The 142,707-nt window shown below is 43.9% G+C and overlaps 2 protein-coding genes across 7 annotated transcripts; both read left to right on the forward strand.

Moving 5' to 3' along the window:
* The first annotated feature begins 14,879 nt into the window (after positions 1–14,879).
* PTPRE (protein tyrosine phosphatase receptor type E) lies at positions 14,880–60,589 on the forward strand. Of its 5 annotated transcripts, none has more exons than XM_039731430.1 (20): positions 14,880–14,900; positions 29,720–29,829; positions 37,449–37,551; positions 37,757–37,830; positions 39,127–39,263; positions 43,290–43,380; positions 43,602–43,678; positions 43,791–43,827; positions 44,745–44,842; positions 46,002–46,121; positions 47,234–47,394; positions 50,858–50,993; positions 51,770–51,919; positions 52,978–53,071; positions 53,488–53,564; positions 54,679–54,813; positions 56,333–56,458; positions 57,185–57,345; positions 58,009–58,144; positions 59,698–60,589. In XM_039731430.1, exons 2-20 carry the CDS (start codon positions 29,727–29,729, stop codon positions 59,770–59,772), a joined length of 2,091 nt encoding a protein of 696 aa, XP_039587364.1. In that variant the 5' UTR covers positions 14,880–14,900; positions 29,720–29,726; the 3' UTR covers positions 59,773–60,589. The 5 variants fall into 5 exon arrangements, with proteins under 5 accessions (XP_039587364.1, XP_039587365.1, XP_039587367.1 ...); XM_039731431.1 differs by lacking the exon at positions 14,880–14,900 and adding an exon at positions 18,804–18,820; XM_039731429.1 differs by lacking the exon at positions 14,880–14,900 and adding an exon at positions 20,402–20,597.
* Positions 60,590–68,807: 8,218 nt separating this feature from the next.
* MKI67 (marker of proliferation Ki-67) lies at positions 68,808–86,092 on the forward strand. 2 transcript variants are annotated; one of them, XM_039731453.1, is made up of 16 exons: positions 68,808–68,915; positions 69,992–70,105; positions 70,893–70,974; positions 71,055–71,170; positions 71,502–71,571; positions 72,148–72,226; positions 72,927–74,372; positions 74,679–74,917; positions 75,445–75,838; positions 77,588–77,703; positions 78,125–78,296; positions 78,382–78,516; positions 78,888–80,395; positions 81,202–81,274; positions 81,601–84,585; positions 85,235–86,092. In XM_039731453.1, exons 2-16 carry the CDS (start codon positions 70,014–70,016, stop codon positions 85,366–85,368), a joined length of 7,641 nt encoding a protein of 2,546 aa, XP_039587387.1. In that variant the 5' UTR covers positions 68,808–68,915; positions 69,992–70,013; the 3' UTR covers positions 85,369–86,092. The 2 variants fall into 2 exon arrangements, with proteins under 2 accessions (XP_039587387.1, XP_039587388.1); XM_039731454.1 differs by having other exon boundaries at positions 70,901–70,974.
* Positions 86,093–142,707: the final 56,615 nt, after the last annotated feature.

The raw sequence follows: 142,707 nt of genomic DNA on the forward strand, positions 1-142,707 counted from the left end.
GGGGACACGGGGCAGGGGTGAGGTTGGGTTTGATGATCTCAGAGGGCTTTTCCAGCCCTCATGGTTCCATGAACTAAAGCCCCTCTGGTTTTGCACCAGCAGTCCCTGTGGCTCTGCCCAGCATTCCCACTGCAGTGCAGGGTAATTCCCTTCCCCAGGGCATGGAGAAGATGCCTGGCCACACTTGCAGGGGGAGTCCCTGGGTGCTGTGTGTGACCTGAGCTTGTGGCACACTGGAATGAGCAGCTCCCCAGGGACACCTCAGTGTCCCTGGAATCCCTTGGCAGGGGACAGAGCCATTCCCAGAGTCCCCGTGGTGCCTTGGCTGCTGCTCCTGCTGTGGTGTGAAATGTCCTTTCCACCTGGCACCCCTGCTTCCCCTGCTGTTGTTGTGCCCTCCGTGTGTGATGGGAAATGAGCGTCCCAAATGCCACATCAGGGTCTGAGTGGCCACCAGCCCTGTCTGGAGCACAGCCCCGGGTGTTTGTGCCTCCTCTGTGGCACTGGGGCCACCAGCAGGTCCCAGGGAGCACAGCCAGATGGCCCGGGCAGAGACAGAGCCCTGCCAGCTCTCTGGGATCAGAGTAAACACTGGGCCGATAAAAGGCTCGTTTCTAATTGAAACCAAAAAGCAAAAATGCACTCTGAGAACACAGCTGATTTTATATATAAAATATAACTGGGTTTACACCAGGAGCTTTCCAAGGGCAGGATTTCAGTGGATGCTGCTGGTGCTTGGCCCAGGCTGTGGGCTCTGCCCTGGCTCAGCTGCTGGTTTATTTAGGAAAATAAAACCTGCACATTTGGGACTCCGTGTCCTACACAAGTGCTCCATTTCTCTTTTATTTTTAATCCACTTCTTATTTCCAAAATAGAAATATAATTCTCTTTGATCTTAGGTCCAGGATGCAGCTCAGTCCAAAGAATTATTCCCATGGTAACAAGCCACACTTTACCAAGGGGTATTTTCCACCCACAAATATTTTTGGATGGAATTTCAGTATCTCTGACTGTGATGGTCAAATTCCCAGTTTTGTTATGAGTTTCACTCCAAGGAGGTTCCAAGTGGGACTGTCCTCTATTTTTCATGGTTCCTTTGAGGCAGCTGTCAAGGGAAAACACTCTGCTTTTATTTATCCCCATCCTCAAAAAAACTCCAACCCTTTATGCAAAAATCTAACTTGCAAAGTAAGGAGGAAAAAGAAATAATTATAGAAATCCCTTACAAGTCCAAAATTGGGTTTTTGTGAGCTGTAAATATTCTGAGCAGCACTCAAAACTCACTTGTGCTAAATATTTCCCAAGAGGATGTTTCTGTGTTACTGCTGTGATTATTGTGCTGGTATTCACAGAGTTTCTTCTGTCCCTTTGTAAATATGTTCAAAAGGAACAATTCTTCTTAATGCCATGTCTTGAAAGAGTTTTTAAGGATTTGAATGGGAGCTGGCTGTGGATGCTCAGTGCTTTGCCAGGGCTTGAAGATCCATGTACATTCCATACCACGATGCCATCAGGAATCCCAGTGATGATTTTGAAACACATTAAATAGCAAAATATCAGTTTATTCTGCAGGAAGCATGACAGCAAACGCACACTGATGCTGACACCAGCTGTCATTGGAAAGCAAATATTCTGGGGGTTGTTTATTCACAGGCAGCAGCAGCAGCGATGACAGCAGCCGATAGGAAAATCAATAGCTGGATTTTCCATCAGCCACTGCCTCTTGCCAAACCCAGTGATACTGCCTCAAATTAGCATCTGTTTGCACACTTCTCTGCTAATTAGTGCTGTCAGCTCTGAACAAAAGGGAAAGTTGATTGTGAGGGTGGGCAGGCCCTGGCACAGGTGCCCAGAGCAGCTGGGGCTGCCCCTGGATCCCGGGCAGTGCCCAAGGCCAGGCTGGACACTGGGGCTGGGAGCACCTGGGACAGGGGAAGGTGTCCCTGCCATGGCAGGGGTGGCACTGGCTGGGCTTTGAGGTCCTTTCCAACCCAAACATTCCATGATTCTGTGACTGTGTGTTAGGAGCAGGTGGGATAAAGAGCAAATCCAGCAGTGAGCTCTGGTGGTGGCAGGGTTGGGGCCCATCCCTGTGTCCTCCCCAGCCTGCTGCTCCCATGGGTACCCAGGTGATCCTCAGCATCATCCTCACTGGTGGTCTGGGCTTGAAATCTCATCTCTTGATTTGTTTCTCATCTTATTTTCCCAGGTACCATCAATCCAGTTCCTCTTCCTCCCCTCTGAATGATGCCTTTCTTTCATTGCTTTAAATGTGATGCTTAAAATGATCTGATCCAACACTACATTGCCATTTTTAAAGTCCAGTCTCCACCAAGGGGACTTCTTGTCTCCCTCAAGGAGACAAGCAGAGAGGGACCTACAAGGACTTTGTTCAGCACAAGCAGTGGCAAACTGCAGCCTCCTGACCCCACCCGCTAATCCTGCTGTGGGCAGTTCTTGCACAGGCTGGAATTTCTCTTCCAACTTGAGTTGAAAACTGATTTTTAACCTCTGATATAACGTGGTGGTCAGACCTGGAAAGGTCCTAGTGAATACCAGAGGTGCCTGGGCATTTCCTTCAATGAATCTTCCTGGTTTTCCTTTAATACACACAATTAGGGCTGTATCCCAAAACCTGCTGGCATCCATCTGCTCCCATCCAGTGCAAGATTTCCTTCTCCCTTCCTCCCTGTGTTAGAAGTGCATTTTTCTCTTTTCTTTCAGCCATTTAATCCCTCCAAACCCTATTTGAAGCAAACCAGGCAGTGATTTACTGCCCGGGGGGTCAGGCAGAAAGAGGGACTGTGCAAAGGCAAGGAGGAATTGCCATTATTTGTGCAAAAGAAGCGTCTCTTGAAGTTAATTGAGGTGTAGATGAACTCGGCTGCACTCATTAGTGTCAGTGAAACTGAATATGCAATTTGCTAATTGCAGTGAGGGCACACAACTCTCAGATCCAGACTACTTGCGGTATTTTTAGCTGTTCCTTTAGTCATCAGCTTCCACTTTTGTCTGTTCCAGGCACCGGTGGGAAAACACAGCAGCCCTTTTCTCCAGCAGGGTCACGCTGTTCTGAGGAGGTTTTTCTTCACTTCTTGATTTTTTTTCCACATAAATGGAGAACACAGTGTTTTTGAGCTCTTGCGGCTATTCTGGTGAATATTTCCTCCCATCCCAAAACTGAGATGTTTCTCTCTCTAAGTGGCAGCTTTTGAAGGATTACTGCCGAGGTGGCAAGGTCTGAGTTGAAACGAGAAACCATCACTCATGATAAGCAGCTGAATATTTTCCCTGATGAATTCTCTTGTGTCTGAACTGCAAAATGGGCAGACTGGTTGGTCTTTAACATCCCTTTCTGCCCAAACCGTCCTGGCTGGGCTGAAGCTTTTCCTTGTTGTACTATGGTTCATCCACAAATTATTCCTGGTTTAAGGAATTTTGCTGGTTTTGTCCAGGTAAAACTTTTCAGAACGGCTTGAGGTTGGGAAGCCCAGACTGATACAACAGAAATGAGGGCAGCAAATATCAGCCCCAGCTGAGCCCGGGCTGGAATGGAGCAGGAAAAGAAAGGAAAGCCATTCCTGTTGGTTTGCCAGGAGCTGCAGCAATAATTGAGTGTATTCAGCCGTAGACCTGCAAGGTTTGCAGCTGATGGGTGAATTTGGGATGGAAAGGGGAATGTCATGCTCAGGAATGGCCCAGGTGTGGTGGAATGGTACAAACAAGGGCTGCAGGAAGAGAACCTTTCATTTTTATTTGCTCTCGCTCTGTGGGGTCAGGAAAAAACCTTGGCATTGTAAATCAGGGAATATTGACCTTTCAGGTGGTTTATTGATGATGATAACCTTGTACAGCATATGTCTCCTTCCGAAAAGCAGCTGTGATATCCATGTGATGCTCATGGATGTAGGCACTCAAACCCAGTCTGTGCCCAATTGAAACACAAAAATCAGAATATTTCTTCATTATTTATTATTATTTAATAATATGATGTTATGAAATGTTAGTATAATAATTCTGGTGATATAATTTAAAAATATTTATTTAACATATGTAGTTATTTAATATTTATTGCTACAAAGTAACCAGGCTTCACTGGTTGCTGCAGCAGCACTTGAGCATATGTTTGCTGTCAGCTTGGCTTGCAGAGGAAAACCTTCATGTTCCAAACCAACCAACTCCTGTGGGCTCTGTGTATCCAGGAGGGGCTGCAGCAGCCCCGAGAGCTTTGTCTGCAGGCAGAATTCCTGTTTCCCTGCTTCTCCTTCAGGATTTTTTCAATACCATTTGTTACACCCCGTGATTATCAGCTTATATAGTAAATTTCTAATTTATGACTGGATTATTTGGATTACTGCTGTGCTACCTGGCTGATGTTTAATGATGTCTCTGAGGTGCAGGAGTCAGGAGCAAAGGGGGGGTAATGCCAGAGCCCAGCCAGGCGTCTGCTCATCGTGCTGACAGTGCTGATGTGCAGGATAACCTAAAAACACACTTTTAACCAGCTTCAGCTGAATTGACGTGACCTCTTTTCTTCTCTCTGTGATCAGTACAAGGCGAGGAGGCAGCTTGCTTTGGTGATTCCTGTTTTCAGGCTGCCGGGCCCCCTCAGGGTTGTGTTTGCAGGGCACCATGGTGAGGAGGCCTCTGTCATGCTGGGGCAGGGGGATGCTGCAAACCACTTCATTAGGGATTTATAATTGGCTTTCAACAATCATTAAGTGGGAAAAGACCTCCAAAACCACCAAATCCAGCTTTCAGCTGAATCCCACCATGCCAACTCAACCATCCAAGTGCCACCTCCAGTGGTTCCTTGGACACCTCCAGGGATGGGGACTCCAAACCTGCCTGGGCAGCTCCTTCCAGGGTTCATCATTTTCTGTGGAGAAATCCAGGGTTCAACAACTCTTTCCATGGGGAAATTCCTGCTGGTGCCCACCCTGGCCCCACCCTGGCCCAGCCTGAGGCTGTTCCCTCTGCTCCTGTCCCTGTTCCCTGGGAGCAGAGCCACAAGGGCCCCCTGAGCCTCCTTTGCTCCAGGCTGAGCCCCTTCCCAGCTCCTAAGGAATTCTCCAGGCCCCTCCTGATGCCTTCTGAAAGCTGACCTAGAACAGAGACTTCCCTGGATGTGCTCCAGCCCCTCAAGGTCCTTTTTTTTTTGTGACCCAAAGCTGCCCCCAGGACTGGAGATGTCTTTTCAGTGCCCAGCACTGCCCTGACCGTCAGGACTTCCCTGGGGTCCTGATTTCTCATTTTTATGAAAGAAAGAGAACAAAACCAAACCCATGGCTTGTTGTCCTCATGGTACCAGTTCTCTCTATTTCTTTATTAGAGATCTCTGAAATTGGTTTTGGTCTTCCTTTAATTCAGGACGTTTTTAAACTATCTAAGGGAATTCAAACCCATGTAAATAAAAATGAGGAGTTTGATAATTGCAAAAGCAGCGTGCTGGTGACTCACAGCTTATTTTGCATAGAATTACCATTTCTTTTCCTCCAGAGCTGAGAAACTGAACTGTGTAAGGAAATACCATCTGATGCTGCATATGGCATTTTAATAACACCTATTTCACATGGCTTCTGCTTAGCCAAGCCCAGCAGTGTGAAATGGAGAGCTGGGGAGATGTACTAGAATTTCTAGTGGAAAGTCAAGTTTGCTTGGTAAGCTAGATCATGATTTTGATTTACTTAATTTGTTTTATTGTTGTTCTATTTATTTTAAGAGGGGTGAATTATTGTGGTTATTCAAACCCACATCCAAACCTTTTTAGGTATTAAAGACCCTTAAAGCTCCAATGAAACTTTCCAAAGTATCAAAGCACCAGAATGCAAATCTAAGAGAATTGTCCATGGCCAGGTTGGACACTGGGGCTTGGAGCACCCTGGGATGGTGGAATCATCCCTGCCCATGGCATCAAGAGCTCTAAGATCCCTCCCAACCCAACCCATTCCATGATTTTTACCCTTCCACAACTGCGTTTATACTTTATTTTAGGACTTGATGTGGTGTTTCCCACCTGTGCTGTCTAGAAGTAACTATGAACTAGCTCTGAATGGTAGATATTGTGAATTTATCTGTGGGAAAAGTACTTTTCTCACAGACACTTTGGACTTTGAGGGAACTTCCTGAAATATTTTTAGCCCTCGACATGATTTGGGAAGTTCTGCTTTCGCTGTGCAGTCTAAAAAGAGTTTCCAAGATTTTCTGTGAGTTCAGGAAGGTAAGGAACAATCATGACTCAGGAAAACACATGAACATTTTTCTTGAGTGTAACCTTAGCATTGGGCTTTTTTCAAGAACTGTATTTAAATTACATACATTTAGTTTAACCTGTCTTTCATAAGGTGAAGAAGTTGGACTTGGCAACAAAGCCCTGACCTCTACCCCTTTCCTCCCATGATTAACTTTTGAAACCGGTGGTGGTTTTCCTCTGTTTATTTATCCATGGCAAAAACCTGACAGAGGGATCAATCAGCTCCCTAGGCCTTTCCTTCCTGACAAAGTGGAGAATTTGGTTGGGTTTTTTTTGTATGAATCTGTAGATAAAAGGAGTATTGAATTTCATCATTTTGATCATTCAAAGCTCTTCTTTTAAAAGAAGTTGCTAGATGGCAGTGGTGGAGTTTCCGTCCCAGGAGGGATTGGATTCAAAAGATGTGTGGAGGTGGCACTTGAGGACATGGGGCACTGGTGGCCTTGGCTGTGCTGGGGTTGAACTTGGTGATCTTGGAGGGCTTTTCCAACCTCAGAAAACCTCCTTTTCCTGCTCAGAACAGGAATTTTGGGATGTTCCTCAGTGACCTGGAGGCTCAGGGGGGACCTTGTGGCTCTGCACAGCTCCTGCCAGGAGGGGACAGCCGGGGGGTCGGGCTGTGCTCCAGGGAACAGGGACAGGAGCAGAGGGAACGGCCTTGAACTAAAGCCCCTCTAGTTTTGCACCAGCAGTCCCTGTGGCTCTGCCCAGCATTCCCACTGCAGTGCAGGGTAATTCCCTTCCCCAGGGCATGGAGAAGATGCCTGGCCACACTTGCAGGGGGAGTCCCTGGGTGCTGTGTGTGACCTGAGCTTGTGGCACACTGGAATGAGCAGCTCCCCAGGGACACTTTCCAGTATGAACAGGCTTTGAATTGACATTTTTCCCCAAGTTAACATCAAACCAGACCATTCCCAGCTGATCCTCAGCATTTCTGGGAATTCTCTGTGAGTTTGCAGGGGAGTCCCCAGAATCTGGGATTATCACATTAGTGATGCCCCTATAAAACACATGTCTCAATCAGCCCTAAAGAAGACTTAAAGATCATTTTAATGCTTTTTGGCTTCAATTTCTGAGGGCTTTGCTGGGTTTGCATGGAGAATTCCAATAAATATGTATTGGCTGTATTAGCTGCATTAAACACAGGCATGGGAAGGGATTGTAATCCTTGGGTTTACAAGAAGAGAAAAGTATTACAGGCTTAGCTCTTCCATTGCCAGGGGCTCCAGTCTTTTCTTAAAGTTGATGTAAATGTGGAATGTAGGAAATCACTATTATTTTTTTGCTATTTTTTCAGGCATTTCAGCAGATCCATTCAAAAATTCTGCCCTGCTGCAGAATTTTATATTTTATATTTTTATTTTATCTTCTGTTTTACAGATTGCCGTGAAGTTCAATTAAAATAATATAATGAAGCAATTTCAATGTGGTTGCATTGAAATAATTTGAGTGGAGGATATTTACCCTGTGTGGGCTGCAGAGCTGCTCTGTAATGCAAATGGATAGGAAATATTGGTTTTTCCTGTTCCAAATGACCACATGGGTTCACTTTCCTTTGAAAGCAACAGATTCCCTGAATCAAAGTTTTTGTCCTTGTTTCAAATGTAATCTCTTCCTCTTCCCCATCTTTCATTGGTGCCTTGCTACTCTTGTCTGTATTCTGCTTTATTACCAAATAAAAATGGGCTTTCTTTCAGCTAAACAATATACTTCATGTTGATTAAAAGGAATTAAAGATTACAGCAGTAGAAAGACAGCTAAAAACCCTGGGAATGTCTCAGAAACGAGTGTGGAGGCATCACGACAGTGTGCTTTGACAGTTATTTACATGGAAAATTTGCTGTTTTCTAAGTAGTTTTCCTTTTGGGGAAGAATTGAGCACAAAGTTCTACTTTCAGATCCATTCGTGTGTTTTAGGAGCGACACTGGAATGTTCTCCGTTTCCAGGGGTTGTTTTGATGTCTTTTCACGGTTTTGTTTTGATGTTGGGTCAAAACATTGGTGCTCTGGATGGAATCTTGGAATCCCAGCCTGGTTTGGGTTGGAAGGGACCTTAAACCCCCTCCCATTCCACCCCTGCCATGGCAGGGACACCTCCCACTGTCCCAGGGCACTGCCAGGGATCCAGGGGCAGCCTCAGCTGCTCTGGGCACCCTGTGCCAGGGCCTGCCCACCCTCACAGGGAAGAATTTTTTGGGATTAATTTTGTTGCTTTGAACCACTAATCCCTGCCTTCTGAGGCGATGCGTTGGAATTACTGAAGTGATAATTTTTTGCTTGGAATAATCTATTTAGCTGCTCAAATGCCAAAAGAGCTAAATTCAGCTGAAAATTAGTCATTTATCTCCCCAAAACTGTTGGAACCAAGTGCCATGGATCCACTTTTAGGAGAGGGATCGAAGCTTCACTCGAGCAGGTCAGTGTGTGCATCTCATTGTTATTCAGCTGTGGGAGCCAACGGGATATAAATATCCAGGAAGGAAAACAGAAGGTCAAGTGTAAACCTCTCACATCAAAGGAGGCCATTCAGCATCTTCCAACCTTCACTCTGCTGCTCTCCGAAGAGAAAAACATTCCTTTTTTCCTTTCGTAATGCAAATAAACCAACCTAAACCCAAAATCTGTCAGTTTAGTGGGGCTAGGAATAGTAAAGGGTGGGAGTTGGGAAATGTGTGGATGGAGTGTCAGGGATGCAGGGCTGGTGCAGCCCAGGGGCAGGAGCAGTGACTGACACTGAATCCTTGTGCCACGTTTTCCTGGGAAGTGTTTTTGAGCTGTCCTCTGCTGCAGCTGGAAATGTGAGCCAGAATGTGCTGTGTTTAAATGTGTTTTTTTTCCCCTGCAGATAATATTTCCAAGGAAACTCAAAATGTTGTGACACTCGGCGAATTAGAACTGCAGCGGAAAGAGTTTATTTTCTAAATATAGTGCTGGCATTTCATTTATCATTCTCTCCTCTTCTTTGGGGCAAGAAAAGCTCCCTCTCATCGAATTTCTGAGCTGCTGAATCTGGCTACGGAGTGTGTGGGCAGCAGTGGAAGTCATTTGGAGGTTTGGAGGTTGTACATAAGTTTTCCAAGCTGTTCTCCTACCCTGCTCAAATCCTGTGGGATCCTGAGCCTGGCCAGAGGAGCAGGGCCCCAGCAGCAAACTGGGAGGATGCTGGTAAATCTGGTAGACCTGCAGGAATCTGGAGGATCCCCATGGGAATGTGCTAAATCCTGCTTTTGGGAGGAATCCTGCCTGCAGGGATGTCCCTTCACATTGAAATCTGCTCTAGGACCTGGCTTGGGAAAGCACAAGAGCAGCTGGTGGAGATTTGGCTTTAGCCCTGTGTCCTACTTTAAACCTCAAACCTCTTTTTTTTTTTTTTTTTTTGGATCTCTAGGACCTGGCTTGGGAAAGCACAACTTGACTTTATGGAGATTTGGCTTTAGCCCTGTGTCCTACTTTAAACCTCAAACCTCTTTTTTTTTTTTTTTTTTAGCAGGAGCTCTTGCAGAAATTATTTGGCATTTCAAATTTGGCTGTGTGTATGCAGATATTTCTGGTGGCTCTTCCTGGCTTTCTTGTCCATAGATTGATGCATTTCAGACAATTTGCATCCTTTGGCATAATTTTATGCTGTAGGGAGATGTAACCTCATAGGATAAACATAGAATGGTTAAAAGTAAGAAGTGAAAAATGAACATTTTGGAAAGAGGCCTAAAATAGATGAAACTTCTCTGATTATGCAGAGAATATGAACCTGCAAAAGGTTGTGCAGTTATCTCGTGGTTCTATGGGAGTATTTCCACAGCTGTGAGGTCCCTGGTGCCACATCAGGTCTCTCAAACACAACATTTATGGCACCAAGGTGGTTTTGAGCAGCAGTGAGTAATGTGGATTGTGGTGGTCAGCCTGGAGAGGAGAAGGTTCTGTGGAGCCCTCCCAGCACCTGCCAGGAGCTGAAGGGAGCACCAGGAATCAGGGAGAGACTTTGCATCAGGGACTGTAGTGATGGGACAAGGAGTAATGGGCTCAAGGTGGAAGAGGGGAAATTTAGGTGAGATTATGGGCAGGCCCTGGCACAGGGTGCCCAGAGCAGCTGGGGCTGCCCCTGGATCCCTGGCAGTGCCCAAGGCCAGGCTGGGCACTGGGGCTGGAGCACCTGGGACAGGGGAAGGTGTCCCTGCCATGGCTGGGGTGGAACCAGGAATCCTTAACACCCTCCAGCCCAAGCCATCTTATGATTCTATTTCCCTTCATGTTTTCAAATCTCAAAGCTGCTGACCAGAAAACCTGTTTCAATATTGAAGGTTGCTGTTTATATTTCTGTGTGAGTGAAGAAAGAAAAACCCTGCTGCAGTTCTTCAGCAGAGCCACCAGAACCAAATCAATCCTGCCCTTGGCTGCCTGATCTGATGATCCACATTCTCCAAAGATGCAGCAGCTCCACCCCAGAGAGATTCCTGGCTTTGGAGTCAGTGGCACAGATTTTGGGGAAGGAGTGGAAGTCATTGACCTAAATACGTGTTTATCTGAGAACTACTCCTTTAAAGGAGGGGTTTAATCTTAATCTTCGTCCTCTCAATCAGCAGCAGGTTTGGAGATCTCCAAGGTTGCAGGACCCAATTAATTAGCAGGGATTTTTTGTGCTTTATTCTGTGTTTATGGCACAGTTTCAGCTTCTCACTGGTTTGATTGTTTATATATTTTAATGGGAATTAGTGTGAAGGTATGGAGCAGATCTGATGTTGGACTGATACCATATCAGTCCAACGTATCATATAATTTTCATTAGTTTTGCATTAATATTTTGGTGGGTTTTTGGCTGTAACAATTGAGATTTCCTTAACACTCAAGAGCACCACATACAGAAACATTTTTCATTACTCATGCCACTCTGTCAATAATTTCTCCACGCTGTGAACAGAGACTTCTTGTTTTCTGCTGTTCTCACGTTGGTAAGTGGCATCTCTAATGCACAAAAGTGGCTGCAAAGGTCCTCTCTGGGGTGTATTTTAGTTTTTTTCCACTTGAACTCCCTTGCAGCTGCCTGCCAGCCTCTCTCTGCACTGCTCCTGTTACCTGCCCATCCCCAGAGACCCCTGAGGCTGCTGCTTGTGCTTTGGACAAGAAATGATGATTGGTGTGTGTGCAAATCCTTGCTTCTTCTGCACAGTCACAGCAGCCGAAAACTGGGATATCAGCCGGGGACTCCATCCTTGCTGCTCCTTCCCTGAGCTCTTTGTCACACAGGGTGTTGTTAGTAAAGAATTTATGAGGATAAAAATCAAATTCAAGGACAGTTTTGTCAAATTTTACTCTCTGTGAACAAAGGATAAAAAGTAAATTAAAGAACAATTTCATCAAATTTTACTCTCTGTGAAGAATTTTCCAGATATCAAGGATGGTCACAGGTTTATTCTGGAGGCACAAGAACTCTTTTTTCAGAGAGAGAACTGAGTGGAAAGGAGCAGAGGACTGGGCAAGGCAGAAAGTCTGCCTGTCACAAGGCATCCTGTCATCCTGCAGAGGTGTGGAGGACAGGGGTATTTTTGAGGACAGAAGTTTTTTGCTGTCAAGTCAAGGAGAAAAGGAAAAAAAAAAAATCACATTTTTAAGGGAAGTTTTCTGTGAACTTGCTGAAGAAACCATGAGCTTGCTGTGCTCACACAGGAGGCCCAACCCCAATTTTTGCTTCTCTAATAACTCTAGCTGCCAATACAGCTTGTGTTGTACTACTCAGCTTTGTTCTAATTAATTACTAATTGTTCAGTTCCTGCAGATCAGAGCCTGAGGCTGTTGTCATTGACAGCTGGGATGCTCAGGTGCTGATTACTGGGTTTTCAGATCGGAAAAAACCCAAAGTTTCATCGTGTCCCAGTAATGAAATTTATGTTTACATTATATAGGAATTAGGGAAGAATTCCATGTGTGTTTCTTGGTGCTTCAACCTTTATCTGCCTGAAGTGTGCAGCATTGGGGCAATTTAATTATTGGAGGCAAATGATCTCTCTGAGTTTGTCTCACAGCTGAGAATGGAAATATTTTTCTAAATAAAAGAGTTTAATATTAAGTGTAAGATGGGCAGGGGCATCATTACACACTTGGAATTTCTACAATAAATAATGGAATAGTTTGGGTGGGAAGGAACCTTAAAGTCTTCTATTCCCACCCCCTGCCATGGGAAGGGACATCTTCCTCTATCCCAGGCTGCTCCAAGCCCCATCCAGCCTGGCCTGGGACACTTTTTCCTCAAAATACATTTTAAAAAACCCATTAAAATCCTGTAATTTGGTATTTATTGATCAGATGGGTCTTGCTTGAGAACAATAGCACAAAATCATTGATCTTCCAACTTTTTTAATTCCTAAGAAAATAAGTTTGGGTTATTATTTCCAAAATAACATTAAAACAGATGGCACCTTAGCTCTGCTCAGGGTCTCTGTGTGACGTGTGGCTCTGGTTGTGTTCCATCACTTTGATCCTGCTTTCTGTGACAACAGGGTGATGGAAATGCCACCCCCTTGGAAATTCCCTTTTTCCCCAGCCTAGTCTTTGAGAAGGATGGCTGTGTCTCTGGTGAGAGTGGATGTGCAACACCAGATTCCTCAGCAGGGGCTCGAGGTGGAAATGAAAGGATTTTTTCAGCTGCTGTTGTTGGAGAGCCCCACAAGCTGTTGCTCCAGAACCTCTTGGAATCAGAAAAATAATGGGATATCTGTCATATCTCTGTATCAAATATAATCATGTAATGCCCTTTTAATAGGGAAAAATGGCAGTTTTGCAGTATTTTAGAAGGTTTAAAGGCTTTTAGAAACTTCTGGTGGATATTACAACAGTTCCATTACCCAGCCAGCCGAATGCTGTGCTTGGTGGTGAATGAAACAAAAAATATCGAACTGGAAGCCTTCAGTTTTGTTCTGAGCCATTTCCTGTACTAGAATAATGAAAAAGCATGAAACTGGAAGGATTATTTGTGAGAAAATTGCTGCCTTGCAAGGCCAGAGGCTTAGAGAGCACAGCCCTGGAGTGACGGAGATGAGGTTTGCACGGGGGAGCCTGGGAGGGGAAAGGGCAGACCTGGAGAGGAGTTGGGAATTAACACCAAGAAACTCACTGGGGCAAGAGGAACCACTGGACAGTAATTTTTTTCCAGGTTTTGTTTGTTTTTAAAATCTCATTTTGATGGGTTTTGCCACATTTCTCAAACTTTCATTCTGTGTTTTGGACATGCTGCTGCTGTAATTTATTGGATTTCTATCTGGATTAGTTATGTGGTCCCAAACAAAGAAGAAGGGAGGTGGTTAATGACTTGTTGGGGGTGTGTGTGTTCTTTTATTGGGGAGTTTCACCTGTTTGCTTTTAGGTTTTTTTATCTCCCACATGAATTCTTCCTCTTTGATCAGGGCATCTTCAGGCTGAGGCATAATCCAGGGATGTGCACACAGAGTGGGGCGGGGGACAGAGCATGAGAGATGCTCAGATTTTGGATTTCACCTCAGAGAATAATCCTAGGATTATTTGGGTTGGAAAGAGCTTTAGATGCCATCCAGTGCCACCCCTGCTATGGCAGGGACACCTTCCACTGTCCCAGGCTGCTCCAGCCTGGCCTTGGACACTGCCAGGGATGGAGCTGCCACAGCTGCTCTGGGAATTCTGTGCCAGGGCATGCTCACCCTCACAATTCCTTCCCAAAATCCCATCCATCCCCGCCCTCTGGCAGTGGGAAACCATTCCCCCAAGTGCAAACCTGATTTGGCTTTGGTGGGAACTGTGGGAAGAGCCCCCACTTCCAGCTGGGACCTGAAGGGGTGACAAATCAATTTTTTCAGACTCACCGGGAGCCTTTGCTCTGTGAATGTCATTGCTTCAAGGAACGGACGTGAATCTGTCACTTCCCAGGGCTGTAAAAGTGAGATGTTGCTGATGATGGATGGGAGGTGAGGTGGGCACAGGGGAAGGACATCTCTGGTGGTGGAGCTGTCAGTGCTTTGTGCAGCTCCGTGTCTGTTATCAGGGCAGCCATCAGGGATCGTTATCTTTTTGGGGAGATTTTAGCCCAGCTCTGTCTTTGGTGTCAGAATCATTTATCTGAAATGGTCTTCAGCTGTCGTGTGATTTGCAGGTGATACCGAGCAACATTTTTAAATTTTCAGCTCCTTTTTTAAGCTTAATTTTACCAGAAGTGGCACCAACTTGAGAAATGCTTTATTGATTTTTCTGAGTTGAATATAAAACTATATTTAAAGCTTATTGTTTATATCATGCAGCTGATGCTAAAGAGTGAATGGAGTGCAGGTGTTTTAAATGGAGATCCCAACATTTAAGTTGGAGAATATGGCCACCATAATGAATTTTGAATGGAATACAGGTGATCTTAATGGGGATTCCCAACATTTAAGTTGGAGAATATGGCCACCATAATTAATTTTGAATGGAATACAGATTATATTAATAGGCATTCCCACCATTTAAGTTGGAGCATGTGGCCACCATACATAATTTTGAATGAAATACAGGTGTTCTAAATGGAGATTCCAACATTTAAGTCGTGTCTTCCAGGCCTGCCCCTCACTTCTTCATTTTCCAGCTGATTTCTGGCTGCCTGGTTTCTGAACCCCCCACATCTCAGGGAGGATTCATCTCCGAAATGATGACAGTAATTTGGTTTTTCTCTTTCAATATATTTCCACTTCTCCAAATCCAGGGCAAGCCAGAAGTTTGAGAATTCTTCAGACTTTAAAAGATGCTCCAAAAACTCAGCTCAGGCTGACACTGTTTTATTGGGTTTTCTTGAATTTTCTCAGCCCAAGAGTGGTCTGAGCCAAAATGATGGAAAATTTAATGCAGTCCCCTAGAGGTGTGGTGAATGCCCTCAAAATCTAAATTACAGGAGAGGGTGGCAGTTCTTGCTGCATTTATTCTCCCCCAGCTGCTACAGAAACATCATTACTGAAGTAATTTTTCTCTCCAGTGACTTTTCCAGCATGTGTCAGCATTTTCCTCTTGGGCTTTTGTTGTTGATGCTGTTCCTCTTTTATGATAGGAATTCTTTTCCAGACTTGAGCAAAGCAAAATCTCCCCCACTGTTGGGAAACCCTAACCCCGTGTTATGCATGAAAATTTGCAGATGGTTTATTCAGGGGGGATTTGATTTTCTCACTGCAGACCGGGGGCTCCTGTTCATGCTTTCAGCACTGTTTGTGAAGCTGGGGTGGGGGAAATTCCAGGGATGCAGGCACTCAGCATTCCTGCAGTTTCTGTGCAGGAAATGCAGTGCCTGCATCCCTAGGATTTGATGCAGGCTCCCAGAGCTGCCTGCGCAACCACGCCGCAGCCTTGGCTTTTACTTTTCTAATAACTCCCAGGCTTACTGTTTTAATTTTAATAGTAAATGCAGTTTCTATTTATGTCCTGAGACTCCAGGCTGTAAAGAACTTGACTATCCCTAGAAATCCGCATGGGTAATGATCTTTTTTGGAGATAAATGCCTTATTAACATGCCTGGGACTTAATAATGGATGAGCAAATCAGATGCATTTCGTGTCCCAGAGCCAGATTTAGAATTAAAGCTGGTGCTGTTGATGCCATAAGTTTAGTTCTGGGGAGTAAATATATATCTGCTAACTTTGGGAATGTCAGAGGAAAAGAGGAACAGCAAGCACTGGTGGCAGGTGCTAAATCTGTACCACGGGCCAGGTTGTTCCTTCAGTTCCTGGTGCTGCAGGAGCAGGGAGCTGCTGTCTGTGCCCAGAGCAGCCATTCCAAATAAATAATTGGAATATCAACCTTTTGATGAATGCTCAGCCAGCGACTCATGGAAAAACAGATGTTCCCCTGAATCCCTGCTCACACTTGCAGACGCTGCTGTTGGGATCCAGCCCCAGGCAGGGAACAGGTGTTCCCTGGAATTATCTGGGGCATCAGTTCAACATCTGGCAGCATTTGCTTCATTAGCTCTGTAATTGTTTTGTACTCCTTTAATTTCCCTGCTGGTCAGTGGGAAGGGCTTGGAAAAGCCAGGTTTGCACCAGGAGCTCGTGGCCGTGGTGTCAGGAACCTTTTTGCTGTGACTGCTGCTGCTCTCAGGGGACTTGGGGAAGGATAAATGTTCTGGGGTAGCTTTTGTTAGCTGGAGTTTTAGTGTTGCTTTGTGAAAAATTGGAGAGAGAGTTGTACATGTATAGAAATACACAGGAATAAATAGACAATCCTGAGTGGAAGCTGCAGGGGAAAAGGCTACAAAGGCTATGGATTTTTCCCTGGTGTAAACTGCAGCGTGTGCTGGTTTGAAGCTGATGCTTCCTGAGACCTGAGTGAGCAGGGTCCTGTGCTCACCTCACGAGATCAGTGGTTGAGTCTGAACATCAAGAACTGTTGTTTGGCTTGAAAAATAACCCCCAAAGTGCCTTTTATCGTGTTTGGAAGGATTCTGGTTCGTGGTTTTGTCAGTGTGTGGATGCAGCTGGCTCAGCAGGAGGGAGCTGTGTCCAAACTCCTCCAGAGAGGGGGACTTTCCTGGGATGCTTTAGGGGAATGTTTGGTGACAGTCACTCCTGCCTGGCTGCCGGCTCGGGATGTGGATGGGCCACGTGGGCCATGTCATGACAAGAGCTGAGAAAAAGATTGAGCAGGGCTGTGGAAAATACTCTGAGCCTAAAGAAAGGGAGAAGCTGGGGTGGAGGCCTTAAGGAATAAGGTCTGTAAGGCATTACTTCAGCTGGAAGAGGAGATCCTGTCTGTCTGTCTGTGTGTCTGACATCAATAAGATGTCATCAGACCCACAAGGAGGCAGTGCAAGGACAGTCCCTGGAAGCAGAGGTGTGGCACTGCAGACCCCCGGGAGGGTCGTGCCCTGTTGTCACTGCTGCTGCTCTGCTGTCCCCTGCCCATCCCTGTTTTGGCACCCAGTTTTGCTGGCTCAGCCATGGGTTGGGCCGTGCCTGTGGGTTTGATCATTAAACTGGTTCAGATTTCAGGGAAAAGTGAATTTTCCTTGTCCTCGTTTGCAGGGTGCAGGGTGATGTGAGGGTGTGTTGGCGTAGGAGACAAAAGGAATGAGAATGTGCAAAGGCTGTGCCAGCGAACCCTTTGTGCTCCAGAGCTGCTGATCCCTGAGTGCTGGGAGCAGCAGGAGCCACAGAAACCTGTAACAGTTTGGCTTGGAAGGGACCTTTAAAGGCCACCTAATCCAGCCCCCTGATGAGCAGGGACATGGAATCACAGAATCATTTAAATCGGGAAGAGCTTTGAGATCATCAAAATGATAATCCTGCTCCAAACCTGTCCAAGCCTGCCTTGGGCAGTCACAGCCTCTCTGGGCAACCTGTGCCAGGGCCTCAGCACCTTATCATCAAAAGCTTTTTCCTTTCAGTCTTGGCAGCTCCATGGCCAGGGAACTGCTGGAGGGGAGTCTCAGCCACTGCAGAGGTGAGGAGAGGGATTAGAAACCTGGAAACAGTGGTGCCATCACCACTTCTCCAGTTACACAGCTAAAAATCTGCATTGCTGTGCTTGGGAAGGAGCTGAAGGCTTTAAAGCAAGAACTTTTGCAACTCAAGGCACACTTGAGACCTGTTAACTCCTTGAAGGACACCTGGAGGAGGAGAAGGGCATGGCTGGGTTCCCTGAAGCAGCAGATCTGAGCAGCTCTGTGCTGGGGCTGGAATTCCTGACCCATCCCACCAGCGAGCTGCCCAGCCAAGGAAAACCTTTGCTGTTAACTTCCATGTTGTCAGTCTCCATTTCCATCTTCAGCACTGGAAAGATCCTTCTGTCTTTAAATTTGGCCAATGGATTTGACTCTGAAAGATGTGCCAGATGCTGCTGAACTTGCTGTCCAGGTGTCAGCCCTGAGGGGTGTCCCTGGGGCTGGCTCCTGCCTGGAGGGGCTGTGGGGTTCAGCCCTGAGGGGTGTCCCTGGGGCTGGCTCCTGCCTGGAGGGGCTGTGGGGTTCAGCCTCTGCAGGGCCCTGGTGTGGAGGAGCTCAGGGAGCCAGGAGTGAGCTGGTGCCTCTGCATGGGTGCAGTGACTGCTGCTGGCACCAGCTCCCCGTGCACACTGAAATCCCTCATTCAACCCGAGCACTCCTTTCACTGCTTGGATTTAGATTTTGGCAGGGCAGAGCTCTGCCAGACTTTGGGTACACCTGTGAGGGTTCCAGCCTGCTGTGCTGAAAATCTTTACGCCACAGCACTGCTGCCTCCTTCCTTCCTTCCTGTGTTGCACCTCTCGATGTGTTGGAGTGATTTCTCACACATGCAGTTGTGTGTTCTCCTTTTCTGACTCTACAGAGTCAGGCAAGGCACACTTCTGCTTTTCCTTTTTCCCTTCCTCCCCCTCTCTCCTCCAAAATGAAACTGCAGCTGAAACACAAGCGTTCAGGCTGGCCATGATGCAGCATAAAACTCTTCTGTGAGTATTTCCCCTTGGCTGTGATTAGGTTTTGTGTTCAAGGAGCAATTTTAAACATTCATCCAGAGCCATTACAAGGGAGCATCTGTGTGAGGACATATTTTGTGCAGCTGAGGAGCAGAAGGGCCGCTGGGACGGAACCAAAGGCAACTTCTCAAGTTAATTGTAAGATTTTATTGGTGTTTCACTCCACTGCTCAAGGGTTTCTCATGTGAATCAATGGCAGACTGCCTAATTTATGTGTGAGCCCTGCTTGAAAAGCAGCCCAGATTGATTTGCTGACAGTGCATGGGAAAAGGTGACCCTAATTTGTGACTTCAGCAGGCCTGCTGGGACAGGGGGTGCTGGAAACTTTGGAAAATGAACTGCAAGTTTTTGCTTTGGCTTGAAAGGTACACCATCCCTGTTCAGTAAAATGCCATTAATTTGGGCTATAGTAGCTCTTCAGTATTATAAAATATATTAATGAGATGTTAAAACCAGTCAAAGTGTTTTTTATCTGAAATGTTTGTTGCTCTAAGATTTTTTAAGCAAATCCTGGAGCTTTGTTGCTGGCCAATGTTGAATTATTTCATTAGTGCCCTGATTAGTCTGATGAGTCTCTTTTCCTTCTCCGTGTTTGTGTTGATAGCCTCAGTCCTTTGCTGAGCTTGCAGGAGAAACAGTAAATAATTCAAAGCAGAGCCTTGCTGCAGAGACCTTTCTTAACTAAAATGAGACCATGAAGGATGGACTGTGAATGCACAGCAAGAGACACAATTGGATGTGGAACAGGAGTGTGAAATGGCTGTGGCACAGACCTGGCAGTGCTTAGAAAATAATCCAGTGGTTTTTTCCTTCATTTTCCACACAAAATCCCTGCATGCCTTCACCTTGGCTCAGTCTCTCACAGCTGGATCCTCCCTGAACTGGGGTGGGTGAGGCGCGTGGGGACGGTGACAGCCGTGGTTGGGTGTCACAGCCATTTCCTTTGGCTTGGGGACAGTGACAGTGGCCAGAGGCTGGGGTTTCCTGCTGACTCAGCGCTGACATCCTGCTGTGCCACCGCTGTCCCTGTCACCCCTTTCAAGCTGCAGCTCATTATCTCGATTTAATTTTGTCTGTGCTGAGCCTCTGTCTCGAACCTTTCAAGTGTCTTTTAGGCTTTTGCCTCTGATCTAGAATTCCCAGTGATTGGAGATTGCCAGAGCGAGCCGGGGTGAGCAGCGAGAGCCCAGGCAATTCCTAAACCTCCTGTGCCCAAAACCAGCCCAGGCCTTTTCTCCCACACTCCTTTTGAATGGGTTGGCTCCTCTTTGTGGGCTCCAAAGCTGGGCTTAGTCAGATGTTCCTCAAAGCTGCTGGGGAAGGGGGGCCAGGGCGGGCTGGCTCCTTGCTCATGAGAAGCTTTTCTATATATAAAACTGCGTGGCTGGCTGCTGGTAGTGCTAATGAAACCCTCTGTTAACTCCTTCACCCACCAGCAGCAGGTACAGCAGGTGCCACTGGCTCTCCCCAAGTCGTTTTGCTAATTGAGGGCAAGTTCTTAATTGCAGGCACTCAGCCCTGCATTGCAGAACCACTGCTGCCACAACCCCGACTGTCAGCGATGAGGAAATGGTGAAACAGCCTGAAAAAAAGGGAATAAGTCCAAGCCCAACTGCAGGGGAGAAGTAAAAAAAAACCCACAAACTGAAAAGAGTCAGTTCTTCCTGCAAAAATTTCATACAACAGAGATTCACCTCAGGGGATTGATTGCACGAACCTGCGGAAATATGGGGATTTAAATACTGCAGGCAGCTAATTCAGCTCTTCCTGCAGCTGAAGGAACGTTCTTTAGCTGCAGGAATACTTTTGGAGGAGGCTTTGCTTTGCATGGGAGCAGCTGGCTGAGAATGGCACCTGTGTGTGGAGTCACCTGCTGGCAGCTGGCGTGTGACACCGAGCGTGGATGGGGGCCAAGGTGAGGTGAGGGGGGTGGGCTGCTGGAAGGAGACCTGGTGGAGGGATGGTGGCATCCAGCTCTGGGATTTGCTGTCCTGCTTCCCAGTTTGTGGCTGCTCTGCTCTAGCTGAAGCTGTCGTGCAGTGGGATTTGGTGTGAGCTGCTCATCCCAATCTCCAGTTCTCCAGCAGGCACGGGCTGCCCTCTGCCCCCTCGCACATCATCTGCTGCCTCTCACAACCTCCCAAAGGCAGGGATGGCTCCAGCCTCCTCCCAGATCAGAACTTCAGCCCAGCTGCAAAACATCCAACTCCATCTGAAAGCCAGTTTGTCCTTCCCTTGTCACAGCCCAGGTCCCATCCCTGTAGCCACATCACCACACGGCTCTGGCAGCTTTGGCTGCCCATTCCCTGCTCCCTGCAGGAGCCTTTCCATCACCCTCTGCTGCTGAGGAGAGCAAATCCAGCAGTTTTCCATCAGAGCTGGCATTTCAGAGCAAGGCTGTCACTGCAGGGAGGAGCTGTCCCCTCAGAGCTGCTGGGCACAGCTGGGCACTGCAGTAAAGGCACAAGCAAACTCTCTCCAGCACTGAAAAGAGAAGAACCAGCTTCTCGTGAATTTTGTGGTTCCTGAAAAGACTTCTGGGTGTGTGGAGTTGGGGTTGTGCTGCTGTGCAGCTGCACCTTCACGAGGTGGCCAGGTGTGGTGGGGTCTGTGTCCCCGAGGGGAACGTTCCTGCTGCTGAGAACGCCGAAGGTGGGTGAGGGAACAGATGGAAAACTGCTGGATTTGCTCTGCTCAGCAGCAAAGGTGATGGAAAGGCTCCTGCGGGGAGCAGGGAATGGGCAACCACAGCTGCCAGAGCCGTGTGGTGACGTGGCTGCAGGGATGGGACCTGGGCTGTGACAAGGGAAGGACAAACTGGGTTTCAGATGGAGTTGGGTTTCCAGCTGTTTTCCAACTGGGCTGGCCTCTGAAGCTCTGTGCTTCTCATCCCTGCCTTTGGGAGGGTGTGAGGGGCAGGAGATGATGTGTGAGGGGGCAGAGGGCAGCCCGTGCCAGGGATGCTGGAGAGCTGGAGATTGGGATGAGCAGCTCACACCAGATCACCAGGAATGGGACAGGTCCAGCCTGTGGTGAGGGATTGGCCTTGGGGACTTGTCAAGGACCTTTTCCAAATGAGCATTTTACAGCTCTGTTGGTTTTATTTAGAATTAATCCTCTTGCACTTGTGTAAGCACCTAAATAAAACATGACTCATTTAATTAATTACACTGAAATCATGGGACTGTACAACTTCACTTCAGGTAGGAGTTATTTTATCTCCTCTAATGATTAAAGCATCAGTTCATGACACAAATTAAACTTTAAAAAATATATGGTAAGGGGACTCTAACCTACTATTTTGTGTTTGGGTTTGTTTTTTGGGTTTTTTTATAACTAAAAGGAGCTACTGGAAATTTGTTGAGATTTTTGGGAATATTTAAACCATTTTCTGTACATTAGGTAGGAAATAGTGAAACAGTGTCCTCACTGTGCTGACTTTGGAATCATGTGATGAATGTATGACCACTTCAGAAATGCACCTGCTGAGTTTTGCAGGATATTTCCTGCAAAAGCTGGTCAGGAAAGTGCAAAAAAATGGCAAAAGAATACTTCAAAAAGTGTTTGAGGGTAAATGTGCATCTGTGAGAGAATGCATTAGTCATCCTGACCTCTTTTATTGCAGCATAAAAACAGCTTTGAATTTGAAAACACTTCTCATCTCTCTCTCGCTCTCTTGAAGTAGTTCCTTCCATTTTTTTTGTGTGCACTTTTCCTAATGTGGTCACCCTGTGCTGGACACTGGGGAGGCCAGCCTGGAATTCTGGGGGCACTTTGGACCCCTTGTGACATTGAGCACGTCCAGGGGAAGGGAGCAGAGTCCCAGGAGGGGCTGAGGGAGCTGGGAAGGGGCTGAGCCTGGAGCCAAGGAGGCTCAGGGGCCCTTGTGGCTCTGCACAGCTCCTGCCAGGAGGGGACAGCCGGGGGGTCGGGCTGTGCTCCAGGGAACAGGGACAGGAGCAGAGGGAACGGCCTCAGGCTGGGCCAGGGTGGATTTTGGGAAAATTCCTCCATGGAAAGGTTTGTCCAGGCCTGGCACAGCTGCCCAGGGCAGTGGTGGAGTCCCCATCCCTGGAGGGATTTAAAATCCATGTGGATGTGGCACTTGGGGACACAGGACAGTGGTGACCTTGGCAGTGCTGGGGAACAGCTGGACTGTGTCTCAGAGAGCTTTTCCAACCTAAAAACTTCCTTGATTCTGTGATGGAGTTTTTTGATCTGACAGCTGCCTATTCCAAGCTGACCTGGGTAGTTTTAGATACGACAGCCCTTGCATTGCTTTATTCAAAGCTGCTCGGGCATGGAAAAGAAATCTCTCCTTTTTCCCCCCCTTCATTTCCAGATCTGTGGGGCTGCAGATAAGCCAGCCGTGCAACACATGAGCAGGCAATGTATATTTTTTCCCAAATTAAGGCTGCAGAGTTCATTATGCTCCTGGTTTTAATTCACTTTATGTCACAGAATATCAACACAACTGTTTTGAGTAATCCTGGTGAGCAAAGGAAATAAGAGAAAAGGGATTCCTGTCGCACTCAGTGCTGCTGCCTCCTGGTGACCGTGGAGTAATTGGGGTTGGAGGGGACCTTTGAAGCTCCAGCCCATCCACTCCTGGGTGCATTTGTAGAAATCCCATTGATTGAAAAATTCCCCCAGTGCTTTTCAAGTGGCAAAGTCACTCTGTAAGGGTGGCATGTCACCACCAGTGTCAGCTAATCCTGGCTGCAGCAGCCCCGTTAATGCAGTGCTTAATCTGCTGGTGACAACCTGTGATTTATATTCCCGGGAGATCCCAGCCTTGCTAATTGAAATGGATTGGAACTCGTGTTCTCCATGATGGGCTGGGTTTGGAGACTCAGGAAAGACACACTGAAATAGCTGAACTGGGTGGAATTTAAGAATTAGTGTTACAAAAGTGGTAATTTTTGTCTGCATTCAGGTATTTCTCTTTAAATACCGCTTTTTGGAACAAATAATGGATTTGCCACATCTGCTGACCTCCTCTTCTATGGAAATCAAAGCAAATATAATAATTTGTCCACCTGAATTAGACACAAAGTGACTAAATGAGCAAGACAGTCTATCAAGCTTGATTATTCCAAATGGAAATTGATTTTACTCAGTTAATTGGGTGCTTTGCCTCACTCGGTCTCTTACGTGTAAATGATTATTTTGATTTGTAATTTTTTAATCTAATTATTGCCATCTCTTTGAAATGATCTTTACTGAGGCTATTTGTATAGAATACATGAGGAATTTTTACAGTCAGATATAATTTTGTGGGCTGTTATATGAAATTACAGATCATTATAAAATTATATATTTGTCCCTTAAATTCCCCTGTTCTTTCTGAAGGGGTTGGAAACAAAGCTTGCCTGTTTTTTATTTGCAATGTTGCAAATACGTTTACAGCAATGTTGAGTGTGCTGTAAAGAGTTCCATTAAAAAATTATGGGATTTATGGTAAAAATTTAATGTTCATCATGAAAATAATTTTCTAATTTATCAGTGGCTGAACTTAGAGGAACATTTCCCAAGCAGAGAGATCCCTTCTTGAGTTTCTTGCATGGACCATGTGCACAAACATCTCCACAAACTCCATTCCTTTTTTTTCCTCTGGACTTCAGGATATCCTGAGTCTTGAGGAAGAATTACAAGGATTCAAAAATATGAAAATGAAAACTTGATTTGTTTGAATTTTTTAAAGCTCCTGAATGTTAGAGCGATATCAAAACATGGGACTTGATCAAACTTCTGGAAGTTGGATTTGGGGCTCAGTGTCTAACTCCAAGTAACAGATGGTCATGGAATGGTTACCCCGAGAGGAGGAATTCTGAAAAGCTGGTTCCAGCTGGTGGCCGTGGAGGGTGGGGTGTCCCTGTGAGCTGAGGGCAGGAATCTGAGTCCTGCTGCTCGCTGGCCAAGGTGGGGATGGGGATGGAGGGGCTGGCTGTGCTCACAGGGGTCTGTGGGACGGCACTTCCCAGAGCTGTTTGTTCATTTTCCTTGGAAACACCAGGAATGAAGGGTTTAACTCCAGCTGGACGGGGCTTGGAGCACTCTGGGCTGGTGGAAGGTGACCCTGCCCAAGGCAGGGGTGGGGTGGGCTTTAAGCTCCCTTCCATCCCAAACCATTCATGGTTCCATCTTGATGCGAGTTCCTGATTTCTCCCCTTACTTTGGAAAAGGGAGGAGCCCTTCTCTTCCCAGGTGTTTTGTAAACAATTAAGGGAACAGTTTTGGGAATGCTGCAGCATTGATTGCTTGCCCTGATGACATAATGGGGCAATAAAGCCCTCACCACAAATGAGGTCATGAGAGAGCAATTCCAGTTAAACTGTAACCTGGCACTGCCTGGGATGGGTCAGCAGACACAGTCCCTGACTATTTTGAAGCCAGGGCTTCAGGAAAAAGAAAACAGCTGCAATCATCCCAACTGGAAGTGGGAGCAGCTCCTGGTGCCTTGGATTCCAGCCAAGAAGGAGCTGCTGTGCCAGCTCACCTGCTCCAGGTAGGAGAACCCTCAGGCAGCTGGAAAAACAGGCACTGGCGCTTGAGATTCTTGTCATGGAATGCCAGAATGGTTTGGCTTGGAAAGGACCTTAAAGCCCAGCCCATTCCATCCCTGGGCAGGGACAACTTCCACCATCCCAGGGTGCTCCAGGTTCCATCTAGCCTGGCCTTGGACACTTCCAGGGATCCAGGGGCAGCCCCAGCTGCTCTGGGGAATCTTTACAGGGACCAGCAGGGTGTTGGGGTTTATGAGTGGAAAGCAGGAAGAGCAAAGAGAGAGTGACTGTTGTCTCCTCTTTCCCTTTTTGGTGTTTTTGTTGGTTTTTTAAAACTACCAGATTTTTGGGGTTGGCACTTGCTCTTAGTGTGGCCTGTGGCTTTGTCAGCCTGCAGTGACCAGGCTTTGTGTCTCTCATTTTTAATTCTGTTTTCTGAATTGATGGTGCTTATCCTTGCAAATGTGACTGTTGTAGCACTGGGAGGGCAGGACCTGAGTTGGGAGGAAAACACAAATCCCACCAGTTTCTCCACTCTCCTCTGTGTTACCTGGAGTGTTTCTTTGATTTTTTTTTTTTTTCCTGCTTTAGGAGGATGCAAGGGAATGGGTATCAATTTAACCTGCTCTGCAGCAGCTGGTGCATCCTTGGGAAAAGGAGCAGGACTCCAGATCTGTGCAGGGCCACGTGACACCACGGAGGTTTTGCTGGCCTATTTTCTCAAAGCCCAGGTTTTACTCTTGAGCTGTCAGGTCAGATGAGGATTCAGTTCTGCGGCCAAAATAGAAATTAGCCATGTGTGGTAATCCATTAATCCCTGGAAATAATGCCATTTATTCACGTTTTGGGGAGCTGGGCTGTCCTCACGACGCCTCCTTGGGCTGCAGGAGGAGCTGGCCAGAGGTGTCCCAGGCTGCCCTGAGCCATTGCTCCTACATTCCAGCTGCTCTGACTCCTTGGACAGGGAAGCTGTGGCTGCCCATCCCTGGGATGCCCAAGGCCAGGCTGGATGGGGCTTGGAGCAGCCTGGGATGGTGGAGGGTGTCCCAGAGGTCCCTGGGATGCCCAAGGCCAGGCTGAATGGGGCTTGGAGCAGCCTGGGATGGTGGAGGGTGTCCCAGAGCAATGGTAAAGTACAGAAAAAATAGATCCATGGGGTTAAACCTGAGGTGCCTGAGCCATTCAGAATAGAATCATGGAATCATTCCAGATGGAAAAGGTCTCCAGGATCATCCAGTCCCAGCTGTGCCCCATCCCCACCTTGTCCCCAGCCCAGAGCCCTGAGTGCCACCTCCAGGAATTCCCTGGACACCTCCAGGGATGGGCACTCCAACCCTCCCCAGGCAGTGCCAGGGCCTGAGCACCCTTTCTGTGACAGAATTCCTCCTGATGTGCACCCTGAGCCTCCCCTGGCACAGTCTGAGGCCAACCCTCATGTCCCTTTGCTATTTCCCTGGGAGCAGAGCTTTTTATTCCAGGGAATAAAGGCTGGATGCAGTAGGATATGAGTTGATAAATTCACTTTTTTATGTTTTAAAGGCAGTTCCTATTTCTTTTTTCAGCAGGGACAGCAGTTGCCCTACAGCAGAGCTGTGTAATAATACCAGTTTGTCTCTCCCTGGATCTTTTCCTTTCCCCTTTCATCAACAAGAGGCTTCTTCTGTAGCACGTGGCTGTCCTTCCTTGCTCAGCCGTGCTTTTCTCCCTGCCTGCTCTCTCAGGAGAGTTGTTACTATATTTTCCTTCTTGTTTTACCAGGCTGTATCATGACTTGGTGCCTTTGTGAGTAAGGAAAATGTGGGAAATGCTGCTGTGCCTGCAGCAGTGGGTTTTTGCTATTTTTTTGTTTTGTTTAGAAAACGGTATCGTTGCAGGCCTGTACGTGAACGCCATAAATACAAATACAGAATAAAATTCATGGTGTTTTTATGGGATTTTTTGTGGGATTGCAGCTTGGGTACCTCCCCATCCACCCCAGTGGGAAGAGAAGGGACAGCATGAGGGGAAACAGCCTCAAGCTGTGCCAGGGGAGGTTTAGATTGGAAATTAGGGAAATTTCCTTTATGGAAAGGTTTGTCCAGCCCTGGCACAGCTGCCCCAGGCAGGGCTGGAGTCTCCATCCCTGGAGGGATTTAAAATCCATGTAGATGTGGCACTTGGGACATGGGGCAGTGGTGGCCTTGGCAGTGCTGGGAATGGTTGGATTTTATGATCTTAAAGGTTTTTTCTAACCTTAATTCCATGATTTTCTGCTTGGTCCTGCTGAGCCCAGCCCTTTGCATCCATCTCAGCTGCAGCTCTTGCATTCCCTTGGAGGTTTCCCTCTCCTTTCTTCAGGACTGGAAATGCAAAGGGCTTTGGCCAAACCCAAAATCTCAGGATTTGCATAATCTTTGTGGATGTGTTTATTTCTGATAAATTGAGGGACACCACAGCGTGTTCCAGCCACGCTTTATCACATCCCAGAGAATTTTTATTTTTTTTTTATCACATCCCAGAGAACAGATTCCAGGGGTCTGGCAGGGAATTGGCATCTGGAAAATGCTCCTGACAGAGATTTGGAGAGAAGCACGGATGTTCCTTTCACTTTCTGCTCTCCTGGAAACCTTCCAGCAACTTCAATTATTCTGTGGGATTTTTTTTTATTTTTTTTTTAAGTAGCTGGATGAATTTTAAGGATGAGAAAGTGAACTCAGCTCTGCCTTGGAAAATCAGCCCCTGCCAGGATTGATTACCTAAAATTCCAGTGGATTTCAGTAGCCTTTGCTGAGGGTGGAAAGCATCCCAACACTCAGCACCTCTTCCCTGTTAATTCCACTTTTATTCTGGCTTTATTCCACATTTCCAAGTCCTCCTTCCTTTCCCTTCCCTTCTGTTCCATTAAGTGCTGCTGTGTGCCCCAAGGTTTCTAATTATAAATATAATATAATTATAAATAGTTAATTTGGGACATTTATATAATGCTCAAAATGATGCAGGCCCAGTTTGCAGGGGGGTGTTGAACACAATTAACTGTCTAATCCCAAGAATGGGATTGGGAAAGAATGGGATTGTAAAACCCCAAGAATGGGATTAGATTGTAAGACATTTAGGCTGCTTAAATTAGAAATAGTAGTAGAAGGAATTGAAGGAGTAAATTAGTAGCAAGCTGGACTGGGGGAAAAAAATTAAGAAAATTAAGTTTGATGCTAATAATATTTTTTATTACTATTATTTTTTTCACTCATTGTATTAGGGAAAAAAAAACAACCCAAAACATTGAGCTTCCCAATTGTGTATCCAAGGAATAGCAGCTGTGTGCTGAGCTTGAATTTACTCCTGGGTGTAGGACCAGGCTTTGGAGGGGCTGGGAATATTTCACTTCTGAGTAACAGCTGTGAGAGCAGTGCAAGGTAGTGTGAAAGTTGTTGTCACGGGAGATTTTTCTATATTTGAGCTTATCCAGGGATTATTTCTGGTGGATTATCCCACTTTACACAGAAAGGCAGGATTTTCTAATGGTTATTCTAATGACTGCCAAATTCCTGGGTTTTTTAGTGTGTTGTGAGGCAGGGCTGTGTAATGCCCTGTGGAAGTTGTACTGTTAAATTCAGTGTATTACCCTGAAACAGGGAGCTCTGGGGAGCAGCATTTCCAGGGACAGAATTTTAGCAGTGGCTGCAGAGCCACCATCTGGATAAATCCTGCCACAAAGCAGAGGTTGTGGGAAATTATTTCTAAATCAAGCAGGACTGTCTAATGGCTGAGATGGGAGCCTCTGCTAATTCATCTGTTCATTAGTGATTGGATAAATCACAACAAATTAATAACAACATTCATTTTCCACCTCTGTTTAGAGGGATTGGAGTATTTCTGGACCTGTTTATTTGTCTCTATCTATGAATTTCCCTGAATCAAGAGACAGCACATTCTCATCACGCTTTTCCTCCAATTTTCTTCACACTGGGAATTATATTCTGGTCTCACCAATGCTGAAATTCTGAGTTGAGAAAGGAGAATTGCTGTGGCAAGCATTCCCCCATGGAATTTATCCATGGAGCCCCCCATCTGTGGCTAAAGGAGTCAAGTGGGATCAGGAAACTCTAGAAGTGTGTGTTAAAGGGACTCGAAGCTTTCTGGTGTTATTTGGCTCCTTGTGGTAAAAAACTTTTCCTCTTTGTTATGAATTTTCCTCTTATCTCTGGGAATGACTCCCAGGATTGTTTCCTCAGTGTCCTCACATGGCTTTTTTTTTATGGAGGGAGCATTTTTGCCCTGATTTCTGGTGTTGTCTGTGAACCATGGCTGAGTGTTCATGTTCAGCCATTCTGTTGCTGGATTTAAAATCTCCTGAATGAATTTTTGGAGTGAACAAGTTGTATTTTCTTTTCCTTTTTGCATCAAAACTGAACATTCAATGCCGAGGTGATGGGAGAGAATAAAACAGGGTTTAAATAAATTTAAATTTCAAGCAGACATTGCTTTTACTTTGGCTTCCTTCTGCCATATCAGTTTGACCTGAAAATTTATCTTCTGCTTTGCTTCCTTGCAGGTCCAGGATGGAACATTCCTGCTCGCTCCTGCTGCTCTGTGTTAGTTTCATTTTTGCACGAGCTCTGCCACCCAATGGAACAGAACTGCCCAAAACAACCACAACAACCAGTAAGGAGTGCCCTGTGGGGCAGGATGGCATGGACCTCGGGGGGTGTCCCTGGTGGCACAGTCCAGGGTGGTTTTGCAGGACTTTGGCCCCCCTGACACAGTTCTGGTGGTGCCAGGTGTCCTCTGGGTTTGCTCTGCACGTGGGTGCTGTTGGGGTTTCACTTTCTCTTTGCCATGGGAAGGAGAACCACGGCAGAGCTGGAGGAGCTGCAGGGGCCAGGAGCTGCCAGGGGGATCTCAGGGGATGTGGGCACAGATAACAGGAAATAAATTTTCATTAGGCAGCAGGATGAATAGGTTGGACACTGTGAGGAGCCTGGACACAAGTTCTGGGTTTTCATGCAAACACTCAAGAAGGGTGCTTTCATTAGGCAGCAGGATGAATAGATGGAAAGACTGTGAGGAGCCTGGACACAAGTTCTGGGTTTTCATGCAAACACTCAAGAAGGGTGTGAGGTGTCCTGTGGAGGGTCCTGCCAGGTGAGAAACAGGAGAGCTGTTCCAGGAGCTGAGAGAGATCTCCTCTCGTGTTAACCTTGTGAAGGCTGACCCAGAGCAGAGGCTGGGCAGAGCTAAAGAATAAAGCAGGGATTTACTCAAAGGATCTCCTCCATGGATGCCCCTTGGGCAGCACCAGAGCCCAGCCAGGGCTGCCCCCAGGATGAACCCAAATGGCCCCAAAATGCACGAGCGCTGCCGGGGTCTCTCCCTGGGCTCAGCTCTGCTCCATGTGCACATTGCAGTTCAGTGTCCAATCCCACTGCAGCCCCTGCAGTCCCATCCTGCTTGTTTTTCTCTCTGCAGCCCACGGGGTTTGTGCTCCTGGGCTGGGATTGGGATCACTTGTCCTTGGTGCCCAGCTGGAGCAGGAATTGTTTTGTCTCCCTGCTCTGTGCACAGAGCTCAGCATCCCTGATGTGAACCCAGACCCACACACTAAAGCAGCACAGAATGTGGAAAATAGAAAAGCCAAACCTGAGGCATCACTCTTGGCCACCACAGCACCTCATATTCATCCTCATTTATGTTTGCAGAATTTCCTCCTCCTCAAACCCTCCCAGAACCATGTCCTGACACGTGGCAGTCCTGGGGAGGGGCATGTTCAGGGGAATTTGGGGGGTTTGAGGAAGTGCCCAAGGCCAGGTTGGACAGGGCTTGGAGCAGCCTGGGATGGTGCAAGGTGTCCCTGGCAGGGGTGGGATGGGATCCTCTCAGAGGCCCCTTCCAGCCCAAAGCAGGGTGATGGAGCTGCTGATGTCCCATATGAGCAATGTGACCACGTTTTGATGACTGTTCAGGTCGCTGTTGTTGACACCCAGTGTTTCATAGAAGGCTGATTTATTGCTTTATTTGCTTTTAATCTGTTTGTGAACTTTACACCCCTGGGGAAGGAGAGGAATCAAATGCCAGGCTGGGCTCATGGCCCCTGGGATTGTTTTGTTCTTGGTTGTAGTCATTTAAATGGAAATAGGGGAGATTTAGATGGGAAATTGGGAATAAAATGAGGGTGGGCAACCCTGGCACAGGGTGCCCCTGGATCCCTGGCAGTGCCCAAGGCCAGGCTGGACACTGGGGCTGGAGCACCTGGGACAGGGGAAGGTGTCCCTGCCATGGCAGGGGTGGAATTGGATAATTTTGAGGGTCTTCTCATCCCAGACCGGTCTGGGATTTGCTGCTAAGTGAGGTGTGAGCATTTTCCTCTGCAGAGTCTGACTGCAGGCTGGGTGCAGCCCTGGCTGGGCACTCCAGGGCTCTGCAGGGGGAGTGGAGCTTGGGGGACAAGGGGCTCCACCATCAGCAGTGACAATCTGAGCGTGGCTGTGCTTAGTGCTCCCAAAAAAACCCAAATTATTCACAGAAATGAAGCTTTAGCCGAGTGTGAATTTGCTAATTAATCAGTTTGAAGTATTGTCAAGTAGTTTTTGGTCCCTGCTTCTTGTCTGGCACCTGCAGCTGTAGAAAAACAAGTTACTAATATTGGGCTGAATATGTCAGGATATGGGAATTGAGAAGGGGAAGTCACTTGTTGTTTTTATCACTTCCCAGAATTTTAATAACATGAGTACAAAGGGAGTTTTGCTATCAGTGTTGTTCATCTTCAGAGCTTAATTCCAAATTGTGTTGGATTTAGGTCTGATGATATGGATCTGATCATTCCTATTTTAATTAAATCTTAATTTCAGTGATATGATTCAGAAATGATTGGTGTGACTAAAATTTTCTTTCCTAATTATCAAAGCCTTCCTGGCTTTGCAGTGAGGAAGAGTTTTTTCTGACAGAGAAGTAGGTGCACCCTGAAAATTACATTGGTGCAGAAAGAGAACCAAGATAATTGGATTATCTAATAAATTTAGCCATTGAATTAATACGGCATTTTAAAATACAAAAATAAAGACTTTTGATTGAAGCATAAAGAAAACTTCATTTAACAGACTATGGAAAGAACTAAAAGAGCCTAAAAAAAATCAGCTTTCCTTTTGCATGCTAATTTGATGTGTGATCCCAAAAGATACTTTTGATTCTGAAAGGAATAGATAGCAATGATTCCATGTCATCATTTGAGCTGCCTTGATTTTTTAAAGATTTGCTGAATTACAATGTCAGCTTTATTCTTATTTAAAACATGGTTACCTTGTCTGGATGGGTCGATTTTTAGCACTGCTGCCATTTTACCTCCTGCTAGAACACCCTGAAATTGCAGCCATGAAATTGCTACCTTGAAATTTCCCTTTTAGAAAATGAGAATATTCTGGGGTTTATTGCACTGCCATTTACTGGAAATTTGCCCTGATCTTTACTCCAGGTATTCAACTCCATTAAATAAATATAAACCATCAAACCACAGAATGGTTTGGGTTGGAAGGGAGCATCTAATTCTGGCTTCCAAGCTAATATTTATTAGGTTTGCATAAATAAATGTATATTTGCAGTGGGGATATCTTCATGCTCCCAGATCCTTGTTGCAGACTGTTTATTCATGATATTGCCCGTGACCATCCCGTAACTCCTGGTAATTCAAATATTTGTAAGTTCCCCAGGATTAATCATAGTCTGGATTGTTTTACTTCCTCTTGCATTTTTACTTGTGGAGTTGTTGAAATGTGCAAGCAGCCTGGGAGCTGCAATTATAAACCTTCAAAAACCTTTCCAAATGTTTACATTCCAGTGGTATTTACTCCATGAGGGTTCCTGGTGCCTTTGAATCCTCACAATTCCTTCCCATCCCTGCTGTCTGAACCTTCAGAGGCAATGAAGTTATCAGAGGAGCTGCAGGTTCAGAGGCAGGAAAATGGAGCAGATCTGGGGCTCCTCTTTGGTGCTGGTTTCAGCTTCCAACAAGTCAGTGGGAATGTGAAAATGAGATTTTGTGTCTCTCCACTCTGGAGACACCGTGTCCAACCCTGGGGTCCCTGCATGGGGAGGACCTGGAACTGTGGGAATGAACCAAAACGTTCAGTGGGATGGAGGAAAGGCTGGGAGGGCTGGGATTGTTCAGGCTGGGGAAGAGAAGCTTTGGGGTGACCTCAGTGTGGCTTTCCAGAGCCTGAAGGGGCTTCAGGAGAGCTGGAGAGGGGCTGGGGACAAGACATGGAGGGCCAGGACACAGGGAATGGCTCCCACTGCCAGAGGGCAGGGCTGGATGGGAGATTGGGAATTGGGAATTGTTCCCTGGCAGGGTGGGCAGGCCCTGGCACAGGGTGCCCAGAGCAGCTGGGGCTGCCCCTGGATCCCTGGCAGTGCCCAAGGCCAGGCTGGACACTGGGGCTGGAGCACCTGGGACAGGGGAAGGTGTCCCTGCCATGGCAGGGGTGGCACTGGGTGGGATTTTTGAGGTCCCTTCCAGCCCAAACCATTGTGTGACTCTGTAGTCCAGAGGCGGGACTTCCCTATGAGGCTTTTGGTGGTGGTTTCATGGAGAAAATGAGGCAGCGTCAGAAAACTGAGTTATGGAGGAGGAGTCTGGCTCATTTTATTTGGTATTTAAATGCCAGAGGGATTCTCTGCAGACACTCAATTCCAAGAATTAGTTTGCAAAGCAGAACTTCAGAAATAGGTGGTTTCAGATCGGGGGTAGGACTGGGTGACATTTAAAGGTCCCTCCAGGTCAGACTCAGATTGTGTGGCTGCAGTGCCAGGTGGGCTGGGCTGGCTTTGCCCAGTGGGGTTCAGCTCTGAGATGTTAAACTCACATTGACTGGTACTGATGCCTTGTGAAGGCTGACTTAGAACAGAGACTGCATGGAGCTCCAGAATAAAGCAGGGATTTACTCAAAGGATCTCCTCCATGGATGCCCCTTGGGCAGCACCAGAGCCCAGCCAGGGCTGCCCCCAGGATGAACCCAAATGGCCCCAAAATGCACGAGCGCTGCCGGGGTCTCTCCCTGGGCTCAGCTCTGCTCCATGTGCACATTGCAGTTCAGTGTCCAATCCCACTGCAGCCCCTGCAGTCCCACCCTGCTTGTTTTTCTCTCTGCAGCCCACGGGGTTTGTGCTCCTGGGCTGGGATTGGGATCATTTGTCCTTGGTGCCCAGCTGGAGCAGGAATTGTTTTGTCTCCCTGCTCTGTGCACAGAGCTCAGCATCCCCTGATGTGAACCCAGCCCCACACACTAAAGCAGCTCAGAATGTGGAAAATAGAAAAGCCAAAGCTGAGGCATCAGTACCTGCTGGCTGTGGGTACTGATTTCTCTCTTCTACCTGTTTGTTTTCCTTTGCCCTTCCTTTATTTCACATTTATTTCTGATTTGGGTTTTACTTCACACATCCCAAACAAATCTCCTGGTTATCAGCTGCCCATCAGCTGCTTCCCTTCTGCAGCCATGGCACGGTTGGGGTTTTCTCTTCCAAAAATAGCCTGAGAGGGTTTAGTGTGGGTTTTGTCATATTTCCTGTTGGACATTTGTTTGTGATATCTCTGGGTTTTGAAAAGAAGATCAGACCTGTGCAGAAATAGAGTTGGTTCTTGTGGGATTTCTCCTGTGCTCAGATAAAAGAAGATTTTGTTTCGTGTCACTCACCAGAATAATTTCAGGTTTAGGGCAAACTTTGCCCTGCCAGCTTGCTTTTCTAGAGGGGGAAAAAGTATTTTAATCACACACTTTTGATCATGTCCTCCTGGTGATTATCCCCCTCTCTGGGGAATACTAAAGCCACTTCTCCATTTTTATCTTTAAAAAAATACCCTTGGGAGGATCTTTGGCTGGCTGTGAACAGAAGTCCTGGTGGTTTTGGGCCCCAGCTCCTGGAGTGAGTGCAGAGGGAAAGTTTCCCTGCTTTGGAGGATTTGCCTCTCCTGCATCTGTTTGCTCCAGTCATAAATTTTTGTAGCAGCAGTGATTGAAAAGTGATTTCAGGCCTTTGTTCCCCTTGAAATCCCTCTTGGTCTGGAGACAGTTGTGTTGGCCAGAGGTGTTTCAGCCTCTGAGCCTGCACTGGCCTCAGTTTTAACTTTCTCATGCAATTTCTGGGCTACATTTATAAATTGACTGATATTAAAGAAAATAGAGGTAAAAAATGAAACCACAGTGTGCCTTACTCCCAGGCTCTGCAGGGATGAAGCCATTGGGGAGCAGCTACAAGGATCTGGGAACAGATGTGCCCAGCTATAAAGAAAAAGGGACTTCTAGTGACTTTTGACCCAATTTCCTTGTGAAATGGTAGGAGGAGAGGTGAGATCTTGGGACAGAGAATTAAATCAGTCGTGGTGGGGGTGCTCTGTCCTTGACTGAAGAAGTGAGGGCAGTTGTCTGGCAGAAGGTTCAGCTTCTCTTTTCCTGGCTGGGATTGAGTTTTCAGTGTTTGCCTGGGAATCAGTTCTCCACAGACACCCCAAAAATGGTGCAGCAGTTCTGTGAAAGGAAGAGAGGGGTGATTTTCTTTTATTGTGTAATTGTCTGGGGGAAGTTTTAATTCCCTCATGGTGCAAACTTGTTGTTTCCCCTCTCCTGTCATGGGTCTTGTCTCAGAGCTGAAGAGAACCAACACAACCCCCAAATCTGGCACCCTGAGGGTGACATTTCTAACTCCATGGGAATGGCTGCATCTTGTCTGTGAGGGACAAAAGCAGGGAATTTTTTTGGTGTTTGTTTCCTTGCCAGCCTTGGCTCCCAGACAGAGCTGCAAAGCACCCCTCAGAAAGCGTTGGGTGGTTGTTCATCCTCATCCAGCCACTCCTTCCAAGAGTGGTTTCCTGAACCCCTGCCAAGCCATGGCTCCTGACTGCAGTTTTGTCATGCCTGTCACTTTTATCTTTACACACCCCCTAAAACTCATCCCTCATGCCTTTTATTGCCTTCCCTGTCTGGGAATTACGGTGTTGATTTATGAGCCCTTTTTCCCTGTGTGTCCTGAGCTCACCTGTGCCTCTCCAGGAATTGTTTCCCATGCCCTCAGACCCTGTGGAGCACCCAGAGAGTTTCCAGCTGCTCCCAACACTCAGATGAGTTTTGTAGCCATCAATTTGGGTATTTGTCTGATCCACAGGAATCCTTCCTGGATTATTGCAGGTGTTACCTACTCCTAATTTTTTTTTTTTTTTTTAATCACAGGATTATTTGGGGTGGAAGGGAATTTAAAAATCATTCCACCCTCCCCGCCATGGCAGGGACACCTTCCCCTGTCCCAGGTGCTCCAAGTCCTGTCCAGCCTGGCCTTGGGCACTGCCAGGGATGCAGGGGCAGCCCCAGCTGCTCTGGGAATTCCATCCCAGCCCTCCCCACCCTCCCAGCCAGGAATTCCTCCCCAACATCCCATCCAACCCTTCTGTCTGTCAGCTCTCAAAGGCCACTGTAGGAATGGTAAAAAAAAACTCTTTAAAGTGTGTAAATGTAGTTTAAAAGAGAAAATCTGAAATACCAGCAGCAACAGAAATTGCCCTAATTTTGAAAGAGTGGTTGTAGGGTTGTGTTTTGCTTGCTGAAGGTTCAGACTGGGAGTTTGGCTTCCTTAAATAAAACAGCTTGGGTTTTTAATGATTTTAATCTGTTCCGTATTGAATTATTCAGCAGAACTAAAAGGTTACAGAAGCATAATGAAAGTGAAAGGTAAAGAGACACTTCCACAAAACACTGTGAACAGAAGGGTGAGACTCAAGGCTTGTACCAGATATAACAAAGATGTTCTTTAATCTCCGTTCTGAGAAAAATGTCATTATTTCTGCTTGTTCTTATATGTATATAGAATTTCAGTGAATAAAATCTCTTAGAATTTCAGTGACTAAAATCCCTGTGAAAGGTGGCATTTTCTGTATTTATATGAGAGGTGGTTGAGAAGCAGCTGATGTGTATAAGGGCACTGCAGCAAACCTTTTAATGGGCTTCAGATTCAGATTGGTACTTTCTAGCTGTTCAACTTTCTCTGATTACAGGGAAACTGAAAAATATCTTGGATTTTCTCAGCAGCAGTTGTTTGATTGTGCTTTTGACAAGGGAAAAAAAATTAAAAATTAAAAAAAAAATTAAAAATAATTAAAAATTTTAGCTTTGCCTGTGTCAAGTATGATGAAGCTTTTAGTAGCAGAGGCAGATAATAGGACAGAATTTTTGGTGCCTTCAGCACAGTTTTTGTGCCAGATGAGACAATCCACGTCTGATATTCCACATTTCTTCTTCCATCCCCAGACTCCACCGAGGAGAACACCTTGCACAAGGAGCTGCTGACCTCCCTGCTGATCCTGGTGCTGGTGGTGGTCATTTTCGTGGTGCTGGTGGGGTATTTTTTCAGGTGGGTGTGGGTGGGCTCAGCCCATCCTTTCCTTGTGCCCTCCCACGGAAGCAGACGCGAGGCAGAGCCGCGGCCGTGCCCGCCCTGCCAGCATGAACAGAAAGAGCTTCTCCAGGATTACGTGGTCTGTAAAAAAAGGGTCTGGGGGGGAAATGCTGCTTTCCTCTTGCCACGGTTGTGGATTGATGTGGTGCCTCTGTTCCAGGTTCAGGAGACACAGGAAAGCTGTGGTCAACTCCGGAGACAAGAAGATGCCAAATGGGATCTTGGAAGAACAAGGTATGGGGAGATTTGCTTTCAGACTCTCATTTTTATTTCTGTCTTTAACTCAAAATTACTCAGTGTTTGCTTTTATTTCTAATCTAAGTTGTTACTAAAGAGAAAATAGTCTGAAAAAATACAGTCACAAATGGTTTGAGTTGGAAAGGATCTTAAACTCATCCAGCTCCAACCCTGTGCCATGTGCAGGGACATCTTCCAGCCCCTGGCTGTCCCCTCCAAGCTGGCCTTGGACTGGAGATCCATATTTAGAAATCCATACTCCAGCAGTCTGCGGAAAATCTTAACTTTCAGTTGCCGGTTTGAAATAGGTTTCACTTTAAGTTGTGTTGCAGCAAATGTTTCTGTGTAAAAGTTTCCTGGGCTCTTTGGAGGTGTTTTACCAGAGATAGCAGCTGAGATCCATGTTTGTGACATTGTGATGCTTATATCTGGGGCAGGAACTGCAGTATTTCTTCTTAAAATGGGGTGGAAAGTCCTTAACACTTTGTGAATACAGTAGGTGGTTTCTGAACGTGGGGCAGTTTGAAGCCAGAGGCACTGAAATAAAACACTCTGGGGAGTTCAGAATGTTTCCCCCAGGTTTGAGTTGTGCTGGGTTTGTTTCTGCCCGTGGGGAGCCCCGGGCTGGCTCCTCAGGGGGCCCAGCTCAAACCTGGAAGGGATGAGCAAGTTGTTTTAATCACAACCCAGAGAAAAACGATCAAGTTAAAGATAAAATAATCTGTCTGTGGTTTGTGTCAGTCCCACTTGGCCATGTGTGAAGGGATGAGTGAGCCGAAGAGGGTGGCAGGCGGAGGGAAAGTCAAAACCCTAAAAATACCCATCAGCTTCCTGCTGGGGTGTTCTTGTGCACAGGGCAGCAGCTCCTCTTGGGGCACAGCTTCTGTTGGCTGCCAAATTAAAGATAAATTTATTATTATTATTAGCATTATTTCCCCTTGAAATGAAATAATCTGGCAGCATCTCCTTGGTGGTAAGTGCCAAAAGCTGTCCTTGCCTTGTCAGCAGAAAGAACCTTCTCCTTTTCTGAATACAACTTGATCACTTTTAAATCAAATGTAAATAAAGAAATCACTCATTTCACCAGCAGTGGCTCTTCTTGATGCCATTATGTTCCCAAAGCAGGCACTTGGCCTATGATTCCGTGTTTTAATTTCCTTTAAATCCCCTTTAGCACCTCAGAGTGTCATGGCAGCAGTTTGCTTTGGCATCTTTCAGCACCCAGATGAATTTGTAGTTGGGAGTCCCTGGCTCTGGCCATGCCTTTAACACATCCTGCCCTTGTGCTGACAGAACAGCAGCGGGTCATGCTGCTCAGCAGGTCTCCCTCGGGCCCCAAGAAGTATTTCCCCATCCCTGTGGAAAACCTGGAGGAGGAAATCCGGATACGCTCGGCCGATGAGGGGAAGCTCTTCAGGGAGGAGTTTAATGTAAGTTTTTACACATGGGTGGCTGAAAACGGGGGAAAACAAAAATATCTGTGAGTATTAATAATTCTTGTGTTGGGTGCAGGATTGGTGCTGTTCTTACAGGCTCTGTCATGTGTGGGGACCTTTTATCTGGATAAAACCTGGAATTTTTACTGATTTGTGATGCTGAATTGGTGCTATATGAGCTGTTTGCCTCTTGCTAACATTTAAAGAAGGTCTTTAGTGTTTGCCTGAAGCTGGAGGAGAGGAACATTGAATATGAACCTCTTCAGCACTGACTTTCATGATGGTGGTGGAGGGTTTTGGGGATCTGGGTGTTTCACCTCCATGGGAAGTACTTAGAGGAGAGGACACAGGGTGGCCTTAACACTGCCCTGGTGGGGTTTGGCTTCTTTTTTCCTGATAATTTGACTTTTTGCTGTTGGTTGCCATCCCAGCACTCCCCTCTTTGAGCACAGAGTTCCTGAGTTGTCTCAGCTCTCAGGGTTTTCCTGTTGAACATGGCCTTGGGCAGGATTTTGTGGTTGTAGGGATGAGCTGCACCTGGAGTCTGTGCTGAGCTCCTGCAGGATTCCTGGGGACAAACACAGCACCAGGAGCCTGAGTTTGGGGCTTTTTCCAGACTTTTTATGACTTCACTTCCCTCCACAGCAGAAGCAAAGCAGGAGCTTAAATGTCAGGCGTGGATTTGTGAGAGCCAAGGCACGTGTTGATCAGGCAGGCTGTTGAGCTACCTTCTTAATTGGGAGCATATTTAGAGCTGCAGTTTGGTTGATGATAAATTTAAACCACAGACTTTTGCCTTATCAGACAGAGAGCATTGTGGAAATCCTTCTCAAAGCTGAAAATGAAAGTGAGGACCAGCCTGACACGGTGTGCGCTGGTGAATTTTGACTCTCCTGATGAATTTGCTCTGAGGTTCAGAGTGAAACAAACCATCTGTTTTCATTTTTAAACCCCTCTTTGCTTTGGTAATTTTCTGCCCCATGCTGTGAGCATGTGGGATTCTGTCCACACCCAAAAACCTGGGGTCTGATCCCCAAAAATGAGCAGGGATGGGGTTGGACGGGGTTGATGCTCAGTGTGGTTTTTTTCCTGTGCCTGGATGAGCTGTCTGCTCCAGCCTGGGAGGGCTGGCAGTGCCCCAGGCCAGGTTGGACATTGGGGTTTGGAGCAGCCTGGGACAGGGGAGGTGTCCCTGCCATGGCAGGGTGGCACTGGGTGGGATTTAAAAGATCCTCCCAACCCAAACCATTCCATGATTCTCTGGGTCTGTGCCTCAGCCCTGCCCTGGGGATGCTCCAGGGATCTCTGCCCACTCCCCATCCCACATGTCAGGGGCCAGGCATCCCTGGAAATGCAGATGCAGGAGCGCCAGTGGGAATTAGGGACAAATTTGGGCTGAAAACAGTGAGTTCTGGGAGCCAGGCACATGCACCAACCTGAGGGGTTTGGTCCCAAGGGAGTTTTTGGATAAAAAGAAACCAGACATTAAAAGATGACACCCAGCAGGGAGAAAAGAGTTTTGAGGACAGTTCCTGACTTTGAGGACAGTTCTCTTGGATTTATGTGCCTAATGGTGTTCTCCAGCACCTTTGATTTTGTCCTGAAAGCCTGCATGACCCTCCAGAGGTCCATTGCACCCCGTGGACACTCACCAGAATAGCAGAGGCTCCTTCTTTTTTCATGTGATTCCTTTGTGAACATTGAGCACTGGAAGAGTGTGTTCTTTCTTCACAGGAAGAAAAAAAGAAAAAAAAATTGATTTCTTTCTGTAAAGCCCCACCTCTGCTGATCATCCCTGGAAGTTTGGGGTTATTGCCTTGATTTTCAGATTAATTACTGAAAAGCTTCCCCGAAGAGTTTTCTTTGGAAATTTGAATTCTGGCTTGATTAAGACATCGCTGTGCTTGTTGAGTGCTAAAAAAGGAGAAAATGATCCTGGGCGGGCTGAGCCTCTCAAAGCTCCAGTGGGATTTTGGGGGGGGACAGGTCAGGGTGGGGTGGCAGCAGATGGGGCAGGGCCAGCAGGACCCGTCAGCTCCTCGTGGTTTGGGGAGCTGGGAGGATGTGCTGGGGAGCAGGCGGGTGATTCACATCCTGGCGTGGGTGGGAGCAGGAGCTGGGCTCTGCTCTGCCCCAGCACCCGCCCTGTGGCACTGGAGCTGCCTGGGGAGGAGCAGGGCCCTGGGGCAGGGCATGCACAGGGGCTCTGGCCAGAGTCAATTCCTTTTCATGCGTTTTTCACGGGAAAATCCGGAATTTCTCTGGCTGTTAACTGGAAATTGGGTGCCTGACTTGATTGTGTTTGAAAAGATAATTATTTCATAAAGTCACAGAATGGTTTGGGTTGGAAGGAGCTTAAATTTCATCCAGTTCTGACCCCTTGCCATGGGCAGGGACACCTTCCTCTATTTCTTTTTACACAAAAATTTCATTTTTGTGTTTCATAAATGTACTTTAATCAGCAAAATGGGCTGATAAAGAGCCATAACCTTCATTCACTTCAGGAATTAAGCAGTCTGCTGACAGCAGCTTTCTTCCTCAGCCCTCTTTCATCCTTCTCTCCTTTCCATTCACAGCTTCACGTGCCCCAAAAGCCCCAAAACCAAACCCAGAGTGCAGGGTGCTGTGTCCTGTGTGTCAGGCTGCCCGTGCCCCTCTCCTCCCGTGTCACCCTGCAGCTCTGGGGGAATCCCAGACCCTGTTTTTCCTGGCCCTGTGACTCAGGCTGGGTTTTACCTCAGGGATCCACCCTGCTGGCACTGCGGGATTTGGGGCTCAGTTTAAGGAACTTGATGAAATCCACCTCAAGAACTTCTCCAAATCTGGTTCTGCTTTGGTCCCTCTGCAGGGGCAGCATCTCAGCTGTGGAGGGGCTCCACCCTGGGCACCTCCTTGCTTTCATCTTCACCCTCTTCTCTGCTTTTTCCTTTGGTTTGTTGCCCTCCATGGCTGTTTGGGTTATTTTTAAGCCAGACTAAATTTACCTGCACTCAGCTCTTGCTGATGACTCAGAACTCGACTCACGCTGCATAAAAACCCTTTATTTTTTATGAGTTAGAATTGTTTTAACCATAATTTTATGCTTAAAATAATTGTAACCCATAAAATTACTTTATTAATAATAAATAATACAATAATTTAATAACAATACAATAATATAATAATAAATAATGTTGTAATAATAATTATATAATAATATATTATATATGAACATGTATAATATATATATAACATGTATAGTCATGTAATAGATATATGTTATATATTATATATAATACATATATATTATATATAATATATTACATATAGTATATACTATATGGTTTTATATACATATATATATACTGAGGTCTTGTGGCAATAATACATATACATATATATTATATATAATTATATATAATAAATAATATTATAATTATATATTTTCAATTATATTATAAATAATGCAATAATAAAATAATTATATTATATTATTATATATTGTTATATTATATATTATATAGTTAAAATTATATTATTATATTATATAATAAACAATTGTATTGTTATATTATAAAAAGAAATATACTACATTTATATAAATTTATTATATAAATTATTTTCCCTTCCTCCTTTTCACCCAGGGCTGGGCCCTCACCTGCAGAGCTGAGCAGGATGTTGGATATGTGATGTCCTCAGCAGTGACTGAGAGGCTCAGCCCTGTTCCTGTGGCTGCCATCAGTGGCTCTGAGTCTCTGTGGCAGATGGCAGCTCCAGGCAGCAGCTCAGAGTTGAACAATTTGCTAAATAACTGTGATCTCGGAGGGAAAAGATTCCTCCTCTCTCCCCAGCTGCTGAACTCGTTGTCTGGAGTCAAATCTGCCAGGATGTAGTTGTCTGCTGGAGAGGAATTAAAGTTACTGGGGGGGAAAAAGTTGAAATGTATTTAGTTCTGGTGGATGAAAATTTTCCCTAAGCCATGTGCAGTCAAAATTATTTGTTTTCTAACACATTGACTCTATATCTTCTTTTTTTTTTCAGTCATTAACATCTGGATATGTGCAGGGAACGTTTGAAATGGCAAATAACGAGGAGAACAGGGAGAAGAACAGATATCCCAACATCCTGCCATGTAAGCATTCACTTTTCTTTTAAAGCAGACAATTCATTTTGGCACTGAGCAGGCTGCTGCTAGTGCTGAAAATACCCAAATAATAACAACTTCACTGGTCAGAAATGCTGTATTTGTGTTGTCTGTGGTTTGGGAACTCTGTGCTTTTCCAGCTCTCCTGCTTGCAGGGAAATACAATATTCCAGATTTAATAACTTGCCAATGCCCTTCTTTTCTTTCAGATGATCACTCCAGAGTGGTTTTGACCCAAATTGATGGAGTCCCACCTTCAGACTACATCAATGCATCATATATAGATGTGAGTTGAGAGTTGCCCACAGCTGGCCAAACTTTGGGCATTAAAGAAGCAATTCTCTGCTAGCACACCTTGGCCTTTCACCTTTTAACTGCTGTGGCATTTATTTCCACAGGGTTATAAAGAAAAGAATAAATTCATAGCAGCACAAGGTAACTCCTTCTCATTTCTCTCTTCTCTGTAGCTTAGGGCTGAGCACATTTAATTGGAGATGTGTTTGAAAGGTTATTTTTAGCTGCAGGTGGTGGTCAGGGGTGAGGCTGGGTTCAGAGGTTACAGCTGGAAGGAGCTGGAGGTGTGTGAGGTGAGCAGCTGCCTCTAGGCAGTTCTGTAGGTTTTGCTCTGGCACAGACTCATTTCCCTCTCCTGACCCTCTTTGCTGGAAATTGGTGTCTCCTGATGATCCATTCCAAGAGAACCTTGGACCTTGGCATGGGGAAGAGCTGCAAAGTGGGAATTCTAAATGTTGCTCCTGCCACAATTAAGATTAAATAATATTTAAGAGTTAATGTGTTACAGAATCTTCCAGTCCCTGAAGGGGCTCCAGGAGGGCTGGAGAGGGACTGGGGACAAGGCATGGAGGGACAGGACACAGGGAATGGCTTCAAACTGAAAGTGGGTGGATTTAGATGGGATTTTGGGAAGGAATTGTTCCCTGTGAGGGTGGGCAGCCCTGGCAGCCCCTGGATCCCTGGCAGTGCCCAAAGCCAGGCTGGACACTGGGGCTGGAGCACCTGGGACAGGGGAAGGTGTCCCTGCCATGGCAGGGAGGAGGAAGTAAATTATTTAAATGAGCTTTAAAGTCCTTTCCAACTCAGACCATTCTGTGATTCTATGAGTGATATTTCAAGAGAGGAGATTCCTTCTAAAAATGTAGATTTGGGTGCATGATTATGTAAAAGAAAACATGAGGGGGATGTTATTTAATAAATAAATACAGAAATTTGGTAGATTCCAAAGGTGTGCAGGTGTAGCAAGCACAGCTGTGGGTGGGTGCCCAGGCAGGGTGTGGGACTGCTCTGGGATCTGCCCCATCCCTCTCCTGAGCATTTCCCTGTTCTGTCTGCAGGACCCAAGCAGGAAACAGTCAATGACTTCTGGAGGATGATCTGGGAGCAGAAATCGGCCATTATTGTCATGTTAACCAACCTGAAAGAAAGAAAAGAGGTAAGGAGCTTTCAGCCTGCTCTGGGATGTCCCCTGTGCTCAGGGGCTGACCAGTGCATTTCTCACCACTTCCTGCCCTGGCCCCTGTCAGCACAGCTGAGTTCCTGCTCCAAAATACAGTTTTCATTTCTGAAATACCCATTTATATTAGGTGATCTCAAGGAGAAAATTCTGATGGCCAATTGTGTCCTGCATAGCCCAGGGCCAAAGGAAAACTCCCGTGGTTTTATCCCTGTGTAAGGCTGCACTTGTGGATGGGATTGATTAGGAAGGAAGATTAAAAACTTTGCCCATTTTTCTGAGTATTAGGTTTCAAAATGCACAGTTTGTCAGCTAAACAAAGAGAAATGAAGGCTGCTGTGTTGTGAGGGTGCTGCTGTTCCTTCCTGTCCCCCACTCCTCTCCTGAGGATGGGCATTCCTTGTTTTCCTCCTGGACTTGATTTTCCTGCACTTGCACTGCAGCTTGATGAAGCTCAAACAGCAAAGCCAGGCCATGAGGGCCAATTCCCAGTGGGAGCAGCCAGAACTGCTAAATCTGGATATTCCTGATGGCTCCAAAGCAGAACTGCTTTGAATTTCTCCCTGGCTGCAGCTAAAGCTCGAGATCAGAGTAAAAACCTCGCAGTCCCCACAGTTGGACACCATGTAACAAAGCTGCCAAACTGAAACAAAAGCTGTGGGGGCTGAGTTGGTTAAAAAACAATTCAAAGCTGTTCTCACCTTCTCTGCATCAATTTAAGAAGCAGTAGCAGGGTGCTGAAGTTGTGCCAGCTGAGGAGCTCTGCACACTCACAGCTTCCCTGATGCAACTAGGAGAGCGTGGCAGTGAAAGCAAAGTCAGGGTGATAAAATTCCCTGGGTTTGGTTGTGAAAATTCCCTGGGTTTGGTTGTGAAAGTTCCCTGGGTTTGGCTCTGAGATTCCATGGGTTTGGTTGTGAAATTCTCTGGGTTTCATTCTGAGATTCCATGGGTTTGGCTCTGAGATTCCATGGGTTTGGTTCTAAATTTCCATGGGTTTGGCTCTGAAATTCCCTAGGTTTTGTTCTAAGATTCCCTGTGCTGGGCTCTAAAATTCTGTGTACTTGTCTCTGAAGTTCCCTGAGTTTGGCTCTGAAATTCCCCATGTTTGGCCCTGAAATTCCCTGTTTTTGTGCAGGAGAAGTGTTTCCAGTACTGGCCTGACCAGGGCTGCTGGACGTACGGCAGTGTCCGTGTGTCCGTGGAGGATTCCATGGTGCTGGTGGATTACACCATCCGCAAGTTCTGCGTGCACTCGGTGAGGCCGGAGCTGCTCCCGGGGCTTCCCTCGCTCCTGGGGCAAAGCTGGGATAATCCCAAATGTTTGCTGTTTGAGAAATCAGAATTTGAGAAATGTGGCTGATTCTAGCCAACAACCACACAGTGTATTTTATTTTTGAGGTTCCCAGACGAAGAAGGGAAATGATGAATCTGACTCCATGTTCTTAGAAGGATAATTTGTTATTTTATGATCTATATTATATTAAAGAATGCTGTACTAAACTATACTAAAGAGTACAGAAGGGATACAGACAGAAGGCTAAAGATAATAGTGAAAAACTCATTATCTCTCCAGAGCCTTGACACAGCTGGGCTGCAATTGGCCAAATAAGTAAAAAACAATTCACATGAAACCAATAAAACAATCACCTGTTATTAAACAGTGTCCAAACACATTCCCAAGCAGCAAAGAACCAATAAGTAAAAACAATTCACATAAACCAATGAAACAATCACCTGTTGGTAAACAGTGTCCAAACACATTCCAAAGCAGCAAAGCACAGGAGAAGCAAATCAGATAATTATTGTTTTCATTTTTCTCTGAGGCTTCTCAGCTTCCCAGGAGAAGAATCCTGGCAAAGGGATTCTTCCAGAAAATATGACAGTGACGCATAGTGATTTAGGCTAAATAACTGTGTGGTTGTTGGCTTTTGCTATTGTAAATTAACTTTTACCAGTTGTTAATCGCAAGGATTTTGATATATTTATAATCACTCTTTACTACTTTTAATATAATTGTGATCTGGCCCCTGTGGAACTTAGATTCTCAAAACATCATATATTAATAATATTTTCATTTATGACCAGTGTAATAAATATATTATGGTTTTAACTTTTGCAAAATATTAGAATATGTGTTACACATTTAACGTCTACAAAAATAACTATAATATCATATAATAACTAACATTTTTGGTTTTGTAACTAACTAACAATAAAAACAACTGAAACATATCTGTAAAATAACTAATATAATCTATATACTTAGATAATATTAAAAAATAAAAAATCAATCATTATCAACTACTAAAACCACAAAACCAACATGAAAAATGAGATGTCACACTCAGAGTCTGGGTGTTCCTGCAGCTCCAGGAGGGATGCAAAGCTCCAAGGCTCGTCACCCAGCTCCACTTCACCAGCTGGCCGGATTTTGGGGTGCCTTTCACACCTATTGGCATGCTGAAATTCCTGAAAAAAGTCAAGACCTTGAATCCTGCCCATGCTGGACCAATCGTGGTTCACTGTAGGTATGTATGTGCTCCTCAGGCCATTCTTGTGGCTTGGCCTGGAGTTATTTGTAGATATTTAGATTTTAAAGACTTTATATATATATATATATATATATATATATATATATTTATATTATAGATATATTTACTCACATATTTCCATTCAAGGGTAATAATCTGATAAGTCATATTTAGATTTTTTAACATATTTTTATATATTTTAAAGACTTTATTTTTATATATATATATATTTATATTATAGATATATTTAATCACATATTTCCATTCAAGGGTAATAATCTGATAAGTTTTTCAGAACTGAGAGTGAAAACAATCTCCAAAGCTCTGTCTTTGCTGTCAGTTTAATACTCAAACAGAAGTTGTTGTTCTGCTCTTTGGGGTTTTTGTTATGAGGGATCTCCATTGTTTGGTATAAATCTGTTCTTTGTCAGAAAAACAGACTGGTGATAGAAATCTGTGGCCTTTGCCACTCAATGCTGCTCTGGGAATTCATCCCCCACTTCTCCCACAGTCAAATTGCAGTTTTTTAATGGAAATTAGCCATGAAATGCCTGAAAAGTTTGGAAGAAAGACTTGAATTCAAGAGACTTAAATGCTGCAATTTAAAAAATGTGCTTCATCCCAATCCAGAAGCAATTCCCACTCGTTGGTCACTCACACAGGCACATCCTGCTGCTAAACTGTTGAAATCTTTAATGAAACTTAAACCAAACTCCCAAACAGTTTGAAGTGAATAATTGCAACCTCTGTAGCAGCTGTAAGCTCACCCCTGAGCAGGAAGTGGCTTTTCAGGAGCAATTTTCATTGCAAGGTTAGAAAAAAGAGCACAAGAGCAGAATGAAAAGAAAAGAAGAGCAGCTTTGTCTGCTCTTCTTGTTTTTAAGGAAAAAAAGATGTAAATTCTTGTGTTTGTCTTTTTACTTGCTAGAAATACTCCCTGGAAATGTGTGATAGAGAAAAAGAAAGTGTTTGTCCTGCTGGGATTCACCTTCTCACCCAGGTGTCATGAATAAAAACACCATTTAGATGGGAAAAGTAGATTTGAGTTGTCTCAGTTGAGAATATTTTTATAGCCCTTTGCTGTATGTGGAACCTCTTTCTGGGCTTGAGCTTTATCTGGCAGCAGCAGGAAATGCTGTGCTTGGTTTACCCAGCAGAAGGAAAGCCAAAAGCAAGGAAAATACAAAATAATTTCATCAATACCTGCAGAGATTTCAATCTAAAGGGCCAGCAGAGCACGGCGAGGCCGTGGTGTGTCAGGGTGAGAAATGAGGAGGACAGAGGTGACACTGAGCTTCCGTCCCACTTCAGGATGTGACACCACTGAATTGTTGGGAAAAGGAAAGGGAAGCCCATCAGCAGTGAGTAACCATCCATTTTTAGGGAGCCTGTAGGGAAGTCTGCCCCAGCCACCCTGGCCAAAAGCTCTCCAGTCAGGTTTGGGAAGTGAATGAAACAATGACTTAGCATTTGGAAGTCAAGGAGTGCAAATGAGGAGTGGCAGGATTTTCTGCTGATTCCTGTGTTCTGTAAGGTTTTAGAAATAGGTTTTTTTAGAAGTAGAATTTTTTCAGTGGGTGGAGAGGGACTTTGAGGAATGGCTGAGTAAGGGATGCCACGAGGCAGGCTAAGGATGGAGACACTCGGGAGGTGGATGCCCAGGGTGGGGAAGTCACCAGCTTCAGCAGAAACGTGCAGGGATGGAATCCAGAGCTGATCTGGGAACTCTGGGAGGGAACAGGGATGTGCAAAAGGGATTGTGGCTGGAAAGGGAGTGAGGAAGCTGAGCTGGGCTGAAACCTCCAGGAAAGAGCAGTGAGGGACCAGTGGGAGCTGGGGAGGGGAGGTCAGTGCTCAGAGGTGGCTTCCAGGGCTGTCAGGAGGAGAACAATCTCTTTGGAGTGGGAATTAGGGCATTAGGGCATGAGGGGCATTCCTTGTGGTGCCAGAGGGCCACCATGGGTGCATGGAAGGGAGACTGAAGGGAATCTCCACCATCCCTCCAGACCTCTGGAACAGCGGAGCTCATGGGTTTTTGGCTGGTGAAGTGTGTGTGGAAATGAAATAATTGTACTACAAATACAATCATTTTATTTTTCTGGTCTTATTGTAAACCTGGTATTGCCTTGCTGAGAATTGCTTTGTATTTTTGAGCCTGTGAGGGGAGGGGAGACGTTTTTATCATGTTCCTGGAGGTGTTTGTGGCCATTGCAGCCAAGCAAACTGCCCAGAGCTTAAAGGAGAGCTGCTCATGACTAGTACAGGATGCCATGCCCTTTTCCTCTGGAAGGAAGAGCTGAAAGTCGCTGGAATTTTGTCATTTCTAACAGTCGTGCTCCCTCTTGTGGCTTTTAAGGATGTAAAAACCAGAAACTGTTTAGGGATGGCAAGGTTGGGAAATGTGGAGCTAAAAATTCCTAAAAGAATAATTGAAATTTTATCTTAACCTTTAGAGTTATTATTATAGTTATTTATTTTATCTCAGCCTTACAGAGCTATTATAGAATTATTAGAGATGGTCAAGCAGATTTTATTTTCAAATGTCTTTTGAAATTTAATTCTGATGCCATCAGCTGGGGAGAGCTGGGTTTTTATGCTAAAAACATCCCTCTTTTTTTGCTGGCCTTGTTAAAATGAAAAAAGGGGGAGGTTTAGATTGGATAATAGGAAAAAGTTTTTCATAGCAAGGGTGATAAAGCTCTGGAATGGCTGCCCAGGGAGGTGGTGCAGTCACCATCCCTGGGTGTGTTTAACAAAGCCTGGATGTGGCACTGGGGGCCAGGGTTTAGTTGAGGGGTTGGGGCTGGGCTGGACTTGGTGATCTTGAAGGTCTCTTCCAACCCGGTGATGATTCTGTGAATTTCTTCACTGAAAGGGTGCCCAGGCACTGGGACAGCCCACAGGGGTGGAACCCCATCCCTGGAGGGATTTTAAAGCCCTGTGGATGTGGCATTTGGGGAAAAGCTGGACTAAAGGATCTGAGATTTAATGTTTCCCAGCCAGTATTTCAGTCCAGTCTGAGCACGAGGCTCACTGCTGCAGCAGTTCCTGCAGATTTGGGTGATTCCAGGGAGATTTTTGTGTGTTTGTATCGTGGCAACAATCCCCTGAACGGGGAGTAATTAGCACTGACTCCCTGATTGCAGAAGGCTGATCAATTGCTTTATTAAGCTGTACTATATTATACTATTAAGAAACTCATAACCCTTACTGACTGTCCCATACAGCTTTGGCCTAATTGGTCAGTCCCTCCAAACACCATCCAGTGTCCAATTAACAAACCACCCTCTGGTGAACAATCTCCATAACGCATTCCGCGTGTCCCCAACGACAGGTGGGGACAAGAACTGTTCTAATTCTTTTCTCTGAGCTTCTCGGAGCTCCCCAGGGAAATCGTGCGAGAGAGCCCTGTCCCTCAGTGCCCAGGGCTCCGTGGTGACCGTGTTTGTTCCCTCCCAAGCGCGGGCGTGGGGCGCACGGGCACCTTCATCGTCATCGACGCCATCATCGACATGATGCACGCCGAGCACAAGGTGGACGTCTTCGACTTCGTCTGCAGGATCCGCAACCAGCGGCCCCAGATGGTCCAGACTGATGTGAGTGCACCTCAGCCACCCGGAATTCCAGCTTTCCCTGGGCACAGGAGGAAACGCTGCTGTATTCCCGCTCCGTTGTGCAGCTCAGGGTGTCTTGTGCTGTTGGACAATTGGGGCTTGGAGCAGCCTGGGATTAATGGGAGGTGTCCCTGCCCGTGGTAGGGGTGGGATGGATGAGTTTAAAGGTCACTTCCAACCCAAATGATTCTGGGATTCTCTAATTCAAAAATGCACAAAGCTCAGTGACGGATGTGAGGTGAGGGAGAAGATAAAGGTGGAGAAGACCACTGTGAAACACTTAATTTTACTTTTTAGGAGCCATTTCCAGGTTTTCCCATGCACACGAGAGTGGAATGTCAGAGAATATGAGTGGAAATGCGAGCAAACAGGAAAACTCTGGTTTAGCATAATAATTCATTATTATTATTGTTGTTATTATTACTATTATGTCAATAATTAGAAGATGGTCACCAAACAGTTACAAGGAGCAGTGGTTTTGAAGTTAGATGGGATAGTGGGAAGGAATTGTTCCCTGTGAGGGTGAGGAGGAGCTGGGATGAAATTCCCAGAGCAGCTGTGGCTGCCCCTGGATCCCTGGCAGTGCCCAAGGCCAGGCTGGACACTGGGGCTGGGAGCACCTGGCACAGTGGAACGGGTCCCTGCCATGGCACTGGATGGGCTTTAAGGTCCCTTCCAAGCCAAACCATTCTGTGTTTTTAAATAAGTCCCAGAATTCCTCATTTTCCTCCCTTCCTCCTCCTCTGTGTCCCTTCCAGATGCAATATTCCTTCATTTACCAAGCCTTACTCGAGTACTACCTCTACGGTGACACAGAGCTGGATGTGTCATCCCTGGAAAAACACCTCCAGACTTCCCACAATGCAGCCCCAAACCTGGTCAAAATAGGCCTGGAAGAGGAATTTAAAGTAAGTATGGAAATTTTCCCCATAGGATTTCCAAGATAAAAGTGGAACCTTAAAGGTGTATAAAAGGGAAGGAGTTGTTTTATTTGGTTTTTGTTGTGAATGGGGCCTTGCTGAACATCCTGTTCCCTAAATTCAGATTTTAATCTCATTCCCTCATTCAGAGCTGTGTCATTCTGTGGCCTTTCCCTAAATGCTTTTTGTTTGTTTATAAAAAAAAGTGGATTGATTCTCTGGGTCTGGTGCAGGGTGCCAGATCAGATAATGCTGGAAGAGGAAACTGGGTTAGGTGCTCCTAATCTGCATCCCAGTGGGATTGTTAACTCTGAGGTGACTGCCAGCAGGGAATGTACAGGGCTGGAGAAAAACCTCAAAAACATCCAAAAACCCCCCATTTCTTATCAGTGGAGAAACCCCAGATGAAGAAAACCACACTGGCTGTGTGTGATCATTGTTTAAATTACTTTAGTTCCCTGAGGTAATAGTTAGAATTTTTTTAGTCTTTTCCTTATGGTAAAATATTTATTTTCTATATAGGTTTAAAGTATTAATTGCCATCTGGGTGTTAGCTGGAGTTGTCCCTTTGCTTTAAAGGACTAATTTAACCAGAAATTGGGAACTGGGTAAACAAAATGATGTAAAAATAAGTTTGATGATAGAGCAGCAAGTTCTGAAACCAGCGGTATTGAGGGAAGGAAGATTAGATGGGATATTGGGAAGGAAATTTTGGCTGTGAGGGTTGGCAGGCCCTGGCACAGGATGCCCAGAGCAGCTGTGGCTGCCCCTGGATCCCTGGAGGTGTCCGAGAGCAGCCTGGGACAGTGGGAGGTGTCCCTGCCATGGCACTGGATGGGATTTAAAGTCCCTTCCAGCCCAAACCACTCTGGGATGCTGTGACTGTTATTCCTTTTAATTTCTATAGCCAGGACAGTGAAGTGGCTGCAGGCTCCCTGGGAGTGTGGCAGGGATTTTTTACCCCACAAAGGCCCTGGAGAGCCCAGGCAGTGCAGGATGTGCTGGCCCCTCTCCTGCCCCGTGCTCACCGCCTGTGCTCTCTGCAGAAGCTGACCAACGTGCGCATCATGAAGGAGAACATGAGGACTGGCAACCTCCCAGCCAACATGAAGAAAGCACGAGTCATCCAGATCATCCCCTGTAAGAGCCCAGCTCCTCACCTGCAGGACAGTGCCAGGAATCCCTGGCTGGGAGCACACGCTGGGTCTGCGTGCTGGCAGGGCACAGCTCCCCTTACAAATTGTCATCTCTAAAAGATTCCATGAATTGGGTTTTACTGAGTCACCCTAAAATCTGTTACAGTCAGGGATTCTGAATTAAATAACTCAGCAGTTTCCCTGTTAAACCACCCCTTTTCTGTGTGATTCCATGCACAGCCTGAGCAGCACTGTGATGTTGGCACCTGAAAATGAACATTTCAGAGAAAAGATTGGGTGGGGTTTGTTCTTCCATGGGCAGCTGGCAAAAGTAACACTGGACTCAAAATTAAGACTAGACTTCTTTTATTGGACTCAAAACTAAGCCCAGGCTCTTCTTTTTTTTTTTTTTTTCCCCAGATGATTTTAACAGAGTGATTCTGTCCATGAAAAGAGGGCAGGAGTACACAGATTACATCAATGCTTCCTTCATAGATGTAAGTATACAACGTTTTCATGCATTTCCTTTTCAAATCCAAGATTTTGCTGCTGCTGATAGGTCTTTTTAAAGAGGCACAGTCAGCTTGGCTTGCAGAGAACATGAGCTTTGTTTATGGGAGTTTCCAAATGTATTTCTTATCTGGTGTTTTTAATTTCAGTTTAAATGGTTGTGCAATTTAAACCTTGTTGTTAGATTTATAAACCAAACCTTTTATTAAATTCTGATCAAGCAAATCAGCTGCATAATTACAGCCAGTGATTCCACTATCTGGGTTAGGTTAACAGGTGTAAATGTTTGCTTTTCTGAGAAATAGAGAAGTCAGTGTTGAGCACAGGGAAAGCTGTGACAGTGTTTGGCAGCCAGGCTTCACTTGGGCAGAGCTGGATGAATTCCAGGCTTTCTTCCCAGCTTCCTGTTGGAAGCTGAACACAGGATTGTGTCTTGTTTTTGTTGAAATAGGAGAATTAATCATGTCCTTAAGCAGTGAAGCCACGTTAGTGACTGAGGGCTGTGGATTCCACACCGATCACACCTGCATGGGAATAAGGAGGGGCTGGATGTGGCCCTCAGAGCCTTGGGCTTGGGTCCAGGTGGGACTCGATGGTCTCAGAGGTCTTTTCCAACCTCATTGATTCTGTGAAATAAAGCTGGACCTCAAAACTCAAGGCAGAAATTCATTCTAGAGAAAAGCTGGGAGCTGCTGTTGTGATGATGTTGTGAAATGTGGTCCGGCAGAATCTCATCCCCTCAGCCATGATGACTGGAGAAATCCACCTGAGCATTGTGAATTTGGGGGAGATTTTAGAACCTTGGAAAAGCTCTCTCAGACTATCGAGTCCAACCATCCTCAGCACTGCCAAGGCCACCACTGCCCCGTGTCCCCAAGTGCCACCTCCACATGGCTTTAAATCCCTCCAGGGATGGGGACTCGCCACTGCCCTGGGCACTGGCACTTTCTGTGGGGAAATTTCCCCTAATATTCAACTTCCACCTTCCCTGGTGCAGCCTGAGGCCGTTCCCTCTCGTTCCCTGGGAGAGAAGCCCCCGTTTAAGCTGAGCTGTCCCCGTGAGGTGTCCCTGTCCCCGTGTGACCCCCTCTCTTCCCGCAGGGCTACCGGCAGAAGGATTATTTCATTGCCACCCAGGGCCCCCTGCCTCACACGGTGGAGGATTTCTGGAGGATGGTGTGGGAGTGGAAGTGCCACACCATCGTGATGCTCACCGAGGTCCAGGAGAGGGAGCAGGTACGTGGGGCATGGCTTTGGGGAGAGCTCTCAGAGCCTGGCACAAGGCTCACACAGTGTGCAAACCTGGAGATGAGAAATGCTGACATAGAAATGCCAGGGAATAGCACTGACATTGTTAAGGGAGAAATGGAAATAGAAATAAGTTTCAAAGAGTGGCCTTGCAATAAGACTGGATACTTTGGAGAAATAGAACCATGGAGGATGCGTTGTGGTAGGAGCCACTGTTGTAGCTGAGACAGAGACAATACAAAACAACACACTCCATTTTCAGAAGGCTTCAAACTGTTTATAGTGTGCCATGCGTGCTTTTTATGCATTCTTACAAAACTCATAAATTTACACTCTACTCATTAGTCAGGAAAGACAAACAAAATGGAATAGGGAGTTGCACGTTTCCCTTATTTGTCTTTCTTTCTTGGTTTCTGTGTCAACAACCTTGGTAGGAAATGCTTTCAGGGGTACACAAGGATCAAACTTCTCTCTGGCTCACAGAAGTCACTGTAAAACCTCTTCCACAAACCAAAAGGGGTTTTTGGATGATTGTCTTTAAGGCATCTACAGCATGGTGTGGCAAAAGCTGATAGGCCAAGAAACCCTTATAATGCATTGTAATTAGGAAATAGCTTCTGATTGTGATGGTGCGAATTATAACATGTGTATTGTCTCACCCTTCACAAGAGACTGAAAATGGAAAAAAAATTTTTAAAAGGCATCCCAGCTGCCCCGTGTCTGGGTCAGAAAAGGGCTGATCTGACACGTGCCCACCCTGCAGCCCCACACTGCCCCTTCCCACCTGCAAACCACGAGTATCGATACTGCAGAAACAATTTTTTTTGCCTAAAAATCACAGCAATCTGAATTTTTTTTTGGCTTTTCCTAAAATGAGCACTTTCTTCACTCATTGGTGTGAGGCAGCATTGCTGCTTTTCTGGAATTGTCAGGAAACAAAAAAAAACTGTGGAATATTGTGATTTTTGAAAGCTTCCAGTTGGCATCAAGGGATGCCTGACAGGGGACAGAGTTTTGGAATTTGGGAACAAACTTTTGTGTAAACTTTTATCCCGTTTGTCCCAGTAAAAGCTCCAATTGCTCATTCTGAGCCTGTCCTGATTTGATTAAAATACAAGAATTAATTCATTATTTGATTTAAATATGAGAATTAATGTCATTAATTAATTAAAGAGTCCTGTGCTGCAGCTTGAAAATTCTGGGTTCAACAAGGGTGTTGGGAAAAGCTTTTTCTTGATGGTTTTGGGAGGTTTTTAACAACATTACCTTGCTCTCAGGAATTCCATTTATTATTCTGCTCTGTTTTAAAGCAATATTTGCTATCTGGGCCTCCTGAGCCTTTTTCATCATGATGGTTTCCATTCAAGAAATATTTTATCACTGTATTCTTAGTGTTTAGAGCACGCTTATTATGCTGGATGTCACTTCTTATGCCAGAGATTCATGACAATGTAGATAACTGGGAAAAATAAATCAAGGAATATTTGCAATTCTCTGGATTCTGCAGGAAAAATGCTGCCAGTACTGGCCATCAGAGGGCTCTGTGACTCACGGAGAGATCACGGTGGAAATCAAGAGTGACAGCCTGATGGATGCCATCAGTGTGAGGGACTTCCTGGTTACATATAATCCGGTAATTCTTTCAATTCCAGCAGTTTTTTGTCGTTTTTGGGTTTTTTTTCCATCAGAAGGCATTTACAAATCTGGTTATGTATCTTAAATTCTGGGATTTCTGTCTAAACTTAAATGTGGTTAATCAAAAGCTGGCATTAAGAGGAAGCTTATATGAAATAATTTTGCTTAAAGTCCCTGAAAATACTGAAAATTCTGATCAGTGAAACAGGTAGTTGCAAAATGGGGGAAGGGTTTTGGGGTTTTTAGCCTGTTTTGTTGTTGCTGTTATTCCTAGATCTTTCTGCCATCTCCCACATAGGTATCAAAGAAAATTTGATTTAAGATTCATCACAAAATTTGGGTTCGGGTTGGGAGGGGCCTTAAAACTCATCTCCACTCCCTGCCCTGCGCAGGGACACCTCCCACTGTCCCAGGGTGCTCCAAGCCCTGTCCAGCCTGGCTTTGGGCACTTCCAGTGTATCCTAAGTCCTTCCCAGAGGAAACAGCTGTGCAAACCAAAGGAAAATTGTAGGGGAAAATTAGCAGTGGGTGGGGGATTTAGAAACAGAGCTGCCAGCATAGAATCGTGGAATATCACTGGAAATAAAATCACCAAGGTCCTTAATATGGTACAAACCAGGCTGCAAATTTTGCAGTGCAGAATTGCTGCTGCAGATGTTCCAGGCAGGAATTGTGTTTGCACCTGGGAGTGACGAGTGGCTGAAGGGTGTTTTCCTGCTGGCAGAGCAACCAGGAGAAGCAGAGCAGGCTGGTCAGGCAGTTCCACTTCCACGGGTGGCCGGAGATCGGGATTCCTGCCGAAGGGAAGGGCATGATCGACCTCATTGCGGCTGTGCAGAAGCAGCAGCAGCAGACAGGGAACCACCCCATCACTGTGCACTGCAGGTGAGCCCCCTCTGCACCTCAGCCTGGCTCTTCTGTGCCCCTGGCATTCCTCTTCCGGGGGGATTTTGGAAGGAATTGTGAATGAGTTACAGACAGGACCTCTGAATTGTTTTAGATTATGTGGTTTATTTTTCTTATCTTCTACATAGGTAGGAAGGGTGAGTTTGGCTCACATCTTCACTGCATGGCTCAGAAGGTCACAAGACCTTTAGTTACAAGACCTTTTAAGAATTTATTGACCAATAAAACACTACCAACAAGGATATTTATGTTTCTGACCTAATCCTTAAATATTTCATCTTATGGATCCATGCTACAGTGTGAGCTTTGTTAGTGAATCATGTTATGAGACACAAACCCAGAGTACTGCATTCCAAACTCCTTGTTCACCTCTGTAACTACTTCTATTTTTTCTATATCTTAAACGCTAAACTTTCTTTTACTTAGTTTAACATGTCTCTGCTTTAAACTATAAAATCCACATTCTCACTTCTGGCACCTGAGTCTGGGAGCCTTTTCTAAGGTCTCAGATCAAATCCTGGGTTTAATGCTAAGCTTTGGCTTCCAGGCCCAAACTTCTGAGAATTCCCTGCATTTCAGATTCCAACGCTCTTTTCCCATTTTTATCCCAGTTGATGCCAAACAAATGTGTTTCCATTGCAGTGCTGGAGCAGGGAGAACAGGAACCTTCATAGCCCTGAGCAACATCCTGGAACGGGTCAAGGCTGAGGGGCTCCTGGACGTGTTCCAGGCTGTGAAGAGCCTGAGGCTGCAGAGGCCACACATGGTGCAAACACTGGTAAGGGATTTGCCAGGCCTTTGGAAGGGAGTTCTGTGTGTAAATATCCCTGGGAAAGGAGAATAAAAGGGCTTTTTGCAGGTTTCCATAGATGATGCATGGTGGATATGTGTGTACAAGGCATAGTCAGGGTTTTACAGGGGTTTTGGAGCATGTCTCAAAATACAGTTTGGTTAAATATTCTCTGTCTTTTAGGAACTTGAGGCAGTGAAACTAAATGTCTTCTGAGTGTTGCAGGTGATAAAATATATTAAGGAAATGGCTTTCAAGCTGTTTATCAGTTGTTCTTTCTTACCTTAAAATGTCTGGGCATAAATTGGAATCATGGAATGGCTGGGGTTGGAAGGGACCTTAAAGCTCATCCCATTCCACCCCTGCCATGGCAGGGACACCTTCCCCTGTCCCAGGCTCCTCCAAGCCCTGTCCAGCCTGACCTTGGACACTCCCAGGGATGTGAAAATCTTTGGAAATGTCTCTGACTTGATTAAAATCTTTACAGTTTTCCTTCAAGTAATCTACAGCTACTATTTGAAGCTTATTCCAGATGCTTTTCCCTGTTGAGTAACCATAAAAAAGTTTTTTGAGACTTTTCTGAACTTGAAAATACAATAAAATATTGACATTTTTGATTTCCATAGCAGCTTCCATTCAGCAATCTGAAGCCTTTTTGGAAACAATTACCTCAAACCCTTTTTCCAGGGAGATGTTTTCTCCATCCCACAGATAGGAAGAACGGGGATGAAGAAATGGAATTGCATTATCCATGCTCAGGCTGGGTCAGGGATGGATGGGATATTGGGAAGGAATTCCTCCCTGGGAGGGTGGGGAGGAGCTGGGATGGAATTCCAGAGCAGCTGTGGAGTTTCCTTCCACAGCTGCTGAAGGAAACTGATGCTCTATCAATAATCTAATCTGGGTTTTCCCACATCCCCCACTGGTTCTGTCGGGCTGGTATCCAGAATGAGAAGAACTGACTTCAAATTAATTCTTAGGCTCTGGAATAAGCATGATTATCATGTTTTATATTATTTGCTAAAGAAATCCTTCCCAGGGAGGGTGCTGGGCTGGTACGGGGTGCCCAGAGCAGCTGGGGCTGCCCCTGGATCCCTGGCAGTGCCCAAGGCCAGGCTGGACACTGGGGCTGGAGCACCTGGGACAGGGGAAGGTGTCCCTGCCATGGCAGGGGTGGAACTGGCTGGGATTTAAAGACTCTTCCCACCCAAACCATCCTGGGATATTCTGATTCCCTGATTATCCCTGGCCAGTGCTCAGGAGTTTCTGCTGTGAGCAGCTGGGTTTAAATCAAAAGCCAGGCTTAAGAACTGATTCAGTTTAAGAAGCATCTCTGAAAAAGCTCCAGAAATCATTTGAAGCAAAGAGCAAGGATCAGCCTGTATAGAAAGTGGAACCACTGGTTTTATCTAAAATAATCACCAGAAATCAGAACAGACCAATCCCTGTTAGGATATATTGAATTTATCACTGGGATTGGCAGAATTCAGGTTTTTAGTGTAACCAAAAGCACATTTTGATCTCTTTTCCTTGTTTTCCAGGAACAGTATGAATTCTGCTACAGAGTGGTACAAGACTTCATTGACATCTTTTCAGATTATGCTAATTTCAAATGAGAATTCTGCCTTATTTTTTAATTTGTCTGTATAAATAGTTGTATATTATGTTAATTTATTCTGTGTCACTTGGATTGTTGACTGAACTGTAAATACAACGATGTGCTGGCTCTGAAAGTTGCATTTGCTGTATAAAGTTGTTTCTTAAATATAAATATCTTCTAAAGCAAAGTATAATGTTCCTATACTGTATAGCACTGTAAGATGGGATAGAAATCTTTATTCTAAATAACAAAAAATTAATTCTCGGGGTTTTTTTTCCTTTGGATTTTGTCACTCATAAATATTTATCAAAAACATTATCTCCTAATTCTTGAATTTTTTGACAGGTGATTTACAGTTCATCCTAAAAAAAAGTGAATTTGGGTGCACATGTTTAAACATGTTTTGTTCAGCAGGAAAATATGTTCACCATGAAAATAGATATTTATTTTTCCAAGCTGTTTTAAAGAACCTCCAGACTTTATTGGATTTTAAGTCTTACTGTCCATAGGAAAAATCAGTAGAAATACAGATTTGAATTTTTGAATTAACAGAACTTTCAAAGCCCCGTTCATTTTTTTTTCACAAATATTGTTTAAGTCAACTTAGAAAGGCAATAACGTGATTTTTAGAATATTTTGCATATTTGAAAAGTATATTTTTCAGCACCTGAACTTGTCGAGTTGAAGAGAAAAGCCAGAAATGAAGTTAAAAGCATCTCTTCTCTATAAACACCTGCATAATCTCCCACTCCTTTAAAATAGGAGATGAACTCTTATTCCTTGATTTGACTCAGCAGGATAGTTAAGAGGTAAAAATTGGAAAAAAAAAAAAACATTTAATGAACAGTTTAATGCCAGAAACATTGAGTATTGTAGCTAAAGTTCCTCCAGGTTCTTACCCTCCCACAAATGTTATCAAAAAAGGACTTTCCATAAGGGGTTTAGGGTTGTGTACAGAGAGATATTTTTATTGAAAGTACTACTCAGAATAGAATTGGTGACAGAAACTATAAAAGTTTTTATTACAGCCCTGACCAGGGGCTGGGAAATCCCCAAAATCACAGGGCACCCAAATGTTGAATAATTACCAAATTTATCTCTCCCACTCTTCCAAAAGCATCTCTGACTTAATGAGCACAAAGGGGTGAATCTGTCATTAATTAGATAACAAATATGCAACAGTTCTGTCTCGTGCAGCTGGGCTTTGGCCATGCAGCATCAAAGCCTAATTTCAAACAAGCAGCTTCAACTGAGCTTTTCCCTGCTGTTCTTGCACTATTTTATCCCATTCCAATAGAATCTCCTTGCACCTTGGAGCAGTGCAAGGGGATGGGAAGGTGTCTCTAGGCCTCCTTCCATTCCAGCCTGGCTGGAGAAGGTTTGGGATAGGAATTCCTGAGCCCCCAATCCCCACAGTGCCATTGGCTCTTCCTGTCTTCCCATCGCTGCACTGCTGTATTTATTTGTACAGTAAATTATGCACTCCAAACACGAGATTGGTTAAAGACTAAACTCGCTCGTGAGTCTCTATGAGAAGAAACACTCAAGCCACAGGGTTGGGTACTGAAAGTGGAGCTGAGGAAGGGCATGTTCCTGAAATTCCATCCAAATGGAAAGAGCCAGAACGAATTCAGTCTGGAAATGATACAAGGGGTTTCAGTCTCATTTATAGCACAGGCTCCCAGAGGCTGGAGAATAATGCAGAGGAATTCCCATTTTTTGATCCTGGTGTCGGGATCTTTCCAACCATTTAGCCCACATTTGAATAATAATTTGTCACAATTTGGGGTCCCTGAGGTAAAAACTTGGGGTGAGTTGTCCATGAAGTCAATCGCAGTGCAGGGACACTCCAGAAGATTGGAAAATAATGCAAAGGAATTCCTATTTTAAGGTCCTGATGTCAGGATCTTTCCAACCATTTAGGAGCCATTATAGTAAGAATAATAATAATAATAATAATTTGTCTGTTGGGCAGATTTGTGGGTCCCTTTGGTGAAAACTGGGGTTGTCTCCTGAAGTAAGTCTCAGTGCAGAGAGATCCAAAAGGTTGGAAAATAAAGGAATTCCCGTCTTATGATCCTGACGTCAGGATCTTTCTGACCCTTTAGCCAGCATCTGAACAATAATAATTTGTGTTTTGGGCAGATTTTGGGGCCCCTGAGGTAAAACCTCGGGTTGAGTTGGCCACGAGGTCGATCTCAGTGCAGCAGTGATGGGGTGTGAGGGTGTGGGGGTCCCACAGCCCCCAGGAGCTGCAGCACAACTCCAGCTGCCCACGGGGTTCCCTAAAATCCTCCTTCCAGCCAGGAGCGGGATGGAGTTCAGCTGGAACACCAAATCCTCGGTGGGTACTCGAATTTTAGTTGATAACCAGATTGAGAAATGGGGGAGGAAAGAGAAATGCCTGAAATAGAATTCAGAGCTCCCAGCTGTAGCTCCATGAAGGTTTTTGTGGAATTTGAAGAGCTCCCTTGGCAGTCACTGTGTGTGCTCGCTGGCTGGAGCTCTGGGAAGGGTCTTGGTGGACTGGACTTTTCCTTTGAATCTCCGTCCGTTGCATGGAATTCCTTCAAAAGGCCAAATAGTTGGATTGGAAGTGTCCTTCTGATCTGTCTGTGGTTTTGGTCACTGTGTGACTTGGACTGTTCATGTGTTCAGAAGGTCCCAGCTCAGCTCAGCATTGAGGCGTTCGCTTCCCAACGCCCTCATCCCACAGTCCATGGATGCCATGGATTCCCTGTCCCCGAAGCAATCCCTTAAAAGTGCTTGGCTGACTTGGGCCTTAATGAAGAATGCATACTGTAATTAGCAGTGTTTTTTAGGCTATTTTTATGTATTTTTTAAACTTTTGAAATGAGCCTGACCGCCCTGTGTTCAGTCTTTTGAAATGTTTGCGTTTCCCTCGTCCCATTTTTCATGTAAAGTTACTGGAACTTTTCTGTATAACCTAAATGTATTTAATTTGTCAAATCTTTATAATATATGTATGTATTATACAGTTTCAGCTCTTATTATTTTCTTTTCTTACGTTTCTAATTTGATCTTGCTGTGTTTTTAATGCCGGTGAATGTGGCTGAATTATTTGTATATGCAAATTGCAAGATCTAATACATTCTGATGCAAGAACAAAGCTTCCTTTTTATTCTCCACCTGCATTATTTCCTTTAAATCTTTTAATTTCATTCCTGTGTTGTGTGTTCATTTGAATTAAGCACTCTCAAAGAGTTGAATCCATTATCTAGTTAAGTAATTTTTCAGTGCTTATCTGCAGTTGTTTGGGAGTAAAATTCTGATTTATTTTGGGACTGAACGTTGTGCATATAAAGGGTGTGGAAACTCATGGAAGCAGTTGGAATCCAGGTCTTCCCAAACTCCAAACTGTCTGGGTAAGTAAGAGCTGATTAAATAAGTACAGTAAAATTAAGTAAATATAGTAAAATAATCCTGTGGTAAACTGTGGTGTAATACCAAGATAAAAATAGGATCTAAACTTCCATCTGCGTCACCAGTCATGAATTGAAAATTCACTCTAATTAACAGCAATTTCTTAATTCATTTTGACAAGTTTTGCATTGGACATTTGCTAAAATTAACCCAGAGGGCCCCACTGTTGTAACAAGGGGGAGAGGTGTGTGTAAAGCAGGAGTAGCTGCTCAGGGGTTCCGTGCTAATGTCAAATCAAACAGGATTTCAGCAGCCTGATTTCTGTTTCTTTCTGTTTCCCCTGGTCCACCCCACACCTCCCATTTGGGAGATGCCTCTTCAGGGCAGGTCATTTTAGGATTTTTTTTCCCCCACAGTTGTTGGGAAGAACTTTTCTGCATGTCCTTCCTGGGCATTGCTCTAACATTGGCAGGATGAGAGGAAATGGCCTTAAATTGTGCCAGGAGAAGTTTGGAAATTAAAATTTCTTCATGGAAAGGGTTTTAAAGGGCTGGGAAAATGCCTGTGGCAGTGGTGGAGCCCCCATTGCCGGAAGTGTTCAAAGACTGTGGATGTGGCATGGAGGACATGGGTTAGTGGTGAACTGGTTAGTAGTTGGATTTGATCTTTTCCAAACCTAACAAATATGATTCTAATTTGCCACTGCACGTAAAAGCAATTAATCTTTTAAATTATTCCAGAGGAGTTGATAAAATACTTTGTGTGATTGGGTGATTGTGCGACCACTGGGAGGTAACTGTGTGTAAATACTTTGTGTGATTGGATGATGTACTTTTATGCAGCTTGTGCGACCACTGGGAGGTAACTGTGTGTGAGGACAGGCAGGTGCCTTGGTGTGCTCTCAGAAAAGAGAAGAATCACAAATATTTATCAGTTATTAATTAATTCTTGGTAATTTAAATAAATAGTGATAATTGTAATTGTTGGTCACACAGCAAACATGGATATTTCTGTACTCTAATGGTGATACACTTGTTTTTTTCCTACTTTTAAACATTACAAAAAAGATACCATAAAGACCCTCAGGTTTCTTACCTGGTTCTGTTTTTAGAAACTCAAATTTAGGAAAAAAATACAACTTAATTGTAAACTGTCCATGAAATATATTTAGTTGGACGGGATATTTAAACAGGATAAACTAAAGCAGATCAAAGAGGTGTTTGCTCTGCACAAATGTCAAGCTCTGTTTTGCCTAATGCAGAAATTGTTGAATTGAGAATTTTCCGGGCCACTGAACTTCCCGGGGAGTGTTCTTCATCTGAGGAATTAAAGGATTAGGATGTAATTTAGATCTTCTGGTGAGAGCTTCCTTCTAATGACTTTTATCCATTTTCTGTGCTGCTTTGCGCAGAGGAGGGGAATTATTCAGTTATTAATCAAGCTGACACCTTGCCAAGGAAGTTCTTTGTGCAAAGAATCCTTTTCACCTGTTTCCATTCAAGAGAAACAGCTCCAGCATTTTCCTGAATTTTCCTGAACTCCAGCTATAAATACGGAACAGAAGATCCAAGCTGGGACTTCTCACCAGCTGGGTGGACAAAAAGCAAGGAAAACTCTCCCAGGTGGGAAGAGCTTGAGGAGGAATTATTTGGATTTTCTAGTTGAGGTTTTTATAGAAATTTGTCCTTCCAAAACCTGAAGGGAAACTGTGGAAAAGATGGAGAGGGAATTTTTATGAGAGCATGGAGTGCCAGAGATAAATGGGATATTGGGAAGGAATTTTTGGCTGGGAGGGTGGGCAGGCCCTGGATCCCTGGAAGTGCCCAAGGCCAGGTTGGACATTGGGGCTGGGAGCACCTGGGACAGTGGGAGATGGAACTGGATGAGGTCCAGTCCAACCCAAACCATTCCATGGTTTTATGATTCATGTGGCTGCCTATGGATGGAGCAGAAGCTGTTTCCAAGGGAGCAACCCATGGAATTGCTCTCCTCCCTTGTTTGTAGGTGTGCATGGAAATTACGGAACTCCAGAATTTCATAGAGGCTGAGTTAATTTCATGGAAATTACGGAACTCCAGAATTTCGTAGAGGTTGAGTAAATTTCATGGGAGTTATGGAACGCCAGTATTTCATAGAGGCTGAGTTAATTTCATGGAAATTACGGAACTCCAGAATTTCGTAGAGGCTGAGTTAATTTCATGGAAATTGTGGAACTCCAGAATTTCGTAGAGGTTGAGTAAATTTCATGGGAGTTATGGAACGCCAGTATTTCATAGAGGCTGAGTTAATTTCATGGAAATTACGGAACTCCAGAATTTCATAGAGGCTGAGTAAATTTCATGGAAATTATGGAACTCCAGAATTTCATAGAGGCTGAGTTAATTTCATGGAAATTACAAAACTCCAGAATTTTATAGAGGCTGAGTTAATTTCATGGGAGTTATGGAACTCCAGAATTTCATAGAGGCTGAGTTAATTTCATGGAAATTACGGAACTCTAGAATTTCGTAGAGGTTGAGCAAATTTGCTGAATCCAGTGGAATCTCGCCCCAGTCCCAATAAAATGCACAAATTTTCACTCAACTGTGCCAAAGGACTCTCTGGGAGATGCAAAATCCCCCTTATGGGATTTTAACCTTTGGGGTTAAAAGTGATCTGCTGAAGTTGATGGCAACAATTCCTGGGTTAAGGAATTCATTCCCAGATCAGGCACAGGGCGGGATTGTTGGGGCCAGGAGTTGGATCCCATCATCCTCAGAGGTGGGTTTGTCATTTTTGGAATTGGCAGGTCTGTTCCACAGACCTAATAATAATTAATTATTTCAAAGTATTCGTTAACACCATTTAAGGTAAATTAATAACTTCAAAGTAGTTGATAAAATTTGGAAACATCCCATTTGTTCCTAAATTTATGCAGATTCCCTCATAAAATCCTTTGTCAAAATCAGGTTCTGTGCATGAATAGCAGCACTCCAAAAATCCTGGGTGCAATAATGTGTCAGTGAAAAAAATCATGATTTTAAGAGAGAGATTTGGTGCTAAACCTTAAAATTTCAGGGTTAATAATGAGACTTCTCATCACTGGACTTGGCTTTACACAATGTGAGTAGCCTGAATATTTATTTACTTTATACCTTATAAAAGTCCTAATTTAGGGAAAGCTTTCACCAGAATTTCTGCCTTTTCAAGTAAAAACCACTGATGGTACAAATCTGTGAGAAATGAGCTTCATTCAGTGCTCCCAAAGCACCTGTTCAACACTTGGATAAATAACTCTGTATGAGGATCCTGACGTGAGAAATTAAAATGCTGATTTTTTAAATTCTTTATCTTTATTTTTCTCCTCATTTTTGACAGTTGACAGTTTTACTTCACGGTGGATTCAGGTGTATTTGTCTAAATTAAATGTTCCTACCAGCAAATTTAAACCTTGGAGAAAATGTCTTTTTTTTTGGTTTTTTCCCTCCTGTAAATCTACTTTGGTAAATATTTGTACAGATGCTGTTCCAGAGAGCTCTGCTGCTCTTGGAGACACTGAAAACCTTTGTTATAATTTGTGTTTTCCTCTAAATATTGCACAAAAGCTGTGGCACCACTGTAAATCATGCCAGAAAATACAATTATTGCCACAGTGCAGGTGTGTTTATTTATTTGTGCTGTTTGATCACATGTGGGCTGGCACAGACTGCAAGAAATTCCATTTCTAAGAGTTTTCCTGCTATAAATTGATTTTAGATACATCATTCAGGACCCCCAGGAAGCATTTTTTAATACCTGTTAATTAGCAATGATACCCAATTAGATACTAAATAGAATCCTGATTTTGGTGTGGTTTATATCTAAATTAAAGATTGTTCAGTAGCACACAGCTATTGTAAAATAAAAAAAAAAATCTGAGCTAAGTTGAAGGCCTACCAAAGCTTATGAAATAGACTTCAAAGTAATTTATTTGAAAAAAATAACATTTCAAAAGCTGCTTACATCTAACTGTATCACATGTAAAGTCATCACAGCACATAAAATAGTCTTTGAGGAAAGCTAGATAATAAAATAGGAGTAAAATCAAAAGTTCTGCTTTGTAAAAGATCTGAATAGTGGAATTTTATTCCCTAAAGCACAAAAGGCTGGATGACCTTGTCCTGTATCCCCTTCCCAAGCATCCAACTTGGAATGAAGGTCACATTTCAGATCTCAATAATGCGTTGTTGTTAATATTTTCTTCTGTCTTCAATCACAGAACAACACAGTGTTCATGTTAATTCTTGGCCTCACAGATCCTCAAATTCTAGTCATAGTAACAAATTTCTGTTTGAGAGCAGAGATAGGGATCAGCCTTATTTCTAAATGAAGGTAACTAATTTGCTGATTAAAATGGACTTAAAATACTAATTTATCTTTTACTTCTGCTCATCCCCTCCCATCCTTGCTCCCTTTATTCTTCTCCCCCTTACTGTTGTGATAAATAATATTTTTGTGGCTAGCAGTATTTTAATCTGATCAAACACAGATGCTGAAATCACTTTATAAAGCTTAATTGAAGCTGAATTGATATAAAGTGATTCTGTGTTTTGCTGATTTGAAGAAGTGAAAATCTGGAACCACTGCAAGTCCCCCTCCCTCAGAGAGGGGCTCGATAAGGCTGGACAGGTACAGGTTTAGGTACAGGTTCAGATACAGATCTAGATAAAGGCTCAGGTACAGATTCAGGCAGAATTCATGTACAGCTATGAGCAGCTATGAGCACAGGTACTGTTATGGGTACAGATCCAGGTACAGATTCGTGTACAGGTGCAGCTATGAGCACAGGTACTGTTATGGGTACAGATCCAGGTACAGATTCGTGTACAGGTGTAGACACAGGTGCAGGTACAAGCACGAGTTCATGTACTGCTTCACACACAGGTACAGGTTCAAATTCAGGTACAGGTTCAGATTCAGGTGTGGTAAGAGGTACAGTTAATGTAGAGATAGAAGCAGAGGTAAAAGCACAGGCTTGGTCACAGGTACAGGTTCAGGAAAAGGTTTAGGATGGGGCACAGATACAGGTTCAGGAGGGGCACAGGTACAGATCCAGGCACAGAACCATGCCCAGGTCCAAGCCCAGGCTCGGTCACAGGCACAGACCCATGCCCAGGTCCAAGCACAGGCTCGGTCACAGGCACAGACCCATGCCCAGGTCCAAGCACAGGCTCGGTCACAGCTCCGTGCGGGGCCCGTCCCGCCGTGAGGGACCGGCCGCTCCCGCAGCACTTCCCGAGCAGCGCCTGAGGCGCGAGCGGCTCCGCGAGGCGGCGCCTCCGTTTGAACTCAAACCACCCTCGCCGCTCCCCATTGGCTCCGCTGCGCGTCGCGCGCCGCCCCCTCCGCCAATTAGAGGCCACCGCGCTCCTTTTCGAATGTTCAACGGTCCGCGCGGTGCGTTCGTTTCTGCCTCCGCTTATCCGGTATGGGGTAAAGCTAAAAGAGTCCCTCTGCCCGGTGCCGCTTGTCGCGTTCGCGCGGGATCGATGATGTCCCGCCGCCGTGGCTGCTGCCGGCAGGCGCCGGAGGTGGCGGCGGCTCCCGGTCCGTCCGTTTGCGCGGCTCCCGGGGGCTCTGTTTTGGTGCCTGGCGGAGGGATACAGAGGGGCGGAAGGGGGGGGCGCAGTGCGAGGACTCGGGGGCCGGCGCGCGCGCGCGGGAAGGGCTCAGTGGGCGCCGCGCCGTGCCGGGAGCGCGCGTCGGACGCCGCCACACGGGGCCCCTCAGCGGCCGCCAGCGCTCCGGCTGACACAGGTACGGGTGGGCCAGCGGGGAGGGCAGTACGGCCGGGGGGACGCGGCTGTGGGGTGCCGGCTGCCGCGAGGAGGAGCTGGGCTGCCTGACACCCCGCTGCGGTGGCCACCTACCCCGCCATGGTGGCTCTGGCGCTCTGCCATGGTGGCTGTTGCCCCTTCTCCCCCGGTGTTTGCCTGTCCTGTCCCGCCTGAAGCCCGGGCTGCTGGGGTCGCTACCTGAATATCGATTTCTGCTTTTGTAGCTTTTTTGGCCTGTGGGAGCTGGTGGCTGCCGTGGGCAGGGCGCTCCCGGTGCAGACACCGAGTGTTTGCGTGCCCTGAAGCCTGAGGGACTGCCGGCTTCCCTTCCAAACTGTCTGCTTGTCAGCAGGTGTTTTATCGCATAAAACCCACCTAAACACTCCATGAGAGCCTCTCTCAACTGCTTTTAATTGCCTTGTTTTACCTTGCTGCCTTCAAATAGAGTGTTAATAAAGATGCTTCTTTGACGATTGCATGTGGTAATCGTACATATATATTAAATTACGAATTATGTGAAAATACGTGAAAGGGTATCTTTTTGCGCTGTGGGTTTGGGGTTTTTATGCCAGTTCAGTGCTGTTTCCTCCTCTGTCGTGTGTGCACCATCGCGACAGAGCCCAAGTTCCAGCCCCTTCCAGCTGTTCCTGCTGCCCCTCTCCCCTCCTTTTCCACCAGGATACAACTACAATCACCAGCTCTTTATTTTAAATCCAAATCTGAGAATTTCCCTTTGGGTAAGAGATTGAAAGATTTAGATTTATGTGAAGTTCTTAAATTGTTTATGGGACAAAATCTGTATTGCTCCTGAACCTTTCCAAGGTCCTGATGGGTAATAAAAACTACCTGAATACCAACATTAGTCTGACGATTTATATAAACACATTCCTAATCTTTTACACAGAGAAACACATATAAACAGCACTGACATCCTTCTGCTGTCTATTGGAAAATATCTAATCTCTGGAACAAAATAAAGCATAAAGGTTTACATCCATGTGCTCTCATAAACATGTAAATCATAATTAGCATGAGTAACCTGGGTGTTTTTTATAGGTAAGGTTCCTTATGTTTGAAGATGCCACGCTATGGAACAGTCGTTGTCATTAAAAGGAATGGGACTGATGGAATTGTTTTTCCACTCACCTCAACTTCTTGTTTATTTGGAAGGTGAGAATTTGCTTGCATACATTGAAATCATGAGTGTTTCCTGCAGATCATGTATTTTAATGCTTTTTTACAAAAATAAACATGCATTTAGGAATGGTGTACAGAGGAGGGAAGGTGGTACTGGACTGAGGTTAATGGAAGAGTAGAAAGTTAAACTTCATTTTATTACTGCTTTTTGTCCTTTCCTTGCCTGAACTGCTTTTATTGATTGGTTGATTTTAAATTTGTGGTCACAGGAATTCAGGGGGGGGAATTAAAGGTGATAAGACCAAAATCAAGTCAAAAGCATTAGAGATTAGCTTAAGAAAAGGACAGAAAGGAAAAGTCTGTACATTTATAAACATATTTTTACTCACTAATTTTAAGAAGGTGGAAATGGTTATGCAGGCGAGACCAAAGTCCAGTTACCTGTTTGCAGTCTCAGGTCAGAAATGTAAGCCTGAGAAGGACTTTAACAGCTCATTTTGTCTAAAAATATTCCCCAAGTCTCAGCAAGCTCTGGAGCAAGTTAATCCCACAGCACCAGCTGTGCTGTAGCCGTGTCTCAGCTTGTTGTGATCTGCTTTTTGCAGTTTGGCTGTTTCTCTGTTTCCTGATCTCAGTTCTCTGATGCTGGAAGAGTGAACTGCTTTTTTACCAGTTTAAAAAGACTTTGGTAATTAATTTTCTTCAAATTAGAGACATCACGCTGCTGTACCATTACTAACTAAAACGTTGGGAAATGCCCTAATTCTCCAGCAGATCTCCCAGTGTTTTGTGTGGAACTGAACCTGTGCTTTGCCCCCAGGAAAACAGAATGTGACATCCGCATGCGGCTGCCCTGGGTGTCCAACGAGCACTGCAAAATCGAGATCAATGAGAACAAGGAGGTGAGCTGTGATGTTTCACTGCAGCACGCATTGCCTCGCTGCATCTCTGCAGGTGTCTCACGTTTTTGTTTGCTTTTCAGGCAGTCCTGACCAATTTGAGCTCCGTGAACCCCACGCAGCTGAACGGGGCTTGCTTTGAGCAGCCTGTTCCCCTGAAGCACGGAGATGTGTTAACCATTATTGATCGTTCTTTCAGGTGCGTGCCAGGCACAGGCTCTTCAATTGTTTCATTCTAGAGTGGAAATAGTGTTTAGTTCATATTTCTCTATAAAATCTTGCAGGATTTTGTCAAAGGCAACATTGCTTGAAGTTATCTTTTTATCGCTTGTATTACGTTAAGCTAAATCAGTAAAGATAGAATTGTCTAGACATCATTCTGATTTTGTTTCAAGAGCTGTGTTAAAGCCTTTTAAATGGAGATGTGTGCACTTTTGGGAGAGGGTAACTATTCCCAAGTCATTCCTCTTAATACAGAATTGAGTCATCAATTATTTGACAAAAAATGGTATTTTAAAATCTTTTTTCAGGTTTGAATATCCTCTGCAATCAACACCGAAAAAGAGGCGTTCCAGGTCTCCAAAAGATGAAACTCTGCAGGTAACTTTGTGGCTGGGGATTTTCCTTTACAAATATATTGGTAGTAGTAGCATGGTTTTCTATTTCCTTATTCTGTTTTCTTCTTAAAATAAGTTATACTTTTCTTATTAAAAGTAACTTTTCAGCCCTAAACTGCTGTTCTGTGTTAAAATACAAATAAACTCTTTCAGATAAATGCTTTGAAGGACTTAGTAATTTTGAGTCTAAATTTTAGTCAAAAATTTGTCACCTTTTGGTAATAGAGAATTAATAATTCATTATGTTACTAAGACAGAGCTATAAATCTTCCACTGGATTTGGTAAGAAAGGGAGGTTCAAGTGTTTTCATTCTTATTTTACAGCTGCTTTGACAGCTCAGAATTTAAATGATAAAACAAGATCAATTTCTGTTCTCTAGGGCCTCAAATATATTGGCCAATGTTAAATATTGAAAAGTTTAAGGATTTAATTTGAATACTTTAAAGCTTGTTTAGGGACAGTGCATATTCCCTTATAAATAGGGTTTTTTCAATGTAGAGTTGAAAGTTGAAGTACAAAATATTTGTTGCTCTGCTGTAATGTTGTACAAATTTACAGGTTCTTCATGTTCAGCAGGTGGCAGAAGTGGAATTATTACACAAACAGCCTCAAGGAGCTAAAAGTCTTGATGCTTCAGGTTGGTACCTGTTTTATGAGGGCTTTGTTTGCTTTTGTCCCCTTAACTGCATTTATTATTGGTATTAGAATTAAAGTTAAAAGAGGAGGGAAAAGGCATTTTTCCAATGTGAGTGCACCTTGCTGTGTCAGTGGTTATCTCATCATGTTTAAATGCTGTGAATTCACCTTCGACATTAAAATTTTACTTGAACTGCTCTGCTGACCCACAGCTACACCTTTTTCTTTTTGCAAATATTGCATTATCTCATGCATTCTTTGCTAATAAAAAAAATTGGAACAAGTATAATTCTGGGGGTACATGGTATATATTGAAATAATTGTTTACAGGAACTGTTTCCTGTAGAACCAGAAAAATCCAGAGCTGCTGATTCTGGGTAATTATAACCCATAGACTGGGGAAATGCTAGGATTTCATCTTCCCATCCTTCTTGTCTTAAATAATCCAGATTTTCAGAGAAGGTTTTTTATTGTCATTTCTGGCAGATTTTTGTCCCAATTCAGAAAGCCCAGCTTACTTTCAAGTGTTCCATTTCAGTAGATCCTCGCTGACCAGGAAGATCTTTGCTGACCTGGATCTTCCCCCTTGGGAGGGAAAATAAGGAATTTTTAATCTGTATTTATGGAACTTTTGTTTGTAGCTCTGCAATTTTCAAGTAACTCTGCATCTGTATTTTTGTTTCACTTTGCTTTCTTTGTAGATAATGCTGAATGTAAAGAAAAAAATGCCAATGAAAATAAACAAACTCCAGAGGAAAATCTTCCTGAAGCTTTCCCCGTCAAACTCCAAACACCCAAATCTTCACAGAGAATACATTGTGTTCTTAAAAAGCAAAATGAAATGTCTCCCTTTAGTAAACTCTATGAAAGTGTGAAAAATGAGCTGAAAGTGAAAAAAGCTCTGCACAGGAGAAGTTCCTCTCAGCAAGCTGCAAAAGGAGACCCTGGGAGTGTTCTGCCAGAACCAGGTGCTCCCATTTCATCCCAGAGCTGTCCTTTTGATCTGGGCAGCCTGCCTAAAGGCAAGGAAACAGGCAGTGTGGAAAATATTGAAAAATGTGTAATTGTGAGACGAGAAGAAGAAAACAGCCCAGGGTTTAACCAGCTGTCAGCTGCAGGGAGAACCCCCAGGAGGAGTTTTACCAGGAGTCCTCGAGCTCCCATTTCAAAGGAGATGTCAGGAGATGCCAGTCAGAGTCCAGTGCCGGATCCCAAGGAATTAAGGACACCAGGCAGATCCAGAAGTGCTGCAGTTACACCCAGATCCAGCAAGGGGAACCACAGGAACTCTCTGGTTTTGCTGGAGCAGTGCTCCATAGAAAGGTTTGAGTGTCCAGTTCAAGGGGCAGTGTGCAGTCCCACCAACTGCAGTGCTGCTGAAGGATCTCCGTGTGTGCTGAGCACACCAAGGCCCAGGAGGAAGAGTCCTCGGTCTCTTTTTGTGTCACCTCCCAGAGAAACCACTGAAGTGAATCCTGGAAATCCTGACGCTTCAAGGACACCACGGCGTGGGTTGTTGAAACTGAAGTCACTTCCAGAGATCCCAGCTGAAGTTCCAAGTGAAGATGCAGGGTGCAGAATCGAGAACACACAACTGCCTTTGCCAGAAGACAAAAGCTTAAAGCAGCGACGAAACAGCAAACAACGAACACCAGGAAAACCTGCCCAAGAGGTGCTGAAAGAAATCTGGGATCAGGCAAACCTGGATAACTCAAAGGTGGGACACTGTGAAACCCCTGCCTCTCTCTCTAATTCCAAGAGTCCCAGAAGAAGCAGCAGGGAAAGTAAAGAATTCTTGGACAAAAGTGCCCATTTAGAGGCATTGGCTGCAGAAGGAATGTTGGCATCTCCTGCTGGTCAGACACCTGGAAGGAAAAGGGGAAGGCCAAGGAGCTCTGGAGTGCTGGCTGAAACAGCACCGGAGACAAACACTGCTCAGGACCAGCATGATTCAGACAGAAAAGTCAGTGCAACTCCAACAGAACTGACCATGAACACATGTCACCAAAACCAGGATTTGGAAGATGATCCAAGACCTCGGAGACCATCAGTCAAGAGAAGATCTTCTGGAAATGCTGCTGAGCTGAGAGACACTGAGCCTGGCTCAGAAACCAAAACTGTTGGCCTCTTGCAAGGAGAAGACTCAGGTAAGTACTTTGAATTCCCTGCCTTTTTTTTTTTGTATTTGAGAAACTCTGTAGCACTTTTGTAAGAATTCCTCCACTTGGGTAAAATGTGGAACAAATTACTGACAGTAATAGTAAAATATTTATCATGGAGTTACATTTGACCTTAACAATACATAATATGTATAAAATATCCTGAATTTAATCTATTTCCCTTTGAGGTAAGTTTCTCTGGGTTTGTTTCCAACTTTGAAATGCACAAGGAAAGATTAAAATGCTGCCTTGTATTCTTGGAGATCTAAAAATCGTTTCAATTGTTATCTTCAGGCAAGACAAAAAGAATCTCTCAGAAGAGGAAAAGTGGTGAAACGCTCCCTCAGACTCTGGGCAAAAGAAAGAGAGTGTCCTTTGGTGGTCATCTGAGCCCAGAACTCTTCGATAAAAGCTTGCCTCCCAACTCTCCCCTGAAAAGAGGAGCTCTCCCTGCCAGGAGGAGTTTACCCCATGGAAACTCTCCTCGGGCTGTGCTCAAAAAGGCTCAGGGCTTGAAGCATTGGATAGATCAGGTAAATGTTCAGAGTAATCAAGTTGCTGAGTCCATTACTGCAATCAGAATTTATAAATTCTATTGTATATGTATTTATTATTTATTAATTCAAAATTAGTAGTAACCTGTGTGTGTTGCATGCTGGTGTCACTCATGAGTGGTTTGGGATGCTCAGAGAATCATCAGCTAAAACAGGTTTATAATAAAGTGAAAGTACAACCAAGTTCATTGGCAAGGTCACTCTGCTACTTACTGGATGAGTAAAACACACAAGGGAAAATCAGGCTAAAAGTTTAAAATCAGTCAATTTGAAACTATAGTTGACATAAAATTATTTCATTGGTGGCTGGGGATGGATGAAGGGTGAGGATCAAAAGTAAGGTAAACCCTCCTGCCCAACTTAGCCCAGACTTGATCAACAGTTTAGGAATCATTTATCATTCCTGAAAAAGTAAAATCCAAGTCTCAGGCAGGGTTTGCCTGAACTGATCACTTCATTAAAAAGAAGGAAATATCCTCCATTCATTAATTATTTTTTTTTTCTAGGAAGAAAAAAAGTCACCCAAAAGTTCCCCAGCCCAGCAGCCCCCAGATGCCTCATCCCCTGTCTCAACACCCAAAATCCCTTCAGGCTCCCCAGCCCCCTTCAGGAAAGGGCGTTTCTCCATCTCCCAGCCCCCCACACCATTCCCCATTGCAGAGGAGAAGGATGCTGGCACAGAAGACATGGATCCAGAGGGGAAGAGTGGTGTCCAGGGGAAAACCCCAAAATCTTCCCCTGCTGCCCAAGACGCCAAAGCCTTGGTGACAGGGACACCTGCCAAGTCAGCCAGAGGTGCCCAGCTGCGCTGGAAGGGCTCCTCCAGGAAGAGCAGAGGTGGGGCTGTGGCTGTTATCAGTGCCAAGAGGAGAAGTGGTGCCTCCAGTGCCAATTTATTAGGTTGGTTTCAACAGTTAATTTTTAATACTCACTTTTCATGCTTTTAAAATACAGGAACCACAATGGAAAAAGTTTGTTTTGTTATGCAGATGCCACCAAATAATTGGTGAATCTTCTGAAATCTGCTGGCCTTAGTGGAAGTGAAAAGTGTTGTATTTTCTCATTCATTCAGCAAATGTATTAAAACATCTATCAACTCATTTAAAGACAAATACTAATGCTCAGAAGTTAAAAAATGGTAAAATTAACATTCTTTTTGCAAGGTTAGAGTCATGATCTTTAAAATCTGTCAAGTAGCGTTAAACTAAACCATGTTTATCACATCAGTTTTGTTTTGAAAAACTTAACATTTTATAGCAATGCAGTTTCACTTTGGTTATTCTGTGCCTTCTTTTTATACTCACAAGGCTCACAAACTTTGTGCAGGAACTGGGCCACATTTCACTACTCAAAGTGGTACATAACTGATAGAAATAAAAAATAGGATCATAACTGGGTGTTACTTTCAAATCCTCAGAATTCCCTGTGTTGAACATGATTTCAAACAGTTTTGACAGCATTGGAAACTAATAGGGGAGTTCTGGTTGTGCAGGTTTTGACTTTTGAATAAACTTTGAAGTAGGGTGTATTTGTCACCTGTTTTCATCAGTTAAATCAGTTTGACAAAGTCAAATTCCCCATTCACCCAGGATTTTTTATTACTTTATTATTCTGTCCATTTTAATGGCAGGAGAGCTCTTGACAAATACCAGTGGCATTCCATTTCTCACCACCTCTGTAATGTGCTTTTTAATATCACTGCATCAATTCCTTCTGTAATTGGAAAAGAACATCACAGCTCTTAAAAATTTCAGCTCCAAAATAAAACTGTTTCCAGTGCTAGTTCAGATAATTTCCTGGATGCTTGGTATTTTCCTCTGCATCCTGCACACCCTGCCAATGTCAGCTTTTCAAAGTTCTTTTTATTTACAGACTGACATAGCAATTCTGACAAAGAGAATAACAACATCCTTTTCTTGGATGGAAAAGGAACAGCATTCCCCTTTTTATCTCTGCTTTAAAAAGTATTTTCTTTTATATGATCCCTCTGTTCTGGTAGCTTTTTTTCCTGAAGTAAACAAGGCAGGTGTCCTACAACTTCCAGCTTCATTTATTCCACAGCTGTAATTCCCTGCTCCCACTGCTGTGTACAGAATGATGCTGTGATGAAGGGAACCTTGCTTTGGGAATTTTGGGAGTGTGTCACAAGGAGAAGGTGATACAAGAAAGATTATGGGAAGTCTGTAAATCTAAATTCAGGATAAATAACTGAAATTCCTCAGGAAGGTGGTGAAATAAACTTCACTTAGAAACAATTTCTCTTCTGTTAAATCTCACCAGAGTAAAGCTCATCTATAATGAACGAGGCTGAAAAGCTCATGGCAAGTTTCTGTTGGGAAAAATGAGTTCCTTCCAAAAGAGAGAGGAAGGAATTGGGTCAGTGTTCAGCTGTAGGATCTGAGCTGTGTTTGACACTGTGTGAAGCTCATTGTTTTGGTGTGGAAAGCCACACTGGGTACTTGGAGTCTTCAGCTGAAATGGGGTTTTCAAATTGAGAATATTTCAGAGAACACTTCAGGTGTTACCAGGTCATAACAACCACTTTCCTCTGCCAGACTGCAGAAAATGTATTGGAATCATAACGAAATAATTGTGAACTTCTATTTATGCAGCTGAGAGTTAAATTGGTTTTCTCTCCTTTTCTTCTAGTTGCAAAATCTTGGGCAGAAGTGGTAAAATTGGGGGTTGCAAGACCACAGCCAAAGACTGCTAAAAAAAGTGTCCGTAAAGGAAGAGCCCTGAAGAAACTAAACCACCCCCCAAAGGTATCCTTTTCTTTTTTTTGTGTTGCTTTGTTTTCCTGCATATCCACCAGGAAGCTTGGATGGATTTTGATTGAGTAGCTGAGCTCTTGGTGTGATGTAAAATGGGAGTTGATGTCTCCCACAGCATATGGGAAATGGAGATTTGTATAAAAAGAATCACAGAATTATTAGGGTTGGAAAAGACCTCCAAGATCTTGGAATCCAACCTCTGATTCTAAAAATCAGGCAGGACCTGCCTTTCCTAAACTCAGGCTGGCTAGGCCTTCCAACCCTTGCTGGCACTGGACATCCTCCAGCCTTCTGGAGCCTCCCAGTTAACCATGGCTGATGATAAATTATGGAAGGAGCTTGGCCACCTCTTCCACCATCAATCTTTGTTTAAGAACTCTTTAACTTTTTTTTTTTTCTTTTCCCTCTGCAGACTCCAGAGAAGAAAATAAAAGGTCACTTCAGCACAGGTCATGCAGAGTCACCTGCTACCATAGTTGTAGGTAGAGCTTATTCCACCACAGTCAGGTCAGCTGGACACGTCCCTAAAGTGGTGAAAAATCCCAAGCTGAAGCTCAACATGGAAATGGATGAAAGTTTCACAGGTGAGATTTCAAAGTCTGTTGCTTCATCTGCCTGCTGTGCAGTTCTTCTGTCAGAACATCTCATTTCTCCAAATATCATTTCTAGGGGTGCCTGAAATGTTCCAAACTCCAGAAGACCAGGGAGGAAGAACATTTCCTTTGGCTGCTGCTCAGAATGCTGATGTTACACCACCATGGGCTGCAGGAGACATTTCTGACTTGCACACTCCTGAGGAATCTGGTAGGTTTGGTATTTTAAAAAAGAATATTTAGGTATATTATGGGTTAGCAGCAGTCTCAGCCTAGGCGGACTTAACTGAGGTGAAGCATCCAGCAACTGTGAAAGGAACCATTGAGATTTATCAGGTATTGAAAGAAAATGTAGTTCCAGTTAATTTCTGAGTAGGATATTTTATTATTCATTCCATTTGGTATGGAACTTCAAGCTGCTGATGTGTTGTTTCAGACACTGAATGCCCAATGCTCGTGTTTGGATTTTGATTTCAAGAAGGGTATATTTGAATTTAATTTTTTTATTATGCAGCAATTAAAATGCTTTGATTTTCTGCTTAATTTGTTTTCCAAATGACATAAGTCTACTGCTTATTTCAGGAGAGATGATGGTGTCACCATTAAATAATTCAGATGCTTCAGAGCAGAAGCAAGAGAGTCCAGGCATATTCCACCTTCTGAGAGAGGAGTCATCTCCATCTATGTTTGATGAAATAGCCACAAAAACTCCTGTAAAAAGAAAAGCTGTGCACAAGGATGCTGTGGATAGTTTAGCAGTAATTTCGGAAAAACCAGCATCTCAGGTGAAATCAGGAAGTAAAAGGAGGACTCCAAAGCAGAAGCTGGAGCCAGCTGAGGTCATGTCAAGCAAAAGGAAGATTTTAAGGACCCCTGAGCAAAAGTCAGAACCAGGAGAGGCTTTGTCAGGTATCAAGAGGCTCATGAAGACCCCAAGGCAGAGGCCTGAGCCTACAGAGGTTTTGTCAGGCATCAAACAGCTCATGAAGACCCCAAATCAGAACTTGGAGCCTACAGAAGTTTTGTCAGGCACCAAGCACCTCTTGAAGACCCCAGATCAGAAGTTGGAGCCTGTAGAGGTTCTGTCAGGCATCAAACAGCTCATGAAGACCCCAAATCAGAAATTGGAGCCTGTAGAGGTTCTGTCAGGTATCAAACAGCTCTTGAAGACCCCAAAGCAGAAACTGGAGCCTGAGGAGGTTCTGTCAGGTATCAAACAGCTCTTGAAGACCCCAAAGCAGAAACTGGAGCCTGAGGAGGTTCTGTCAGGTATCAAACAGCTCTTGAAGACCCCAGATCAGAAATTGGAGCCTGTAGAGGCTTTGCCAGGCATCAAACAGCTCATGAAGACCCCAAAGCAGAAACTGGAGCCTGGACAGGTTCTGTCAGGCATCAGAGAGCTCATGAAGACCCTAAAGCAGAAACTGGAGCCTGTGGAGGCTTTGTCAGGCATCAGACAGCTCATGAAGACCCCAAAGCAGAAACTGGAGCCTGGACAGGTTCTGTCAGGCATCAGAGAGCTCATGAAGACCCTAAAGCAGAAACTGGAGCCTGTAGAGACTTTGTCAGGCATCAAACAGCTCATGAAGACCCCAAAACAGAAACTGGAGCCTGTGGAGGCTTTGTCAGGCATCAGACAGCTCATGAGGACCCCACGGCGGAAGCCAGAGCCAGTGGAGGACCTGTCGGGCATTAAGCAGCTCCTGAAGACCCCACAGCAAGAGCTGGAACCACTCACAGATGAAGTTGCCTTGAAAAGGTTGCTAGAGACTCCAGTAGAGAGCAGGGAAGCAGTAAAAGCTGTGCCAGGTGTGACTTCAACCAAGAAAACCCCAAAGCTGAAATCCCAACCCATGGAAGACATGGTTGGGATCAGCCGCATTTTCCGGACACCAAAGGAAAAGGTTGAGCCTGTGGAAAACATGTTTGGAATTAGCAGATTGATGAAATCTCCTAAAGAGAAATATCAGCCAGTTGAGGATTTTGTGGGGCTGCAAAGGCTCATGGCAGAACCCAGGCAGAAATCTTCTGATTCTGAAGTGGACTATGCTGGAGTGACTGAAATGTTTGGTACCCCAGAGGAAATGAAGGTAAATACTTCAACTTTTGAAAAGGGTGTTTTTAGACTTTGAAACCTGTGGTTTAAATTCATATAGACTTTCTTGTATGACACTTTGTATCTTGCAACATTTTATAGGGAAAGCTACATTTGTGTGTGTTAAAATGTATTTATTTGAAAGGACCTGTCACAAACGAGTGTTTGAAGGTTGTTTAGGTATCATAAAAACAGGCTTAATATAAAAGTGGTTAGGTTAATATAAAAGTGACATTCCCAGCACCTCTCACTCACCATTCCACACTGACCATTACAGGTAGGAGAAGTGAAGTTCTGCAGTCAGTGGGTCAGGTTTGGTGAGGTCTGTGCCCAGCCTGGTTTGTTCTGGTGCTGCTTTTTGTGTGAAGAATCTTGATCTTCAGTGGAGATGTGCTGACATCACTGCCAGTATCATTTCCTGAAAAAAATATTTTTATTCTGATATTCTATATGTTAAATTCTGAGTATCCCTGGGCTTAGTGCTTAGAACACAATAAAACACTACAGAACACTCAATTTCTCTTCAATACCCCAAATTCCCTTTCAGCACTCATTTAGGCACTCCTCAACCTCTCTGCAATGTTGTCTTTCACTTTAGATGGCAAGAATTGAATTTGCTGTGTTGGTGGGTTTATATCAGATAAATGGATGTATGTATAAGACTAAGTGATTTAATTTGTACAGAAAATAGTTTCACAAGCTTTTTTATAAACATTGCTGTACATTCATCTGGTATTGGTTGGCTCCATAAGTTCTTATCCTGTCAGACATGCATTTATTCAGTATTTTTTATTCCTTTAGGTCAGATCAGTATATGTTATGGATTCTCAGGGAGAAATTGCACCTCCTGGTTCTAATTCCAGTCATAAACATGGTAAGAACAAGTATTTTGCTTAGAGGAGTAGTGAATGTATAAAATCATAAATGTTACCATGAAGTTCAAATGTTGTTTAAACCTCTCTCATTGAGCCCAGCTATTTCCTGAGCTAAGATCATTTTTGCCATTTGACCTATCCAAATAAATTAAGCAACTTCAGTCAGAGGCCTGGCCTTAAATGGTAGGGATTGGTTAAATATTTCTTTATTTATTCTATGATTTGTTTGAGCAAGATGCCTCTGTGAGGAAAATGGAAATACACAGATACTTTGATCAGGCACAGCAATGTCTAATTTTTGTTTGTGCTCTTTACCCTGTTCTAGAAGAGAAAGGAAAAGTTTCCCAAGGTGAAGATTCCCAACAGAAGGACTCATCTGGGGAAGAGCAGCCTACCCAGAGACCCAGAAGGGGCAGGAGAGCTGTACCTCCTGCTGCAACAAAACCAAGTGAAAATGGTGTGAGTTTAAAGGATTTGCAGAGTCCTGACACCCAAGAGGAGATGGGAGTGATCACACCTGAAAACAAGGGAAGAGGAAGGAGGACAAAGCGTTGCATACAAGAAGTTGTTCCAAAGTGTCCTGATCAGGAAGGGCTTGACATTGTGAAACCACCTGGAGCTACCCAGAGACCAGGGAGAGGTAAAAGGAAAGAGCTGAGGGAGTTAAAACATCAAAATGAAAATCTGGAGTCTCGTGTTGAAGATTCCTCAGTGCTACAAAAAGCACCTGCAAATACCAAACAGAGTTTGCAGGACTGTGGCATCAGTGAAACTGAAGATGATCCAGGCACAAAAACAGGACTGGGAAACATTCAGAGTGAAATCTGTCAGCTGCAAACAGGTTCAAATAATCCTGATAGCAAAGGTACTGACAGTGGGATAGAGGACTGTGAAGAAGTGCTCCTGTCACCAAGGAGGAGGCGCAGAGGAGTGGAGAACACAGAACCAGTGATTCTCCCCAGAAGAGGGAGACGAGCAAGGAATGACCAAGGTGAAGCAGCTTCTCCAGGAGACCTTCACAGAGCAGCCAAAAAGCTTCGTAAAGACCCATCCCCAAAGGTTTCACAAAGACAGGAACAGGCTTGTGACAAAGCTCCTGAGGCTGCCACAGCACAAGAATCTGAAAATGGCACTAAACTTGAACTAAAGGCAGCAGAGAGAAGAGTTAAATCTCTTAGAAGTACTAGAAACAGAAAGCACTCAGCTGAAATAAAAGCAGACACTTGTGGGGTCGTGCTTGAAAATACACAAAACATTCAGCAAACTGAGGAAACATCAACAGAAACTGATGCTGAAATGCAATCCCACGTGAAAAATGAGATGAAAGGATCTCAGGGATGTGAAACAGAAAATGCTCAGGAAAATACAACAGAGGCAGCTCGAAGATTAAAGGCAGAGTCACCTTCTGCAGAGACAAACAAAATGCCAGTCAGTGCTCAGAACATGGAAGCAAAGAGGACTAGAAACAGGAGAGGCAAAAAAGACTCTTTGGAGCAAGAAGCTGAGGAATTCACTGAAAATGTGAACAGCCAAAAACCAACTGCTCCCAAACTTAATTCAGAAACAGAAGTGGATGAATCTTCTCTCCAGGATTCCATGGGCTCTGTGTGTGTCAGTGCAGCCCCAGGCAGGAAGGAGCAGGCCAGCCCAGGTGCCCCATCAGTCCCTGCTGCAGACGGTGCCAGTCCTGCTCAGGGCAGTCAGAGGAGGACGAGAAATGAACGGGGAATACTTCAAGAACAGCAAACTGGAATCCTGCAGGGCAATCCAGCACAAAGAAATGCAGGGATGCGTAGAAGAGGAAGAGGTAAAAAAGTTAATTTTCAGCTTGAAGAAGGCAGTTCCAAAGCAGTAGAAGGAAAAAGTTTAGCTGAGGGTGATGAAGGGATGACTGCCAAAGATAACCAACATGAGAGTTCCGAAAATCCTCCTTCACAGGGAAGGAGGGGCAGGAGAAAGCAACTTGATTCCACCCCACAGAAAGCTAGTCCTGCCTTGGTGGAAAAACAAACGTTAAGTGCAGATCACAGGAAAGATGAGGCTGTTGTACAAGAACCAGGATCAGCTTTGGAAGCTGCTCCCTCTTCAGCAGGGGACAATCCACCGAGGCGGGGCAGGAGACGCGAGGTGGCCGCAGCATCACAGAGCAGATCTCCTTCTGTCAGAACGAGACGTAGGCTGCTGGAAGGTGGTGCTAGACAGATGGCAGAGAGAGAAGAGGAAAATCCAGCTCTGGGTAATAAAACTTTACAGCCAAAAGTGAATGCACCAGCAAGGGACAGAAGGAAAAAGATGGATCCGGCAGCAGAGGCAAGAAGTTCAAGTCCTCTCCAGGGAAAATGTGGCTTGTCAGAGACTAAAGATGAGGGTACTCAGGAAGAACAAAGTGTGCCTTTGGAAGCAGTGTCCTGTGCAAAGGAGAAGCCAGCAGGAAGGAGCAGGAGGAAAGAAACTGCTCTGGCATCACACACAACCAATTCCATCTCTCTTCGAGGGAAGCGCAGGTTGCCGGCAGGTGATGGAGAAGAAGCTCCCAAAGAAAAGCAGAATGTTCCCGTAGAAACTTGTGATTCATCTGGAAAAGAAAATCAACTGAGAAGAGGCAGGAGGAAGGAAATTACCCCCTTGGTAGAAGCCAAAAGTTCTATTCAGGGAAACCAGATCCTGTCAAAGCAAAGTGGTAGAAAAAATAACAATATGGAAGCTAAACAGAATTTGGACAATTCTTCCCAAGAAAATACAGAGCTTGTAAAAGGGAGCGCAAAGCAAGCAACCACTTCAGTGGCTCTTAGTCCCACCTCACTTCAGGGTTTGCCAGAAGATGGTAAAGACAGAATTCCTGAAGAAAAAAGTAAACTTTTGGACATAGCTCCACCTGCAAATGAAATTCCATCAAGAGTGAGCAGGAAGAAAACAACTTCTTCCACTTCTGAAGAAACAATTTCCACTTCTCTCAGGGGAAAACCCAACCTGCCCAGAGGCAGAGGTCAAAAGAGGATTCTTAAAGAAAGTGAAGATGCATCTCCAGAAAATAATCCATGCCAGGGGAGAACAAGGCAGTTGAGAAACAATAGGAGGAAGGTGGAGGTGTCAGAGGCAGCTACTTCTTCTCCCCATGAAAGCAGTGACTTGCCAGGAAATGGCCACACTCTGGGAGCTCAGGATTTGAGTGGAGCACCCCCTGGTTCTGAAGAGAATCAGTCTGGAGAGGGCCAGGAGGGTGACCCTGCTCCGCAGGCAGCCCCCTCCTCTCGCAGAAGGAAGTGCCAGCTGCCAGCAGAGGACGTGGCACCCAAAAGATTCAGATCAGGTGAGGCAAGGCTTGGCTTTCTCCACAACAATTGTGTGCAGAGCTCTGGGGCTGCTGATGGAAAAGATCCAAGATCCCAGCCCCTCCACGTCCCTCCTGAGCTGAGGGACCCAAACTGGGCACAGCACTGGAGGTGCCTCCCCAGTGCCCAGTGCAGGGGGACAATCACTGCTGCCTCCTAAAATATTCCCTGGAGTTTTCAGCTTGACTTAGAAACTCCCAATTAGAAAATATTATCAAATGAATACTTTGAGATAGAAATGGCAGCAAGTTTTTAGTGCTACAGGAAGGAATTTCCTGCCATAAAACCTGCTCTGTTTTCATTTTTGCAGGACTTTGGTGTTGGTTCTGTTTTAGTTTTACATATCAGTGGAAGGAATTTTAGCTAAAATGGCAGCTAATTGGTTTTGGTGCTCTCATTAATGTTAACCTACTTTCAGAAATAGCTGTAAATCCTCAGGGATCCAACTTAAAGGATATTGCATGTGCAGAATTGTGGGGTTGGTATCTGGTTTGTTGAATTCAGATGTAATCTTTGAAATGTTGTCATGGGGGACATTTCCTTTCAAAACAATGTAGGTGAGGATGGAATTTTGTGGGAAATGTTTGATTGATGATACAAATTGACATTTTTTCCATGTGCAATTAGGGAATGATGAAAATGGGTCTGTCCAAAGAGGAAGAAGAAACAAAACTAAACTTGGAGAAGAGGATGCAAGGGCAGCTCCGACCACTGGAGGGATGGAGAGGAGGACAAGATCCAGCACAAGAACAAGGAAATAGCCTTAAGAGTCCCAGAACAAGTTTTTAAATCAGTTCAGTAATTCCAATTGCAGGTTTTTTTTAATGTGAATTGATTTGTGTTGCTATCTTATTGTAAAGCTTTCTTTCCTGGGTGATTTCTCATAGGCAGCTCTTCAGCACAGCCAACAAACTCCAATTTCCTCCTCAGCCCAGCCAACCTCTCTCTTCTTGGTTGCAGCTGTGGCTTGTTCTTAATCTTTGGTAGTTGGTACAGCTGCAACTCCTCAGGGGTAACATGACCTTATATTCCATCCCCCCACAGATTTGCACTCTGATTTTAAGCTAAGATTTCTGGTAATTACATGGTTACTTCACAAAATATACTTCTTAATGTAGATAAGATAGGAAGTAGATATTTCTTTAGTAGCTTTGCCAACGTGTGGTGGTTCCTAAACCATGGGGTGCTTGTGTAAAGCTGCAAACATAAATTACATTTTGTTTTACCAGTGTTTCTCCCTTTTTCTTGTTGATCAGTACAGCAATCAGGAAGCCATATTACTGCCAGCTAAAGCTATTTTCTGCTGAAATTTCCCTACGCTTAAGTTTTATTTTTTGTTGGAGTTCTGTAAATATTCTCTTTTTTAAAAAAATAGTTGTATTAGCAGAAATATTATGCTAAATTTTTAATAAGTTTTTTAAAAGAGAATTAAATTTGTATTGAAAAGTGCAGCTTTTGAAGTCATTAAACTTGTAAACAATTTGGGACTTGTGTGGTTTTTTGGTTTTAAGAATCCTTAAGTATGTAATTGCTGCTGACTTACAAGTTCATTTCTAAGGTTGATCCTCTCTGGTTAATGTGCTTTGCAGACAGAGTTTTTAGGATTTTTTACAGATAATTTGTCTTCAATTTGTAAGCTGGGGGCTTCTTAAATGCAGAAACTGAAAATTCAGCCTGGGCATCAAACTTGTGTGCAGTTTTTGGACCTGAATTAAAATCCTCTGTTTATGTGGTGTGTGAGGAGTTGGGGATGTTTCTGCAGCAGAGCACTTGGAATTGGGATTGTTCAGGTTGGAAAAGACCCCCAAGACTCCAAACCTCAGATCTGATATAAAATTATGGGGTTTTTTTAAATTTAGGCTGGATTTTTTGTTTGTTTGTTTTTTATCATGTGGAACGTGCTGTACCCATATCCACAGAGGGTTTTTATTGAATTATAATGCACTTTTTAAAATTTAATTACTTCATCCTAGTGTGAAAATTCCAGTCTGTCCATACATCCAGGGTTGCTCCATCCCAGGTGCAGAATCTGGTATTTTCCCTTGAACTTCACATGGTTAAATGAGAAGTGGAATATATTATGGTGAGGGGTCTTTAGGTTTAATTTGGGTGGTTTTTTTTTTTGGTTTTTTTGGGTTTTTTTTTTCAATCCTGTTTCCCAATCATGAGATTCCTAAAACTTTAACCCTGAAATCTCAGAGGAAAGCAAAATTTTACCATCTCCCCTAAAATGAAAACTGCCTCCTCTGTGTTAGCAATGCCATGGTTGGGAAATGCAGGGATCCACAGGAATATTTTTCTGGTTCTCAGGAGTTGTTTGGGTTTTTTTCCTCCAGTCACTCAGATCTGTCACTTTTGGGTTTGGTCCTAGTTCAAATCTAACAAAAGCTCAGCTCAGATTAAATGCCTCAGTTCTCTTCCAGAGCTGGAGTTTCTCCCCTAGATGGAATTTGTGGATAAACTAAACTTGAGGAACATCTCCTGAAGTAAATTCTTCTCTAGCACTAAAAAATCAGGAATTGTCTCCTCTCATTGCCACTTTCCCAGGTGCCTCACTGGAGTTGGTCTTGAGTCTGAGAAGGAATCCTGGGCAATCTCTCCTTAAGGAATTTATCCCACTGCTTTTGTAGGAATTGGAGAAATGTCCAGAGTAAGATCCAGTTTCTGTAATCTCCTGTGGAGGTGTGTGCAAGGCCAGATGTGTTTGGTGAAGAAATGGACCAGGTAGGATGGGAATTCCCAAAGCAAAGGCTCATTTGTGGAAGTCTCACAGAAGGTGATGTTTCATTTTTGGGAATGTTCTACAGCCAGCCAGGAAATCAGGAGTTGAAGGTAGGTGGCTGATGCATTTTATTGTATTTATTTGGTTGTGGGGACCCTGCAGCCACCCAGACCAGGGCTTTGCTCACCCTCCAGGACATTTCCAGAGATCTACTCTGCGCTCTTTAAACTGATATTTAACATGAATTCCTGTTGATTCAAATTTGGTAAAGATGCGTTTTGTTTTATGGGCAGCTCCATTTCCACTCAGAAAATTTGAAACTGCAACTCTACCTCAAGGTAGATAATTCTGAAGGAGAGCTGAGACAAATCTTTTACCTGAGAGGTCAGCCAAAGAAACAAATCTCTTTCCTGGAGGAAAATTTCCAAATGATCTTTGTGATTTCTCTAGTGTTACCTACATTGTTGGTTGTGTAGCAGTGCAAATTTAAGAAAAAAAGGAAATGGTAGGAAAACTTCATCACAAACTTTCTGCATTGTCAATCTTTGATTTTTAGTCTGGGCAGATGATTTTCTTAAGGAAGGAAGAAAAGGAGTGGGACACAACATCAGGAAGCAGAGGTTTCTCTTAGTTATCCATGATTGTTTCTTGCATTTACAAGTTGCTGGGTATAGATATATGTATATGTTTTTATGTCTATGAATTTATTTGAAGCTAATTTCTCCAGTGACTTTGAGGGAGTAGTAAAGAAGAATGAGTATTTTAAATTTTGTGTAAATATAGAGTGCTGCCTGATAATGATATTTACCTCATTTAAGTTGGAAAAGCTCTCCAAAACCATCAAGTCCAACCCCAGCACTTCCGAGGCCACCACTGTCCCATGTCCCCAAGTGCCACCTCCTCATGGCATTTAAATCCCTGCAGAGTATTTATTATTTAAGCAGGAGCATTATTTTTCCAGAGGTTTTGGTTTGATCCTCCTTTTGGTGGCATTGTCACTGCTGTGCTGTCAATTGTCATCGATCCCTGTGGGGACCTCCATCTATCCTTTAAATTTCATCTCCACACACTTTGAGGGAGTAGTAAAGAAGAATGAGCATTTTAAATGTTGTGTAAATATAGAGCGCTGCCTGATAATGATATTTACTTCATTTAAGTTGGAAAAGCTCTCCAAAACCATCAAGTCCAACCCCAGCACTTCCGAGGCCACCACTGTCCCATGTCCCCAAGTGCCACCTCCTCATGGCATTTAAATCCCTGCAGAGTATTTATTATTTAAGCAGGAGCATTATTTTTCCAGAGGTTTTGGTTTGATCCTCCTTTTGATGGCATTGTCACTGCTGTGCTGTCAATTGTCATCGATCCCTGTGGGGACCTCCATCTATCCTCTAAATTTCATCCCCACACTTATTAAAAATAGATGGACTTCCTGCTTCCTCTATCTACATAAGGTTGAAAAATCAACTTGATTGTCACGGAGAGTTTCAAAACCTTCAAAACTTCCTGACAGCAAAACTGGATTTTAATATTTCAGCCCTGCCTTGCCATCAATGCCACGGCCCTGCCTGTTCCTGACAGTCTCTTTCATATCCAATTTCCTTCCAGACTTCTTGGCTTGAAAGAGTTCCTTGACAGCAAGACAAGCTGCTTAATTACCTGAAACATGGAAAGAAAACTCGCATTGCCTTGAATGTGGCACCTTTTAATTTGTCTCTTTCCATGGCATTCTCCCCTGCCCTGACCCAGAGGTGTGATTCTGTTTTGCGAGAGCAGTTGTTAACCTTGGAGCCGAGCTGTAAACACCCCCAGAATTTTGGGATTTTCTGTAATTTCCCAGAGGCTGGGCTCTGATGGAGGCAATTCTCAGAGATTAGCAGAGAGCAGGTAATTGATGATCTTTGAGGACGTTGTCTCCATAGATTCCAGCTCCAGCTTCCTTCCCTGCTCCTTTGGAATATAATTTATGGCTGGTACTCAGAGGAGGTCACAAAAAAAACATCGTGGAGACAAGTGGGAGCTGCCACCCTTTTGAAAAAATTCCATGTGAGGTTCCCTGCCACTCCAAAAGTCGTAATTAGTGAATATTCTCAGGTTTGCCAGCAGAGGCTGGAATTTGTGGATAAATTAAACTTGAGGAACATCTCCTGAAGTAAATTTCCCTTCTGTAGTACTAAAAAAGGTAATGAAAACAACTATAAATTAAATATCAGGGTGTGGGATCATCTGGGAACTTGTGATGGTGCTCAGGGCAGATATTGATGTTTTTGTGGCTCTGTGAGTGGCAGGTAGGTTAGGACTTGTCAGTCTGTGACAAGCAATTAACACTAAAAATTGGGAAAAATCAGTGTATTTGAAAGCTAAAATCCCAATCCTGTTCTGATCTTCAGCATTACAAATTTCCCTTTTTTATTTAATGAATTTAAGAAAATTCTCCAGATTATTTTTTTCTCTGGGAGGGCTTTTTAAATTCCAGTAGAATACAGGATTGGGCATGGCTAAAATATACCCTTGTAATCCCAAAGTTTGATAACCACAACTTTTATAGAACATATGGCAGAGTAAAATTTTCTATTGTATTTCATTGAAAATATCAGTTTTATCAAGAGACCTGCAGCCAGAGTTTGGAATTAAGGGTGGGATGCCATAAAACCATGAAAGAAATGCTTCAATACCCACTCTGAGCAGCATCATTCAGCATCACCTTGCTCAGGAAATATTTTTAGCCAAAGCCAGAAGAAATCAAAGCACTTTGAGGCAAATATTCCTGTCTCTCTGTGTATTGGGAAGAGACACTGGCAACAAATCAGTGTTTTTAGCACTACTTTTAGTGCTGCTATTAGAATTATCTGAACAAAGTTACTACATTTTAAAATTTATCATATTAAGTTACAAGAATCTTGCCAGAAAATTCCTCATGGCTTGTTTTCCCTCCTAAAACTGGATGGATATTTGAAACAAAACCTGTGTGAGAGGAGTTTCACTCTTCAGTGTTCATTTAGGAATTAAAAAATTCTATTTTGACTTAAGCAGTTTAAAATCTGCTGATGCAAATCCCTCAACACAAATTTCCCAGCTCCAGGAGACCTGGACTAAGTGAACTGCAGCACTTTGAAAGAAGAGTTTAATCCAGTTTAACCCAAATTTAAACTCAAATTTCAACCTGGACAGACACAATAATTTTTGGATTGGAGTTGTTTTGTGTTCTGGTGGAATATGAAACGTCTTAACAATAAATTGCAGGTCTTTCATTAAACAAAAAAACTTATGATTTCCAGAAAAATACTAATTTTTGCTATTTGTGGTAGATCAGAGGACTGCACAGCTTTGCAGCCATCTGAAAAGTAGAAACTTATTTCTAATTTTCTCTGTTTAATTCTAAGTAAATGTTTATTTCAAAAATGAATTTAATGTTAATATTTAGCTTTTTAATAGAAATAGTATTATAAAGTAAGTTATGTCAGCATGAAATTTTTGTAGAACCTTTTTATACTTAATATTCAGCTAAAAAAAAAAAAAAAAAGATAATTTCCTTCAGTGAGAGGATCCCATTTTCTAGGACATGTGGAAGGAAAATTGGGATTTTGTGCAATTTAGAGAGTTTTCCAGGCTGCATGGTGGAAGAATGTAAGGAATTCTTAGTGGCTACTGCGTGGCACAGGGATGAACTCCTGATTTTCCCCTCTGCTCCTTCCAGAGCGAGCTGCATCTCCATCTGATCTGATGCTCTCAGTTTTGTGGCTCTGGAGGTATTTTAAATTGCAATGTTTGTGAATACCAGGTAAAGATGCAGCTTCCATTGCCCTCAAGAAGGTCAAACAGATTTTTCTAAAAACCAGCTAATTAGAGCTGTAAATTAGATTAGACAGGGCTCTTCTCAACCACCTATGAGCATTTATCCTGCAAATCTCCCAAGAACCCACTGCCATAAATCCTTGTTTTTCTTTGAGGGGAGACACCCCAGCAGCTGACCAAAGCTGTGCTGCTGAACTTTGTAATTAATATTTTGCATGTGTTCCTAAAACTCTCAATGACCTATTTTTAAATAATGGGAAATGAGAAACCCCTCTAGGAGGGTCAGGCAGATCAGAAATCATCCATGAGGCAAGCAAAGGGCCAAATCCATTTTAATTGAACCCACTGAGAGCATCTCCTCAGTCAACGCCTGAAACTAAGTTTAAAACCAAAGCTGAGACTTTTAGGTGCTGGACCAGATGAAAACCCACCAGCTTTTTTTGATTTTGAAGCCAAATCCTGTCAACTTACCAAAACCCAGCTCATTACAGATATGCAAATCAGCCCTGCAGTGCGTTTTGGGGTGTGGGCATCACTTTGTAGCCCTCCCGTTAAAATGTGTGATTAATCCCAGCCAAGTCAAGCCCACCAATTAGCACCGGCTCCTTTTCCTCCCTTTCCAGCGTGTGCCTCCTTTGTTGCACTGCTCCTTGTTCATTAGCTGGTGCACCCCGTGCCAATTAGGCAGCAGAGGCACTAATTTGATCATCTGGAGAGTTGCCTCCCAAGATCCCGCCGTTGTTCCTCCAGGGCGCTCCAGCTCGGCTTGGTGCTCCCGTTCCCCCTCTGGAGAAGCCTCCCCTTCCCATTAACTAAAGGGAAAGCCTTGGTCCTCAGGCAAAGCTCAGCCCCACGCCTGGTTTAATGAAGGAACCCCAGGCAGGCTTTGGCTGGGGAGTTCCAAGGCTGAGGTGGCTTCTGAGCGAGCAGGAGCATGGACACCACCATCCCATCCCACCTGCCCAGCTGGCACAGCTTTCCCAGGCTCTGCCCGTGGCTGTGCTGCTCCCTAGGATCAGTTCTGGCCCTAGGATCACTTCTGGCCATGGGCACAGCTGTCCCCCCTTGGACAGCTCCCGTGTTTCCTCAGGACACCACTGCCCCCACCAACACAGCATCAGGGAGGGATGAACCTTCCCAGGAGAAAAAATTCTGAAGTGATGTTGGCTGTGACACCTGTTTGATGGAATTCTGGAGTCATTTAGGTTGGGAAAGATCTTTAGGTCTTTTAGGATCCAATTTGGGTCGGAAAAAGTCATTTAGGTTGGAAAATACCTTTGAGTCCAGCCAAGAGACGAGTTTCCCAGACCTGTCCCTTGCTGTGATTAGCAATGTCCACTCTGAGCTTGCACTAAAACTGACCCTAAAGAGAATCAACCCCTTTGCCTTGCCCACCACTGCTCCCCTCTAATGCCAACTTTTAAAAGTCCAAATTCCCTGTTAGGATCTCGGAGCAGACCTCGGCTGGTGAGACAGGACTGAAATCCAAAAGAGGTGAATCCTCCTGGAAGTTTGGGAGAACCCACCCTGAGCAATCCTGACCAGTACCAGCTGAAAAAAGAGCAGCCTTGTGAGTGGATTTAATAACTTTTCATATTTAAAATTACCTTGTCATTTGAGTAATGAGCTCTCTGTGCTTTCTGCTGGAAAAGATCACCATGGAGCTTTATTTTTGGTGGGGTACCCACTTGGGCAGCCCAGGTGCGTTGCTAACTGAACCCAAATTATTAACCTTAATACAATTTTTAAACAATTATTAAGCTAATCGGATGCAAATTAAACAAAATGAACCTATAAATATATGTGTTTTTCAAATTAGTAATTGGATTTTTTGATGATCTTTGGCTTGACATTGATAAGCTGCTTCTCATAACAGTCTAATTAGGCAATATGTAAACTTTGGCATTCGGTTCTGTCCTAGTGGCTTTTTCAAATGATGTTTGTAAAATTTGCAATTTCATATTACAGATTAAAAATTAAAAACTGCAGGAGGCTAACATTAAAATGAGAATTCATTTCATGGAAAGCCCTGTAGACAAAATTCACCCTAATAGAATTGTGCATAAGGGGCTGCAAATCATGATCTATAGTTACACAGGGGAAGGCTTGTCAAAACCAGTATTGTTGGCCTGTAGTTCTATTCACAGTATTAAACCCATCAGTGCAGTCACTTTGGGGAAAATGCGAACATTATCAAAGAACAGTAAATTAGCAAGAAATTAAAGCATATACCCTTGCATTTCCAAAACAAAAGATCCCTTCATTAAAAACCTTTCATCAGTGGTTTAATATTCATAGCAGTAATTTGCATAACTAAATCAGTTTTCACTGATGAGAGACGACCAAAGTTTTTTTTTTTTTTAATTTTTTTTTCTTCACTAATTTCTTTTTTGAATGAGCTCTCTAGTTTTTTTTTTGATTAAAATTTCACACCAGTAGTTGAGCAAAATTGAATACATGACTTCACTGTATTTGTGAGCATCCTCCTTTTCAAGCCCGGGGTTAAATGCTGCTGCTGCTGGGTGAAAAGCAAAGCCTGGGCTTGCTTTGTTTACCCGTGTGCCTCCCCTCCCCGTGTCCCTGCCAAACTCCATCCCCAAAACCCACGTTTGTTGGGATTTTATTGCCTTTTCCTCCCTCTCACACCTGTCCATAAACACAGGGGGTTGATCTAGGTGAGGTAGGAATAGAGAAAAGTCATTTGAGTGCACGTTAAGAACTTTCTCTGAAAGTAAAACCCTTTTCCTAAGTCCTTTTTTTTTGTTTTCCAAGGACCAATTCCCTTGTGAGAAGCAGGGAGGGAAGAGGAAACAAGTTTGCCTTAGGGAATGAAGACAGAAAAGTCTTTTTCAGTGAAAATCAGTCTTTTTTTCAGGAACTATTTCAAGGTGTTGATGGTAGGATTTGATGATCTTTGAGGTCTTTTCCAACCTCAACGATTCTGTGATTCTATGCAAAATAAATTTCTATTGTGCTGGCTGAGTGGCCTTTACTAGAAATTATTTTGGTTAATAATGAGATTTAATTCATTAAGAGATACAGTGGGCAACCAGTCATGCAATATTTACTTTAGGCTGTCTGGGCAGTGATTCGTCCATCTGAAATAATCAAATTTATTGGAATTCTGACGTGACCTCAGCCACAGAAAACAACTGTAATAACAATTAGCAAAGACTTCATTTCTCCTCTTATCCAAACTTTTGGTTATCTATTATTACAACTGGATGGAATTACTTTAAAAACCTTAATCTTTCCCCTTGCACCCATAATTATTCAAAGGTGTGATCTCCCAAAGTGTGTGTGCTCTAGCCAGCAAATAATATTTCATAGAATTCTGATCTATTAATTCTAATTAATATCAAAGCAGATATTGGCAGGCTCTTCCAAATTTTCTCCTCCACTTTTAAAGAAAGGCCTTGAAAACGAAGGACCTTAAAATTTCATGGGGTTTTTGGTTTTTTTCTGACATCTCTTAAATTATTCATTCCATGATAACTATTTTTCACTCCAGAGTGGTGATAAACAGTGTCCAACTGTGGAGGAATGAAAAAAGAAATCAAAATATTAATAAAATAAAATTATTACAATTTTTAAAATTATTTAAAATGTTATGTTAATAAAATCAAACAAATCATTAATTTATTGCCAAGAATACCAAAGTGCCCTTGGTTGTATAAAAAGGCAGGGCAGGAATCATCAGAAAGGTGCTCCACTAATTATGAATGATCATTACAATTCCTTAAAAAAGAAGCAAGGGAACCCTTGTAAATAAAAATAATAGAATCTATCTGCAAAAATAGATGGCAGGAGAGGTCCGTGGAGAACTGGAGCAGGGAAGGGCTCCAGTCCCTGAGGAGAAGGAGCAGAGGGTGGAGAACTGAGCAGCTGACCTTGCCTCTGACCTCCTCCTGTCCCCCTGCCCAGCTCAGGGGATGGAGCAGCTCTGGGGATCCCTGGGGCAGAGCAGCACAGCTGGGCTCTGCAACAGCCCCAGAACATGCAATGTGTCCTACAGAACATCCTGGGAGTGTGAGGGCCACCCTTCATGGCCCAGCTGAACAGGAGCTCCAGTCCTGCTCTGCCTGCTCCAGGCGAGGCAGCTGATGGTGCCAAGGTGATGTTTTTAATATTTTTCACTAAGATTCAGCAAGGATGTTTCTGTGGGAGCAAATCCCCTGAGTTGGTGCCCATGGGCTGAACACTTCCCAGTGTGCCCTGATGCCAGGGAGTGTTTACAGGTTAAACTGGACAGCTTCCAGTCCAAGGACAGGAATCATTTCCTCACAGAATCCCAGGAAGGTTTGGGATGAAAAGGACCCCAAATCCCACCCATTCCCCCCCTGCCATGGCAGGGACACCTTCCCCTGTCCCAGGTGCTCCAGCCCCAGTGTCCAGCCTGGCCTTGGGCACTGCCAGGGATCCAGGGGCAGCCACAGCTGCTCTGGGAATTCCATCCCAGCTCCTTCTCACCCTCCTGGGAACAATTCCTTCCCAATATTCCATCCAAATTTCTCCTCTTTCTTAAGCCTTGCCCATTTTAATATAAATTTACAGCCCATGAATGAGAAAAGCAGAGCAAACTTCATTAAAAACCCACCAAAATGCAAATGATTAATAATCTCCATTTAAAAACTCAAATTGCAGTATGCATGTTCTGTGTTAATCATCTGAAGGACAAGACAGAAGAACTCAAAAAAGGCAGAGAGATTTGTTATTTTGTTTACTTTTCTATTTTATTTATGCAACTCTCATAAACTTGGGCAATAAACACTGACTGCAGTTAAAGGATCTATATAAAAATGATAAAGTCTGAAATTTTGGGTTTTATTATTGACTTATTCCTAATAAGATTTATATTACTTAAATTGTTTATATTAATATAAAGTTAATACATCTAAGATTGTTAAACTAGTGAATTCACTAAAAATAAGTTTAAGTGCACGGATTGATTCAATTAATATTTTTGCATAGTAATTAATCATAAGTGTGTGGAATGCCTGTTTTAAACAGCAAGCTGAGACATTTTGGGGAGGTAAATTTGCAACGTGTAAGTGACAGGGTAAAATAAACTTGGTTCTAAATCTCATCCAGCTCTAATTTGCAGTGCTAATTATTATTGTTGTATCCATGACTTCCCAAAAATGCTCCACACAAAACTTTTTTGCAGTTGGGATTTTTTTTTTCTCCTTTCTAATGGAATATCATCTGGCTTCCTCAAGAAATCCTAGTGGTAGCCCCTGACCCAAATGTACATCAAGAGCTGTTCCCCCATGGCCCTGGCCTATTTATTGCTTTCCTGACTACTCCACTTCAAACAGGAGCTCGGAACAAAATTGAAAATGAGCTTGGGGTCTTTTCCTAGTCCCAATTTGTTCGCTTCCAGAAGCACTACCCAATTTAGCCTGGCTGCTCCGGAGAGGGCAAAGGCTGCAGTGCAGGGCTGGGATGTGCTGCCAGAGGAGCCTTCCCAGGCCGGGCTGATTCCTCAGCTCTGACAACCAGCACAGGAACTGGAGAAGGCACAAAAAAAAAGGTTGTTTTTTAATGGTACCCGCTCAAAATATGTGTGTTTAAATCTGTCTTGAGTCTGGCAGCAAGGCAGGCTGCTGCTGAGGACTAAATAGCAATTTATTGATATTTATATTATAAATATAATAGACTTATTATCAATATAATATAAATATAATATCCTTATACACTGCAACAATTACCAATAAGATATTTATTATCTTACTATTGATAATGTAAGTATATTATCTCTACGCAAATACTTCATTCACATTTAACTACTTTGGCTTTTCTGAAGACAAATCCATAAGACAAGATATTTATTATCTTATTATTGATAATATAAGTATATTCTCTCTATGCAAATACTTCATTCACATTTAACTACTTTGGCTATATTTATATATTTTCAATATATTATTAATATATTTATATTGAAGACAAATCCATAAGACAAGATATTTATTATCTTATTATTGATAATATAAGTATATTATCTCTATGCAAATACTTCATTCACATTTATATATTTATAAATATATTTTGGCTTTGGCTATATTTATATATTATCAATATATTGGCTATATTTATATACTTGTCTATATTTATATATTATCAGGCAGCAAGGCAGGCTGCTGCTGAGGACTAAATAGCAATTTATTGATATTTATATTATAAATATAATAGACTTATTATCAATATAATATATAATATCCTTATACACTGCAACAATTACCAATAAGATATTTATTATCTTACTATTGATAATGTAAGTATATTATCTCTACGCAAATACTTCATTCACATTTAACTACTTTGGCTTTTCTGAAGACAAATCCATAAGACAAGATATTTATTATCTTATTATTGATAATATAAGTATATTCTCTCTATGCAAATACTTCATTCACATTTAACTACTTTGGCTATATTTATATATTTTCAATATATTATTAATATATTTATATTTATTAAGGTGCTGCTGTGGGAAACACCTGATCACAGGTGCATTTTATCAGGAAAATATTCCTGTTTTTATTTGTGTCTTTTGCTGGGGGAACTCCTTGTCCTGTACATAATGAGGGGCTTTACTGCTCAGAGAAAAGGGCTGTGGTGGAAAAAACAAGATGCTTCACACTCTCATTGCCCACTGCAAAGTTTGGTTTTAACTGGTTGTCCAGAGTGAAAAGATTTTTAATTTATTTTTTTATTTTTATTTTTTAAATTTAATTTTACTTTGTTTTACTTTATTTTAATTCACTTCATTTTACTTTATTCTCTTTATTTTATTTATTTTTTACTTTATTTTACTTATTTTCCTTTATTTTATTTTATTCTATTTTATTCTATTTTATTTTAATTTTCTGCAGGGGCATGGCTTGCTTTGAATGGTTTGCACCGATGCCTTTTCAGAATGGGAAAAAAGTCATGTTAAGCTAGGTAAGTGAATACTGACCTGGGAACAAATCTGACAATGTAAGGGAAAAGTGAAAAAAAAAAATTAGGTCTTATTTTTGTCCTAGTGGAAAATCTTGAAAAGAAAATTTAGCCTTAGATTTGAGTGGTACTTTTAGAGGAATGTCTGGAGCAGCCTTTGCTTTTCAGGGCTCATCCTCCTGCTTCAGGTTAATTCCTGGCAGCAGCAGCAGCTCTGGATCTGCCCCTGATTCAGTAAATGCCCATGGGCAGTTTAATTTAGAAACAGAAAGAGATTTAGAAACAAAAGAAATGCTTTAGAAATCAAAAGAGACACACAGGAAAACTTTCCTGCTGTAAATTAGGAGTAAACCCAACTCGTTAAACCCAAAAACCCCCACAAAGTGTAAGAGAAATTCAGAATTAAAGATTTAAAAATGAAAGCCAAAACTCAATCAAGGTTTTTGTTTTGCTTGAGGCATTGATGGAGTGGCCAAAAAGCCACACACAAATATTACAAATATTTCTTGTGACTTTATTCCTGTTTTCTCCTGACATTTCCCACCTGGCTTCACATGGATTTGGTGTCAGGAGACACCCAGCACCCAGGTGCTCAGTCTGGGCAGAAATATAATAATAATAATAATAATAATAATAATAATAATAATAATAATAATAATAATAATATTTTCATCATTATTAATTCATTTAAAAATTTGCTTTGAAAATATTGAGGTGGCCTTGTTTCACCTGTGCTTTCAAGGAGCACTAATTTAAAATGCCTGTAGTTGAATCTGGGATTTCTATGGATGGCACAGGGAAAAGTCTTCCTGCTACAATTGTTGTTATTATTATTTATTTTCATCATTATTAATTCATTAAAAAATTTGCTTTGAAAATATTGAGGTGGCCTTGTTTCACCTGTGCTTTCAAGGAGCACTAATTTAAAATGCCTGTAGTTGAATCTGGGATTTCTATGGATGGCACAGGGAAAAGTCTTCCTGCTACAATTAATTATGGAAGCTTTTACTCTTGGCAGGTATAAAATTCTGTTCAATGCACAGGTATAAATATTTTTAAAGTAGTGTGATGGAATGTAGGATTTCAAGAATTTGGTATGAATTATATGGATTTTTTGTTGTTGTTTAAATGAATGGATTTGTCTTCAGAAAAGCCAAAGCAGTTAAATGTGAATGAAGTATTTGTAATAGGATTTTGAATCTTGTAGGAGTTGTAGGAAGTCCTTGGTTGTTCCAGGCACTGTCACATTAATGGAACCCAAACAGATTAAAACCAGCCCAGCTGCAGCTGCTTTCTGCCCTCCCCAAATCCTGCTCTTGCTGGGATCAGCCTGCAAACAAGAGAAACTTTTTCTCCACTTTCCCTGTCATTTATCCCAGGTAAAATATCCTGGGAAGAAAATGACAAATGTTTCCTGCCAGCCATAAGGCACAACTGGAAATGCAGGAGTTCTGTGCAGGTTTGGTAACTGGGGGTCCTCAGGAATTATTCCCAGGATATGGAAACAGAACTGAGGTAGAATTACACTGAAAATCTGTATTTTTATACACAGGGTGATAGGGAGTGACACTTGAAGTTTTGTCTTTGTTTAAGTTTAAAAATGCTGAATTTGCTGCAAAAATCTCTTTTTACAGAACTAAGGATTTCTAATTTTTTAGAAAGATCCTCAGAACCACAGGCTGTGTGTGGGTGATTCACCACGAGGAGAAAAGGAGGGAACACATTTGCCACTTTGCTGCCAGGATGTGGATTTGATTTGTCCAATTGCCTGGCAAATGCTCAGTGCTGCCTTTCCTGGACCTCAGGACTCTGCTGGAAATTTGTTCCTCAGGGTGGTTTCTCTCTGAAAAATGCTGCCCTTTCTGGATCTCCAGGACTTTCCTGCTGGAAATGTGTTCCTCAGGGTGGTTTCTCCATCCTCTGGGCTGGAGGTGCTGCCCAAGCTGAGATTTTGGCTCATCACTTCCCACTGAAATGCCAAAGGATGTCCTGCAGGGAGAAAGCAGCTCCAGGCTTGCTGCCAAAGTGCTCTGACCTTGTCTTAGGCATTGTTTGATGTCTTTTTTCCAGTTCTCACCAACTCCAGGACTCCTGGAGCCTCCCGAGGTCTTGGGGCTGCCTCATTTTGATGACCCAGCTCAGGACGAGCAGCGCTGACTCCAAAAAGGACAAATTTTCCCTACAATCAACTCAGCATCCTTCCCTTCCCTTCCCTTCCACACTCCCATGGCAGCACTGCAGGCAGATTTTACTCCCTGAAGCCCATTTTTAGATGCTCAGCTTGAAGCTTTTCCAGGGATCCTCCAGGAGAGAGAAGAAACAGCCAAACCATGGGACATCCACGTGGTTGGGCTCCCTTCCTCAGCTTTCCTCAAGTGGGGAATAAATTAACCCAGTGGCTCATTCATTCCAAAAGAATTTATTCCCTACAACTGTTTTGGGTTTGCTTGACAAGGTTTTGGTGGTTTCTGGCAGAAGCTGCTGGAAGTTTTCCCCATTTCCCACAGAGCCAATTCCAGCTCTAGGCCCCTAATTATGTACAGGACAAGGGACAAATGAAAACAGGATTGTTTTTCCTGATAAAATGAGCCTGTTTCCCACCTTTATAACCCAGCAGCACCTCGATAAACAGCTCCAGGAGGGAGCCACGGCTGGCCAAGCTGAGCCCAGCTGCCCCGGGGCAGCAGCTCTGGGATAACAGGGTTGGGAAGGGAATAAAAACCCTGCACAAGCCCAGCTGGACAGGGGAGTGAGGATGGGCAGGAGGATGCAGCCCCAGGCTGCAGTGAGGAAGGAGGGGCAGGAGCTGTCCCTGCACCCATGGAAAGGGACCAGGCTGAGCAGGGGAAGGGGGTGAGGGGGGTAAAGTGACCCCAGCCCCATTCCCCATCCCCTGTGCCTCTGGGAATGGGGAGGGAGAGAAAAGGGGGAATGAAGCTGAGCCAGGTAGAAGAGAGGGGAGGGGGAGATGTGTTTTAACATTTGGTTTGTATTTCTCATTATCCTGCTCTAATTTGATTGGTGGTAAGTTAAATTAATTTCCCCAAGTCAAAGCTGTTTTGTCCATGAGGGTGAGGGGTGAGGGATCTCTCCCTGCCCTTATCTCCACCCTTGAGATTTTGGTTGTATTTTCTCCCCCCTGCTCAGCTGGTGGAGTGGCTTTGGTGGCACCAGCCAGGATCAGCCCTCCACCACCACAACTGAATATTGTCACCGTTGCAAACTGTGCATTCTTTGCTGTTAAAAAAAAAAAAAAGATAATCAAGTCAGAGTACTGAAAAGTGGCTGCTGTGCATGGGGAGTTAATATACTTTATAAAAACATCACAAATTTAGTGATGTCAATAGTTCACACACTCAAGTGGCTCCTCAGATTAAAGGTGCTAAAAATCCATGGTGACACAAAGGGCTGGAATCCCTCTCTCCAGAGAGGTGCACTTGGTGCTTGCCCAAAACCAAAAGTGAGCTGTGGCACTTTCTGGGCCAGAACTTCATTTTTGATCAGTGTGCTTTATCTGCAAGCTTCATTTCTGTAAACATTTAAACAGAGTTGTTGTCTGTGAGTGTCTGTACCAAGTGGAAATCTTAAAAACTGTTTTGGCTTATGTTTCAAAGAGCATTGTCAATTAAAAATAAATCCCTTTAAGGAAAATGAGAATTAGACTTAAAAATGTAAAAAGTCTTTGCATTACCCAAATGAAAGATAAGGTGTTGATCAAAGGTTTTGCCTTTATAATTAGGTATAACTGTAAGAACTTAGAAACTTTTCAGTTACTGAGTATCACATCTAAGCAGACTTTGTAGTGGTGGACTATGGAGAAATCCCCCAAATCCTGTGTAAATGTACATCTCTGGGAGAATCATTGCTCATCCTGACTTTTTAACTGCAGCTTGGAAACAGAGCTTGGGATCCGAAAATGTTTTTCCTGTCTTCCTCTCTGAAGCTGTAGTTCCCATTATCAGGGGTTCTCTGCCTCCTCCTGTTTGAGTTCTGTTCCCACTGCTCCCCCTTCTGTGAACTGACCAAGGTGGGTGAGAAATGACAGAAAATCTGGGTACACTTTCCTCCCATGCCCTGCAATTCCCGTTAATTGCTGTAATTCTTTCTTTGATTGGGGCGTCTTTATTTGTTCTATTTTTCATAAAGTGTCTCAAGAAGCTCCTGTGCTACCTGTGATGCACAAAAGACCCAAAGATTTCACTTCTTTTCCTCATCCTTGACACTTTTCAGGTGGAATTTCAACTTCTGCTTCACAAAATTCTTTCCGCATGTTTTTGTGGGACTCCTCTGCTGTTAGGAACTATTATTATTATTATTATTATTATTATTATTATTATTATTATTATTATTATTATTATTATTATATTTTAATATTATTTATTATTATTATTACTTCTATTGCTATTACAATTATTACTGTTGTTTTTTATCTCTTTATTTTGAATTGATTTGTTTATTATTATCTATATCAGCACAGTTTCACACTCTGGGGGCAGCGAGAGATCAGGAAATCTGTCCTGAAAATCCAGGGCAGGTGCAGCCTCTGGATCAGGGTCACCACCTGGGCAATGCTTGGAACAGCAGCAGACAAAAAGCAGAATTAGCATTTAATTGTTGGTAATTAAGCATAAAGCGCCACCACCCAGTTGCCTTTTTTTTTTTTTTTTTTTTTTTTTACTGGCCACACTGGGGAATTATCAGGTGAATGAGTTCTTTCAGTGATGCTTTTTATTCCAAAGTCCTGTCAGTCGCGGGGTGCTGCTTTCCAGGAGGAATTTTAGGCTGGGTTGGGTCTCTAAAATGTTGATAAATTCTGATTCACCCCTGAAATTCACAAATAAAACCTGAAATTCTTTCAGGTTTTATTTGTGTCCCCAGCTGCCCAGTGGAACTCCTCAGTCCCACCCGAGGCTTCCCAGATTTGCCCACAAAATGCATCAAATCCTGAAAGGTTTTTTCGCACAGCCCCAACAAACACTTCAACATTTTTAGGATTTTAAACATTTTTAACGTTTTCTCCCCAAAATCCACAGAGGAATTTTTGCAGGGTTGACAAGAGAGTTGATTTGAGTCCTCATAATCTTCCATCATGACCAGTGGCTTTCCTGGAAAGTTTGAGGATAAAAAGAATGTTCCCTTTGGGTTATTCAGGCGAGAAAAAGAAGTTTTCTAGGGGAATTCCTAACAGGCCAAATTCCTGGGAGGAAATGGAGTTTCTGGTAAGTCAGAGCTTCATTCAGGTGCTGTTTATCAAAGCTGAGGAGCATTTCTGTGATCACAGAGTGGCCAAGGAGGGCTGCAGGGATGCCCCATCAAGACAAATGTGTCAATAATATAAAAACCATTAAATGTATTGCTTCCAATACATTTCTTCACGAGAAACAATTTATTGTTTCCAGTTTCACAGGATCAAACACTTCTCAATCAGCCTCTCCAAAAGAGAAAAGGCCCGGCCTTCAGCCCCTTGGGCTTGGGTGAAATGTAAATCTGAGATGTGCCAGTATTTGTGTGTGTGATTCCCAGAGGGACTGGGAAAAGAGGGATGGAAACAGCCTCTGGCTCTGGGAAAACATCCCCCAAAAAAGGAATCTGGTGGTTTTTCCCCAGCTCTCACAATGTACACATTTAAACAAGTGGTACTCTCAGCCCATCTCCAGGCTGAATTGTGAATCACAGTCTTCTGGGAGGGCTGGTCTGTACACCTGTGAAACTGGAATTAGTGCAGGCTCGAAAATAAGCTGGCTTTTAATGCTCTCCTCGTTTTCTTTTTCCTAAAGTCTGAAGAGGAAGTCGTGCCTGTGTGTAAGAACTGCAGTGTTATAAATAATTTGTTCTGTCCCTTCTGAGACTGTGAAAATGGAAATGTTTGCTTTCAGCAGAGCTTGTTTTCTGTTGACTTCATTTGATAGCTGCCCAGATAAAAATATGAGCTAATATATTTTGACATATTTCCTTAGAATGTGTGTGACATCAGCTGGCTGCTGCTATCCTAGGGAATGTCAGAGTGATGTCATGCAGCCTCTTGATTTTAAATGAATTAAATATGAAATATGACCCCTCTGTAGGTTGTTGTGCTGTATTAAAGCTGCACACCACATTCATTTACTATCAGCTTTAAAGTATTTCAAGTTTTGTTGCAACAGCAGAAATTCTGATCTGGTGTCCAATAGATGGGAGAGATAAAATCCAGCCCAAACCAGGCTCTTCTTCAGAATATTTATCCTTCTATACTTTGAAATTTCAGTTTTTATTTGCTGTCTAACCTGGTTTTCTCCAGTGCTGACAGTCACAAGTGCAGCCATGGGCTGTTTCTCTGACTGATTCAGGGAGGAGGATAAATTAATTAATGGCTCTGCATCTTCTCTGCACTTAAGCCAAGAGTAGGGGAATGTGCAATCCTCAGTGCCTTGAAACCTGACAGAAATGTAAAATCATGAAAATTATCTCACTTCTTCATAGATCAGCCCAATTCATGTTGGGAGTGTGCTTGGCATCTCTCTCTCTGTCCAGCTCTGAATTTCCAGGGAAGGGAGTTATTCCTTGGCGGGAATAACAGCGATTTTGGCTGGTTCAGACCCCTCAGAGTGATATCCAGGTACAAACAAAACCAACCAAGAATTCCTGCCCAACTGATGCTGTTTGCATGTGATCTCCTCCTTATGGAGCCAAAAATCTGCTTCCATTTAAAAATTCCCCTACAATTTAAATTTCAGTACATTTCAATAAAATTTCAATTTTAAATTTCCCCCTAAAATATCTGTTAAGGCCAGAGCTGTGATTTCTAATTTTGCCATTTTCCTTCCTTTTGGCCACCTCCCACAGCCCCAGCTCTGAGGAGTTTTATCCAAGCTCAGGGCTCCAAGTCTCTTGTTTATTTCCATGTCCTAATTCCATGGGCTCCAAAGAAACAAGCCTGCAATGACTGAAGCACAGCAAATTCCTTGACTTTCCTTAAAAGTCCATTTAAAACAGCCTGGGACAGTCACAGCAGTTGCTATGGATGAAATATCCAGAGGGATGCACTCTGTCATTTATAGAGGGTGCAATCACTTATTTAGTGGAGATTTAATTAGATAGAAGCAGAGGCCAAATGGACACACTTCCATAACCATCAGAAAGGCTGGAAAAGGAGCCAGATCCCCATTTTGTAAGCCTGGTCAAAGACAGCTCTTCAGGGAGATGTTGTAGGATACCAACCAGCATCATATGAACAATGAGTTGTCAGCAGAAAGAAGAGTTCTCCAATTTAATTTATTCTCCAAGGTTAATTGGGGAACAAAGTCCCTGAGCTTCACTTGCAATAACTAAAACTGGAGGGTTTAGGAAGTTAAAATCGGAAGAAGACCCTGAGTTAATATTTTAAAAATATGTTTATCTGTACATAGTTTCCTATCACTGGACTGAAGCCAAAAGCTGCCCTAAGTGGTTGTTTCAGCCGTGACCAAGTGGGAAAATCAGAGAGAGTTCTGACAAAGGTCTCCTGGCCATGCTGCTCCAAGAAGGAAACCCCTGGACTGTGTCTCACCCTGGGATGTGGTGAGGAGGATGGAATTCTGAGCTTGTTCCCTCAGCTGGACCTCCAGGAGTGCAGTGACAGCACAGAACCGAGGGACAGTGCTGGCTGGGCCCTGGCTTAGGAATGATTTCAGGAGGAATTTTGTCACAGAAAGGATGCTCAGGCCTTGGCAGGGGCTGCCCAAGAGGTTTGGAGTCACCACTCCTGGAGGTGACCAAGGAATTCCTGGAGGTGGCACTCACAGCTCTGGGCTGGGGACAAGGTGGGGACCAGGCATAGCTGGGACTGGATGGTCCCTCTTTCCTTTTTCCTTTTTCCTTTTTCCTTTTTCCTTTTTCCTTTTTCCTTTTTCCTTTTTCCCTTTTCCCTTTTCCCTTTTCCCTTTTCCCTTTTCCCTTTTCCTTTTTCCCTTTTCCCTTTTCCTTTTCCTTTTCCTTTCCCTTTCCCTTTCCCTTTCCCTTTCCCTTTCCCTTTCCCTTTCCCTTTCCCTTTCCCTTTCCCTTCTCTTTCCTTTCTTTTGCAATTTTGAGGAATTTCTGCCTTAAACTCCCTCTCTCTGGCTCAGACCTGGTCTCTGCAGTCCCGCGAAGGCAGGAGGAGCCCTTGGCACAGGATTTTCGGGATTGGCCATTCCCACTGGATTCCTGCCAGCCAGGGCAATGCCCACCCCCAGCCCGGCCCTTCTGCTCAGATATTGATTAGCAAAACAAGCTCATCACGAATTTGCCGAATTTAATTTTGATCAGTTTTGTCTTCCCCCAGGGAAAATTCACACTTACCTTTTTTTTCCCCTTTACAGGCAGTATTTGAGTTCTCACATTCTGGATTTTACTCGTGACCATCTGGTATTTTGCAGACACTTCACTGGTGCTGGATATTGATTTCTCTAACGATTCCTGGGCAACCCAGCTCTAATTATTTGCAATTTTTACTGGTTTTAAAGTAAATTAGATCCTCTTTTTGATGTTGGCTCTGGTGATTTGCTTTTTCCTCCACAGCAAAAATGAACCATGCCTAAAATGAAATAACTGTGCTCTTCAGTTACATTTTTCTCAAAGAAACTCCAAACTTTGTCATGTTCTTGCCATACTATGGAGATGTGGTTTTATTTTATTTTACTTTATTTTATTTTTATAAGAATATTTTATATACTTTTAAATTTTTTATTTTATTTTAAAAATAGTTAATATTTTACTATTTTATTATAAAATATTTTATTTAATTTTATTTTTAATATTTTATTTTATTTTATTTTATTTTATTTTATTTTATTTTATTTTATTGTTGTGTTGAGCAGGCACCTGATGTGTTTTATGGAAATTGTGGCTTCCAGGAAATTTCTTAGCTCATCTGATGAGTGAGGGCATGGTGTGGACAGATCTCCACAGGGTGACAATGTTCCTGTGCTCCCAGGCTGTGGAAACCCAGGGCACAGGGAATATTTCTGTGTCTGCTCTGGGGTGCCCTGACCCCCAGGGGAGCTCTGACTTTGACCCTCATTCATGGAGAAAGTTTCCTAGACTTCAAGATAGACTGGAATCCACTAAAGTGTGCAATAGATTATAGAGAGTAGCGTAGGTGAGAAATTTAGGAGAAAGTTTCCTAGACTTCAAGAGAGACTGGAATCCACTAAAGTGTGCAATAGATTATAGAGAGTAGTGTAGGTGTGTCACTTGGTGAGAAATTTAGGTTCTGGGATTTTTAGTATGTTGTGGATGGAAGCAAGGTGGAGGGCACAGGGTGCTGTCCTTCTTCATGCTTCTTCTTCCTTCTTCTTCTTGGCTTTGGGTGGGATTTGGTAACTGAGCAGAAAATTCTGCATTGCAGCTTTTTGGGATCAGTTATTGGGTTTAAAACAAAAATAATCCAGGCGTCAGTTCTTAATTGGATAGTTTAGTCTTAAAAGTCCCTGTAACAAAAGGTTGTTGGCCATTTTGTGCCTTCTAATGAAAAGCTGCCAAACTCAGTTGTGCTGCTGTTTTACTGATAAGAAATAATAAACACCTAAGTCTGAACATGAACTAGAGTCTCAAGTGCCTCCAATCCAGACCCAGAGAAACCAACAGCTGGAATGCCCAGAACTGCTGCCCCGTGTGGGGATCGAACTCGCGACCTTCAGGTTCTGGGGCTGCTCCCAGGGCTGACTCGGGGGTGCGGCTGCAGCCCCTGGATTCTCCAGTCCCACCTGGAGCTGGGGAGCAGCACCAGGACTCTCAAGGTAGGAGCCCTCCCTTGGGGTTTGGCAAACGTTTCCTGAAGCCTGAGGTCGGTCTCCAGATGAGGCTTTTTGCTGCTTTGGGCTCATTGAGACCCTCCCGGGCTGCTCTGGGCAGAAAAGCTCCTGGAGGTGCTCGGAGGGACAGGCTGGGACACAGGCACCAAACTGGGGTGTGGAGCAAATGAGGAGATGCTCCAGGGCTGGCACACCTGGGGGGGCTCACCTGGAGAGGAACAGCTCCAGGGAGAGCTCAGAGCCCTGCCAGGGCCTGGAGGGGCTCCAGGAGAGCTGGAGAGGGACTGGGGACAAGGCGTGGAGGGACAGGACACAGGGAATGGATTTAAGCTCACAGGGGGTAGATTTAGATGGGATTTTGGGAAGGAATTGTTCCTGAGAGGGTGGGGAGGAGCTGGAATGGAATTCCCAGAGCAGCTGTGGCTGCCCCTGGATCCCTGGCAGTGCCCAAGGCCAGGCTGGACACTGGGGCTGGGAGCACCTGGGACAGGGGAAGGTGTCCCTGCCATGGCAAGAATCATCTTTAAGGTCCCTCCAACCCAAGCCATTCCATGATTCCATGGTAGAGGGAAGCCCACCTGGCTCTTGTAGCCCCAGCCCAGTGTCCTGTTCAGGTGTGGAACAGCCTCCTGGGACTCCTTCTATCTCCCAACAGGAGAAATAATCCCAAGAACCTCCTGGAAAACCCCTATTTTTGTCAAAACTTCTTCCTGCATCCTGTTCAAGTATTTATGGCAGTTCTGTTTTCTCATCCCTACATCAATATTGAAGTTTAATGTCAATATTGGTATGAAGTGTCTGTGAGGGTTTGGAAAATGGGAATCAGAGTGATCAAATCTTTTATTTATGCACAGTAAATTTTTTAAGCCTCCCCTGTGTTTTGATCGAAAATGCATATTACTGAACAGTTTAGTTCCTAAAGTCTGTCTCTGATGGAAAGATTTATTTGGGATCTGCCAGGGGCTGATTGAAACGTGGGAAAAGTCAATGTTGCCCTCACCTGCACCCTGGGCAGGGCAGCTGGAAGGTCTCTGCTCTTCTGGGGTTCCTGAGTTAAAAGGAATAATAATTCCAAACTCTGAAGGAATGAGTAGTGGAGAAATGGGATGATATTCCCTGATCCTTTAAAACTTCCCCCTGGCACAACCCCGGGGCTCCTGCTGCTGCTGCTGCCCCGGGAGCTGCTCTCAGCACTCCAGGTTTTCAGCTTTGCCAGGGAAATTCTCTTGGTTCTGCTCTTGGGAACGCAGAGCAAACCCCTGGGAAAAAAAATAAATAGTAGTAGTAGTAATAAACAAATAATTAAAGACTTCTAGGTTTTTATTTCTAAGGCAACATTTCCACTCCTTTTCCTTTGAAACAAAATGTTCTAAGTAAGAATGATAATAAAGTGAAAATGAAAAAACCCAATATCCTTTAGAGACAAATTTGCTCATTCTTAGTATTTTTTTTCAATTGATGGCAAATAAACATGAGTGTCCTTAATTACCCTTAATTCCTAATTTATGCCAAATAGCATTCCCTTCACCTCCAGGTGATGGCTTACACTAATTGAGGATTGGATGTTTTGGTGGTCATCTTTTACACAAATAATCCCTTTAAAACATCACAATAGTTACTGTTGAATCCTAGGAAGTGGCAGATTATTGCAATTTTTCCATTTCAGAATATTTAGGGGTGTTTTCTGTTAATTTCCACTTGAAAGTGGAGCTTCTGACAGTGTAGAATGACAGAGACTTGCAGCTGGTCCCTGTTTCCATCCCTTCTCTCCCATTTCATTTCATGCCTTCAGAAACGGAGCCAAATTCCAGCACAGCCTGAGCCAGTTTTGCCAAAGTCCTCTTTGAGGGTCTGACAGCGTTTGTCTAGAGCAGCCTAAATGATTATTTTGGTTTAATTTATGTTTATAATTATGGAACCCTAGAATCCTGGGATGGTTTGGGTGGGAAAGGACCTTAAACCTCACCCAGTGCCACCCCTGCCATGGCAGGGACACCTTCCCCTGTCCCAAGTGCTCCAGCCCCAGTGTCCAGCCTGGCCTTGGGCACTGCCAGGGATCCAGGATCAGCCCCAGCTGCTCTGGGAATTCCATCCCAGCCCCTCCTCATCCTCACAGCCAGGAATTCTTTCCCAAAATCCCATCTAACCCTGCTATGCCTGCCCAGTTGTGGCCAGCTATGAAGTTTGCCTTGAATCACCCATACCTTGCTGAAGATCCTGTTCTTAATTTAAATTTAAAGGATAAATCTTTTCATGGCAGAAGAAAATCACAGCTCAGATTGCCTTTAAAAAGAGAAAAGCAGGAAGGTGAGTAGCAAACACCTGCATCCCAGGGTGGAGCTCATGTCTTAGTTCCAAGATTTATTTTTGTTTGCTCCGTCCAGGACCCAGCATGCTGTCATCAGGAAATAAATAAGCTGATAACAGGTTTTTCCTGGGCAGGCAGACAGGGATTTCCAGTCCTGCATCCCACGTGGCAGCAGGAGCTCTACAGTCACAGCTCCACTGGCTGTGCTGGTGTCACTTGTACTGCTCATCACAGGCAGAACAGCCCAGCCAGTGCCACTTGCACCATTTCTGTGGAAAAGGCTTTCAGTGGAGACTGGAACCACCCTCTTCAGCAGCCCTGAGCTTCCCACTCATCCCAGGACACTCCAGGGCTCTCCCTTTGGGTCCCACTTTGAAGGGTCACCAGAGAGTTTCCTTTAACCCTCCTGGCTTCCATTCTGGCCACAATTTGGGTCAGGAGCTGCCGGTTCTTGGCTTCTTTTCTCCTCTGTCAATATCTTTCTTTACAAGGTCTTTTAAAGCTAAACTAAGTAAGAAATGACACTTAAATTGTTTTCACTTTTAACCCGATAACTAATCACACAAAGTCCACAATGCAGACTTTTCTGTCTAATTACAAAATACTACTCAAACCTATGAAGAAGAGGGTGAAAAAGAAAGACCAGCCTTTGCCCTAAACCCTCTGTCTTGCTATATATCTATCACTATATTCTAAAACCCCAAACTCTCTATTTTCCACCCTGTGATATTACACATTTCTAATCAAACTACACACCCATAATCCCAGTGCTATAAATCAATTTTGGAAGCTTTCTCTACAGCTTCAGGTCAAATGCAGTCTTCTCTTGGGGATCAGAGTTTGTCAGCACAGAATGTCTAAAATTCTCAGCATCCAGAGCTCCAACAAGGAACTTCCTTTGAAAGTTTGATGACATAAATATTTTCCCCCTTGGGCTGTTATCCAGGTAAGAAAACTCAGTTTTTGAGGCTGTTGGTTAAAAACCCGGAGTTGTTTATCCAGCCACTTCCTCTTTATTTTTTTCAGCTGATCCATGACTATTTTGGCATGGAGACATCACTGCTGGTTTATTCCTTGCCTTGGATAACTCCAAAGCACACAGATAAGCTCTGACCCTACCACTGGTGCCCTTTTCTGCCAAGGTTGTTGGCTGGCACGGGGAGCAGCAGTTTGTGATTAATCAAAGTGTTCATTAGAGCCGTTTATTTTCCACGGGAGCAGCACAGGGGTGGTGACTGGAGGTGGTGGCAGTGACACTGCCTGAGCAGGATCCCTGTCCAAGGGCTGCAGCGTAATTATGGGACTGCTCTCATTTGCATATTGCCAGGATGCTGCCAGTAAATATTAATGGATTACTTTTTGTTCATTTAGCCTGTGTTTTTGAAAGATGCCTAAAAACAAAAAGATCATATCTGTATGTTGTTTTTTAATTTATTTTCACCTTTTTGTCTCCTTTGGAGACCCCTGGTGTATCAGCACTTTGTTTACCACAAATTAAACCTTAGCTGATTGTTTACCAGGCTGAAGACCCTTGTGCATTACTCCAGCACTTTCCCTTTTTTTAATAATCACAACCTGGGATTCATTTGCAAGAGGCCCTAATCTGCATGAGAATTATACAATTAACTTTTGATTAACCGCCTAGTTCTTTTGGAAACCGCAGTGTATAGGATACTCTGCATTTAAATAATTTTCCTTAAATTGGGAGCAGGCCTTTCATTAAAGCGGCGAGTTTGACTAAACAACAACATTTGGAGATAATCAGGGTCAAGACAATAGGCAAGGCTGCAAGGCTAGAATGTCATCTTTAAATATAACAGCTGAGATAAAGGCACCCAGATTGCGCCTTATCGAAACACAAAAAATCAAAGCTCTCTCTTGTCTGTGGCAAAATACCAGGCCCTGGTGTTTAGGGCTCCCATTGTTTGGGCCTGGAAGGTGGCAGGATTTGCATTCAGAGAGCCGGGTCTAACACACATTACATCACGTAGGGTACTTATCTCGGAGTCTGACAATAATTATCAGGAAGAATATACTCAGAATGACTTTTTTGTGATTTTTATGCATCCCCAACACAAGGAAAGGGAGATAACGGCATTATGAAAAAGGGGAGAGTCTCCAAAGGCTCTCCCTGGAGCTGCGTTCTTCGATTAAATTTGCTATGCCACTTTGGTGTGCTGAACAAGTGGAAAGAAAGACTGTGAGGCTTTTATAGAGGGTAATAATAGTCCTGAACACAGCCCTTAGCAAAAGATAAGATCCATTGTCAAAACAAACAAAAGGAGCGGTATGAAACACCACTTGAAGAATATCTATGAGCAAAGTTTGAAATCCTTGCCTCTTTTTCATACCTTGAACCTGGCTCTGTGGCGTGGCCATCTTCTAACCAGGCACCTTTGCCAGCCCAGAGCCTTCCACTGAGGCTTTTCCCCTGTTCTGCTCCAGGGGGGTGTGTGGTGGGATCTATCCAAGGTTCCAGGGAAGAGAAATAAACCATCCCAGCCCAAGTTTGGAGTCTTTCCTATGGGGGATTTTTGGGCATATTTGTTGCCAAAAGAGTATTTTGTTCCTGCAGTGCCTTAGCTGAGGAGTGCTGCCATAGTTTAATGCTCATTTTTCACAGGGTGATTGTGGCCTTGCAGCAGAGCTCGTCTCCAGGTCAGCACAGGAGAAATGAGGGTGATGAGCACCAAATGGATTTGCAAGAACCTGGAGTGCCATAAAAAGGGGGAATGGCTTCCCACTGCCTGAGGCAAGGATGGATGGGATACTGGGAATCAGGAATTGTTCCCTGGGAGGATGGGGAGGGGCTGGGATGAAATTCCCAGAGCAGCTGGGGCTGCCCCTGGATCCCTGGCAGTGCCCAAGGCCAGGCTGGACACTGGGGCTGGGAGCACCTGGGACAGGGGAAGGTGTGGAACAAGATGGGTTTAAGGTCTCTTCCAGCCCCAGCCAGTCTGGGATTCTGTAATTATAGGAAATAAATTAGAAAACAGCTGAGGCATTTCTCAACATCCTCCCTCAGTCTCTTCATCCTGCCAACACCTCCATAAAGGCACAGGAGAACTTTTCCTGGGATTGTGCCTTGTGCAATCCCCAGGCTTCCAGGAGAGCTGTGAGTGCACAAACTGTGCTGGCAGCAGGAGCAGCTCAGTCCCTGCAGCTGCTGGGGCAGCCAGGGCTGAGCTCAGCTGCTGCTCCTGCTTTTCCTTCTGCTGCCTCCCTCCTGCTCCACAGGGCTCTCCAGGAGAGCTCCAGGAGCTGAGTCACAGCTCAGACCAGGGAGGAAGGATGGGAGAGGAGGGTGCTGCAGCCCAGGGAAGGGGCTGATTCATCTGGCACCTCAGAAAGTCCAGAAGTGCAACCCTGGCAAAGCTTTGGTGCTTCAGATTGGTATCTTTAGAAAGGTGTGACCCTTTCAAATCTTTGTTTCAGCCTTCTCCTCTCTCCCCCCACCTTTCTCTACTCTTTTCCTAAGCTTTTATTGCTTCCAGGGGACCCCATTCTTCTCCTAAATTGAGCCCAGGTCTTCCTTCTGTTCCCTTCCTGCATGTTTTGCCCATTTTCCCCCCCAGCAGGCACTGCACCTTTTTGTTGCTGCATTATTGAGTCACTCGTGGAATTCCGTCCTTCATTAGAGTGTTCTTTATGCCAATGACAGAGAATGTCTCAAAATGCACAAGCAGTGCCAAGCACTCAGGAATCAAGGTGAGTCTCCCAGATCATGTCTAAAAATTAAGATTCTTAAAAGAAAAATGTCATTTGCAGCCCTGTATTTGGCTGCTGCCTTTTTTTAAAGTTTGGGGTTTTTTTTAGTTTTTTTTGTCTTTGTTTTTTTTTTTTGTGTGTGTGTGTTTGTTGTTTTTTTGTTTTTTTTAGCTTAATCTTATGGGTACTTAAAGAAAAAGAAAAAAAAAAACAGGCAAAGGGAAGGAAGGAATGTGAGAAGTACAAAAGCTCAGCTTTGTGAGTAATATGAAGTATCACGGGGCTTGTGATTAAATCTGTATATAACATTTGAATGCAGCAGGAGGAGATAGTTTATTTCCTGTGTAAATCAAAGTGCTCTGATATGGAATAAACTGCAGGAGTGTATTTATAGGCTCCAGGGCCTCACACCCACTCCAGGGCAGAGCAGCCACCAGCAGCAGCCCTAAAGTCCAAGGGTTTCTTTGATTTGGGGTTGATCCCTTGAGAAGGCTGCCCTAGAGCAGAGGCTGGGCAGAGTTCCAGGCCTGAAGCATCAGGGTGGGTGGTGATGAGGGACCTGCCAGTGCTTCCCAAGCTGTTTCCTCAGCTGATCTCACGGGATTTATGAGTGATGCCACAGCTCTGGATTCATGGAAAGGTGACAGACAGGCCTTCCACTGACACAAAGTGGCTGAAAGGGATGTCCCACACCCCAGAACAACATGCCCAGTATGTAAACTGGGGGGACTGGCTGGCAGACACCACTTGTGGCTGGGAGATGGGCTGGGGATTGGTCAGTGAGTGCTGAGAGATTGGGCATCGCTTGTTCCTGTTGGATTTTGTTACTCTTTCTCCCTCTCCTTGTAACGTCTATATTATTATTATTATTATTATTATTATTATTATTATTATTGTTATTGTTATTATTATCATCATTGTCATCATCATCACCATCATCATGGCTACTACTACTATTACTATTATTATTTATTAGTAATAATTATTATTATGTTTCAATGTCACAAATACTATTACTATCATTAAAATAATAATATTAGTAGTAGTATTTGTGATATTGATGTAAAATAATAATAATAACAACAATAATAGTGATAATAATGATTTTTGTTGTTGCTGTTAAAGGAGAAGCCACTGCCTGAGCATTCTCACATAAATCAAGGGTTCACCATCCCTGGAAGTGCTCAAACACCTCTGGATGAGGCCCTCAAGGACATATGAGCAGTAACACCTGAAACTCTGCAGAGGGGACACCAGGAGATCACAGGAGGGACTCAAGTCTCTGCCACCAAACGAACATCCTGTGGCAGTGCCAGGGTGTGCTTTCTTTTTCTGATTCCTGATTCCCAGCTGTGTTTCCTGGGAAGAGCTCCTTTCTCTTCCTGCCAGCACCCAGCACCACCCAACTTTTTGAAGGTATTGGGATTGAAATTGGCCAGCTCCGAATTTTAATTGGCTCATCTATGTTAAATATCTTTGCAGGACTGAAACAACCTCTGCAAAGCTGCCAGTAGTGATTTCATGGTTATCATGAATTTTGAGCTCTTTTTAAACCAAAGTCCAGCTGATGCTCCTCAAGACCTGGCAGACAGCAGTGGATGCTTTCTTCCAGACAATGCCTTCCTTCTTTCCAGGACTTGAATTAAAAAGAAAGGTGTGGAAACCAGCACCTTGTACAGATAAAAAGAGATGCTCTCTTATTTCCTGACAGAGTGGAGAGGCCTTGGAGATCCTGAAAGCATCTCCAGCCAGAAGGGATGTGAGAGGGCAGCAGGAGCCCCTCCACAGACACAGCCTGGCGGGCAAGTCAGGAATTATCATCTTTAAAAAACTGCTGTAGCAAGCAGGAAGGGAGGCAGAAAACCTGGAGATCTGACAGCAGCTGTGGTTTACAAACAAATCTATTGAAATGGGAGTTTTCCCAGGAATTTCTGCTCTTTGCCCTGCACTGATAACCAGGAGTGTCCTGGGGTGTCCTTTCCAACGTGGGCAGAGCCAAGTTTGGGTCTCACACTGGCTGATGTTCCTTCTCCTGCTCCTGGCTGATTTATGAGCTGTCCTTTTCCCTTCCTGTGCCTGACAACAGCACCTGGGCAGGGAGCAGGGAAGAACAAGGCTCCTGCTGGGCTGCTGAGGAGCAGGAACAGATGCTGCAGCGTGGATGTGAGGCTGAGCTGCCCTCTGAGCTCCTGATGCTGCTCCCAGCAAGCCAGGCAGCTCACGGGGACAGAATTCCTGTTCATTTGATATGCTGGGTTAGGTTCCTGTTACTGGGGCTGTGTGAATTTACTGTTTTGTTCTTGTCCATATTTTTTTGTGGGGTTTTTATTTTTATTTCCTCTGTCCCACCTTCCTGGGGCTGGGAAAGGAGGAGAGGGATGCACCTGGGAATTGGGAATGCATTGCCTTCCTGAAGTCCAAACTTAACCCATAAACTTTCCTATTTCATCTTATAAATCATCCATTGGCATCCTCTCCTTGTTAGGGAGTTAAAAAAAGCATATCTTGCTAATACTTGTAATATTTTTCCAAATACTTTTCTTTTTTATTTTTTGTTTTGTTTTGTTTTTTTTGGGTTCTTTTTGGGTTTTTTTTCCCCAGAAAATCTTGGAGATACGTGGCTTAATCTAAATATGCTTAAATTGGAATTTTTCACAAGATTTTCTGCTCTTTATCCTGAATTAATAACCAGGAACATGGGAGTTGTGTGTGGGAGAAGGGTAATAGGACTTATTCCCAGATTTTGGAACTAGCACATCCAGGCAGAAGTTCCTATTGACGTAACATTTTTTACTGATAAAAATCAAAGTTTCATGGTTACATTTACAGATAATAGCACAGATCCTCGTTATCTTCACATCTCTGTCAGCCAAGTCACCGTTAATTGGCTAAATATTAAAGATGTGTTGTCATCACCTGTGACCACCTCATTTATGGCCCTGGATGACAGGAAAATGAGAGTATTGACAAGGCTGACAGACAGCAAATTTGGGAAGGAAGGATGCTTAAGAGGAAAGAGCAAGACTCCAATTTTGGTCACTTTAAATTAGAATTTGCAGGAAGAGGTGTCAGCAGAGAGAGAGAAAGGCAAGGCTGAATGAAAGGAGACAAACTGGGAGCAGGAGGGTGGATCTGAGAGTCATGTCTGTAAAAACAGACATTAAATATCTGTGTGAATAAGCTCACTGCCAGGAGAAGCAGGAGGTCTTTCATGGAATATTCTGGAGAAGAAGTTGAAGAGGAAAATAAAATTGAAGGGGAAGAGAAACAGATGCAGAAATTTCCAGAGCAGCTCGTGAATCCTTGGTCAAAGGAGGAGTAAAGGCTGCTGGAATTGGGCTGGAATTCAGATGAAGATGGACAGAACTGGAGAGCTGCCCTTGATTCCCCTGAGAAATGAGCTTTTCTCAGGGCTGAATCTCAGCATTGCCTTCCTGAGCCATTCTGGGCCCTTTTTCAGGTTAACCCACAGGCAAATGGTGCATTTCTATAATGTGGGAATAGGAGCTTCCAGCTGCTGCTCTGGGTGGGTTATTCAACCTCAGCCAGCTCAGTTATTGCATGGCTCTCACAGATACCAAAAATATCAGTGCATGGGGAGGGCATTTGGAGTACTCAGCAGCTACTGAGCCATTCTCCTACAGAATTTTGTTTATTTATTTGCTTGTTTGGTTGGGTTTTATTTATTATTATTTTATTGGGTTTATTTATTTATTATTTATTTCTCTTTCAGAGCAGAGATGTGATATCTGTGTTACACCAGAAATGGATGCAGGACAAACCCTTCAGTGTCCTGTCCAAAGTGAATCTGTGTGGCCCCTCACAGCAAAAAGGTGAGGGGTTGTCACTGCAGCTGTGCAGGTGGGGAAATGGGATGGAGAAAGGGAGAAGCTCAAGGTGACATCAGGAGCTGGGACAGAGCTGGAAGCAGAAGCCAGGCTCTTTCCCCCAGTCAAAGTATTAATTAACAATCAATGACACCTCACCTCCTGCAGCATTACCTCAGTGAGGATCTCACTGCTAAAAACCTTGTGTGATTAATCAGGGCTGCTGGGAACAGCACAGGGCACGAGGCTCCTGCTCTGAAATCATTGCTGTCCTCTCTCAAATTAAAGAGGATGATTAAAGCATCAGGAAGATGCTCCTCAGGAAGAGCTATGGTGGGTCGAGCTGTATTTTCTGCTCTCTCACCTTTAAACTGTCCTGGCCAGCCCTGGAAAGGCAGGGAGCAGTGATGTATTTCTGATTGCTGCCTTTTAGCTTGGCAAAACAGCTCCTAAAGCCAATTTGGAGCTGCTCCAGGACCATTGCTTGTGGTGGAGGTGCTGCCAGAGCCACTGAACAACAGCAGATCTGAAAATGAATCATTCCAGAGCATCTGTTTTGCACTGCTCCCAGTCCAGGAGGAGAGAAAAGCAAACGAGCTGGCAGAGCTGGTGCTGAGCAGAAGTTATTGGTGAGTGGCTGAATTCACAGCTCTCCTTTCTTTCTGCATTGTCCTGTTTTTGACTTCCTGACTCAGAGGAGCCTCATCTCTGGCTGGCACTGAGTGAGAACTCTCCAGTTACAGCCCAGGAATGTCAGAGGAGAGCTCCTCATGCATTATCACATTATTTTTGCTATCAGCTCGAGGAAATGGACACTTGATTCATCTTCTCCCATCTATTGATTCAATCCTCCTTTTAATTCAGCACTGGAGCAGGCCATTAGCCTCCATTCACACTGCACTGAGATAATACACCCTGATAGCTGCTCTCCTGATCCATTATGGAGCAGGGATACAATAGTTTTGTTTCTGTGTGCGAGGAGCTATCGACTCCCTGTGCTGCCCTCACAGCACTCGCTGTCCCCACTCCTGGGTGTCTCAGTGGCTCTCACCAGCTGGGGCACGGATGGAGGCTGCTCTGAAGCCTTTTGCCCTGGAAAGACACCCAGCCCTCTGCCTGGAACTTCCATGGAGTGTACTAAGGCTTGAGGAAAATAAACTCCATCTTTGGCATCACCATCCCTCATCCTTTTCCATTTCCCAGGCTGCAAGCCCCAGGAAGGTTTGTGCTGGCTGGGTCCCTCCCTCCATCAGCATCCACCAGGGATCCTGAGCTGGTCCTTTAGCCACATCCAAGCTCCAGCCCAGCTCTCTGTGTGCACAGACCATCCCCACTGATCTGAGGACTGAGAACTGCTCATTTATTTATTTATTATTATTTGTTTTGTTTTTACTTTTAAAAAAATTTTATTTATATTTTTTTCCCCATTTTCATCTTTGTTTATTTGTCAGTGTCAGCCTGCCTTGTCTCACCCACACACAGCTGCTGTCTCAGGATCCTACAAGCTCCCAAAGTCATGGAATCACAGAATGGTTTGGGGGGAAGAGACCTTAAATCCCATCCAGTTCCATGGCAGGGACACCTTCCACTGTCCCAGGGGCTCCAACCCCAATGTCCAACCTGGCCTTGGGCACTGCCAGGGATCCAGGGCAGCCTCAGCCTCTCTGGGAGAAATTTAAATCCTGGGCAGGTACTCAAGAACCCTTTTATTTCATTCACAAATCAGTGATATTTTATTAATTCTCAGTTTGGGATGATCTTCTAATGAATGTGCAAAGTATTGGAATTTTTTTAAAAAAAATCTCACCCCAGACCTGCATTTGGGTTGCCATTTCCTGTCTATATCTGTTTCTATTTCTCATCCAGGCTAAAATATATCAAATATTTATTATGTTGTCACAGGAAAAAAAAACCAAACTTTTGTTTTGTCCTAGAATACACTTTAAAAAAATTAATACAACGTGTTAAAAAGTGCTAGTTCTAATTGTTGCTGCCATGGAAAAGGTGCAGCTGAATTAAATTAATCCATGGGAGAGTTGTTTTGTTGTGCAGTAACTACCACTGCTCCTTGAAAGGCCGTGCTTTTTTTTCCCAGCTCCTTATCTGAAAAGGTTTGCCATGTCTTCATGCCAGCACTTGTCATGCTTTAGAAAAATCACAAGCAGCAAAAAGTCAGAATTGTCAGTTCAGAAGACACTGCTTGTTCCACTGGGTAAAAGCCGAGGAAGCAACGTCGGCAAACGATCTTTAGGAAGAGAAAAAAAATAAAACCCCCGATGGAGGCAGCAGTGGAATGAAGATAAAAAGGGTTGCAGGCTTTATTCTCATTGAAGGTTGGCAACGGGAAAGCTGTTGGAGTAGAAGAGGAATATCTGATAGGTCATCTGTTGTGTAATGAAGAATAGAAGACAAGCGAGGAGAAGCAAGGTGATTCCAACCCTCTGAGGGATGGAAGATCTTGGGAGAGAAACATGAAAGCAAATACCTTTATAAACTGACCAAATTTAATTTACTATCAACGAGCCTTGTAAGGCTGCGGGCTGACAAAATCCATTTGTAATGCTGTGGGTAAGGCTGAAGTCAGGCATTTTTCTCCTGTGGAATCATTTTATTATGTATTCCTTTCTTTTTGGTGCAGGTTTTTTGATTAAAAATGACCACGAGCATGTCAAATATTTCCTTGTCCTCCTGATATCTGGGCTTAGTTACCCCATAACTGATCCCACATATCCATCTTCAACAGGCACAAGTAAAGGGGGAACAAAAGCAGATAAATATGTTGTCATTTAAAATGCACAATTTCCTGCAAAATGTCCATACGGTTCTGCTCTGGATGTTCCTTGAGAGACACTGGAGCTGTCAGGAGGTTTTGCTGCAATATTTTCAATGCATCTTATCAAATGCATTCCTGATTTCAAGTGGGAAGTCAGGAAATGTTCTGCACGAGATCCTGAGTGCTTTTCCTTTCATTTGTGACACGCTGAGAGATGTGAGATCTGGATCCTTTTGCTGAGAACATGATGGGATGGGATGGGATGGGATGGGATGGGATGGGATGGGATGGGATGGGATGGGATGGGATGGGATGGGATGGGAGCAGATTTTCACTGGATAATGAGAATGGTTTGGGTACCAGCATCTCCAGGCCAGTCTGGGCTTTCCTTGGATGTGTGGAGAGAGAAAAATAGGTTTTACATTGAATTTCTAATTCAGTGATAGGCACAGTGACTAAATCCTGTCAGCGTTTCTGAGGTCTGGTAGGAATTTAACAGGCTGGGAGAGCCAGGATGTTCATCCTGGAGAGGAGAAGGCTCCAGGGAGAGCTCAGAGCCCCTTGCAGGACCTAAAGAGGGTCCAGGAGAGCTGCAGAGGGACTGGGGACAAGGGATGGAGGGACAGGACACAGAGAATGGCTTTAAGCTGAAAGAGAATAGATTTGGATTGGATTTTGGGAAGGAATTGTTTCCTGGAAGGATGAGGAGGAGCTGGAATAGAATTCCCAGAGCAGCTGTGGCTGCCCCTGGATCCCTGGCAGTGCCCAAGGCCAGGCTGGACACTGGGGCTGGGAGCACCTGGGACAGGGAAACGTGTCCCTGCCATGGCAGGGGTGGAAGGGGATGATTTTTGAGGTCACTTCCAGCCCAAACCTTTCCACAATTCCATGAATGTGAATTTTCACTCTCCATTCAGGGAGCTGTTTTCTCTGTGAGGAGCCCCAGTGTTTTTATGTGATTTAGTTCAGGAGGAGTAAGAAACAATCAAGTCCCTCCAGATTCTGTTTTCCAGGCCTGGGGTGCATCAGCAGGACTCCTCCTTGGTCTCCCATGGCATAGAAAGGAGTGGGATTGGGATCCTTCACACTTCCATGAGCCTCAACATTTCTTTGAAGGTAAAATGAGTGGAGAAAGTGGAGGAGAGGGGAAAGTTTCCTGTTATAGACAACAACAGCTTTGGAGAACTGTGTCTGGTTTTAACCCTGACTGATCTGTAGGAGGTCAGATCTGCAGGAGGAGGATCCTCCTCCTTGGTCATGGAAAATTGGCTGGAAAGGGTTAATTTTATGGTTAAATGGGGTTAATTTTATAAAAGGATTGAACTGCAGGGGGAGCACCTTTAGCACCACAGGTGAGCACATTTCAGAGATGCATCTCTATGATGTCACGTAGAAAAATGTCAGGGCTGTGATGTCACAGAATACCCAAAAGTAAAATGAGTCAAAACTGCATTTCATTGCATTGTAGCCCTGCTTTGCAATTAGAATTCTTTGCCAGTAGAGTTTCTCAGTTCATTATAAGAAGCTCTGTGCGTGGACATGCTTGTTTTATTTCATCTTGTTTTACAAATCTAATAGAAAAAAAAACCAGCTAAATTAGGCTAAACCACTTGATTCTGCTCTGCCCTTTTAAATGCTGTAAAGTAAGAAGATTATGTTACCCCCTTCCCCATAAATCAGGATTAAACTGGTGTTTTCAGGGTTTTGTGCCAACAAAATCCCCAATTTGCTGAGCTCAAATTCTTTAATCTGAAGCCAGAGGCCAGAAGAGGGGATGCACTTTGGAAAGTGCAACGACCCTGTTGTGTATTTGGAAAAATTAGGAATTTTTCCTTAAACTATCAGTGCTCCACTCCCCCTGCCATGGGAAGGGTGAGTTTCTCATCTCCAGAACCACTTTGCTTTCTCAGTGTTTCCTTGTTTCACACCCACTTGAATTAGAATTGGAAAATTTCACCTGCAGCACAACATGCATCTATTAAAATCCGTGCCAACCTCCTCATCTCATTTTTAAGTGAATCTGAGTTTTCCTTCGTAAAATTCCAGTGGGCAATGAATTAAAAATGACAACTCTATATACGGTGAAAACAAGAAAATAAAATATACAAAACATTGCTAATGATCAGTTCTTGAAAAATTTACCAGACACATTCTACCCAGGGAGCTAAACTCATTAGCAGAAACTGATAGGAAAGCTGAGAAACTCCAGGATGAGGCTCAGGCACAACATATTCAAATGAAATCTCTTTCGCAGAATAGTTTTGTTTCTTTCTCCAAAATATTTAGCAGCAGCATGTATTGCCCTTTTTTTAATAAAAAACCTAGAGGTGTCTGGGAGGTTATGGCATCTAGTTAATCATGTTTACCTGCCTGGGAGCTGTTCCCCCCTTGGGGAAGGAGAAGACCTAATGATGGGCCAAAAATGTTCCCTGTCTTATCAGGAGGGTGCTGCTCAGCCACAGCCATCCCTGGCCCCAGAGCAATCCTGGATTTGCCTCCTCTCGATCCAAAGGTGAGTTACAGACCTGGGCATGCTCCAAAGCCACCCAGACCATCCCTGCACTGCCAGCACTCAATAAATTGTAATAATTAATGATATCTGGGTGACCTCACTCCATGACATTGGGGACAACCCGACCCATCAACGTCCTGCTTGTGGCACTTGAATGCTGCTACCTTCCAGGAACAGACAATTGTTTCACACCTCATTTGCAAACTAAAGGAGATAGGGAATGAATTAAACTTCCTGCAAACACTCAGGAGGTTTACAAAGAGTCCTATCTCTAAGTCTACTGTACTATTTGCATAAAAGAATTCAGTATCAATGTAATTATTAATGATAATTCTCAAGCAGTTGTGCTGCTTCAGGATTTTTCAGATTAAGAATGTAATGAATTAGTAATAAAATCTGAACACAAATTTATTCCTAAACACAATTTCCTTCCTGACTGTGAATCTCCTTGTATTTATTATAAAAGATGTACTTGTTGAAGCAGCTTTCCTCCGGCGGCCTGGTTTAAAGGCACATGTCTTCAACAAACCCAAATTCCTGTCAGCAAACCACTTTAGGAGAAGCTTTCCTGTTCTTTGGGCAGCAAGAGGATGTGACTGATGTGTTCTTAATGAGAAATATCTGCCAAGCATCCTCCTCACCCTGTGTGCAACGCTGGCAGGGCTGAGGAGGGTGAGCCCTGGGAGAACTTGAGCTGCTCCTCTCCCTGTGAAACCTGCAGGACCCAGCCTAACAGCCCTGCCTAAGTGACAAAGCCAGGCCTGTTTGCTCTTGGTTATGGTCTGGGGACCAAAGATCTCACATGGATTCTTGGAGTTCTGGATGCTGAGAGTTTCAGACTTTCTGTGCTGCCAGGCACTGACCCCCAGGAGAACTCTGCATTGACCTGAGGCCGTGGAGAAGCTGCCAAAATGGAATGACAGCACTGGGATTGTGGGTGTGGAGTTTGGATAGAAGTGTGTGATATCACAGGGGTGGAAAACTTGGAGTTTGGGGTTTCAGAATACAGTAATATATATGAAGGAATGTGGAGGTTTAGGGTGGACACTGGTTGTTGTTCTTCCTTTTTCTCCATGGGTTTGGGTGGTATTCTGTAATTGGACAGAAAAGCCCACAGTGCGGATTTTGAGGGATCAGTTATTGGGTTAAAAGTGAAAATAATTTAGGTGTCATTTCTTAATTGGGCAGTTTATCCTTAAAAGGCCCTGTAACAAGAGATCATTGGCCATTTTGTGCCTTGTTAATAAAAGATTGCACAGCTCACTGCTGTGAGTCTGTAACATAGATAAGAAATAATAAACACCCTCGTCTGGACGTGAACTGTCCTCTCAAATGACTTCAATCCCAGCCTCCACAGAGGTAGAAAAAAGAAGCCAAAAACCAGCAGCTGATGATCTTGTGAGTGTACTTTGTATGGCTTCATCAATTTCTTTTGGAATTGGTTAAGCATCTACTGGTACACCAACTAGACAGGTGGAAAATGTCTTTTTTCTGGGGTTATGTTGGACAGACACATGGTATCTAAACTTGGTATATTAGCTAAAGTCACCTAAAGATTGGTCCTAGGTTGGCTAACTGGTAAATTTGTATTATTAAAAGTTAGTAAAGTAAAAAAGTAGAAGCATAACATTTGATTGAGCTCTATATTTTTCTAACAAAAAATTCTAGAGCACTACTGATTCTTACACTTATAAAGAAATCTAAAGTTCACAGTTTTGTGTGGGTGAAATACGAGATGTTAGGCGTAAGTTGGAATGTCTGTGTGATTCACCTATGTGTGTTTCCTTCTTTGGTTGTGGAGTGATTAGTATTTTCTATGCTCAATAGGGTTTCATGCTCTTTGTTACAGCAGCGTGGCTGTCCCCGTGCTCCTGAGGTAAATCCAGGTAAATCCATTTTGGGAAGGGCCTGCCTTGACTCCCCCAGTCATTAACACACACCTTTATCTGCTCCCTTGGTGTGGCAATAGATCTGTGACCCCCCAAATCTGCACCTCACCCACCTGCCCTGCACTCCAGGGAGTCATTAGGAGAGACAGGAGGAACCCCAGATGTTGGAGAAACATGGCAGCACTTCATGGATCACAGCTGGGACAAATAAACCCCAAGATTTTGGTGTTTTTTGGGCACTACAAGGTAAGCAAGTACTTTTTATGTGGAGGTAGTGACACAATTTAATTAATTTTTTTCCAAGCCCATCTCTTGAAATTGTTTTCTTTTGGAAAAATCGGGGACAAATTTTTAACTGAAGGTTGAATCCTAGCCTAGTAATATAAGAAACTTTTCCATTTTCTCCTCTCATCTTTTCTCCTTTTCTTCTCAAATCATCACCTGCACTTGGAGTGCTGGTGCAAATACTGGTACAAATTTAGCACTTTTTTCCCCAGGATATTAGAGGGCTTTGGCACCAGCTCTAGGGCAGGTTGCATTTTTCTGTTGATAATTTAGGTCATTTTTTTTTGTCTGGTTTGATGTTCTGCAACATTAGAAATAGCAAAGTTTGGTGGATAGTGCAGTAATAAGTGGATGTTGTTTCAATTCAGAACGGAGTTCTGTCTCCCTATTTAACATCCAGATACAAATACACCTTCCTGGTTTGATGGTGAGATCTCCAACCCTATTTTCCACTTTTCTAGTGGATGTGGTTGCTCCATACCCACTAATCCTCAGCAGAACCCGACCACCAAGCCCAGTCCTTCCAAGGAAGTTGATGGGACTGAAATTTTCCATAATCCAAAGAAAAATCCCATTATCTCTCCAGTTCTGCCATCCTACCCTGTGCTAAGTCCCAGAGACCAAGTTAAAACTAAACCCCACATCCCCATCGTGGTGATCCAGCAGGTGACAACAACCACCTTGGAAATGCCTTGGAATTTCTCAGGGATGAATCCATTCCCCTGTTCCTGCTGCACTTAAATGGATGAAACATTGCTAAAATATTGACCATTTGGCAGGAGGAAAATCCTGCAGGAAAAAGAGTACTTTGGTCTGGAACGCTCTCAGGGAAATTTTGCCCTGACAGGATTGTTCAATGGCATTGCCATGAGAAAGAATTGATGTTTGTTGAAAATGAGGATCTGCTCTTCTCCCATTCTCAGCTTTGGCCTCCAGAGAACTCATTTGCCAGGACCTCCTTTTGTTTAAGGTGTTTAAGACACTGGAGCACACACACTTTGCACCAGAGATCCTGATCCCTGTTAATGGTGGCTCTGGGAAAATTTCCATCTTGGGATGCAGTTTCCTAGTGATCCCATTCTCTGTTCAGGTTATATTCATCTATTTAATGGGAATAATGGTGGATTCCTGATTGTTTCAAGCCACACTGGGTAAGTGGAGTTGTTTTTTACCTAATTCCAGAAGTGAGAGCTACTGGATGTGGAGCATCCTAAAGGCAGGCATGAGATGTGCTTTGCTTTAGACTTAAAACTGAAGGTTAATTGTCTCTGAAATCATTTGAACATGGGCAGAGCTGTAGCCCCACATGATTCCTTTTCCTTTTCCTTTTCCTTTTCCTTTTCCCTTCCTTTCCCCCCAAAATCCCAATTTTTTATTCCATGTTTGAGGCTGTATAGGATCACCTGGAGGAAACACTCCTAGAGCAGCTTTATTTTACACCAGGGAGAGTGTAAACCCAAAATCAGTAGCTAATTTTACTCCAACAATACTTTGAATTTTGGAATTCTTTTGAAATATTGCTTTTAAAGACAACAACAAAAGAATCCTACTTTCCTCCACAAGTAAGTCTGGACCAGGAGTCTCCATGGTCATCTGCAGCCACTGAACCCAGGGATTCCTCAGCAGGGTTGGGAGATTTGGGGTGATTTAGGAACTGAGCTGAGCACTCCTGCATGGCCTCGGAGCTGCTTTTCCCTGGTTTCTGTCTGGGATCTCCTGGGATCAGGTAGGAATTCGGTTGTGACCCTACAAATGTGAACTCACTGGGTTCTGTAGGAGCAGGGAGCAGTGCTGGGCCTTGGCTCCACCTCCATTGCTTGCAGATGTTGGGCTTGTCCTGAAGGAACGGTGCCTCAACTCATCCCAAAAAACATTCAATATCTGTGCAAGCACTTCAAAATGTGACCCATGGCTGCACATCCCCCCTCCCATTTATACTTACTCATTTATTTATTCATGCTAACCCAGAGTAAGATTTAAGCTGTTCAGGACTTGAAATTTCCCAATTTTCAGCCCGTGTGGAGCATCCTTATTTCTGTCAGTGTGAAACTTCTCTGTGTTGTTTCACCTTCGGTTCTCAGCAGTTCTTCCACTCACAAAATCACTCCATTATCCCACAGTTTCCTGTTTGCTGTAATGAAGACAACTGGATTTTTGATAGTCTATTAAATGGTCTATGAAATAATGCAGTTGCTGGAGGGACCCTGGTGATTCTGTGTGGAGTGGCAGAGTAATAACTCTGTGATTCAGATGCTGCCTGGATTTCCTTTCTATTCCAGCTGTTGGAAATGTTTTCCTGAGAGTTTGCATAAATCTTCCTCCTTCTCAGCTGGCCTGCAGCCAGCACGGATCCACTTGTTCTGCTGGAACCTGGGATATTCAGCAGATGGGGAAGCTCCCAGCTGCTGGAATTGTCAGTCCAAGGTACAGAAGACAGGACAGCCTGAAGCTAAAAATCATGGGTTTATTTATAGGATAAAATGTGGATAATTATAAAATATAAAATCTGCTCTACATAAAATTATTCTTCAATCTGGATTAATTCAGTGAACAAGGGTGTGTATTTACCTTTGTGATGGGACAGCAGAACTCTTCTAATCTTGGTCCAGGAATATTTTTGGGCAGCTCTTTATATTTTAGTTCCACCCCAAACTGGATCTCCATATATGAGGTACCTTAAAAGCCTCCTGAGCACCTCAGTGTTTAAGGTTCTGTCTCCAAACACAGCGGGGATAAGGTTTGACAAGGCTCTCATTGATCTGCAGACTGTGGGACTTGCTTGTGTTGGATCAGAGCCTGGAAATGTTTCTGGTCTCAAGCTCCACTCCTTGAAGATCACAACTTAATTTCCCTTGAGGATCCTGACCCCAAAGGCACAGGGATGGTCCTGCTCACATTCCAGGATTGTTCTGAGTTGGGAATGAATTCCCTCCCTGGCCAGTGGCAGTGGTGCAGGTTGTTGGACATTGCTATTGTAGAGTTATGAGTGCACTGATAAAATGATGTTAAACTTTTTCCTTTTTCCCTCTCTTCTTCAGTTTTTCTCCTCCATCTCTGAAATATTGCATTTACATTCCAATTTGTGCATTATTGCCCCAAATCCTCACCATGAGATAGCACCAGAAGAAGTCTGTGCAGTGAAATATTGTTTTTTTTTTCTCCAGCCAGTGTCCATTCTTCACTGGCAGATGGACTTTTACCCAGACAGGGCTGAAAACTAACAGCACCAAATCCCAACACTCCTTCCCTTTCCTATTCCATCCAAGTACAAACCATTGTGCCTTAAAACACTCCAAATGCAATGACAGCAGCCACGAAGGCACCTCTTTGTTCTATGTTTCTGCTGGGGAAGGGTTTTATGGTGTGACTGTGGTTTCTATCCCCAGCACTTCACCAATGGTTGTGTTCTCTGCTCTTTGAGCTGAGCAGGGAGAACTTTGCTGCTTTGGATTCACTCAAAGCTCCACTGGGTTCTGTTCTGCTCTTTCTGGGCTCAGAGATGCTCAGAAGTCCCCACATTCTCAGGTCAGGACTTGTTTCATCCCAGTGTTGGCTTTCTGTCCTCTTGGGGATTGGAACAACACAACCTTTAAGGTCCCTTCTGACCCATGAATCCATTCTCTGACTCTTTCAGGGTTTTATGGAAGGAGAGCGAGAGGAGTGTGGTTGGATGGTTTGATAGCACTGTTTCCTTTGCTATGAGTTTTGTTCTGTATATTTTTATATTCTTATATTTTCATTCTCTATACTTATATAACTCTTAGATTAAATAGATAAATTGATTCCAGGACAGACATGGCCTTTCTTTTCCAGAAAGCCTGACAATGTTTTTACTCATGGGCCTCATTTCTGTGTTTTTTCTTATCCAGCGACTCTGGGGGAGGAGCTGAGACCCTTTGGATAATCACCTTCCACATCTCTTTATAATCCTAATTCCTTTCTTCATCATAATTTTCCTTGTAATCTGAAAATCAGTGTAAAACTTCTCTGTTGCTTTCTTTCCCTTTCACTTGCCCCAAGGAATTATTGGAGATTTCTCTGAGAGCTCTGTGCATTAAGACTTTGTATTTGTGCTTTGTGTTGTTTTGTCAACACTTAATTTATTTTAAAGTTTTTGTGGTGACATCTCAGTATTTTCCATTTATTCTGCAGGATCCATTTCTTTAGTACATTCAGAACTTATGGTGAATTTAGAACCCAAACTGCTGCAAACTCCAGGGATTGGAGACTTCCAAAATGTTGCAGTTCTGGGAGTCCTGGGAGTGCCTTAAATTCTCAGAGTTGTGTCTTGAGAGCACAGAGGCTCAGAAATGAACAATTTTGGAGTGGTGTTTTCAGAGTTTGAGGCCAAAACTTTTTTTTGGTGCTGGTTTTGTATAAACTCAGCACTTCCCTCTCCTCCTCAGAGATGGGGCTCACACTGGGCTTTGGCTGAAGAGGTGACATCACCCTCCCAATTCAGATTTTGGGTTCTGGACTTGCAAAAAGAAGTGTAGTCAGAGAATGAGGTCTGTGCTAGAGTCTGGAAATTATTTTATTTTGTTGTTGTTACCTGATAGAACTGAATTCTTTAAAAACCTTGTCCTTATCAATACGGTCACCTGCAATTTGTTTGCAGCATTATTCCAGTGGGAAATCCCATTTCCCTGGGTTACCAAACATCCCATAGATTTGAGCTGCAGGCTCCGGTTCCTTCCAGGCTCACTGGATTGCTGGGAAGGAATTATTGGCCATGATTGGATGCAGCTGCTGCAGCTCTCGGAAAGGCTGAAAAACTCTTCTGAAAGACTCTTCAAGATGGTTCTGATAAACTCGAAGTTGGAGAGTTTTTATTTGCTTTCCATTAAAAAGCCATAAAAGAGACAACTGCTCATATGTTGCAGGAGGAATTCCTTTACCCTGTTGAGAGATGGCAGATGGAAAAACAGGAATTTTATGTTGCAGTGATAGCTGGCATGTTGTACATGTTAATGTCCTGCTTCCCATCTTCAACAAATCTCTAAATTTGGGGATGAGACAGTGGAAAGATTAGAACCTGTTCCCTGATGGCTGTTTGGGGCTGCTTTCTGCTCTTTGTGTGTGTGACTACGACTCCCTGACTCATCCACTGCTCCTTTGCCCCCCCAGTTTGGATACCCAGAGAAGGTTTGACTCCTAGTTTTGCTCTTTTGTGGCACTTTGTGGTCACTGCTGGTGCTGTCAGGGGTTCCTGTGTCCTCAGGGTGGGCTTTGGGGTCTGTTGTCCACCCTGTGCCCAGCAGAAGCTGCTGCAGGAGAGTTTTGTTCCATGGTGGCTCTCCAGGCCCAAAGCAGTGGACAAGCTGAACGGAACAGATGTTCTTGTTGCTTTGCTGACATTCAAAATCTGCCTTTTCTGATGGCACAGATAATTTTTGTGGCAGCCCAAGAGATGAGATCCTTATTTCCCTGATGGATATGAAGGCAATATTTTGCTTTCTCTGATTTATGGGTGTGCCTTGCCAATGCCAGCAGATGAAATGGATTTTCACTTGAGATTGTGGAGACTCGTTACAGATGTACATTTATTTCTCTCTCCTCTGTTCCTCCAGAAGATTTGCACGTCCTGGCAGACACCACAAGCTTTTGTTTTGAGTTGGGAAGAGCACAGAAAGGGTTTATGCTACTGTTTGCAGGAGCCACGAGAGCTGGAGCAGCTTTCCTTGGGCTTGCCACTTCCTGAGGATTTGCTTCGCTTCTCCAGTCCCTGGGATGGAAATTTTATTCCTTCCCAGTTTGCACTGATAATGTTTAGTAGAGATCTGAATATTTTTTCACTTCATTTTCAGGTGTTTGGCACCAAACATTGGCTGATCAACTCCCCTTAGTTTGTCTTAACTTATTTCTTTGTTCCAGCCTTTGATGCCAGGGGGTTTTTGCCTGTTCCCAAAGTCAGTTGCCAGGGGACAGCTCTCCCCATCCCCATCATGTTCCTGCACCTCTTCCCACTTCTGGGAATTTCAGAAGCAGTGAAACATGGTGGATTTATGGCCCAGAGTTGCTTTTTATGGAATGCTGGTTCTTCACTTCTGTGCATTCCACAGGATTTGTCCATTCAAGGGATCGGGGTAAACCCCAGGTGTGAGGCGGTCCTGGGACACCTATGGACACCTGAGCCTCATTTGGTGTTTGTGGGGGAGCAGAGGGGGCTTGGGACTGGCTTTGGGGTCTGCCCAGGTGTGGCAGTCCCTGGGGCAGAGGGATTGGCTCCTTTTTGGTGAAGGTTCAGCAGGACCTGGGGATCCTGAGGGCTGGAGCAGCTCCCCAGTGAGGAGAGGCTGAGAGGGTTGGGATTGTTCAGCCTGGAGAGGAGAGGCTCCAGGGAGAGCTCAGAGCCCTGCCAGGGCCTGGAGGGGCTCCAGGAGAGCTGGAGAGGGACTGGGGACAAGGCATGGAGGGACAGGACGCAGGGAATGACTTTAAGATGACAAGGGGTAGATTTAGATGGGATTTTGGACAGGAATTGTTCTCTGAGAGGGTGGGCAGGGGCAGAGCTGGAATTCTCACAGCAGCTGTGGCTGCCCCTGGATCCCTGGCAGTGCCCAAGGCCAGGCTGGACACTGGGGTTTGGAGCTCCTGGGACAGGGGAAGGTGTCCCTGCCGTGGCAGAGGTGGGCTAGACATCCTTTAAAGTTTCTTTCCAACCCAAACCATTTTTATTTTAGGATTCTTTGCCTTGCTGCAACTCCAGGCCATGATTACCAGGTGGGCAGACAGGTGAGCTGAGCTCAATCCCGTCCTTGCTGCAGGAAACATCCCTGTTCCCAGGCTGGGGGCAGTTTTTGCGAGCTGCTGCTCCTCATTCCCTGCTCCTGCAGCTCTCTGGGAATGTGCAGCTTTCCCAGCCATCCACCCGATGGCAGCACAGCGATGGATGTCACACTCCAGGCCTTCCCTCCCAACCCTCGCTCCCACAGAAGCAGCAGGTTTTTCACAATCTAAAAAGCAAGCAAGCAAGCAACCAACCAAACAAAAAAAACCCCAAAAAACAAACCCACAAAAAAAAAACCCCCAAAAAACCCCCACCCAAAACAAAAACCAAAACCAAAAAAAAAAAAATAATCAAAAAACACCCCAAAACTACCAAAAAACCAAAAAAGCACAAAAACCTCAACAAACAAATAAATAGCTGTCCCCACCCCCCCAAAACCTGACAGCAACCCAACAAAAAAATCCAAAGAAATTTAAAAAAATGAACTTTTTTTTTAACTCATCATGTTGTCCAACATTTTTGTTTAAACTCCTAGTTGAGATGTATACATTTAGTAAATAATTCCCATAGTTCTGACTTCTGTTAGAGCACATATAAAACAGACCTCCGAAATTCCCAGCATGTGGCCAAACTCCCATTTTCGGAGTGGATGAAACTGGGCTTTCCAGTTCAGCCTCGTGCAATTGCAACTGCATTAAGTCATGAAGGAGGGTAATACAATGTACCATCATTTTCAAGTAATTTAATCACGAAAACTAAAAATTTGGAAGCAAACAGATATTTTACTTAATAGAAACCATCTGCACTGTACAGTAGGCAAATTGTATAAAAATGAATAAAACTGTCTCTGGAGGAAAATGACTCAGGCACCAGCTTATATAATGAAGATGTATATGTGCCTTTTAGCATTTGCATTGTCTATTAGAGTAGGTAAATCGCCGTGCTGGTGTAAGGAAACAGCTCCAGATTTTATTGCCATCCTGTGACTGATGGCAAAGGCAGCAGGGGAAGTCATTCCTTTAGAGGGGCTTGCTCCACACCCCAAACGCTTTGGATGGGAGAGCTTCGCTGCTGGGGGCACATTTTAGGATTTTCCTGGGGAAGGACTTTCCCTGATTTGGGCTTTTCTTGCTTGGTTCAGGTGTGGCTTATTTGGAATTGTTCAGGGAGAATTTGCTACTGAGTTTTGTTTGATAGAGCTGGTAGATGAGTTTTAAACAGGTCCCTTAAACCGGTCCTTTAAAGTAGTCCCTTAAACTGGTCCTTGAAAACAGTCCCTTAAACTTGTCCTCTTAACTGGGTTTTTAAATTGATCCTTTAAACATGTCCTCCAAACAGATCCTTTAAACCCTCACCCAGCCTGTTCCAGACCCCAAAAGCTTTGGACGGGAGAGCTTCACTGGTGGGGGCACATTTTAGGCTTTTTCAGGGGAAGGATTTTCTCTGATTTGGGCTTTTTTTCTTGGTTCAGGCCTGGCTCATTTGGGATTGTCCAGAGACCTGTCTACTGAGACTTTTCTACTCGATTTTTATTTGGTAGAGCTGGTGGATGAGTTTTAAACAGGTCCCTTAAACCGGTCCTTTAAAGTAGTCCCTTAAACTTGTCCTCTAAACTTGGCTTTAAAACTGATCCTTTAAACATGTCCTCCAAACCAGTCCCTTAAACTGGTCCTTTAAACCCTCACCCAGGCTGTTTCAGACCCCAAAAGCTTTGGAAGGGAAAGCTTTACTGGTGGGGGGATGTTTTAAGCAGATTGCTTTTCCTGGGGAAGGATTTTCCCTCAGTTGGGCTTTTTGCTGCTTCATTCAAGCCTGGCTTATTTGGGCTTGTCCAGGGAGGATTTTCTGCTGAACTTTTATTTGGCAGAGCTGGGTGGATGAGCTTTAAACTGGTCCTTTAAACAGGTCCTTTAAACTGGTTCTTTACTTGTATTTAAATTTGGTCCTTCAAACTGCTCCCTTAAACTGGTCCTTCAAACCCCACCCAGCAGAAGGTGCAGGTTTGGCTGGTCCCTGCTGCTGGCACTTCTCCCTTCCCCTGTTGTTGAAGGACAGATTTCCCTTCTTTTCCAAATATTTATTCCCTGGCAGTCGGCAGCTTCCCTAAATGATGGCAAATAATATGAATTATTCAACCACAGGGCTGCAAGAGCCCGCCTCCAGCCTGCTTTTAAAATGAAGTTTATAAGAGCCACTTGCAGGGGCTGAGATTTAACACTGGAAATAAATGTGCCCTGCCTTGAAAGCTTTGGATTCTTTCTCCCAGATCCACAATGAGATCTGGTGAGGAAAGCAGGAATTTTCTGGCACATTTTTTAACAAAGAAAAATCCCAACTTCCCAGTGTTATTCGTGCTTTTACTTTCTCAGCTGAAATGTTGAAGGATGGGGGAGGAGGGGAAGCCTGGGTGATGCAAAAGCAGCTTTATTTTTATTTTTGGTTTGGGAAGAGTAAGGAGGCAAAAGCAGAATCAGTTTCCCCTTGAATATTAAAGCAGGTTTGGTGACGAGAACATTTTACATTAACAAATATGTAAAGTAAAAATACGTCCCAAAAGACTGAGACTTCTGTGAATTTTAACCAAATTAGATGCAATTTTCTGCCCTGATATTCTCACTTTCTGTTGTTTTAGGCCCCAGATCCACACAAGCCTCACCTGCCCTGGTGCTGGAGCTGCTCTTTCACACCTGGAACACAAAACTTCATCAACATTTTGGGTAAAAATCTGCTTTTTAAATTTTTTCTTTTCCTGAGTGTGGCTTTGGGTGTTTTTGATACGCCCCCATGGTGTTTGAATGCTCTTTAAAAAGGGAGCAAATCCTTAGGATCCAGATACTGTTTTTTAGCAAACAACAGTGTCAAGGTCAGATCTGGGGCTGAATTGTTTAAAAATGGATATTTAGGGGGAAGATGTTTTTGAGAGTCTCCAAAGCACCCTGGTCAAGGCAGTGGGAATCATTCCTGACTTCAATAACCTGGATTAAAAACTTTATGACAAAAAATCCACACAGATTTTAGCCCAGACTTGCTGCATTGGGTGGAAGTGAGGCCATCAAGTTTAGAACAGGATCAGTCCCATGCCCTTAAATTCTTTATTAACACTATTTTGTTAATTAATATCCATTGCATTCATGAAAAGGAAAATGTCTTTGCTTGCCCATTGAAATCTGAACATAAAAAACTCCTTACCTGTGTTTTTATTTTGTGAGAATGTAACTCGCTTTGGGAAATCTCAGTTATTCAATTTTTTTTAAACTAAGAGATGTAAGAAATTTAAATCCTTACAGATTTGTAATGTTCAAAATATAGTATTTTGTGTGTTCCTAAACCACAGGCAGAAAGAGCATTTTATCTTTTTATTTTTAAGTTTGGCGATTAATAGCCAGCATAACATGAAACTCTGAAATGGAAAGAGCCCCAGAGTCCAAAAGCACAAAGGAAATGGCTTCAGAATGAAGACATTTATTTTCTTCTTGCTTTCTTGTCCCATGGTTTATTTAGTTTCATGTGATTTGTGCCAGGACAAAGTGTGTTCTATAAACAAAAAAAGGGAAAAGGTTAAACCAGTAATGAAGTGCAATGATAATAAAAAATAATGATAATAAAATAAAAAAGAAAAAAAGATGGTTAACAAAAAGAAAAGAAGGGTGAGGAGTTACAAATACAGAGTGGGTGAGACAGTGGGACCCCAAACAACAGATTTATTAGGGAATTAAAATAACTGTGTTTTTTGGGGGAAAGAGGAGGGTTCAGAGCTCCATGGAGCGCGAGCACCAATCCCAGATCCACACGATGGCACTCTTAAGCTTTCAAACAATTCCATCCCCAGCTCCCAGCATTTCACCCAAACCTATTTTTTTCTCCTGCCAAAAGCCAAGGAGGAGCTGGCGGGGGGGGAACAAAACGCACAGAACTTGGAGTCCCCCTTGAAATCCCAAAGTCCCGAGCTGTCCCCATCCCACCCCTGCCGTGCCCCCGGGAGCTGCATCCCAAAGGATTTGGGGATGGTCAGGACACCCTGCAGGGCAGGGAGGACAGGGCTCCGGCCCTGGGCTGTCTGGAGGAAAGGGCACCTGAAAATACTGCTCTAGAGGCACCCAAAAAATCAGTTTAAAAGCCCTTCTGCATGGCAAGGGGGCCACAGAGCCCCCGGCCCGAGAGCGAGCTCGTGCCGGGACATTGATGGGGGAAAAAGGTCAGAGTTGTTGTTTTGGAGCTTTTCTGCACAGCCTGAGCTGTACAAAAGTCAGGAGTGTGGGCTGCTCCCTTCAACAGTGTTTGCTTTTGAGGGTGTTTTATAAACAAGAGTCCTGCAGGTCCTTCTGGAGCGCTAAATTCCGAAGGGAAGGGAAGGGAAGGGAAGGGAAGGGAAGGGAAGGGAAGGGAAGGGAAGGTGTTGAGGCAGATCCTGCCCTTCCCAGCACTCTCATTCCAAGGCTGCATCACCCTGGCTGGGAGGGATGGTGGAAAATCCAGCAAATCACTGCACAGCAGCACAGCCATGGAAGCAATTCCTGCTCTTTTCTCCCCTCTGCCCTCCTGCCAGGCAGGTTTGGGCTTTGTGCTCAGGGAGGATTTTCCAGCTTCCCTGTCCGCCGTGGTTGCCCAGGCAGCAGCTCGAGCCCTCTCACAAAGCTCAGCCTGGGGTTGGGTACAGGTTGCTGACCTCCTGTGTTTTCCTGGCAGGGGAAAAAACAAGACCTTGCTCCTTTGTTTCCTCCTTCACCTGAAAGGATCCTCTACCTTTGGCTACAGAGCTCCAAATTCTCCACCAGGTCTTGACCACCAGCATTGAAGCCACTGCTCCTGCTGGGGCAGCCTGTGCCAAGCTGCTGCTCAGGGAAGAGTTTCTCCTCACCCTTGCACTGATCCAAAAGAAAAGGGCATTTCATCAGCAGCTGGAGCAGGAGTGAAGTTCGGAAGGTTCCAGCAGAGCCCCTGTGTCACCTGTCCTCATATCCTTGCTGCAGGAGTGGGAATTAATCCTGAAAAAGTGGGCACAACCCCTTATTAAAAACTCAGTGGCAAAGGGTCACTGCAACACCAAATCAGGGGCAGCCAGAGCACAAAATCCTAGAAAAAAATAGACAAATTTCTGACTTTTACACCAAATGAGCCCTTTGTGGGGATGATCTCCAGGTGCCAGGGTAACCCACATCCTAAAGGTACAAAAATAATGAAGATCCCAAAGGTCCCAATATAATGCACGTCCTAAAGATCCCAGTATAATGCACATCCTAAAGGTACAAAACTGCACATCCTAAAGGTCCCAATATAATGTATATCCTAAAGGTCCCAATGTAATGCATATCCTAAAGATCCCACTGTAATGCATATCCTAGAGATCCCAATATAATGCACATCCTAAAGATCCCAGTATAATGTATATCCTAAAGATCCCAATATAATGTATATCATAAAGGTTCCAATATAATGCACATCCTAAAGATCCCAGTATAATGTATATCCTAAAGATCCCAGTGCAATGCACATCCTAAAGGCTCAGCACACTGGGAGAGGGGCTGGTACCAGTTTGAGGGCTCTGCAGATGAAAGAGCTCTTCCTCCACAATGGGATGTGCCCAGTCCTGGTGAGTTTTGGGGTGTCAGGGGGAAGCAGGGTGGGTTGGGCAGGGGCAGGGCAGGAGTTGGGAATGAAGATTCCTTCCTGGTGACTCTTCCTGCTGCTTTCTGGGTGCGTGTGGGCTTGGGGTCGTGTTCTTGCTGTCACCCAGCACCCACAGGGGCTCTCCTGAGAGCGGGGAGAGAGGCTCCTGAGCTGGGCTGGATCACATCTCTCGAGAGCTGCCAAGCTGGGGTTAGAGGGCATCCTCCAGGGAGTGCCCAAAACCAACACGATTATCTTGATTATGAATATTTGCATTGGCAGGACTGCTGTGGGTTTGTGTGGAGAAGCACAGTCCCTCCCCTGCTCGGTGCTGCACGGCTGCTGAGCCTGTGGAGCAGCAGCTGGTCCAGCTCCAGAGTGGACAATCCCATTTTTTTGGTGTTTTCCTAAATGTCAGGAGGGTTTATGGTGCAATCCGTGTTAGTGGCACCTCCTTTGGAGCAAATCCTGACACTGGCCCCAGGGTGTGATGCACTGAGCCTGGTGTAGATCTCCTGGATCTTTAAAGGATTGCTGGGACCTGTATTTTACATTGGTGTGGGAAATTTGGGCATATTTTTCCAGCATTCCTATGTATCCCAGGCACCTTAATTCTCTGTATTATCCCTCTAAAATCAGTCAATTTTTGCTGAAACTTAGTCCAGTGTCACTTTTTAAGAAACACCCCCAACCTTTACAAAACAATTCCTGGCATTCCAGGGGTTAAAAATAATTCACTCCTTGGATTTTTCAGCTCTTAATTAGACAAGAGATTATTTGAACTAACCAGGAAACAATGATTTGGGCAGGGATCACTCTCTGGGTATGTTCTGCCTTATTTTTCCTAAAGAGATCCTTTTGTTTTATTTTTGGAGCATGAGCAGGTCAAATGTCATCCCTGGCTCTTTTTCTTTTCTTTTCTTTTCTTTTCTTTTCTTTTCTTTTCTTTTCTTTTCTTTTCTTTTCTTTTCTTTTCTTTTCTTTTCTTTTCTTTTCTTTTCTTTTCTTTTCTTTTCTTTTCTTTTCTTTTCTTTTCTTTTCTTTTCTTTTCTTTTCTTTTCTTTTCTTTTCTTTTCTTTTCTTTTCTTTTCTCTATTCTCTTCTCTTCTCTTCTCTTCTCTTCTCTTCTCTTCTCTTCTCTTCTCTTCTCTTCTCTTCTCTTCTCTTCTCTATTTAATAGAAATATAATGGAGGGATTTATTGCTGGAGATAGAATTTTGTACTGAGATTCCAACACTGGGTTAAGTTCATTAGTCCTAAAACTCCATTTTTTTTTCATTGCTGAGCACATCCTTGCTGTGTTTTCTTGCTAACTGAAGCAGGAAATTGGGTTGGTTTGTAAATATGCTTAAAAACAATAGATCTGTGCCTAAGAAGAAAAACTTGGTGTTGTCTCAAGTTATTGGCAGAGGTTTTCCCTGGAAAAATCTGTGCAGGGGAACGCGGCAGGGACTCCTCAGTGCAATTACGAGATCTCTCTGGAGGCCACCTGCATTTTGGGCTACAGGGGAGGGGAATTTATTCCACTTCATTCTGGATTTGGGGAGCAAAAGGCCCAGGCCATTCACGTGGGGGCTGCAGCAGCTTTGGGGGGTGCTGGCTCCTCCTCTGCACCCCAATCCTGCAGCCCAGCCCTGGGTTTTGGGGGCAGGTCTGAGCTTCCCCTTCTGAAATGCAGAATGCTCAGTGAATGGCAAAAGTGCTTTTAAAAGGGGCTCATGGAACACTTTGAAAATATTAATTAGTGTGTTGAAGCATTCTGCATAGCGTATCATAGTAAAACTGCTCCAGGGGGTTGCTTGGAATGAATTATTAATATGAATCCCTCTCTCCCTTATGCTTCACACCCTGATTTTATGGGACTTGGCGTGGGTTGGGGTGTCTATTAGATTCACTTATTGCCTGTTTAGTGGGAGTACTTTGTAGACTCCATCAAAAGGTCACTATTTTTATTTTTTTTCTCCAGAATTCCAAATTTTAATCAGCGAAAAAGACTAAATTCCCCCAAATGCGGAAGGAGAGCTATGAAGAAAAAAATAAAGAAAAAAAGAAGAAGCAAATCACCACAAAACCAAGAGTGAAATAATTTTGTGTGCAGGTGTGGAGTAAGTTCAGGCCCTGGGCCCAGGCTGGTTTAGGAGCATCACTGTGGGGTTTTCCAGAGCTGGAATGGCACAGCCACATGCAAATCCAACCTCCAGCCTTGTCCAAACCACTCCAAGAAGAGCAATTCTGCTAAAACACTCTCGTAACATGTTCATGCTTCCTTCACAGCCATTTAGATGCCTTGTACCACAAGTAGAAAATTCATTAAATTCACAGAGCACAGTTCCTTTTCCCCTCTTGGCTTTACAATATCACAGAGCTGAACCTGTTAACCTAACACTGAAAGAGAAAAGCTGTACTTAAAAAAAAATAAAATTGTTTTTCAACTCTTGAGGTCTGTTTTGATGAAGTCCCTCGTGTGCAAATATAAATAAATCCATAAAGTAATTTGACTTTTAATTCATACTTGGATTATGGAAATATTTGTATTTGCATGGCTGCTAGACTGAATTACAAAGGGGTTTGAGGGTCCAGTCTTCAGTCTTGGAAGAAAAGAAACAGGAAAATGATGGTTTAGGAAAAAGTGGCACCTGAGACACAGAGATTGCCAAGGGACAAAGGGTTGTGGCAAAACCCAATTTGTTGTCACAGAACCCCAGGCTGGTTTGGGTTGAAGGGAATTTAAAGCTCATCCCATTCCATCAGGGACACTTCCCCTGTCCCAGGTGCTCCAGCCCCAGTGTCCAGCCTGGCCTCGGGCACTGCCAGGGATCCAGGGGCAGCCCCAGCTGCTCTGGGAATTCCATCCCAGCTCCTCCCCAGCCTCCTGGGAACAATTCCTAATTCCCAATATCCCATCCAAATTTACCCTCTTCCAGCTAAAACCATTCCCCTTCATCCTATTCTGCAGAGGGACACTGAACTCTGGGCTTTGGTCTCATCCCACATCCAGAATTTCTGTGTCTGCAGCACTGCACTGAGTGCTGAAGATGGAGAGAACATTTTCCTCATAATATTAAACAAAAAAGAGCAATGAATAAGAAGTTGATTTCTGCATCTGAAAATAGATGCTTAAAAATAGATCTGTGTGGCACCTTTGAAAGTCCAAGGAGATGGAGTTTAAGGTTTCTCTGCAAGAAGCAAAAGGAAAGAAGAAAGGGAAAGCTGCTCACAAACAGCAGTGACATTCTGGAAGCAGAAAGGTTTCAGTTTATTTATGGTGTTAAAAACTTCAGGCAGAGTCATCATTTTAAAAAGCAAACCGCAGAGTGAAAAATGCCAAGGAGATTACTAATAATGGCACTTCTTTTCCCCCTTTTTCTTCCTTTTTTAAAATTTTAATTAAAAAAAACAAAAGGTGAGAGACAGCATGTTCCACTGGAGTCTAATAGAGAGCATAAATCTGCACCATCTGCAGAAGTTTGACACAGATTTGCCTCTCTTGCTGTACTTCCCAGGAGTTCTGAGCTGCAATTCCTGGTTGATGACAGCTTGCTGCAATTATGACAGAAAGCAATCATTAGCATCAGCCCTTCCTTACTTTTAGGAGAACCAGCAGCTTTTTCATTTGTGGGGGTTTTTTTTTTTGTTTTTTTTTTTTTTTAAAGCAATCCTGAGAACTCCCCTGCTTTAGGAGTTTAGCTGCTGATGGATTTTTCTAAGGAAAGGATCATCTTACGCTTTCTCAAGTTGTGTTATTGGCTCTATGAAATGTCTTTTTTTTCTGCTTTTTTTCTGTTCCAGAGGAGAAATGTTGCCAACTGATTAATATTTTAAGCATGTAGACAACCTGCAGACCTTGCTCTTCGACTCAGATTTCTCCTTTCTCCCCTCCCCAAAAATGGTTTTGCTGCTTTAAACTCATTGTTCAGATTTCCTACTCCCAGGTGAGACGTGATTATTTATTCACTTCATGTCACCAAAATTCAGGACAAATAATTCTAGAAAGAGTTCAGCAAACAGTTAAAACAATATCACGTGGAATCTCTGTGGAGTTTGGCTGAGATTTCAGCTCCTTGCTTAAAATTATGTGGGTCAGCCTTATGATGTGGGCAGTGAATAGGAAAATCTGCTGCATTTCAGGCACTGAATTTTCCATGTCTTTAAAGAAAATGCTGGTGATGTTTAGTGCAACAACCTCTAGGATGCCAGTTTAGGGGTTTATGTGTGCTCAAGGTAGGGCAAAGGAAGTTACAGTGTGCAGTTCAGCTCCTCTGGATAATTCATGGAGATTTGGTTTTATTTATTATTCAGATTTAGAATTCAATATTCCACATTCTTGTGTGCAATTTTAAGATGAGAAACTGAGAGTTTTTGTGAGAAAAGAGAGATAAAGGAGCTGAAGAAGAACTGCCAGTGGCTTCTCTGTGCTGGCTAAGCCCCAAACCCGTGATGGCTTTTTGTGAACCTTGAGGCTGGGTGAGAGGAGCCACCCCAAAATTGCACCAAAACTGGAAAGTTGGTGTTTAAAATGAAAAAACCCTTCCTGATATTTTTTTTTTCTCTAATAAATTCTGCATTCCTATTTCTCTTCCCATCCCTTTTGTTTGTTCACTCTTGATTTATATCTACATGAGAATTTCACTTTGGACTACTTTGAATAAGCACCAAACCCAGATTTAATTTTCATAATTCGTTATTATTGAATGTCCTTCTTCTCACCCCAGGTTTCTCCTGAATTTTTAGTTTGACTTTACTCTTGTTGAAGCATTCATGGGAATAACTTCTAGAGCACAACAGACACGGCAAGTGCAGCAGAATAAATTCTGATTTAAAAATTAAAAATAAATACAGAATTTCTTCATATTGAAAGTCCTGAATGGCAACTGGCAACAGGTAAATTGCACAAAAGGTGCTGTGCAGACCTTACATGAGTGCAGAAAGAGGATTCTTTTGCCAGTGAATGTTAGGGAGATCTACAGGTCAGAAAAGGTATAAATTAAAAAGGATTCAGAACTATAAAAACATATTTATGGAAAGACTGGTTCTGCACCTCAGAGGTTCTCCCTTTCTTTCTGCTTCTTGTGACTCTAATTCTGATCTTGCTCCTGCTCCCTGGTGATATTCAGTAACTCCTCGTCAACTTTCTGCTTTCACTGAGATCAGGGACCCATTTAGGTGCACTCAGCCTGGGCCTACCTGAGTTTTTCATCTGCAGGCAAGCTGGGTTTGAGCTCGTTTTAGTGGTAAAATCTGCATCTTAAATAT

Source organism: Passer montanus, unplaced genomic scaffold, assembly GCF_014805655.1.
Source record: "Passer montanus isolate IOZ18808 unplaced genomic scaffold, ASM1480565v1 scaffold77, whole genome shotgun sequence".
Taxonomy (NCBI): Eukaryota; Metazoa; Chordata; class Aves; order Passeriformes; family Passeridae; genus Passer; species Passer montanus.

Excerpts from the sequence above, each read along its gene's own strand:
- MKI67 (XM_039731453.1), top strand. The coding sequence starts at position 70,014 with ATGCCACGCTATGGAACAGTCGTTGTCATTAAAAGGAATGGGACTGAT. Across the intron at positions 71,171-71,501 it reads ATTATTGATCGTTCTTTCAG|GTTTGAATATCCTCTGCAAT; the intron begins GTGCGTGCCAGG and ends ATCTTTTTTCAG. Across the intron at positions 78,517-78,887 it reads GCACACTCCTGAGGAATCTG|GAGAGATGATGGTGTCACCA; the intron begins GTAGGTTTGGTA and ends TGCTTATTTCAG.
- PTPRE (XM_039731429.1), top strand. The coding sequence starts at position 20,530 with ATGGCACCTGTGTGTGGAGTCACCTGCTGGCAGCTGGCGTGTGACACC. Across the intron at positions 39,264-43,289 it reads TCTTCAGGGAGGAGTTTAAT|TCATTAACATCTGGATATGT; the intron begins GTAAGTTTTTAC and ends TTTTTTTTTCAG. Across the intron at positions 46,122-47,233 it reads GCAAGTTCTGCGTGCACTCG|CTCCAGGAGGGATGCAAAGC; the intron begins GTGAGGCCGGAG and ends GTGTTCCTGCAG.